Raw genomic sequence first — 144179 nt, 5'->3', positions numbered from 1 at the left:
TAGCATTTTTGACGTCGTCCAGGTGTGACGTCGTCATCCTTTTTGGCCTCAACCTTCAGTGCCTGTATGGAATGCCAATCTAATTGTATCTTCCGGATCCATTCACGTCCTAGTAGTGGTGGTCCTCACTCTGGCAATACGTATAGGTCCATTTTAGGTATTTCCTGGCATTTGTTTATCACTTTCACCCTTATTTTTCCATTGAGGTAGACTTTTTGCCCCGTGTACGTCTTCAAGACAATCTCTGTAGCTTTCAAGGGTATATGTGAAAATAGCCGCTTGTGGTCCCTTTGGTTTATAACTGTTAGGGCTGATCCTGTGTCCAATTCCATTTTTACTTGGACTCCGTCTATCTTGAGTGTGACCCAGATAGTCTGGTGCTGCTCCATTTTTGTTACCTTATGTAGTTTCAGACAACCCAGCTCCTTGCTTCCGGAGTCTGTATCACTTTTCTGTTCGTCTGAACTACTGTCCATCACCTTATGTACCTTTTTGTACTTCTCCTGTGGAGATTTCTTGCTGTTGGCTTTCTTCCCTGACCTGCAGACTCTTGCTATGTGTCCTGCTTTTCCACACTGTCTGCACACTTGGTCCTTGAACCAACAATCCTTCTGGTCGTGTGTTGTTCTGCCGCAGCGATAACACTTCCATGCTCCATATGACATTTCATTGGTGCCATATTCTTGCGGTCTCCGTTGTATCTCTGCAGCGCCCCTTGCGGCTGCTTCATGTGATACTGCCATGCTGAAAGCCTTGTCCAGCGTAAGATCCTTTTCTGATAGAAGCCGTTTCTGGGTTCCTTCGCTTTGAAGCCCACACACAAACTTGTCCCTTAACGTATCTGCTAGTCTCACTCCAAACTGGCAGTGTTTCGATAGCTTGTGCAGTTCCATTAAGTACTCAGCATTACTTTCGTCTTTATGCTGGTTCCTTTTGTGGAACTTAAATCTTTCTGCTATCAGCAGCGGTGTGGGGTTTAAGTGGTCCTGTAGGATTTCTACTATGCTTTCGAAATTCTTATCCACGGGCTTCTCTGGGGTTATTAGGTTTTGCAGTAAGCCATAAGTTTTTGCACCCATGGAATTTAACAAAACCAGTGCTTTCCATCATCTGGCACTTCATTCGCCTGGCAGTACACCTCAATGCGTTCCACATATGTCGCCCAATCTTCGACTTCATTGTCGAACGTAGAGATACTGCCACTCTTCGGCATCCCTGGGTGTGATTTAACTGTCAAAAATGGCGTCTCCCGCGCTCTCCCTTCTTCTCCGCTGGCACCAAATGGCATCTCCTGCGCTTTCCTTTCTTCCCGCGCTTGCCCTTCTTCTCAGCTGCGGCTTCTAAAAATGGCGTCTCCCGTGCTCTCCCTTCTTCTCCGCGGTTCAATGGCGTCTCCCGCGCTCTCCCTTCTTCTCCCCATGGACACTGCTAAGCCCTTGAGCCCTGGCTGTGCTCTGCGCGTTTTCCTGTGCGCCTTTCCCGTTTCCGCCGCTCGGTCCTGACCCCGGCTGTTGTTTTACCCTCTCTCTTTCTCTGTTTTGTTTTTCCTCGACGCCGCTCGGTTTTCAACCCCCGGCTGCGCCCTGTGCGCTTCACCCTCTCTCTTACCCCGTCGACGCTGCTCGGCTTTTTCTCTGCCGTCGGTCGGCTCCAGCCGCCGCTGTCCGGGATGGGTGTTCGCTGCACCTGTTGCCAGTCTGTTGCTGGATCATCGTGGCTGGGGAAACAAGCCCGGCTCTCAACAGCCTCCCCTGCGATGTTCACGCTCTGCCGGACGACGGGGCGGTTGCTCGTGGTCGACGCCCATGCTTCTGGCCTCGACTTTCTTCCACCGCCCTCCCGGAGCGAATCCTTGAAGGGAAATGCAGAGTTGCAGATGGATTCGAATCGACCTCATCGCCACTATTAGATCCGTGATTCTTAAAGTATGATGTTTCCCAATAACTACACGGAGGCTGTAACTTAACAATCAACAGGTGTTTACTGGAGTAGGGCAGCCTCAAGACTGCAGTACAGAGGCATGCTCAAAGCTTATATACAGGTGTGGTCACTGCCGGTACTACAGTATACAGGAGCTGTAAAAGTAGTTCTCTCTTAAAGGTACATACACTACAAACTGGGATCACACTCCATCAGTTTAGTCCAAAATGACAATCACAGTCCTCTTCACATCACAGGACCCTGATTTACATTTTAGACGGGCCTACCACCTGACCCAGACTCAGGCTGCCAGTGGTAGGCCCAGGGGACATTGCTGTGGACACAGCGATGGAGGTATTGGGGTATTAGGTCACTGACCACTATTATTGGGGCTCTACCGCCCCATTTCCACTGACTCGGAGGCCTAAAAATTCACCCATATATTTTGTCTTTATTAGGAAGTCCTGTTAAAAAATTAAATCAGATCCTTATTATCAAAAGCATTAGGAGCTTCCTCTTGGAGTCAATTAATTGCAGAACTTCTGATGAAGGGTCCCAGAGCTGAAACGTTAACTCAGTTTCTCTCTCCACGGATGTTGCCTGGCCTGCTGATTATTTCCAGCATTTTCTGTTGTTATTTCATATTTCCAGCATCTGCAGTATTTTGCTATTATAATTGCAGAACTTGCTTTGTTCAAAACAAGGTCACAATTTAAATAAAACACTTCATTTTATATGAGAACAAAAGAAGTCTTGTGTAAAAGGTCCTTAAACCTTGCAGTGTTTTGTACAGTTAGCAGATTGACACAGCTTCACATGAAGAGCACAGTTAATACTGACTGACATAAACATCTGTGTTTGAACTGAAACATGTCGACTTGTGTTAGAGTTTCTGAAGCGAGCTGGCTTCTATTGGTTTTGTTAAGTCCGTGAATGATTGAGACACAGACTAACAGGAGAGAAAACAAAACGATCTTTACTGGTGGAAGGCATAAACGCATCTAAACAAGAGAGGCTCTCTAGCGCCTTTTATACAGGGGTGGTCACTGCCGGTACTGCAGTCTGAGACCAGTTATTCTCTTAAAGGTACATACACAACAATTCCTCCCCTTTTAGATAAACAGTACATAACATTCATTTAACAACTAATGATAACGAATTACAATCACAATTACTGTTGCTAGATACATTGGTTAAGTTTAAGCAATTATAAGTTCAGTCTTTGAGGAGGCTTCCTGATTCTGTCTGGATAACGCCTCTTTGGGGTATCAGGTTCTTCTGGCAATGTTGAGTCGGAATCAATGTCTTTGTTTGGTTCATCTGCTTCCAATATTACCGGGTCTGCGGTAGCTGCAATTGGAATGTCGATTTCATTACCAGGTGTATCAGATCGTGGTGTGGAGTTGACATTTTCCAGTGACTCTAGAATCTGGTCAGCATGTCGTCTTACAATGCTCTCCCCAACATCCACGGTATACATGAGAGGTCCTTGTCGTGTACAAATCGTTCCTGGCTGCCATTTCTCAGTGCGGTAGTCCCGGGCCAAAACTGGTTGACCTATCTTAAAACTCCTGGTCGGCCTTTCATTCATATTCTGAAACTGCCTGTTCTCCACATCTCTTCGGACGTTTGGCTTAACCAAATCCAAGCGGCATTGTAGTCTTCGATTGAAGAACATCATGGCTGGAGTTTGGTTGGTAACCGCATGTGTCGCATTCCGGTAGGCAAACAAGAAGTTGTCCACCTTGTGTTGTAGGGGTATATCTTCATTACACATTGCCTTGATAGCCTTCTTGAATGTTTGGAAAAACCTCTCGGCCAATCCATTAGTGGCTGGATGATATGGGGCAGATGTGTAATGCTTAACACCATTGTTCTTTAAGAACCTCCGGAACTCTTCAGACACAAACTGTGGTCCATTGTCAGAGCAAATCTGTTCAGGCAGCCCATTCCTGGTGAATATGGTTCGTAAAATTGTGATAGTTTTTTCTGTGGTGGTTGAGGACATTTTTATGACCTCTGACCACTTTGAATGTGCATCCACCGCAATTAAAAACATCAAGTCCATGAAGGCACCAGCAAAATCAATGTGCACCCTTTGCCATGGAGATGAGGGCCACTCCCATGGATGCAGAGGAGCTTGTGGTGGGGCGTTTTGGACCTTCTGGCAGCCTGCACAGCTCTTGGTCATCTCTTCGATTTCTCTATCGATTCCCGGCCACCACACAAACGCTCTGGCTAAGCTTTTCATTTTTACCCCACCCAGATGACCCTCATGAAGCTCATTGAGCACTCTATCCATCAACTTAGGTGGAATTACTACTCTGGATCCACACATCAAGGTTCCTCTGCACACTAACAGCTGTTCTCTTCTCGGCGAGAATGCTGGCAGCAGTGGTTCGCCATGTGCTGGCCATCCCTTCACCGTTAAATCATAGACCCGTGATAGTGTCGGGTCATTCCGTGTTTCCTTTTCTATGATTGCATTCGTCACAGGGAGACATTCGACTATGGTCGAGTGGAATAACTCCATTGGATCCACTGCAAGGTCTTCTTCTTCCACCGTCGGCAACGGTAGACGTGACAATCCATCAGCATTTCCATGCTGTTTAGTTCCTTTGTACTCGATGCCATATTGGTGTGCCCCTAGAAAAAGGGACCATCTCTGCAGCCGTTGTGCTGTCATTATCGGTACGCCCTTCTGAGGGTTGAAAATGGAGACAAGAGGTTGATGATCGGTTAGTAGAGTACATTTTTGACCGTGCAGATAGTGATTGAACTTCTTCACCCCCCACACTAGGCTGAGGGCCTCTCTGTTAATCTGGGCGTAGTTACGCTCGGCAGAAGTTAACGAGCGTGACGCAAAAGCTATCGGCCTCTCCGAACCATCAAGGAATTTATGTGACAGTACCGCCCCAATGCCGTAGGGAGACGCATCACACGCCAGCCTGATTGGCAGTGCTGGGTTGTAGTGAGCCAATACTTCCTTTGAAGTGATTAAGTCCTTACTCTTCTGAAAAGCACGCTTACAATCATCGCTCCATTTCCATGCTACCCCCGTTCGTAGCAGGGCATTCAGTGGGTGCAGAATTGTCGACAAATTCGGCAAAAACTTATGATAGTAATTCACCAACCCGAGGAATGACCTCAGCTGCGACACATTTTCAGGTGCTGGGGCCTTAACAACCGCTTCAATTTTGTCAGGGGACTTATGTAACCCCTCTTCATCAATCACGTGGCCACAATACGATATCTGTTTCTTAAAAAATTCGCACTTGGGGCAGTTGGCTCGCAGCCCATGTTCCCGTAGTCTAGTGAGCACCTGTCCTAGGTTGTTAAGGTGTTCACTGTCATCTTCACCTGTTACAAGGATGTCGTCCAAGTAACACTGAGTCCCCGGAATCCCTTGCAGGACTTGTTCCATCGCTCTTTGCCATATCGCCGGAGCCGATGCTACTCCGAATACCAATCGATGATACTGGTAAAGACCTTTGTGAGTTTTTATCGTGAGATACTTCCTAGAGGACTCTTCAACCTCCATCTGCAAATATGCTTGTGCTAGGTCAATTTTTGTAAAACGCTTCCCTCCAGACAGTGAGGCAAAGATGTCTTCTATCGTTGGAAGAGGATATTCTACTGTGCGAAGGACAGGGTTCACCGTCACCTTGAAATCCCCACAGATGCGAATCTTCCTTGGCTCTCCGGACTTACTGGTTAACCTTTTCTTCATGACAGGAACGATGGGTGTCGCCCACTCGCTCCAGTCGACCTTAGACAACACGCCCGCCTTCTCCAGATTCTCCAGCTCTGCCTCGACAGCTGGGCGAATTGCATATGGTACCGGTCTCGCTTTGAAAAACTTGGGAACTGCATTCTCTTCTATTTTTATCGAGGCGGTTACGCCTTTAAGCGTGCCTAGTTCTTGTTGAAATACCTCTTTGGCGTTAGCTAAGATTGTTGACAATCGTCCAGGAGTGACGTCTTCATCTTTTTTACCGTCCACCGTCATTACATGAATGGAATGCCAATCTAAGTTTATCTTCCTGATCCATTCCCGTCCCAATAACGGTGGTCCACCATTTGGCAGTATGTAGAGATACAATTTCCGTATTTTCTTGCCATTGTATTCGACAGGCACCCTTATTTTTCCTCTGGGGTATACTTTTTGCCCCGTATACATCGTCAAGACGATGGATGTCTCTCTCAAGGGTATGTGTGAAAATAGCCGCTCGTAGTTTCGTCGATTCATGACGGTTAGCGCTGATCCTGTATCCAATTCCATTTTAACTTGGGACCCTGCTATCATGAGAGTGACCCAAATGGTTCGGTGATCCTCTTTTGCGATTACATTGTGAAGTTTGAGACAGCTTAGTCTTCTGTTTCCGGATTCACTATCGCTCATCTGGTCTTCGGAACTACTGTCCGTCATCTTTTGTACTTTCTTGTACGGTTCCTTAGTAGCCTTTTTGTTGTCACTGGTCTTCTTCCCAGACCTACAAACTCGTGCAATGTGTCCAATCTTCCCGCATTGTCTGCATATTTTGTCTTTGGACCAGCAGTCCTTCTGGTCATGGTTAGTTCTGCCGCAGCGATAACATTTTGCAAATCCCCGTGTCATTTCGTGGGTGCCGTATTCCTGTGGTTTTTGTTGAATTTCTGCAGCTCCCCTGGCTGCTGCTTCATATGATACTGCCACGCTGAAAGCCTTATCTAGCGTCAGCTCTTTTTCTGCGAGTAACTTCTTCTGTGTTCCTTCACTCAGGAGTCCACAGACAAATTTGTCCCGTAGGGTATCTGCCAGTCCTGCTCCGAACTGGCAGTGCTTTGATAGCTTGCGTAGTTCCGTAAGATACTCAGCATTGCTCTCATCTTTGTGCTGAGTTCTCCTGTGGAATTTAAATCTTTCTGCTATCAACAGCGGTGCAGGGTTTAAGTGCTCCTGTAGAACAGCAACAATTTCGTTAAAACTCTTCGCCTTCGGTTTGGCTGGAGTAATCAGGTCCCACAATAGGCCGTATGTTCTAGCACCCATTAAGTTTAACAATACCGATGCCTTTTTCCCCTCCGCTATATCGTTTGCCTCGAAATATACCTCTACTCTTTCCACATACGTGGTCCAGTCCTCTAATGTATTATCAAAAGCAGTGATACAGCCAGTCTTCGGCATCTTGCAAATCTAAAATGGCGCCTCCCGCGCTTTGCCTTCTTCTCCGATTTAACAAAATGGTGCCTCCCGCGCTTTTCCTTCTTCCCCGCTGTTGTTAGCGCTGCTTTCCACGGTTTCTTGCGCGTATTCTTTTTCTTTTATTATTTTCCCGTCGTGGAGCGGACCCTCTGGGACACTTCCCTCCCTCTGAGGTCCGAAGGCTGCCCAGCTTCGAAATACTGGCCGCGCCCTGTATGCTCCACCCTCTCTCTCTCTCTCCTTGCTTCCCGACTCGCTGCCCGGCCCCGTTGCAGCCCAGGAAGGATCAGAGCACTACCTGCCACTAGCCCGGTTAGCTGGGAAACCACGGACCGAGGAACCCAGCCTGGCTCTGGACAGTCTCTCCTGCAAAGCTATGAACCCGATGATTGATGGTCGATGCCCGTTCCTCGAGTTTCAATGGACTCTCTTTTTTTTACTTTCTTCTGGCTCCGACCTTCAACAACGTCGTTGGAGCTGTTGCTGAGTTGCAGGTAAGTTTGTTTCTAACTCGTCGCCAGTGTTAAGTCCGTGAATGATTGAGACACAGACTAACAGGAGAGAAAACAAAACAATCTTTACTGGTGGAAGGCATAAACGCATCTAAACAACAGAGGCTCTCTAGCGCCTTTTATACAGGGGTGGTCACTGCCGGTACTGCAGTCTGAGACCAGTTATTCTCTTAAAGGTACATACACAACAGGTTTGGTTTGTGGTTTCTCAGGTGCAATGTCTTCATTGGTATCATTATCTCTTGTGCAACCCGACCATTTCGTTCTGTGTTTGTCCAAAGCCAAAGTGCAGTCAGTGAGGAGTGCTGGCTTAGGCCCATTCTGACTCTGCAATTCCTTTTCCTTCTGTTCCAACTTTCTCTTCAGTTTGCGCTATTTTCCATTTTGTTCCTCTTTTGTTTCCTGCACTTTCGTTCTGCTGCTGGATTCTCAAATCCAAATGCCCCAGAATCTGGGGTTGTGCCAGCCTGTGACAGACAGGCCAAGGTGTTCCCATTTTATACGGAGAGTCAGTGTTCCGAGCCCAGGATCTGCTTGTGTGCATCTGATGTTGAAATTCAGCAGACTGGACCTGAGACCAAGGACCCAGGACCAGGGTCAGAGTGACAGCAAATAGTGGGAAATAGTTTCCCCAGAACCACATTATACTGATCAGTTATGGAGAAACAAAAACTTATCAGATTTAACCTGAAATCATTGTTTGATGTTGTATTGTGTCGAAAAACCAGTGAATTTCTCCCATAAAAACATTGCAATTGTTCCAATGTCCCTTATTTTAGAGAGCAGTTTCTCACTCCATGATCCTGACCCAGTTGTTGTAAGTAGGCTATGTCCCCACTATCTGGAAGCTGTATCTTTACTGTAATCTGCCTTTACACAGCAGCATGAACTGCAAGGTTAACAATGATCCAATCTGCAGACTGAATGAGCTGTAGTCTCCCAGTGCAACACTACTGCAGAAATGGCAGAATATTAAAATGAGGAAAAGGTTTTTAAAAAGAAGCTGAAGCAACTAAAATATATTGATTTATGTTTCATTAAAACTGTGAAGCAGGAAATAATTAGACAAAAACTAGCAACACAACACAACACAAAAATATAATGAGCAAGGTCCATAATGAATTAAATCATCCTTTAGAGAACAGCCTCTGGAAAATGAAGTCCCTGTCTTGGCAAAATGTGCCTGCCTTTGTCCTGTTAGTTTTGGTGCCAAGTGGAACAGAATTCTGATGTATGGAACACAAGCCTCACATTTTTACAAATTGACAGGCAGGAAAAGACCAGATGGTCCATCAAGCCTGGCCCACACCATGATGGCCGGAGCATCAATGACTAAACACTTCTTCCCTCCCCCACCCCTCACTCCGCCGCCATGTAATCTCCTGGGGATGATCATTTGTTTAAAGGGTCCAGGCTAAGTGGTTCCTGCCCAATGCTGTGGATCAAGGAAGGTTCTTGGGGATATAAAATTGAACATTGACAAGTCCTGCCAGTCCCACAATACTGCTCTCTGGATTTGGGATAATTTTGAAATGATAAAATAAGCAAAAATGTGTTGATGACTTGGCCCAAGTTGGGAACGTTTTCTCTGTGTTTTAAGGATTGATGATAATATTGTATTGGACAGTAAAGTTCCTCCAGGGCTCAGGAATGAGATGAAATGGTAATTAATAGGATGAGTGAAATGATGTGAGAGGCAGTGATTGAAGGTATGTGATGGAAGCAGAGAAAGTGCCTCACCAAATGGGGTCTAGGGGCATTGCCCCAGGTGATTGAAAGATGTGTGAGGGCACCCACGAGTACATTATAGTGAAAGTGAGGAAGGTGTAGGTGAGAATCGTTAATTGATAGCTTTCTCTTGGAGATGTTTGTGTCGCCGCCTATACTGAACAATGGGAAAAGTGCATTAGATAGCCTGGCCACTACCCAAGACATCGGGACCACACGGGGGAGATAAGCAAAGACCTCCAGACACCCCCCCGATCTTCTGATCAGATAATCTGGAGAGAGAGAAAACCTGTTGATCAAAGCACAACAACAACAACTTGCATTTATAAAGCACCTTTAACGCAGTAAAACATTCCAACATCTGAAAAGGAGACGTCTACCCTTGGGAATGATGCATGGTGGGAGATGGTTAACAACATAGCTCAGCACCCAGGGGCTAGAATAATATCAATGAGTTTTGTCACAGCCCAGATAATTGTCCTCATCATTCTAATTGGTGCAGTGTGTTGGTTCAAACGGTTAATTAAGAGACTGTCACAGAAAACCCAGAGCTTGGAATTGTCTGCTTTGATTAAAGGATGAGGGGAGTTGGAACATCCTGAACCCTCCCTACCTGAGGAATAGGTGAGAGAGAGAGAGAGGGAGAGAAGCTCAAGTCTCTTGCATGTTGCTGGCTTCTCGCCAGCTCCAAAAGATGGAGAGAGAAACCTCAGGAGATGAGGCCGAGCGAGTCTCTCGCAGGTTGTTGTAAGGTTCGAAAATTTCTGCACAACCCCAGAACACAAGGAAAGTCATTTAAAAAATGATTTTGGAAACTCTGCAGAAGGAATCTGCAAAAAGGCTAATTGTAGTGGTTGGGCCAAACAGAAGGTTAAAGAGATTGTTTAAGGTAGAGAATTTTTGGACTGTTTTAAAGAGTTATTGGGCAAAAGGGGGTTTAAAATAAAAATCTCAGGAAGATTTGGCTGGTTTAAAAGACATGTTGAGGCTTGCAAAAGGCTGGAACAATGGGGAGGCGGGGTGGGCCCTCGAAGTTTGGATATTGGACTGTCTGAGGAATGTCCAGGGCCGCCCCAGTTTTACGTAAGGACAATGAAGCCTGTTTTCCCACCCAGAAGTCGCAGAGCCAGGTATCGAGTAAACAGGACATGTCCCCAGCCGTACAAAAGAAAGAACATCAGCCCTACAGTTACCACAAAGAAACCACAGTCCAAAGTCAATTAAAGAGATTGACAAAAGTTTTGCATTTTTAAACTGGTTTCAAGGCAATCCCAAAACCAGTTAAAGGCTGATTAAGTTTGGATGAGCCATCCCCTTAACTTGTTAAATTTGGATGGGCCATCCCCGAAGCTCGTTAAAGTTTTAAAAGACGTTAAAAATAACGAGCCTGCCAAATTTAACAAAGGAAACCGAGATTTGGCGGTGAGATAAGCCAGGCCCCAAATTAGTATAATTGAGGCCTGCCTTTTCAGTTCAGTAGTACAGTTCGGCAGTACAGTTCGGAACACAGACAGCAGTTCAAACGGACAGCCAGTCCGAGGTCAAGTTCAGTCAACCAGCTCAAGAGGGAGATCATCATCGGAGGCTCGAAGGAAGAAAAGAAGAAACAGAGATCGCGGCAACCAAAAGCCTACAGAAACCAACAACAGCCTATATTACCACCAACCAGGTAATATTGGGCCACAGCGACCAAAAAGGAACCAACCGCCGAAAAACTCACGAACCAAAGACTTGTTTCCACTCTACAGGCTAGTCTGACTTACCCCGGGTAAGATTTTAGACATAAAGACCCTAAAACTAGCCCCAACCAAAGAAAATTGGTTACTTACCCAATAGATCCAACAGTGCGACTAAACGCATCAGCGGACCAAACCCAACTGAAGACCCAACACAGGTGCAGTCTTCTACCACATCTGAGGCATGGCAGGCCCCAACCGCCACAACTAAAGAGCACCCCAAAATCGCGAAACTCTACAGTCTGTCAGGAAAGTCGTTCTGGTGAGCATTTCCTGGTGCTCTGTATTCCAGCCTAGCTAGCGTAGTGGGGTTGGGAGGGGAAGGGATTTTGTGTATTGTAATTCTCCCTCGCTTATTCCGTGTGTTCCCCACCCTTTTAAAGTGTAAGTTTATTGTATTGTATATATTTCCTGTCTCAAAATAAAGATCTGAATTCTTTTGACTAACCCAGGTGTCTGTTGCAAGTTTATTACAACCCCCAAATAAGTCCAAAGTCTAGAACAAAAGGGAGTGGGAGTGATTTGAACCACTTAAAGGAGTCAGAGGTGAAGCTGACAAATAACACTCACACCACCACCCCTTACAGCATGGCGACCGCGGCAGGACTTTGGCAAAAGGGAAGTAATGCAATAGACCAGGCAGCATCCGTGCAGAGAGAAACAGAGTTAATGTTTCAGGTCTGGGACCCTTCTCTCTGCACGGATGCTGCCTGGCCTGCTGAGTATTTCCAGCATTTTCTGTTGTTATTTCAGATTTCCAGCATCCGCAGCATTTTGCTATTATTATAGTAATGCAATAGACCCTGTGTTTGATGAAAGGACAAAGATGGAAGAGAGGATTTCCTCTTACGTTTTTGAGAAGGTGAATATCACCAAGAAGGGGATAACCAGTCTGTTACATGCTGGGCGTCCTATAGACGCTGCAGCCAAATGGACTGAGAGCCAGGATCATAAGAAGTCGGTAGAGAAGGCCATCTGGTTGGTCTGTGCCCTATGACAGATCCAGCTTTTAGACCAGCAGGTGAAAGCTTTGACAGCAGAGCTGCAGGAGGCAGCCAAACTGTCTCAGGCCAGAGCTTTAGCAGGGGAGCAACTATTGCAGGAATGGCAAGCGCAGAATCTAGAGAAATTGCAGTTAGTAGAGAAACGCAGAAACAGACATGAGTATTTCGGTGTCAAGTCACTGAGGCAAAAGGAAATGAGCTGGTGCTGAAAGAATAGAACGCTCGCCTAACCAGACAGTTAAGGGACCAGGAGGAGCAGTATCGGAATATAAAGGCAGCTTATCAAGTAGCAAGCACAAGGGAGTTTGAAGCGGGAGATCACGGCCCCTGTCAAAAGCAGGTAGAGAGTTTAAAACTTGCTCTATCCAGGGCAAAAGGCATGGTATGCCTAGTAAGCCCGGGTGCGGCCCGGGTAGACCTGGAAGTAGAAGTAGAAACTGTGCAGATGTCACCTGTGGTGCTGGGGAACAACTCGGTTGGGCAGCAGGAGGGACAAGCAATCTGTAGAGAAGACAGGGAGGGGTGCACATCACCGCTTCCTGTGGCGCCGGGTTTTGACTCGGTTTGGCAGCAGGGTGGAGTGGCCAAACAATTGCAGGAAAGGTCGGAGCCGGGGCCGATGTGTCCGACTCGACAGCAAAAGTTTGGCCCACCTGGGGTAGGTGGGGGCCAGCGGCCCCTTGAAAGCCAGTTTGTGGTTCCCCATGGGACTCAACAGCTTAGGGCTATGGTAAGCCACTTGAGTAAGCTCACACACAAGGGAGATCCCTCAGTTCACTTTTTGGAAGTGGAACAAGCAGCAGGCATTAATGAGTGCGATGACTCAGAAATGGCCAAGATCCTCCTGTTCACCTTGGGTGGCAAGCTGTACCAGTCCCTCTCTGCTGAGTGCAAGAAGTGACAGGGAGGGTACGCTGCCCTCCGGGGTCAAGTTCTGGAGGCGATGGGGATGAATGATGGTAGTCCGTTCTCCCGGGTGGAGAAGACTACTCAGTTAGCAGGGGAGTCCCCACAGGCTTTCGCAGACAGGCTGTGGCCTGTATACAGATGTGCCTGTAATGGGGGTCTCGACCGGGCTAACTTGAACCAGGATGAGCTGGCTCACTGGCTCCGAAGTCTGGTGGCAAACAGCTTGCCACGGATCAGAACCAAGGCCGAGCTGTGGTTCGACCCAAGAAGCCCCCAGGTCACCGAGGAGACAGTGGTCAGACAACTGACCCTGGCTTCCCGTAACGGTGGGGGGTAGACGAACCACAGGCTAAAGGGAAAGTGCATGAGTTTAAACCCAGCCAGGGTAAGAAGGAATGGCACCAGGAAGGGGGTAACCCTTCCAATGTGAGGCGTAACTGCTTCAGGTGCGGGAAGAGTGGGCATTGGAGAGGGACTGTAAAGATCCTTGGAAGGATAATGCAGGAAAGAATGCCCCAGCTCCCGCCCCAAAGGCAGAAACACAGGCCTCTACCCCCACAGTAGATTCGATAGTAACTGCACTTCAGGTTTTGTTGGCTAGCCCAGTTAAGGTAGCCACAGCCACGGGTGCTTTAACTCCATCTGAACCTCAGTTAACACAGACTTATGACTAGAGCCAGCGCAGCCTGTCTATCTGTCTATCTGTGTCACCTTGCATATGATGTATTGAAAAGACTGCTTGTTAAGATGGAGGTGGAAAAGGTAAAAGGGACCTATCTGTTGGATACGGGAGCTTCAAGCACCATAGTCTACTCAGATAACCCCGCTGCCTCACCTCTGTCTAACGGGGTCCCATACAGCTTAGTGGGGTTCACAGGTAATGAGCAGGTTCACTCGTTCTCTGTCCCGCTGTCCATTCATTTAGGAGCACTCCATACCAAGTGGACTTGTGTTCTAATGAAGTGGGAGCAGGAAGGGAAGGGGATCCTGGGGGCTGATTTTATCATAGGCCACCGGATCCTCGTGGATCTTAGGAACCACTGACTGTGGGGAGCATGCACCGGCAAAGAGGGTGAAGTGTCAGTTATCTCAGGGAAGCAGGGCAAGGGGACCCTGTGTACTCTAAAACCCAAGGAGGGTTACGACCTCGAGCAAATGGTCAGTAACACTCCAGTGGAGTACCAGGCGTTTGTGTGAGCACACCTCGACGCATTTGCCACTCACAAGCATGATTGTGGAAGGGTGAACGGGGTAGAAGTGAGTGTAGATGGGGACCCCATGACCCGACCACAAAAGCAGTATAATTTCCCAAAAGAGGCAGAGAAGGACATGGAGACGGCCATGATCTCTCTGGTCAAACAGGGGGTATTGAGACCAATAGCCACCCATGTAAACTCTCCGTTGTGGATGGTTAGGAAACCGGACAACTCCTGGAGAGCCACGGTGGACTATCGGGTGCTCAATAGGAACATCCCCACCTGTGCACCCACGGTAGCAGCCGTCGCCGACCTCATAGGAAGTATTCCAGCCTCCGCGACCACCTTCACGGTGCTGGATATTTCCAATGGGTTTTGGTCCATCCCTCTAAGGAGAGAGGACCAGTACAAGTTCGCCTTTACGTTCAAGGGCCAACAGTACACCTGGAACTGCCTACCACAGGGGTTCCACAGCAGCCCCAGCATCTTCCATCAGTGTATGGCAGATTGCTTAAAAGGCTTCAGCCGACCCCGAAAGTTAGTCCAGTATGTGGATGACCTGCTCCTATTCACTGATGAAGGAGAGGAACACAGTCCACTACTGGCTGAACTGCTGGAGTTGCTGAAGCAGGAGGGTTTTAACGTAAACCCCAAGAAGGTGCAGATCGGCCAAAAGGAAGTAAAGTTCCTAGGGCTGGCTGTATGATCAGGGGAAAAGGCCATAGATAAAGCCAGAAGGGAAGCAATACAGGAGTTGCCAGCCCCCAGTACAGTGACAGGAGTGAGATCCTTTCTAGGGCTAACAGGGTACTGCCGGGATTTTATTGAAGATTACGCCGCCACAGCAGCCCCTCTGCTCCGACTCCTACACAAGGGAGAGGAGTGGGTTTGGGATGAGGGTTGCGAGGCAGCATTTGTAAGCCTCAAGAAAAATCTGCGGTCCGCACCAGCTCTAGGGGCGATAGATGGGGAGAAAGAGTTTTTCTTAGAAACATAGAAACATAGAAGATAGGAGCAGGAGTAGGCCATTCGGCCCCTCAAGCCTGCTCCACCATTCAATAAGATCATGGTTGATCATCCAAATTCAGTACCCTGTTCCTGCCTTCTCTCCATATCCCTTGATCCCTTTAGCCTTAAGAAATACATCCAACTCCTTCTTGAATATATTTAATGAATTGGCCTCTACTGCCTTCTTTGGCAGTGAATTCCACAGGTTCACCACTCTCTGGGTGAAGAAATTCCTCCTCATCTCTGTCCTAAATGACTTACCCCTAATCCTTAGACTGTGACCACTGGTTCTGGACTCCCTGACCATCGGGAACATCCTTCCAGCATCCAGTCTGTCTCGTCCTGTTAGAATTTTATAAGTTTTGATGAGATCCCCTCTCATTCTTCTAAACTCCAGCGAGTCCAAGCACAATCGACCCAATCTCTCCTCATACGTCATTCCTGCCATCCCAGGTATCAGCCTGGTGAATCTTCGCTGCACTCCCTCCATAGCAAGAACATCCTTCCTCAGATAAGGCGACCAAAACTGCACACAATACTCAAGATGTGGTCTCACCAAGGCCCTGTACAACTGCAGCAAGACATCCTTGTTCCTGTACTCAAACCCTCTCGCTACGAAGGCCAACATACCATTTGCCTTCTTAACCGCCTGCTGCACCTGCATGCTTACTTTCAGCGACTGGTGCACAAGGAGGCCCAGGCCTCATTGCACTTCCCCTTCTCCCAATCTAATGCCATTCAGATAATAATCTGCCTTCCTGCTTTTGACACCAGAGTGGATAACCTCGCATTTATCCACGTTATATTGCATCTGCCATGCTTCTGCCCAATCACCCAACCTGTCCAAATCATACTGGAGTTTCTCGGTATCCTCCTCACAGCACACATGCCCACCCAGCTTTGTGTTGTGTGCAAACTTGGAGATATTACATCTAATTCCCTCGTCCAGATCATTGATATATATTGTGAATAGCTGGGGTCCAAGGACCGATCCCTGCGGTACCCCACTAGTCATTGCCTGCCAATCGGAAAAAGACCCGTTTATTCCAACTCTTTGCTTTCTGTCTGCCAACCAGTTCTCTATCCAAGTCAATACCTTGCCCCCAATCCCATGTGCCTTAATTTTACATGCTAATCTCTTATGCGGGAACTTATCGAAAGCCTTTTGAAAATCCAAATACACCACATCCAATGGTTCTCCCTTATCTATTTTACCAGTTACATCCTCAAAAAATTCCAGTAGATTAGTCAAGCACAATTTACATTTTGTAAATCCATGTTGACTTTTTCCAATCCTGTCACTGTTTTCCAAGTGCTCTGCTATTACATCTTTTATAATGGACTCTAGCATTTTCCCCACTACTGATGTCAGGCTCACCGGTAATTCCCCGTTTTCTCTCTACCACCCTTTTTGAACAGTGCGATCTTGGGTTCATGTCATGCTACATGTAACCCCACCTGACGCAGAGTCATCCAGACTCGAGTCGTCATTGGCTTGTTCTCTCTACACAGATGCGGCCGGACCTGCTGTGATTTCCAGCAAAAAAAAATTTTTTTTTTAATTGTTTTTTGTTTGTTTTTTGTTTTTCATACAGACCCCAGCATATGCAACATTTGACCTATTGTGACCCCACCTCATTGTCCTTTGATGTAATGTTTCCCTGACTGACCTGTTTGGACACCATTCACACCTTTGATTGCTGTGATTATCTCTCTGCCGAGGTGTGATAAAGGGCAGTTAGAAAGATTATCTGTAACAATTTGGCAGTATTTTCTGACTATATATGCTGTGCCTATATGCATCTCTTCACTTCACCTGATGAAGGAGCAGCGCTCCGAAAGCTTGTGATTTCAAATAAAGCTGTTGGACTATAACCTGATGTTGTGTGACTTCTTACATTTGTCCACCCCAGACCAACACCGGCATCTCCACATCATTAATAAACGGGACACTGCGTGGACATTTTAAATTAAAAAGGGTACCCAAGATGGCATCCGTGCCTCGTGGCAGAAAGCCTGTGGGATTCCAAAATGGATTCTGCAATTCAGACAGCTTGGGAGGAATCGAAACCAAAGCTGCAGGTTTTTCTGTGAAGAAAAGCATTTGTATTTTGGAACCAGACAGGACTCTGAATTATGCATTAGACCGAACTGGAGACAAAATTTAAATTCAGTTCGGCCAATAGTTAAGGACTGCATATATTATCGGACATGGTGTGGAGATGCCGGAGTTGGACTGGGGTGGACAAATGTAAGAAGTCACACAACACCAGGCTATAGTCCAACAGCTTTATTTGAAATCACAAGCTTTCGGAGCGCTGCTCCTTCTTCAGGTGAAGTGGAGAAATGCATAAAGACACAGCTTATATAGTCAGAGAATCATGTCAGATGTTTACAGGTAACCTTTCCAACTGCCATTTATCACACCTCGGCAGAGAGATAATCACAGCAGTCAAAGGTGTGAATGGTGTCCAAACAGGTCAGTCAGGGAAACATTACATCCAAGAACAATGAGGTGGGGTCACAAGGGGTCAAATATTGCAGATGCTGGGGTCTGTATGAAAAACAAAAAAACAGACAAAAAACATTTTTTTTGGCTGGAAATCACAGCAGGTGCGGCCGCATCTGTGTAGAGAGAACAAGCCAATGTCGACTCGAGTCTGGATGACCCTGTGTCAGGTGGGGTTACATGTAGCGTGACATGAACCCAAGATCTCTGTTGAGGCCGTCCTCATGGGTGCGGAACTTGGCTATCAGTTTCTGCTCGACGATTTTGCGTTGTCGTGTGTCTCGAAGGCCGCCTTGGAGAATGCTTACCCGAAGATCGGAGGCTGAATGTCCTTGACTGCTGAAGTGTTCCCCGACTGGGAGGGAACACTCCTGCCTGGTGATTGTTGCGCGGTGTCCGTTCATCCGTTGTCGCAGTGTCTGCATGGTCTCGCCGATGTACCATGCTCCGGGGCATCCTTTCCTGCAACGTATGAGGTAGACAACGTTGGCCGAGTCACATGAGTATGTACCATGTACCTGGTGGGTGGTGTCCTCACGTGTGATGATGGTATCTGTGTTGATGATCTGGCATGTCTTGCAGAGGTTGCTGTGGCAGGGTTGTGTGGTGTCGTGGTCACTGTTCTCCTGAAAGCTGGGTAATTTGCTGCGACCGATGGTCTGTTTGAGGTTAGGCGGCTGTTTGAAAGCGAGTAGTGGAGGCGTGGGGATGGCCTTAGCGAGGTGTTCGTCGTCATCGATGACATGTTGAAGGCTGCGAAGAACATGGCGTAGTTTCTCCGCTCCGGGCAAGTACTGGACGACGAAGGGTACTCTGTTGGTTGTGTCCCGTGTTTGTCTTCTGAGGAGGTCTATGCGACCTGTTTGGACACCATTCACACCTTTGACTGCTGTGATTATCTCTCTGCCGAGGTGTGATAAATGGCAGTTGGAAAGGTTACCTGTAAACATCTGACATGATTCTCTGACTATATAAGCTGTGTCTTTATGCATTTCTCCACTTCACCTGAAGAAGGAGCAGCGCTCCGAAAGCTTGTGATTTCAAATAAAGCTGTTGGACTATAACCTGGTGTTGTGTGACTTCTTACATTTGTCCACCCCAGTCCAACTCCGGCATCTCCACACCATGACTACTATCGACACCACAAACTGCCGGCTCAAAGTGGAGAGGATCTCCAAGAAGATCGCGCATATTGACACAGACATCAAGTTTCTACAGAGATGCAAGAAAGCAGACAAGATCCTGAAAGGACTACAGATCACTAACCCACTCAAGTCGACCTACAACACAGACTACGCTGAGACTCTGCCGTCGTACCTCTCGCACACTCCTCAACCATCTCGTACACCAGCTCTACAGCAGACGCCGCAACCTCGAAACCGAGATGGAGTCCATGTTCTCAGCCTGTGCTCAGGAGGCAGCAGACCAGCTACGAGACACCGCCAAACAAACAAGGCAACGGAACTACGCTACCTACATGCACACCAAGAACAGGAAGCTTGAGAAACTTGGCATCACCAGCAGCAGCAACCAAGCCTCCCCCGGTACCACGGTTGAAACCACAGGGAAATCCATCATCAACCTGTCCGACCACACCCTTCAACCAGACGAAATTGAAGTTCTCAGCCGAGGGCTCAATTTCTGCCCCACCACCAAAATGGACCCCATCGGTCTCGCGGCAGACACAGAGGAATTCATCAGGAGAATGAGGCTCCAGGAATTCTTCCACAAATCCCAAGATGTCAGCAGCGAACCCAATGAGACAATCAATGATCCGGAACAGCAGACAGAGGGATCCGCAATGCAGTTACCGAAGAAGAAAGAGTCAAATTGGACCCCTCTGCAGGGTCGCTGCCCTAAGCTTGACATGTATGCTCAAGCTGTCAGGAGATGCATCAATGCCAGATTCATCAGCCGCACTCACAAGACAGTCCAGAATGTCACCCGAGCACAACGCAACGCCATCCACGCTCTCAAGACCAACCGCAACATCGTCATCAAACCAGCAGACAAAGGAGGTGCCATCGTCATACAGAACAGAACGGACTATTGCAAAGAAGTATACCGACAACTGGACAACCAGGAACACTACAGACAGTTACCCGCAGATCCGACCAAAGAACACACCCGCCAACTCAACAGACTGATCAAAACCTTCGATCCAGACCTTCAAAGCATCCTACATGCTCTCATCCCACGTACTCCCCGCGTGGGAGACTTCTACTGCCTCCCAAAGATACACAAAGCCAACACACCTGGACGTCCTATCGCATCAGGCAACGGAACCCTGTGTGAGAACCTCTCTGGATATGTCGAGGGCATCCTGAAACCCATCGTACAGGGAACCCCCAGCTTCTGTCGCGACACTACAGACTTCTTACAGAAGCTCAGCACCCACGGACCAGTTGAACCAGGAACACTCCTCGCCACGATGGACGTCTCGGCACTCTACACCAGTATCCCCCACGATGACGGCATCGCTGCGACAGCCTCAGTACTCAACACCAACAACAGCCAATCTCCAGACGCCATCGTACAACTCATCCGCTTCATCCTTGACCACAATGTCTTCACCTTCGACAACCAGTTCTTTACCCAAACACACGGAACAGCCATGGGGACCAAATTCGCACCCCAATACGCAAACATCTTCATGCACAAGTTCGAGCAAGACTTCTTTGCTGCACAGGATCTCCAACCAATGCTATACACCAGATACATCGACGACATTTTCTTCCTATGGACCCACGGCGAAGAATCACTGAAAAGACTACACGATAACATCAACAAGTTCCATCCCACCATCAAACTCACCATGGACTACTCCTCAGAATCGGTCTCATTCCTGGACACACGAATCTCCATCAAAGACGGACACCTCAGCACTTCACTCTACCGCAAGCCCACGGACAACCTCACGATGCTTCACTTCTCCAGCTTCCACCCTAACCACGTTAAAGAAGCCATCCCCTGTGGACAGGCTCTGCGAATACACAGGATCTGCTCAGACGAGGAGGAACGCGATGGACACCTACAGACACTGAAAGACGCCCTTGTAAGAACGGGATATGATACTCGACTCGTCGATCGACAGTTCCGACGGGCCACAGCGAAAAATCGCATAGACCTCCTCAGAAGACAAACACGGGACACAACCAACAGAGTACCTTTCGTCGTCCAGTACTTCCCCGGAGCGGAGAAACTACGCCATGTTCTTCGCAGCCTTCAACATGTCATCGATGACGATGAACACCTCACTAAGGCCATCCCCACGCCTCCACTACTCGCTTTCAAACAGCCGCCTAACCTCAAACAGACCATCGGTCGCAGCAAATTACCCAGCTTTCAGGAGAACAGCGACCACGACACCACACAACCCTGCCACAGCAACCTCTGCAAGACATGCCAGATCATCAACATAGATACCATCATCACACGTGAGGACACCACCCACCAGGTACATGGTACATACTCATGTGACTCGGCCAACGTTGTCTACCTCATACGTTGCAGGAAAGGATGCCCCGGAGCATGGTACATCGGCGAGACCATGCAGACACTGCGACAACGGATGAACGGACACCGCGCAACAATCACCAGGCAGGAGTGTTCCCTCCCAGTCGGGGAACACTTCAGCAGTCAAGGACATTCAGCCTCCGATCTTCGGGTAAGCATTCTCCAAGGCGGCCTTCGAGACACACGACAACGCAAAATCGTCGAGCAGAAACTGATAGCCAAGTTCCGCACCCATGAGGACGGCCTCAACAGAGATCTTGGGTTCATGTCACGTTACATGTAACCCCACCTGACGCAGGGTCATCCAGGCTCGAGTCGACATTGGCTTGTTCTCTCTACACAGATGCGGCCGGACCTGCTGTGATTTCCAGCAAAAAAATAAATTTTTTGTCTGTTTTTTTGTTTTTCATACAGACCCCAGCATCTGCAATATTTGACCCCTTGTGACCCCACCTCATTGTTCTTTGATGTAATGTTTCCCTGACTGACCTGTTTGGACACCATTCACACCTTTGACTGCTGTGATTATCTCTCTGCCGAGGTGTGATAAATGGCAGTTGGAAAGGTTACCTGTAAACATCTGACATGATTCTCTGACTATATAAGCTGTGTCTTTATGCATTTCTCCACTTCACCTGAAGAAGGAGCAGCGCTCCGAAAGCTTGTGATTTCAAATAAAGCTGTTGGACTATAACCTGGTGTTGTGTGACTTCTTACATTTATATTATCGGAAACAGATTAACAGAGCCATCGAGGCTGGACAAGCCCATCAAGGAACTTTCAGGACAATACAAGCCAATTATCGGGCCAGTAGATGTGATTACCGACCATCTAAAAACCAGTTAGTATGAATTGCCACCATTATTTTAACTAGCCCGCCAAAATTAAAACAAAGAACTAACCTGATTTGGCGTGCAGATAAGGGTTTTTGACGAAGGTATAATTGAAGGCCCCGGGTAGCAATCGCTCACTTCTCTTCTCAGCCCTGCTCTGCTCCTTCCTTCTCTTCTCCCTCTGCCCACCCTCGTGGCTGCCACGCTTTCCCCGTCCCATGCTTACCCCCTGGCCTTTGCCCGTGCCTGTTGCCACTCCATCGGCCCTGGCATTACATTGAGCGGACACGGACAAATTCAGGCCAGGCGAGGCGGGACGCGACGAGGGGAGGAGGGAAGACCAACTGAGGAAGACCAACTGAGGGTAGGCTTCGAATCATCGGGTCTTCAGCCTCAGCCACCCTGCAATTATCTTCATGCAAACTCAAGCTGGCAGCTGTCGATGAAGAACCATCCCTGCAAGGTAAAGTACCCAAGCAGAGACTTTAACTTTGGGGTGCTCGAACCTGGACAACGCCCTTGCAGCGCCCAGAGCCCACGTGATGACGGCAGGCTCCAGAGAGCACCAAGAGCGAACCCCGAACCCAACCGTTGTTTTGAGTCTAACAAACCCTTTTGTTTGGTGAGCATGAATTCTGACCCCTCATAGCTTAACCTAGTTAGGTATAGGGGGTGGAATAAGGATAAGGGGATTGTTAAGATAGTTGTTTTCCCTTGATGTGCCATGTGTTCCCCATTCCCTATATAAGTACAAATATAGTATTATTATGACTCTTTTGTAATTTTTGCCTGCAGAAGTGTACACCAGTAATTTTTCCATAAGATTGTATCAAGTTTTCCACTTCAATAAAATCTTGGTTTTGTTTGCATCCAACCACCTGTCTACTCGAGTCTTCTCTGTACCGCCGCCTTGTACCTAAGTCCGGTGTCTAGAACCCAGGGGCGTGGGAGCGATTCGAACCACTCACAAAACAGTCAGAGGCATAACTGACTGGGCGCACGCACGCGCCAGGCAACACCGCCACCCCGCCACCCCCTACAGAAATGGCGACCACGGCAGGACACCGGCAACAAGGTTGTGATACAGTAGACAGTGGTTCGGATGAGCGAACCGTGATGGAGTAAAGGATTTCTGATTATGTGTTTAGCCAGGTGAATATCACGAAGAAGATGATCACCACTCTGTTAAGGGCTGGGCGTCTGATAGATGCAGCAGCTAAGTGGGCAGAGGGAAAGGAACACAAGAAGTCCTTAGAGAAGGCAGTTTGGCTGATGTGCTTTATAAAGCAGGTCCAGCTTTTGGACGGGCTCGTTACAGCACAGGCAGTCGAGTTAAGGGAGTCAGCCCTGGAGATCCGGGATAAGGCTCTCGCAGGGGAATAGTTATTGGTAGCTTTGCAGGCTTTAAACCAAGAGAGAGTACATTTAATAGGAGAACACAAGGCCCAGTTGTAATACCTATGGTGCCAAGTCACCGAGGCCAAAGGAAATGAGTTAAGGTTGCGGGAGAAAAATGCCCGCTTGGCAAGACAGATCAGGGAACAGGAAGAGAGAGTGCAGGAGGTAAAAGCCGCTTACAAGCTAGCTAATGAACAGGGGTTTGAGGAGGCAGACCACGGCCCCTGTAAAGAGAGGATAGAAAATCTGAGCCAGGCCCTCCGGAGGGCAAAAGGCATGGTATGCCTCATAAGCCCAAAGGCAGGCCAGGCAGATTTTATGGGGAATGAGGGGAGGACAGTTCCAACATCACCGGTGGTGCCTAGTGACGACCCGGTAGAGAGAGAGGAGACCTCACGGCCACCACCCGTAGCGCCAAGTTTCAGCGAGGTTTGGCAGCAAGGGGGGAGTGGAACCGGTGGGGGAACCCGAAGCAGAGCCAGAGGTGGAGGCTGAGGTAGAGCAACCCCCGCCCGAGAGGCCAGAGCCAGGACCGATGTGCCCAGCACGGCATCAGAGGTTCGGCCCACCCGCTGATGGCGACAATGAGGGACCCCTCCAAAACCAGTTTGTGTTGCCCTTTAACACCCAACAGCTCAGGGTTATGGTCAACCATATCCCGAAGCTTTCGGCCAAGGGAGACCCCTCGATCCACTTCAGGGAAATAGAGCAGACCGCCAGCGTCAACGACTGCGATGACGCTGAGAAGGCCAAAATGCTGCTATTCTGCCTGGAGAGTAATCTCCTCCAATCCCTCACTGACGAGTGTAAAAGGGGGCAGAGCGGTTACAAGGGGCTTAGAGATGCGGTTCTAGAGGCCATGGGGATGGATAAGGGAAGTCCCTTCTCCCGCGTGGGGTAGACGATCCAGCTTTCTGGGGAAAACCGGCAGGCTTTTGCGGACCGGCTGTGGCCGGTGTACCGGAAAGCTTGCCCAGGAATGCCAGGCCGGACGTTCCTGAACGGGGACTCCCTGATGTGTTGGCTCTGTTGCCTTGTGGCGAACAGCTTGCCACAGGTCCGGGCCAAGGCAGAAGCCTGGTTCGACCCCAAAGATCCCCAGACCACAGAGCTCACGGTAATTAGGCAGCTAACCCTAGCCTACAAAAACGGCAGGGGAACCACTGCACACCCACCCAAGGGGAAGGTGCATGAGATAAAACTAGGAGTGCAGAATAGAAAGGAATGGCACCAGGAAGGGAGTAACCCCCACAACACGAAGACCAATTGTTACGGGTGCAGGAAGGGTGGTCACTGGTGGAAGGAGTGTAAGAACCCCTGGAAGAATAACAAGGGAAAGCATCCCACAGCCCCAGCCCAAAAGGCAGGGGTAGGGACCCCTTCCGCAGAGGTCGAGTCACTTTTGGACGCCATGAGGTCCTTACTGACTGGCCAGGGGAGAGTAGCAGCCACCACCGGTGCTCTCACCCCGTCAGCCCCATCCAACCCACAGCCGTGACTAGAGTCGGCGCAGCCTGTTTATCTGTGTTCGCTCCGATATGATGAATGGAGGAGACCCCTTTTGGAGATGGAGGTGGATAAGGTGGCAGGCACCTATCTGTTAGACACGGGGGCATCGTGCACCGTGATCTACTCAGCTAAACCCATCACCTCGCCTCTCTCCAGCGGGGTCCCATACAGTCTATCGGGGTTCACGGGTACGGAACAGGCTGGCTCGGTTTCCATCCCACTCGCCATTCGGACAGGGCTGCTCCGCTCCAAGTGGACGTGTGTCCTGATGAAATGGGATGTGGAGGATGGGAGAGAGGTCCTGGGGGCCGACTTTATTGTAGGTCATGGGATCCTAGTGGATTTGAGGAATCACTGCCTTTGGGGGGCAGGAAAAGTAAAGAACGGTGAGATCCTAGTTATCCTGGGAAAGGAAGGGAAGGGGAACCTCTGCACCATGAAGCCCAAAGAGGATTATAACCTCAGGCTCATGGTCAGCGACACCCCACCAGAGTTCCAGGCATTTGTGCAGGCCCACCTGGCCACATTTGCCACTCACAAACACGACTGCGGGAGGGTCACAGGGTTTGAGGTCAGCGTAGACGGGGAACCCATGGCCCGACCACAGTAACAGTATAACTTCCCCAGGGAAGCAGAGCCGGACATGGAAGCAGCCATGTCCTCGTTAGTGCAGCAGGGAGTTCTGAGACCGATAGCGACCCACGTGAATTCTCCGTTATGGCCGGTCAGAAAGCCGGACAATTCCTGGAGGGCCACGGTGGACTATCGGGTGCTCAATAGCAACATCCCAGCCTGCGCACCCACAGTAGCAGCAGTTGCCGACCTCATCGAGAGTATTCCAGCATCCGCGACCACTTTCACGGTCCTGGATATTTCAAATGGGTTTTGGTCCATCCCTGTAAGGAGGGAGGATCAGTACAAGTTTGCCTTTACGTTTAAAGGGCAGTAGTACACGTGGAACTGTTTGCCACATGGCTTCCACAACAGCATTTTCCATCAGTGCATGGCCGACAGTTTGAAGGATTTTAGCCAGCCCAGACAGTTAGTTCAATATGTGGATGACCAGCTACTGTTCACTGATTTGAAAGAGGAGCATGGCCCACTATTGGCCGAACTACTGGAGCTGTTAGGACAGAAGGGTTTCAAGGTAAATCCCAAGAAGGCGCAGATCGGCCAGCAGGAGGTGAAATTCCTCGGTCTGACCGTGCGCGCTAGAGAAAGGGCCATAGATGGGCTGGGGAAGGAGAGTCCAGGGACCCCTATCGGGCAGGTCCGGAAGCCGCAGTCCGGGACAAGGGAGGCACATGGGGGGTAATTTTGGCCTCGGACCTAAAGCGGGTCCGGGCCCAAGATCCCGTCTGTAAGACCGTCCCGGTGAGAAAAGAGAAAAGACAGCCCCTAGAAGGTCTGCTCGGGGCAGCGGGCGAGCTTTCAGCACAGGTTTTAAAACAGGCCGCTGGTTACATTAACCAGTGTAAGCTGTTTCAGCCTGAAAGGGGAAAGCAGCTAGTTTGGAAAAGGCCTGAGGATAAAGATCCTCAGCCCGCAGCAGGAGCGAGTTCACAGACTGCACAGGCAGGCGCTGTGGCTTGCTTGAAGGGAGGGGCCATCCCGCCCATCGGTTGGGACACTCCCCCTCTCTTCTGGGATCCAGATGAGGGAGAGGGACCTGAGGGCGAAAACCCCGCACCTAACCCAGGTGTAGAGAGGGAGGGACCTGAGGTCGAAAACCCCGCACCGGACCCAGCCATGGGACCTGGGGGCGGAGACTCTCAGCTCGCAGCAGCAGGCTGCGAAAAGTTACCTGCCCCCAGCCCAGGTTCGGGAGGGGTCAAGCCTGGGGGAGCAGCGGTTCGGGTAAAAGGCCCAGCGGCCAAAACAGCCCCACCTGCCAAAACCCCTAGAAGGTCCCCACGGATGCCCCAGCCAAGAAAGCCATGGTCACCAGCCCTCCAGTTACCAAAGGCCGCCCCTCGAGCCAGGGAGAGGTCCATCGACAGAGGTCCTCAGCCAGCAGCCATGGGCTGCGGCGGACCAACAGTGAAGGACGGTGCGGTCACGCCGGGGGTAGCGGCGAGCTGTAGTCTGACCAGGGATTAGCCTGGCCGCCCGAAGACGGGTGGTGGATGTATATAGTTTTGGTTTAAGTTTAAGTTTTAAGTAAAGTGTAATTATTTAGCTTAAGTTTGGGTGTTTATAATTTAAGTTAAATAAGGTGATGGGTAGTTTTAAGTTAAGTACAGGGAATTCTCGTTTAACCGGAACTGCCTAATAACCGGCACAATTCTCACTCCGAAAACTACAGTATACAGTCGTTTATAAGTTTTGTTTTACTGTTAAGTAATTAAAGAGTTATGGATTACCCTCAACTGGCATTACTGTACTGAATCAAGCATCTTCCACCATCCATTAACACAACATTCTGTAGGTGAGTACCCAATTATACTGCACATTTCTTGATTTTTTAATTTTTGTTTGTTAAAAATAGCCTCGGTAGATATACCTCTCCGTTATCCTGAATTTTTTATCAACCGGCACCATCCCGGTCCCGTCGGTGCCGGATACCAAAGAGTTTCCTGTAGTCTGTTAAGAGTGTATCTTTGGGTCGAGGTCGCGGGTCCCGACCATGCTTCACCAAGCCAGAGAATCTCTTGGGGACCTGGCTGCATGTTTTTACATCTTTTGCAGAAAGATTTTCGGGATGGAATGGATCGTGATCTGACCTGGGTGTTCTTGTGTACCAGTCGCTGAAGGTAAGCATGCAGGTGCAGCAGGCGGTTAAGAAGGCAAATGGTATGTTGGCCTTCGTAGCAAGAGGGTTCGCGTACAGGAACAAGGATGTCTTGCTGCAGTTGTACAGGGCCTTGGTGAGATCGCACCTTGAGTACTGTGTGCAGTTTTGGTCAATTATCTGAGGAAGGACGTTCTTGCCATGGAAGGAGTGCAGCGAAGATTCACCAGGCTGATACCTGGGATGGCAGGAATGACGTATGAGGAGAGATTGTGTCGATTAGGCTTATAATTGTAGTGTATGTACCTTTAAGAGAGAACTACTTTTATAGCTCCTGTATACTGTAGTACCGGCAGTGACCACACCTGTATATAAGCCTTGAGCATGCCTCTATACTGTTAGTCTTTAGACTACCCTCCTCCAGTAAACACCTGTTGATTGTTAATTTACAGCCTCCGTCCAGTTATTGGAAAACATCATACTTTAAGAATCACGGATTCAACAGTGGCGACGAGGTCGATTCGAATCTACCTGCAACTCTGCATTTCCTTTCAAGGATTCGCTCCGGGAGGATGGTGGAAGAAAGTCGAGGCCCGAAGCACGGGCGTCGACCACGAGCAACCGCCCAGTCATCCAGCAGAGAGTGAACATCACAGGGGAGGCTGTTGAGAGCTGGGCTTGGTTCTCCAGCCACGACGATCCAGCAACAGACTGGCAACAGGTACAGCACAGACCCTTCCCGTACAGCGGCAGCTGGAGCCGACCGACGGCACAGAAAAGGCCGAGCAGCATCGATGGGGTAAGAGAGAGGGTGAAGCGCACAGGGCGCAGCCGGGGGTTGAAAACCGAGCGGCGTCGACGGAAAACAAAAAGAGAGAGAGGGTAAAACAGCAGCCGGGTTCAGGACCGAACGGCGGCAACAAGAGAGGCACACAGTAGAATGCACAGAGCACAGCCAGGGCTCAAGGGCTGAACAGCATCCGCGGGGGAAAGAAAGGAAGCGCGGGAGACGCCATTGAGCCGCGGAGAAGAAGGGAGAGTGCGGGAGACGCCATTTTAGAAGCCGCAGCGGAGAAGAAGGGCGAGCGCGGGAAGAAAGGAGAGCGTGGGAGACGCCATTTTGTGCCAGCGGAGAAGAAGGGAGAGCGCGGGAGATGCCATTTTAGACAGTTTAATCACACCCAGGGATGCCAAAGAGTGGCAGTATCACTGCATTCGACAATGAAGTTGAAGATTGGGCGACATATGTGGAACGCATTGAGGTGTACTGCAAGGCGAATGAAATGCCAGATGCTAGGAAAGCACTGGTTTTGTTGAATTCCATGGGTGCAAAAACTTATGGCTTACTGCGAAACCTAATAACCCCAGAGAAGCCAGTGGATAAGAATTTCGAAAGCATAGTGGAAATCCTACAGGACCACTTAAACCCCACACCGCTGCTGATAGCAGAAAGATTTAAGTTCCACAAAAGGAACTAGCACAAAGACGAAAGTAATGCTGAGTACTTAACTGAACTGCACAAGCTATTGAAACACTGCCAGTTTGGATTGGGACCAGCAGATACATTAAGTGACAAGTTTGTGTGTGGGCTTCAAAGTGAAGGAACCCAGAAATGGATTCTGTCAGAAAAGGATCTTACGCTGGACAAGGCTTTCAGCATGGCAGTATCACATGAAGCAGCCGCACGGGGCGCTGCAGAGATACAACGGAGACCGCAAGAATATGGCACCAATGAAATGTCATATGGAGCAGGGAAGTGTTATCGCTGCGGCAGAACAACACACGACCAGAAGGATTGTTGGTTCAAGGACCAAGTGTGCAGACAGTGTGGAAAAGCAGGGCACATAGCAAGAGTCTGCAGGTCAGGGAAGAAAACCAGCAGCAAGAAATCTCCACAGGAGAAGCACAAAAAGGTACATAAGGTGATGGACAGTAGTTCAGACGAACAGAAAAGTGATACAGACACCGGAAGCAAGGAGCTGGGTTGTCTGAAACTACATAAGGTAATCAAAATGGAGGATCACCAGACTATCTGGGTCACGCTCAAGATAGAGGGAGTCCAAGTGAAAATGGAATTGGACACAGGATCAGCCCTAACAGTCATAAACCAAAGGGACTACAAGCCGCTATTTTCACATATACCCTTGAAAGCTACAGAGATTGTCTTGAAGACGTACATGGGGCAAAAATTCTACCCCAAAGGAAAAATAAGGGTGAACGTGATATACAAAGGCCAGGAAATACCCAAAATGGACCTATATGTATTGCCAGATGGAGGACCACCACTACTAGGACGTGAATGGATCCGGAAGATACAATTAGATTGGCATTCCATACAGGCACTGAAGGTTGAGGCCAAAAAGGATGATGACGTCACACCTGGACAACTGTCAAAAATGCTAACTGACGCACAAGAAGTGTTCCAGGAGGGACTCGGAACACTAAAAGGCATAACAGCGACGATTAAAATAGAGGAAAATGCAAGCCCGAAGTTTTTTGAGGCCAGAGCGGTGCCTTATGCGATCCGACCAGCCGTCGAAGCAGAGCTGGAAGGGTTGGAACGTGCAGGAGTACTGTCCAAAGTAGACTGGAGCGAGTGGGCTGCACCCATCGTTCCTGTAATGAAGAGGTCGTTGAGTAATATGCCTGGGGAACCAAAGAAGATCCGCATCTGTGGGGATTTTAAGGTGACAGTGAACCCAGTCCTTCACACGGTACAATATCCGCTTCCACGGATTGAGGATATATTCGCCTCGCTATCTGGAGGTAAACGCTTCACCAAAATTGATCTGGCCCAGGCGTACCTGCAAATGGAGGTAGAAGAAGCCTCGAAACAATACCTCACGATCAACACTCATAAAGGTCTCAACCAATACAACCGGCTGGTGTTCGGGGTAGCATTGAGTCTGGCTATTTGGCAAAGGGCAATGGATCAAGTCCTGCAAGGGATTCCAGGGACCCAGTGTTATTTGGACGATATCCTCATCACGGGCGAAAATGACAGTGATCACCTCGCCAACCTGGAGAAGGTGCTCACTAGATTCAAGAAATATGGGCTACGAGCTAATCGGCACAAGTGTGAGTTTTTCCAGAAGCAGATCTCGTATTGTGGCCACATTATTGATGAAGAGGGGTTACATAAGTCCCCTGAAAAGATTGAGGCAGTAGTCAAGGCTCCAGCACCGGAAAATGTGTCACAACAGAGGTCGTTCCTCGGGCTGGTGAACTACTACCATAAGTTCTTACCAAATTTGTCTACAGTATTACACCCACTGAACACTCTACTGCAAACGTGGGTACCATGGAAGTGGAATGATGAATGTAAACAAGCTTTCCAAAAGTGCAAAGAATTGATCACATCAAAAGAGGTGCTGGCCCATTTCAACCCAGCACTACCAATTCGGTTGGGATGTGATGCATCACCCTATGGTATTGGAGCGGTGCTGTCGCACAAATTCCCAGACGGGTTGGAGAGGCCAGTAGCCTTTGCGTCTCGGTCACTAACCTCAGCCGAGTGCAACTACGCTCAGATCGACAGGGAGGCCCTCAGCCTAGTATGGGGAGTAAAAAAAATTCAACCACTATCTGCATGGGCAGAAGTTCACCTTGTTGACTGACCACCAACCACTTGTCTCCATCTTTAATCCAAAGAAGGACGTTCCGGTGATGACTGCACAACGGCTACAAAGATGGTCCCTTTTTCTAGGGGCGAACCAATATGAAATAGAATATAAGGGCACGAAACAGCATGGAAACGCTGATGGGCTATCACGCCCGCCACTGCCTACTGTGGAGGAAGCACCAGCAGTGGACCCTATCGAAATATGTTATTCGTCGATAATTGAAAGATTGCCAGTAACTAACGTGGACATAGAGAAGGAGACACGCAATGATCCGACACTGTCTCGGGTATTGAAATAAAGAATAGATTTGCCTTCCAAAGCTAGGCTTTATTAACTTTAAAATCAGCAGCATATCTTTCCACATCCAGTCCCAACTAAGGTAGAAAAGGACTGAATTTAAGGTAGCCACAACACATCATGTGATCATCAACTACCAATGAGATTACAACACATATCCCAAGGCAGTTAACAAACAACGAATCACAATACTTTTACTAATCAAGGAATAATCACCACATTCACCCTTCCTTTTAAAATATACTCCAACCTAATAACTTTTACAATTTACAATTAATTATTTACAACTAAACTATGCACGAGAATAAAACTATTTACATAACACAATACTAAATGAACAACAACAAATAATAACATTACGCATAAGTATTAAGTATCTCTCTACTAAAACAATATACTATAATATTTCAACAACTTTTAAAACATTACTATCAATTTAAAAGTCCATTTTCAATCGGTCGACCGGATATCTTGTTCGTGTCGACCTTCTTAACCTTGGTGAAATTCCTTGCCCTCCCACGCCAGAAGGCACAGAAGTATCTTCAACAGGAAGGCTATCCATATCCCGATTCTCAACGGTTTCCGGATTAGAAATCCCATCAGAAGATGAACTAGGACGGTCATAAACATCTATCAAAGGCTGGCTAATAGAAGTATGATTATCTGCAATCGGATTGGAAATATTCGTAGTATCTGTAACAGCATCCACATTATCCGAATCATAACCATTATTAATATTCTCAGAAGAGGGCTGGCCCCCACAAGGAGCCAAGTCTTTAATTGAAACAGTACTTTCTTTCCCATCTTGGAATCGAATATGAGCATATTGGGAATTTGCCTCCAACAGCTCCACCTCCTCCACCAAGGGGTCATATTTTGACAATCTAACATGACGTCGAAGCAACACAGGTCCCTGCATAGTAAGCCATGAAGGTACCGAATATCCCGTAGTAGATCTCCGTGGATAGTTAAAGAGCTTTTCATGGGGGGTCACATTAGTAGCCGTTGAAAGCAATGATCTAATTGAATGCAGGGCATCAGGCAGCACCATTTCCCACTGTGTATTCTTAAGGTTCCGGGATGTCAACGCCAACATAACTGCCTTCCAGATCACCCCATTGTATCGTTCACACTGTCCATTACCCTGGGGATTATACGGGGTAGTTCTACTAGTAGAAATTCCCCGACTCTGAAGGTATTCCTTCAACTGGGAAGACATAAAAGAACTTCCCTGATCCGAATGGATATACGCAGGCATCCCAAAGATGACAAAAAGTTGAGTCAAACATTTAATAACTGTAGCAGCTGATACATCTGCACAAGGAAAAGCAAAAGGGAACCTTGAAAACTCGTCCACAACAGTAGATATATATCGGTTTTGAGTAGTTGAAGGAAGAGGTCCCTTAAAATCAACACTCAAACGTTCAAAAGGAGAAGTAGCCTTTATAAGATGAGCTCGTTGAGGCTTAAAGAAATTCGGTTTACACCGAGCACAGATAGAACATGATGAAGTCATCCGCTTGACGTCTTCAACTGAAAAAGGCAAGTTCTTACTGCGTACAAAGTGTATCATCCTCGTAACCCCAGGATGACATAAGGCATTGTGAAGATTAATAAGCATATCTCCGTGAATCACAGAACAATAAGCCCTCGACAGTGCATCAGCAGCAACATTATCCTTCCCCGGACGATAAACTATGTCAAAATGGTAACATGCCAACTCAATCCTCCATCTCATTATTTTATCATTTTTAATCTTTCCAAAATGTTTAACATCAAACATAAAGGACACAGATTTTTGATCAGTTACCAACGTGAAATGTCGCCCCGATAAATAATGTCTCCATTTACGCAATGCTTCTACTATTGCGTATGCCTCTTTTTCTATTGAGGAATGTCTTTTTTCACTATTATTCAAAGTACGTGAGAAAAAGGCCACAGGTCTTCCATTTTGGTTCAAAGTAGCCCCAATTGCAAAATCCGAAGCATCCGTCTCAATCACAAAGGGAACCTGCTCATCAATGGAATGCACAACTGCTCCTAAAATATCCTTTTTAAAATTCTCAAAACATGTCCTGGCCTCCCATGATAGAGGATATGTCGTAACCCGAATAAGAGGCCGGATCTTCCGTGAAAAATTTGCAATCCAATTAGAATAATAAGAAAACAGTCCAACAACTCGTTGCAAAGCCTTAGAATTAGTAGGACAAGGTAAATCAATCAACGGTCGCAGACGTTCTGGATCTGGTTTAATCTTGTTTCCCGAGATAATATACCCCAATAGATTTACCTCAGTAGTCGAAAAGATACATTTCTCTTTATTAAAAGTTAAAACAACTTTTTCCGCAGCTTGAAGGAATCTTTTTAAATTAGAATCATGCTCCACCCTTGATTTGCCACACACTGTGATGTCATCTAAGCATGAAAAGGTGTCAGAGAAGGAGTTATCACTTATAAAAGCATCCATTGCCCGTTGAAAACAAGCAACACCATTAGTAACACCAAATGGTATTCGGCAAAACTGATACAGCTTTCCACCAGCCTCAAAGGCCGTATATGATTGATCCTTCTTAACAATAGGAATCTGATGATAAGCACTCTTTCAATCAATAGTGCTAAAAACTTTATACTGAGATACTTTATTGATAAGCTCATCAATCTTAGGCAAAGGGTACGCGTCTAATTGAGTATACCTATTAATAGTTTGGGAATAGTCTATCACCATTCTTTTCTTGTGTCTCTCATTAGTCGTGACAACTACCTGTGCTCGCCAAGGCGAACAACTAGGTTCAATGATTCCTTCCAATAAGAGACGTTGAACTTCAGAATTAATAAATTCTCTATCCTGACTACTATATCTTCTTGACTTGGTAGCAATTGGCTTACAATCCGACATCAAATTGGAAAAAAGTGATAATGGAGGAATAGATAAAGAGGTTAATCCACAAATAGATAAAGGTGGCTTAGTCCCTCCAAATGAAAGACTAAGAGACTCGTGTAACTGAAGCACATCATGTCCAATCAAAATATCCGCACAGAGATTAGGCAAAACAGATAGGCGTATATCAGTATACGTATTACCTAGAAGAACCATTTTCACAAAGCAACAACCAGCTATTTGTGAAGTAAGGGTCGTCTGAGCCATACACACCTGATACGTAACAGGCGAAATTTTCAAATGTTTCTCCTTCGCAAACTGAAGACTTATAAAACTCTCAGTACTGCCCGTATCTATAAGGGCCTTCACTTCCAACCCATTACCTTGAGCCGTAACTATAGCTTTGTTTAGGCCATGAGCAAATGCAGCAGAAATTGATGCAATAAACGCCCTATCTAAAGGCTGAATAGTCACAGAAGAGGTAGTGGAGGAAGACCCTCCCACACCAGGAGAAGGGAAGGTAATTGAACCTGATGATTTGCACACACGTGCATAATGACCTCTCTTGCCGCATTTACTACACACAGCCTCCCGAGCAGGACACTTCAGACGAGGGTGCTGGATATTCCCACAAAAATAACACTTCTGAATCCTAGAGGCAACGGCCGCCGAAGTAGAAACTGTTTCAAAATCTAGTAAGCCACTCCCATTAAGTCCACATAATTCCTTTTCATCCGAAACTGCCGAAACCATAGTCGCAGGCCGATTAAAAAGAGCATAAGAATCCGAACTTCTCTGAGCCACATCCAATGTAGAAGCTTGCTCAAAAGCACTTTTAAGATCCAGAGTCTTATTTTCTAACAACTGCTGACGAATTGATCTAGACAGTAATCCATTAATAAAAGCATCCCGTACCGATTCGTCCTTATATTCTTCAGCCGTCACAGCCTTATAATTACAGTCAACACTAAGGCACCGAAGTGCTTGCAAATAAGTATCCAAAGATTCTCCCACCTGCTGCCTACGAGCAGATAGAAGATGACGTGTAAATACCTCATTCTTTGGTTTAACAAAAATCTTTTCCAATGTAGAAATAGCCTCTTCATAAGTTTTACAGTGCAAAATATATTTATGTACATCCGGGTCAATGTAGTTAATCAGCATATTCAGCTTATTTAGAGCCTCTTGATCCAACACGCCCAAAAAGTTTTTAAATGTACAATACCAATGTTTCCATTTATCATCCACTCCAGCAGAATTGGGGTCAGCCTTGGATCGTTCTGGTTGAAGATATCGCTCCATTCTAACATAAAGTTAATAAATTGAAATAAAGAATAGATTTGCCTTCCAAAGCTAGGCTTTATTAACTTTAAAATCAGCAGCATATCTTTCCACACCCAGTCCCAACTAAGCTAGAAAAGGACTGAATTTAAGGTAGCCACAACACATCATGTGATCATCAACTACCAATGAGATTACAACACATATCCCAAGGCAGTTAACAAACAATGAATCACAATACTTTTACTAATCAAGGAATAATCACCACAGGTATATGATTTGACGGTGAAGGGATGGCCAACACATGGCGACTCACTGTTGCCAGCATTCTCATCCAGAAGAGAACAGCTGTCAGTATGCCAGGGGACAGTGATGTGTGGATCCCGAGTGGTAATTCCACCCAAGTTAAGGGAGAGAGTGCTCAATGAGCTTCACGAAGGTCATCTGGGAGGGGTGAAAATGAAAAGCCTTGCTAGGGCTTATGTGTGGTGGCCGGGTGTCGATCAACAAATCGAGGACCTAACAAAGAGCTGCTCAGGACGCCAGGAGTTCAAAAATGCACCACCACATGCCCCTCTACACCCATGGGAGTGGCCCTCCTCTCCATGGCAATGGGTGCATATTGATTTTGCTGTTCCATTCATGGACTCAATGTTCTTAATAGCAGTGGATGCGCACTCGAAATGGCCTGAGGTGATAAAAATGTCCTCAACCACTACAGAGAAAACGATTGCAGTCCTACGGACCATATTTGCCAGGAACGGCTTGCCAGAGCAGATTTGCTCTGATAACGGACCACAGTTTGTGTCCGAAGAGTTTCGGAAATTTATGAGAAGGAATGGGGTAAGGCATTACACATCCACCCCGTATCATCCAGCCACCAATGGATTGGCTGAGAGGCTCGTACAAACCTTTAAAAAGGCGATAAGGGCCATGTGCGATGATGAAATTCCACGACAGCATAAGGTGGACAATTTCCTGTTAGCCTACAGAAATGCGACACATGCCGTTACCAACCAGACCCCGGCCATGATGTTCTTTAACCGAAGGTTAAGATCTCGTCTGGATTTGCTCAGGCCAAATGTGGGAAGAAATGTTGAGGATAAGCAATTCCAGCACATCAATGAGAAGCCGAGAAGGAGCTTCAATGTAGGACAACCAGTCTTGGCCCGCGACTACCGGACAGAGAAATGGCAACCCGGAATGATATGCACACGGCAGGGGCCATTAATGTACACAGTGGATGTTGGGGAGAACATTGTGAGACGCCACGTCGACCAGATCCTAGCGTCACAGGAACGAGTCAACTCCATGTCTCGCGTACCTGGGAATGAACGCGACATACCGGTAGCATCTACCTCAGAAACAGTAGCAGCGGAAACTGATGAACTAACTGACGAAAGGGGGCCAGAATCGCCTCCACACCAAGAACAAGAACCTCAGGAAAGGCGCTATCCAGAAAGTATCAGGAAGCCGCCCCAAAGACTGAATCTATAAATGGACTATTTCTGTTTAAAGTGCATGTTAAAGTGTTAACTGTTATTTGAATGTTATGGGTACTGTTAATCTAAAAGGGGAGGAATTGTGGTGTATGTACCTTTAAGAGAGAACTACTTTTACAGCTCCTGTATACTGTAGTACCGGCAGTGACCACACCTGTATATGAGCTTTGAGCATGCCTCTGTACTGTTAGTCTTTAGACTACCCTCCTCCACTAAACACCTGTTGATTGTTAATTTACAGCCTCCGTCTAGTTATTGGAAAACATCATACTTTAAGAATCACGTATTCAACAATACTCACTGGAGTTTAGAAGATTGAGAGGGGATCTCATCGAAACCTATAAAATTCTGTCAGGCCTGGACAGACTAGATGCAGGAAGGATGTTTCTGATGGCCGGGGAGTCCAGAACCAGGGGTCATAGTCTAAGGATAAGGGGTAAGCCATTTAGGACTGAAATGAGGAGGAATTTCTTCACCCAGAGAGTGGTGAACCTGTGGAATTCTCTGCCACACAGGGTGGTGGAGGCCAGTTCATTAAATATATTCAAGAAGCAGTTGGATATATTACTTAAGGCTAAAGGGATCAAGGGATATGGGGAGAATGCAGGGACAGGGTACTGAATTTGGATGATCAGCCATGATCTCATTGAATGGCAGAGCAGGCTCGAAGGGCTGAATGGCCTACTCCTGCTCCTATCTTCTATGTTTCTATGTATTCGCCCTGATCAAGGCGAGGAGGGGGCGACGTCCAGGACTCCCACATCTACGGTTGTTCGGGAGACAAGGCGCCCCTGGCGACCGATGGGAGCGGTGAACGGGATGCGGAGGAGACCGCCGTTTACTTCCACGAGGGAAGGTGGCCAGGATGGTTGGGGTCCAATTCGTCTCAGTACTCCAGCCAAACCGGATTCACGTATGGGGAAGCCTCCCTCCTGTGCCCCCGGATGCGAGTCGTTACCACGAGGATCAGCGTCACCGTTGGAAAGCGAATATGTTTGACGTGTAAAGGACACATTCCACTGGATAGGTGGTGGTGGCTCAGGAAGTTGAGCAAGGACATGAGGAGCCCTGAAGTCGAATGGGAGCGATTGGGAAACAACACCCATCGGACAATTACCGGGACTCATGGAGGACTAAGCGTGTGTTGGGACAAATGTTGGGAGCTGGATCAAGGGATTTATATCTGTATGTGGGGGTCAGAGAAGGTCTGCCCCGCAGGCGTATCCATTATGTTCCACTGGCAGTGGCACGACACCGGGAAGGGGATAAGGTGGGATGCCAGCAGGAAGGTGTGTGCGGTCCCGTATTCCCAGAACCCAGTCAATGCCACTGAGCTGGTAACCCGCCCCCGTAAGCCCCTGCCCATGGCGCAGGCAGCGAGATTATCCAGGGAAGATTGCCCCACCGCCACCAAGGGACCAGGGAATGGGTTGGTACTAGTCCCCACCGATCAGATGCTGTACCAGGGTGTACACTACGCGGTAGCCACTGTGATTTTAAATTTCATGGAGGTAAATTTGCCGGAGTGGTGCCCCAAAGAACCAGAGCAGTTATACCAGGCCCTAATAAAGGACATGTTCGAGAAGTTTTACGAGTTTGATTTCGCCCACGTGGACAAGACCGAACTCTACACCACACACCGAGAATTTTTGGGCAATGCAGGGAGACAAAGAAGGGGTGTATGGAATGATGTTTTTTCTGTGTTTAATACTGGGTCCTCTGTCGTCAACAGCTTGGATGACATAGAGCTGCAGACCCAGATAAACGGTTTAAAAACACAGTTAAAAAGGATATTACTGGATGAGAACAAGGTAGTGGGCTCGGAGTTGCATGTGGACCAGGCCATGATGGTCCATTTAAAAGAGATCATAGCCGAGTTGGAAAAGCACACAAAGACATTGAATGCTCTCATAAGGGAGGACAGAAATGCTTCTGACCAGGCTGCGCAGAATGAGGTGTGCGTGTTATACGGTGCGTGGTTACTGGGTGAGGGCCGCAGTAATCTGGAGGATTTAAAACAAGGTTTAGTCCCCTCCTGGATTAGCAACAAACACCTCGCAGCCCTCCACCCTTTTGAGAATGCATTGAGCCCGTGCCAACTCCAGCTATTCTCCGAAGACTATCCAGTCCCCGTGGATTGTGGGCGGTCCAACCACAAAATCATGGGAGTAGTAGTTAGGATGCCGGTCATGGGTAGGACAGCCCGACCCGCACCGATATACAGGGTTGAGAACATTGGAGTCATTCAAGGGGGTGCACACATTCATTTCACAGCGGTCCTGCCTTACATCATTAAGTGGGAGCACGCTATGACAGGTACTGACCTCTCAGGGTGCCGGAGCCGGGGAGCGCCCATAATCCTGTGTCCCGAGCACTTGAATGCCTTTTCGAAACCGTAGTGTGGGTTCAGAGCTGCTGACGCGAAGCCTATAAATTGCACCATGGAGGCAATGGCACAAGGCGATGTTCCCCCGCAGGTAGCATATATAGGGGGTGGGACATATTGTGTCACCACCGGCACGTCCCACTATCAGCATGGACAGCATAGCTGGTGTCCGGTTAGTGACAGCAGCTTCTGTTTTAAATCCAAGGCAGAAGTTCAAGTGGCCCAGGAGCAAATTGTCCCCATTCCTGAACCCTCCACTGTTCAGCTCACTGCGAAGGAGAATTTTACGAACTTGCAAGTGTACGTAGCGCACTTTGGCTACGAAATTTCCCCTCTCCCTGAACATCTGAGCAAAATACTCAAAGCCATTATAGCCTCGCAGAAACATTTTTATACACTCGAACAGAAAACAGTAGAGATAGGGACTAGAAATATTGGATATTGTGACTCCACCCTGGTGGAACCTTTTCAGTAATATAGAGGTCCCTTCGTGGATCAGACTGGCTTCCCACATTCTCGTGGTTTGCCAGTTAGGGATACTGTTGTATTTAGTTTGTGTTCAGTGTAAGGGAAAAGGTCGGTGGTCAGAATTCCGGAACCAGAGATTTTGGAAGGAACATTATGTAAAGGTGGAGGAAGATATGCCGGTTTAAGTTTTTCCCTGTATTTTGATTAAAGGATTGTTGTTTCTTTGTGTTGTTATTTTTAAGGAAAGGTTTTTCTTTTGTTGTTTTCTTTTGCGACGTGGTTTAATAAAGATATGTGTACCAAGTGGTGCAGGGGTGTAGGACCCCCTCCATGCTTGGATGTGTGTGTAAAGTCTGTAATTTTACTCTCTGTATGCTGATGTACACCACATTTTTGTGGAATGGGAAGTGCATGTGTCGTGGGTATATTAGATAGATAATTACAGGGGAAGGTTGACTATGGGAGGTCAGAAAATGTTTGCTCACTTTGAATGTATGATACTTCAAGCAAGTTTTAGTATTACAGGGGGGAATATAAGATTCACAAAATTTCTGCATTTCTCCGTAAGGCTGTTATTAATAAATGGGACCCTGCGTGGACATTTTAAATTCAAAAGGGTACCCAAGATGGTGTCCGTGCCTCATGGCAGAAAGCCTGTGGGATTCCAAAATGGATTCTGCAACGCAGACAGCCTGGGATGAATCAAAACCAAAGCTGCAGGTTTTCTGCGAAGAGAAGCATTTGTATTTTGGAACCAGACAGGACTCTGAATTATGCATTAGACCGAACTGGAGACAAAATCTAAATTCAGTTAGGCCTGTAGTTAAGGCCATCAACAGTCTGCATATATTATCGGAAACAGATTAACACAGCCATCGAGGCTGGACAAGCCCATCAAGGAACTTTCAGGACAATACAAGCCAATTATCGGGCCGGTAGATGTGATTACCGACCATCTAAAAGCCAGTTAGTATGAATTGCTACCATTATTTTAACTAGCCTGCCTAAATTAAAACAAAGAACTAACCTGATTTGGCGCGCAGATAAGGGTTTTCGACGAAGGTATAATTGAAGGCCCCGGGTAGCAATCGCTCTCTTCTCTTCTCGGCCCTGCTCTGCTCATTCCTTCTCTTCTCTCTCTGCCCGCTCTCTTGGCTGCCGCTCTTTCCCCGTCCCACGCTTACCCCCTGGCCTTTGCCCGTGCCTGTTGCCACTCCATCGGCCCCGGCATTACATCGAGCGGACACGGACAAATTCAGGCCAGGCGAGGCGGGACGCGAAGAGGGGAGGAGGGAAGACCAACTGAGGAAGACCAACTGAGGGTAGGCTTCGAATCATCGGGCCTTCAGCCTCAGCCACGCTGTGATTATCTTCATGCAAACTCAAGCTGGCGGCTGCCGACGAAGAACCATCCCTGCAAGGTAAAGTACCCAAGCAGAGACTTTAACTTTGGGGTACTCGAACCTGGACAATGCCCTTGCAGCACCCGGAGACCACGTGATGACGGCAGGCTCCAGAGAGCACCAAGAGCGAACCCCGAACCCAACCGCTGTTTTGAGTCTAACAAACCCTTTTGATTGGTGAGCATGAATTCTGACCCCTCATAGCTTAACCTAGTTAGGTATAGGGGGTGGGATGAGGATAAGGGGATTGTTAAGATAGTTGTTTTCCCTCGATGTGCCGTGTGTTCCCCATTCCCTGTATAAGTATAGTATTATTATGACTCTTTTGTAATTTTTGCCTGCAGAAGTGTACACCAGTAATTTTTCCATAAGATTTTATCAAGTTTTCCTCTCAATAAAATCTTGGTTCTGTTTGCATCCAACCACCTGTCTACTCGAGTATTCTCTGTACTGCTGCCTTGTACCTAAGTCCGGTGTCTAGAACCCAGGGGCGTGGGAGCGATTCGAACCACTCACAAAACAGTCAGAGGCATAACTGACTGGGCGCACGCACGCGCCAGGCAACACCGCCACCCCGCCACCCCCTACAAAGGAGAGTTTTGGGACCCCTATCAGACTGGGTCAGTAGCCGCAATCCGGGACAAGGGAGGCACACAAGGTGTATCCTTGGTCCCGGACCTAAAGCAGGCCCAGGTATGGTATCCCATCCATAGAGCCGTCCTGGACGCGCTCACAAAAGGGGAAAGGTAGAAGGCCCGTACAGTACAGCAGCCATCACCGTAAAGGAAGGCATGCTGATCAGGGGGGAGCAATGGGTAGTGTCGCAGCAGCACAGAAGGGAATTCCTCCAACTGGCCCATGAGGGTCCAGGAGCGGGGCATCCCGGGTCTCAGGCCACCTGGCAAAGTGTGGAACAGGCAGGTTGGTGGCCAGGACTGAGGGAACAGGTCCGCGAGTTCTGTGCTGACTGTCTGGTGTGTGCTGCCAATAACCCTGACCCCCAGAAAAGGAAGGTATCTTTGGGACACATCAGGAGGGTAGATGGACCATGGCAGTCGATCCAGATCGATTACATCGGGCCCCTACCCACCGCCCAGGGAGGCTACAAGTATTGCCTAGTCCTGGTGGATGTGTTTTCAAAGTGGGTAGAAGCTTTTCCCTGCTGTACAGCTACCGCGTTTGGTACAGCCAAGATCCTGGTCAGGGAAGTGTTCTCACGATGGGGACTCCCACGGTATGTGGAGTCTGACCAAGGGAGTTACTTCACTGGACATGTCATACAGGAGACCCTTATGGTGATCGGCATTAAAGGAAAATGGCACGTCGCCTACAACCCGCAGACATCGGGTCCTGCAGAGCGTTTAAATTGTACCATCAAGGAAAAGCTGAGGAAGGAAACGGGAGACTAACCCAAGATGTGGGTGGAGGTCTTACCATTAGTCTTGATGGGGATCCGAGCCAGCCAGTCAAAGAGCACGGGGTATTCCCCACACGAGCTGACCCCCACCCATGTGCTAGCACAGGTGCTGACAGAGGGTCAGCTCAGAGAGGTGAACCGGGACAGTTTTGTCAGAAATCTGTTTGAACACCTCAAACAGATTCACTGGCAGGTTGCTAGTAACATGGGAAAGCAGCATCGGAGTAACCAATTGCTGCTGGAACCAAACAGGCACCACGAGTGGGAGATAGGGGATCAGGTCATGGTAAGAAACTTCGCCCGGATGGGAAGTTTCGAACCATTGTATATGGGTCCATACAGCATTGTGGACAAGGCAAGTCCCATGGTGTATGCCATCAAGATGCCCCGCCGCACAAAGTGGTTCCATATTAATCAGTGCAAGCTGTTTAAGGCGGAGAGTGGAGAACGATCAGCACGGATTAACCGCACTAAGGCTAGAGAGCAGCCGCCTGCAGCTGTAGCTGAATCACAGACCGCAAAGGTGGGGGCAGTGAGTTGTGTGGCTGGAGAGGCCCTCCCACCAATTAAGTGGGATTCAGGTACACTCCTAGTAGTCGGAGCCTTAAGAAGGTCTCCTCGCACACCACAGCCTAAGCTACCTTGGTCACCTGAGTGTCATCTTAGAGTACGGTCCAGCCCCAGGAGAACCCGAAGCAGGAAGGGAAAACCAAAGGTTAGGGACAAGTCTAGAGATACGGATCCACAGCCTACAGCCTCCAAGGGTGAGGGACTCACAGGAGAGGTAGTGTTGGAAAGAGAGAAAGAGAAGTGTCCCCAGCCTGCGGCATCAGGCTGCGGGGAACCCACAGGACAGGATAGGGACTCGGCAGCCACAAAGAAGGGAGTAGTGTGTTGCAGCACTGGAGGACACACTCCCCTGGTTAACTGGGAGTCAGGGAAACTCCCAGTTGTTTTAAGAAGGACTATCTGAGTCCGGTGGCACAGGTCACCTTACGCCCAGGCGTACAAACTGCCCAGATTCCACAAAAGGTACAGGCTGATCAGGAATTAGCCTGGCCGTCCGGAGACGGGTGGCGGATGTATATAGCTTTCTGAAGTATGTTCAGTGTGTTTTTACAGTTTGGAAGTTTGGGATTCTTATAGTTTAATTTTCAGTTCAGTATAAGTTTAAGTTTTTGAATTTTGATAACTGTGTCAGGCCAGAGAACCTTCTCGGGACATGCCTATTTTTGTTTGTGTGTCCCTACAGAAAGGAAATCGGGATGAGGAAGGTTCTGCTCCTGCTCGCCCTGGTAGGGGTGAGCATCAGTGATTGAGGAGACGTGGAGAACTCCCATATCTATGGGTGTTCAGGAGAGAGAGCACCGATCGTTACCACAGGGGGTGGCGAACGGGGTGTGGAGGAGCTCGCCATCTACTTCTATGAGGGAAGGTGGCCAGGGTGGCTGGGGTCTAACTCGACCCAGTACTCCAGCCAGACCGGGTTCACGTACGGGGAGGCCTTCCTCCCGTGCCCCAGGGTATAGGTCGTTGTTACAAGGGTCAGTGTCACCGTGGGAAAACGTGTATGTTTGTCATGCAAGGGACAGATTCCTTTGGATAGGTGGTGGTGGCTCAGAAAGCTGAGCAAGGATATAGGAAACCCTGCAGTCGATTGGGAACGATTGGGGAACAATACCCATCAGACGATTACAGGGACCCGAGGGGGATTGAGTGTGTGCTGGGGCAAGTGGTGGGAACCGGATCAGGGGATTTATGTCTGTATGTGGGGGTCAGAGAAGGTCTGCCCCACAGGCGTATCCATCATTTTCCACCAGCAATGGCAACATGCCGGGGAGGGGGTGGAGTGGGATTCCAGCCTGCATGCGTGCGCGGTCCCACAGTCCCCGATCCCAGTGAATGCCACGGAACTTGTAACCCGCCCCCAAAAGCCCCTGTCCACGACCACAACATCACGGACTATAGTACGGAGGTGTCCGACCACCACCAAGGGACCAGGGAATGGTTTAGTCCTAGTACCAACAGATAAGCTGCTGTACCAGGGGGTACACTATGCAGTGGCCTCAGTGATCCTGAACCTGACCAAGGTGCATTTACCTGAGTGGTGCCTAAAGAGACAGAACGGTTGTACCAAGCCCTGCTGAAGGAAATGTTTAGAAAATTTTATGAGTGCAACTTTGCCAATGTGGACAAAGCGAAGCAGTACAGTTTACATCCTGAGCATAATATGGGTGCAGGGAGACAAAGAAGGGGGACCTGGAATGATATTGTTACTGCTTATAGTACAGAATCCTCAGTGATAAACAGCCTAGATGACATAGAGCTGCAAACCCAGATAAATGGTTTAAAGACCTGGTAGATCTGTGTATCTTAATGTAGTATCCTTCAATAATCAGACAAAAGACTGCAGGGAATGATCAACAGGTGTTTACTGAATGAGGGTTACTCTAGAACTAACTGTACAGATTGTAAAGTCTGTGGGTTGTGCAGTTAATAAATACACAGACTTCAGAAGTAACAAACAAACAGGTCTTTACTATTCGAAGGTCCGGGCGAATCTGCCCCAGAAATCCTGCTACAACACTTATATACTGGTGTGGTCACTATCGGTATTACAGTATACAGAAGCCAAACAAATAGTGCCACACCTAAAGTAGTTCCCTTAAAGGTGAATGGTTACATTCAATAGTTCCCTTAAAGGTAGACGGGTACATACACTACAATCCTCCCTTTTTAGCTTATTACTTACAGAGTCCCCGTTAAACATACATATCTTCAACTTCCTATAAAACAAATTACAGCTATAATCTCGGTGGAGTCAATGTCATATAAAACAATTTACAAATATAATCTCGGTGGAAACAGTTCACAGGTTCCGTCTCTGCGGAAACAGTTCATAGATTCAGTCTCTGATCTTGACTCGTTCCGAACAACATTTCTTTGGGGTAGCCGGTTCACCTGGCTAGCGTGACTCCTCCATAGCCTTTTTCTTGACGTAGCAGCTTGAACTTTCGTCCTGTTGAACCAGCAGTGCGGACTTTGACAACCAACTGGCTGTCTTGACATTTTCCAGTTTTTCAACTAATTTAGCTCCTTTCGTAATGTCCCGCCTGGAATGGTAGAAGTGCTAATATTTTAGACAGTTATTATCTTCTGCTTCTTCTTTTTCTTTTCTGCCTTTTTGAAACTCTCGGAGCTCCTTTCTCGGCTGCCAGCTGTAGCGCCACCAACTCTCTATGTTCCTTAGACCTTAAGTGCTTCATCTGGATTTCAGCACTTTGAGAGTTTTCATCACAAGCTGGGCAGACCACATCCTCATAATATTCAGTGTCACTCAACAGGTCATGGTAATATTCAGGTTCGTCCTGAGTTAGGCAAGCGAGAGAGACTTCTTCTTCCTCCTCACCCGTCTGGACGTTAGCTGACGGTGGTTCCTTCCCTAAACATCTTCCTTGAAAAGCCTTCTTCATGCATTCATATTCATCCCGCTCTTCCTGGGTTATCTGCCATTCCTTCACGACGGACCTCATTTGTGAGTTCAATACCTTCCTTTCCACCGGTAATTGCGTTATCAGGCTATTTAACCCTTCTACTGAAGTAACGGTTTCCCCCTTCTTCTGTTCACCTTGACGTAATTCAAAGTACTTTTGGCACCCTTGTAAAATTTGTGTTGCCACCTCAGCTATCTCCGTGACTTTTGAGAGCTCCGAACTCGTTCCCCCTGAAGATTGAAGCTCGTGTTCAGATTGTTCCCCTTGTAGAGTCTTGTCCTTCAGCATATGAAGGAGTTGGCTGACCGTTAACTCTTCCCTGGGAACACGGTGGATCAGAGTCTTCTTCATTTCATCCACCTCTTTCTCCAATACTTCCACCTTACGTTCCTCTTGAACTTTGGCTTTCAGCGCTCGGAAAAGTTGCGCCCTGATGCTCTCTAGTTCATGTTCAGGGACCATTCTTACAGTGTCCTGTTCTTCCACTGCAAGGATTCCCAGTTGAATCTGTTCTTCAAGTTGTTGAACCTCAGACATTGCCGCCTCATATTTGTCTTGGGTGTCCTTCAATGTTTTTATAAGTTCTTGGACATCCTGTCTTTCATGCTCTGCCATGATTTTCACCTCTAATTGCTCATCTATGGATGGAGCTTCTATCGATGAGTCTGTCTTGGCCTTGAGCTCATCAAGAATTTCCTGCAGCCTTTGGACTTTTTGCTCATGTTCAACCTTTAGTTGTTCATATGCTTCTACTGAAACTAGCTTTTCGGAGGCTGCCGAGTTAACCCCCTTCTGAATTGTAGCCTGGGCCTGTTCATACTGTTCTTTCAACTTCTCACACTCTGCTTGTAAGGAGTCGTAAAGAAGAACTGGAATAAAATCCTGGCTCCCTGAAGATTCCTCTTCCTTTGGTTCATTCTGTAAATATTCTAGTTCCTGAACAGCATCAGGGGAATGTGATTGGTATTTGACCATGATGGCTCTATGGTCGTTCTCTGCTTGAGCTAGCTGTCTCTGTAGTCTTTCCAGGTTCCCCCATTCGGTGTCCCAGAACTTTTCCATATTTTTCATCTCCTGTACGAGACGATCACTCAACTGTTCTAATTGTTGTCGTACTTTGACATAAGTTTGCGTCCGAGCTCGGTGTTCTTCCGTCATGGATGAATCCTTTGCTTGAACAGGCTCAGAATTCTCTGTCAACCTGGAGTTCTGCTCTGCAGCTTTATTCTTCTTGGTACCATAAGTCCTTCTGCCTGTCTTCGTTTTCGACTTGGTCTTATCATCATCCATTTCAGAATCTAAGCTAATAGCTTGCACCGAGTCCTCCCTCATTATGGCTTTTAGGTAATGCCATTCCATGTCTATTTTCTTAATCCACTCCCGTCCTAGAAGTGGTGGTCCTCCCTCAGGTAATACGTACAAGCTCATTCTTGGGTGTTCTTTACCCCTATCTCTCACCTTGACTCTTATTTTCCCCACGGGGTATACGTTATGCCCCGTGTATGTCTGTAATACGAACTTGGTATTTCTTAAAGGTATGTGAGAGAATAGCCGGTGGTAGTCCCTTTGGTTGATGACTGATAGAGCTGATCCAGTGTCCAGCTCCATTCTTATTTGGACTCCAGCTATTTTTAGTATGACCCAGATGGCCTGTAGATCCGTTTCTTTACCCACATTGTGGATTCTCAGACTACCCAGCTCCTGGTTGTTTGGGTCTGAGTCTGAATTCTGTTCGTCTGAACTCTTCTCAGCCACCTTGTGTACCTTGTTGTACTTTTCTGGTGGTGGCTTCCTTTGATTATTGATCTTTTTCCCGGACCGGCATACCTTCGCGATGTGACCCAGTTTGCCACATTTCCTACACTCTTGGTTCTTAAACCAGCATTGATTCTGGTCATGCGTTGTCTTCCCACAACGGTAGCATTTTGTTGTGCTTGAAGTAATTTGGTCCACCCCGAGTGCCGCCGCCTTTAGTTGCATTTCCGCCGTTCCTTTTGCTGCGGCTTCGTGCGATGCAGCTATAAGGACAGCCCTGTCCAGTGTGAGGTCATTCTCTTCCAGTAGTCGCTTCTGCGTCCCTTCTTTGGACAATCCGCATACGAACTTGTCCCGCAGCGCTTCTGTCAGATTCCCTCCGAACTGGCAGTATTTCGCTAGCCTACGCAGTTCGACCAAGTATTCCGCATTGCTTTCGTCTTTCTTCTGCGTTCTTGCGTAGAATTTGAATCGTTCAGCCAGCATCAGCGGTGTGGGGTTCAAGTGGTCCTTCAGCACAGCCACAATCTCTTCGAAGGTCTGATCCGCTGGTTTATTTGGTGCTATTAGATGCTTCAAGAGCCCGTATGTTTTTGCCCCCATCGAGTTTAGCAATGTTATCGCCTTGTCGTCTTCCTCTATTTTGTTGGCTTCGCAATAGATCTCTATGCGTTCCACATACGTGGCCCAGTCTTCTATTTCAGAATTAAAGTCGTTAATATTCCCTCGCTTAGGCATCTTTCTTCCCTTGGGAGCAGCACCAGTATTTCTTATTTATTTATTTGTTTCTACGATGGCGGTTTTCCCGCGAAATCGGCGGTTTCCCGCTCTTTCCTTCTCTCCCCGCCCACTTCAATGGCGGTATGTCAATCAAGATGGCGGTTTTCCCGCGAAAATGGCGGTTTCCCGCTCTTCCTTTCTCGCCCCGCCCACTTCAATGGCGGTTTCCCGCTTCTGGCGTCTTCTCCGCCTAATGGCGGCTTCCCGCGTTTCTTCCCGGTGGAAGGGGTACGCTTCCCCCTCAGCGGACAGGTTCAGCCGCTGGCTGGCTACCGCACAGCTCCCCTTACTCGGCTATGTCTTTTCCTCCCGCCCGCACGGCTCTACCGGCGCTGGGTACACCCCGTTAGCGGAGGACAGTTCAGCCGCTGGACTGGCTCTCGCGCAGTCTCTCTCTCCGTACCCGGCTCTGTCTCTCTCACCCGCACGTTCGATGCTACCGGCCCTGGGTACCCCGTTGGTGGAGAACAGCTCCCCGCTGGACTGGCTCTCGCGCAGTCTCTCACCCCGTTTTCGGCTGTGTCTCTCACCCACTCCCGCACGTTCGGTTTTGCCAGCTCTGAGTACCCCGTTGGTGGAGAACAGCTCAGCCGCTGGACCGGCTCTTCGCAGTCTCTCTCTCCGCACCCGGCTCTCACCCGCACAGTTACCGTTCGCCTCCCCAGCCCTCTCGCAGACCGGTGTTTCCCTCCCCAGCTGCGGCTGGGTTTCTCTTCCCGCGCCCACTCGCAGGCTCAGCGCTTCGTGGCTGCGGTCGCTGCCCCGATTGTCCCACCGATCGCGGTCCGGCTGTCACCCGACGCCGTTGGACCCGACTTCTGGCCTGCACAGCTCCCCCTCGACCGAGGTCGAGTGCTCTGCCCTTATCCTCCGGATGCTTCTACACCTTCCCCTACTCACAGTCTCTTCGGCCGCCTTGTTTCTTGCTGGTCGGCTCACTCCGCACCGTGGCAGAAGGGTAGTCAGTGCCTGTTGCTGATACAGCTTTTGTTGTTAGTTTTCCAGCTTTCTGTTGTTGCAGCCTCGTGTTTTCTTTTGGTAGCACGACGAGGGCGGTTGTCTCTCTTCGACGCTCTTCGTTGCTTATGGTAATCTTGCCGCAGGGTACGATCGGACTCGTCGCCACTGTAAAGTCTGTGGGTTGTGCAGTTAATAAATACACAGACTTCAGAAGTAACAAACAAACAGGTCTTTACTATTCGAAGGTCCGGGCGAATCTGCCCCAGAAATCCTGCTACAACACTTATATACTGGTGTGGTCACTATCGGTATTACAGTATACAGAAGCCAAACAAATAGTGCCACACCTAAAGTAGTTCCCTTAAAGGTGAACGGTTACATTCAATAGTTCCCTTAAAGGTAGACGGGTACATACACTACACAGATCACTACTCAAGGTTTATATACAGGTGTGGTCACTGCCGGTACTACAGTATACAGGAGCTGTAAAAAGTAGTTCTCCCCTTAAAGGTATATGCATTACAATTCCTCCCCTTTTAGATTAACAGTACCATAATACTCATTTAACAATTAAATATCAAACTAATTACAATTAATACTTTTAACTTGCAACATTAGCTGAAAATAGTCTATTTATAAATTCAGTCTTTGGGGAGGCTTCCTGATCCTTTCTGGATAGCGCCTTTCCCGAGTGTCTTGCTCTTGGTGCGGAGGCGATTCTGGCCCCCTGTCGCCGGTTGGTTCATCAGCTTCCGATGCTGCTGTTTCTGAGGTAGATGCGACCTGTACGTCGGGTTCCTCACCAGGTACGTATGGCCGAGACATGGGGTTGACTTGTTCCTGTGACTCTAGGATCTGGTCAGCATGGCATCTCACAATGTTCTCCCCAACATCCACTGTGTACATTAGTGGCCCCTGCCATGTGCATATCGTTCCTGGTTGCCATTTCTCTGTTCGGTAGTCGCGGGCCAAGACTGGTTGCCCTACATCGAAGCTCCTTGTTGGCTTCTCATTGATGTGCTGGAATTGCTTACTCGCAACATCTCTTCGTACATTTGGTCTGAGCAAATCCAGACGAGATCTCAACCTTCGGTTAAAGAACATCATGGCCGGGGCCTGGTTGGTGACTGCATGTGTCGCATTTCTGTAGGCTAACAGGAAATTGTCCACCTTATGCTGCAGTGGAATGTTGTCATCGCACATGGCCTTTACTGCTTTTTTAAAGGTTTGTACGAACCTCTCAGCCAATCCATTTGTGGCTGGATGATACGGGGCGGATGTGTAATGCCTTACCTCATTCCTTTTCATAAATCTTCGAAACTTTTCGGACACAAACTGTGGTCCGTTATCAGAGCAAATCTGCTCTGGCAAGCCGTTCCTGACAAAAATGGTCCGTAGGACTGCAATAGTTTTCTCCGTGGTGGTGGAGGACATTTTGATCACCTCAGGCCATTTCTAGTGCGCATCCACGGCTATTAAAAACATTGAGTCCATGAATGGACCAGCAAAATCAATATGCACCCGTTGCCATGGAGATGAGGGCCACTCCCATGGGTGTAGAGGGGCATGTGGTGCTGCATTTTGAACCTTCTGGCATCTTGAGCAGCTCTTTGTCAGGTCCTCGATTTGCTGATCGATCCCCGGCCACCACACATAAGCCCTAGCAAGGCTTTTCTTTTTCACCCCTCCCAGATGACCTTCGTGAAACTCATTGAGCACTCTCTCCCTTAACTTGGGTGGAATTACCACTCGGGATCCACACATCAAGGTCCCCTGGCATACTGACAGCTGTTCTGTTCTGGATAAGAATGCTGGCAACAGTGAGTCGCCATGTGCTGGCCATCCCTTCATCGTCTCATCATATACCCGAGACAGCATCGGGTCATTTCGGGTCTCCTTCTCTATACCAGCGTTAGTTACTGGCACGCATTCAATTATAGTCGAATGAAATATTTCGACAGGATCCACTGCTGGTGCTTCCTCCACAGTAGGCAGTGGCAGGCGTGATAGCCCATCAGCGTTTGCATGCTGTTTCGTGCCCTTATACTCGATTTCATATTGGTGCACCCCTAGAAAAAGGGACCATCTTTGTAGCTGTTGCGCAGTCATCACTGGAACACCCTTCTTTGGATTAAAGATGGAGACAAGTGGTTGGTGGTCACTCAGCAAGGTGAACTTCTGCCCGTGCAGATAGTGATTGAACTTTTTCACTCCCCACACTAGGCTGAGTGCCTCCCTGTCAATCTGGGCATAGTTACGCTCGGCTGAGGTTAGTGACCGAGACGCAAAGGCTACTGGCCTCTCCGAGCCGTCTGGGAATTTGTGCGACAGCACCGCTCCAATGCCATAGGGTGATGCATCACACGCCAACCGAATTGGTCGTGCTGGGTTGAAATGAGCCAACACCTCTTTTGATGTGATCAATGCTTTGCTCTTCTGGAAAGCTCATTTACATTCATCACTCCACTTCCATGGTAACCCCGTTTGCAGTAGGGTGTTCAGTGGGTGTAGTACGGTAGACAAATTCAGCAAGAACTTATGGTAGTAGTTCACCAGCCCGAGGAATGACCTCAGTTGTGACACATTTTCCGGTGCTGGAGCCTTGACTACTGCCTCAATCTTTTCAGGGGACTTATGTAACCCCTCTTTATCAATAATGTGGCCACAATACGAGATCTGGAAAAACTTGCATTTGTGGCGATTAGTTCGGAGCCCATATTCCTTCAATCTAGTGAGCACCTGCTCCAGGTTGGCGAAGTGATCACTGTCATTTTCGCCCGTGACCAGGATGTCATCCAAATAACACTGGGTCCCTGGAATCCCTTGCAGGACTTGTTCCATTGCCCTTTGCCAAGTAGCCGGAGCTGATGCTACCCCGAGCACCAGCCGGTTGTATTGGTAGAGACCTTTATGAGTATTGATCGTGAGGTACTGTTTCGAGGCTTCTTCTACCTCCATTTGCAGGTACGCCTGGGCCAGATCAATCTTAGTGAAGCGTTTCCCTCCAGATAGCGAGGCAAAAATATCTTCAATCCGCGGAAGCGGATATTGTACAGTGTGAAGGATTGGGTTCACTGTCACCTTAAAGCCCCCACAGATGTGAACCTTCTTTGGTTCCCCAGGCGTATTACTCAACAACCTCTTCATTACAGGAATGATGGGTGTAGCCCACTCACTCCAGTCCACTTTGGACAGTGCTCCTGAATGTTCCAAACCTTCCAGCTCTGCTTCGACGGCTGGGCGGATCGCATAAGGTACCGGTCTGGCCTTAAAAAACTTTGGGCTTGCATTTTCCTTTATTTTGATCGTCGCTGTTATGCCTTTTAGTGTTCCGAGTCCCTGCTGGAACACTTCTTGTTCGTCAGTTAGCATTTTTGACAATCGTCCAGGTGTGACGTTGTCATTCTTTTTGGCATCTACAGTCAGTGCTTGTATGGAATGCCAATCTAGCTGTATCTTTCGGATCCATTCACGACCTAGTAGTGGTGGTCCTCCATCTGGCAATACATATAGGTCCATTTTTGGTGTTTCCTTGCCGTTATATATAACGTTCACCCTTATTTTTCCTTTGGGGTAGACTTTTTGCCCCGTGTACGTCTTCAAGACAATCTTTGTATCTCTCAAGGGTATATGCGAGAATAGCCGCTTATAGTCCCTTCGGTTTACGACTGTTAGGGCTGATCCTGTGCCCAATTCCATTTTCACTTGGACTCCTGCTATCTTGAGCGTGACCCAGATAGTTTGGTAATCCTCCGTTTTGATCACATTATGTAGTTTCAGACAACCCAGCTCCTTGCTTCCGGAGTCTGTATCACTTTTCTGTTCGTCTGAACTACTCTCCATCGCCGTATGTACCTTCTTGTACTTCTCCTGTGGAGATTTCTTGCTGCTGGTTTTCTTTCCCGACCTGCAGACTCTTGTTATGTGTCCTACTTTTCCACACTGTCTGCACACTTTGTCCTTGAACCAGCAATCATTATGGTCGTGTGTTGTTCTGCCGCAACGATAGCACTTCACTCTTCCGTATGACATTTCATTTGTGCCATATTCTTGCGGTCTCTGTTGTATCTCTGCAGCGCCCCGTGCGGATGTTTCGTGTGATACTGCAATGCTGAAAGCCTTGTCCAGCGTAAGATCCTTTTCTGATTGAAGCTGTTTCTGGGTTCCTTCACTTTGAAGCCCACACGCAAACTTGTCCCTTAAAGTATCTGCCAGTCCCGTTCCAAACTGGCAGTGTTTTGATAGCTTGTGCAGTTCCGTTAAATACTCAGCATTACTTTCATCTTTATGCTGGTTTCTTTTGTGAAACTTAAATCTTTCTGCTATCAGCAGCGGTGTGGGGTATAAGTGGTCCTGTAGGATTGACACTATGGCCTAGAAATTCAGTGGCCTGCGCCACCAGTTTGCGCCCAAAGAGGGCGCTCAGAGGCTTTTGCGCCACTGGCCACACCTACCGCGAAATTTAGCGGGGCACTAATTGTGGCGTTAGCCTGTAGCGCTGCGCCGCTGCCGATGACGTCATCGGTGTGCGCAGCGCCCCGCTCCCGCCCCGATGACCATATTTGGTCGCGCCCGCCTCTTCAGCGCCGGCCGCAAATAGCGACCGGTACACAGGGGCCTACCTGTGGCGGTAGTGGCGCTAGTTAAGGTGGAGGTGCGGCCGGCCGCTTTTTCGGCGGCCGCCTGCCAGCACCTCCGTCCCCGGCCTCCTACACCCTCCCCCGCAGCATTGCCGGCTGTTTCCCGAGAGCCCGGCACTTCTCCTTGGTGCCGGGCTCATTTGCCGGCACTCGCGAGCGGGGATCGCGCTGTTGCAGGCACCTCCCCCTTAACAGTGGGAGGAAGGCCTGCAGTACCGCAGCCTGCCGTGCCGCAGCGTGTGGCGCTGCGGCCCTTAGCGCGCCGATATTCAGTTTCAGCGCCCCAAGCGGGGCGCGGGAAGCCTCGTTTAGCGGCCCGCTTCCATTTGGGGCGCAGAAACTGAATATCCGGATGGCGCAAGTGGCTCCGCTCGCAGCAGTAATTCCGGCGCCCAGGCGAGCTTGGCGCCCCAAACGGCACCCAACTGAATTTTAGCCCTATGTTTTCAAAATCCTTTTCTACTGGCTACTCTGGGGTTACTAGGTTTGTAGTAAGCCATACGTTTTTGCACCCATGAAATTCAACAATACCAGCGCTTTCTTGTCATCTGGCACTTCATTCACCTTGCAGTATACTTCTATGCGTTCGACATATGTCGTCCAATCTTCGACTTCATTGTCGAACGCTGTGATACTGCCACTCTTCGGCATTTTTGGATGTGGTTAGACTGGCTTAAAATGGTGTCTCCCGCGCTATCCTTTCTTCCCCGCTGTGGCTTAAAATGGTGTCTCCCGCGCTTTCCTTTCTTCCCCGCTGCGGCTTAAAATGGCGTCTCCTACGCTGCTGCCAACGCCGCTCTCGGCGGTCCTCGTGGCAAATGGCGATGCCCTGTGGGTTTCGTGCGCTGCTCCTGCGCTGCTGCCAATGCTGCTCTCTGTGGTCCTCGTGGCAATGGCAGTGCCTCGCGTTTTCCTGCGCGCCTCTCTCCCCCATTGACGCTGCTCGGCCCTTGAACACCGGCTGCGTTCTGCTCTCTCTCGTCTCTCTCCCCATTGACGCCGCTCGGTCCTGAGCACCGGCTGTGTCCTGTGCGCTCTGCCCTCTCTCTCTCCCCCGTTGACGCTGCTCGGCCTTTTTCTGTGCCGCTCGGTCGGGCTCTAGCTGCCGCTGTCCAGGAATGGTCTTAGCAATACCTGTTGCCAGCCTGTTTCACTGGACCACCGTGACTGGAAAGCCAAGCCTGGCTCTCGACAGTCTCCCCTGCGATGCTCAAATCTCCGCCGGATGACTGGGCGGTTGCCCGTGGTCGACGCCCGTGCTTCTGGACTTGACCTCCTTCCACTGTTCTCCAGGAGCGAATCCCTGGGAGGTGATGCAGAGTTGCAGGTAGGTTCGAATCTGCATCGTCGCCAATGTTAGATCAGTGTATCTTAATGTTGTGTCCTTCAATAATCAGACAAAAGACTGCAGGGAACGATCAACAGGTGTTTACTGAATGAGGGTTGCTCTAGAACTAACTGTACAGATCACTACTCAGGGTTTATATACAGGTGTGGTCACTGCCGGTACTACAGTATACAGGAGCTGTAAAAAGTAGTTCTCCCCTTAAAGGTACAAACATTACAAGACCCAGTTAAGAAAACTCCTAACAGAGGAGAACACAGTGGTGGGCTCAGAGCTGCATGAGGACCAGGCCATGATGGTCCATTTAAAGGAGATAATAGCTGAGCTGGAGAGACATGCCAAAAAAGTAAATGCACTTATATGGGAGGACAGGAATGCTTCGGACCAAGCTGCACAGAATGAGGTGTGCGTGCTATACGGGGCATGGTTGCTGGGCGAGGGCCACAGCAACCTGAAGGATTTTAAACAAGGTTTAGTCCCCTCCTGGATTAGCAACAAGCACCTTGCAGCCCTCCACCCATTTAGTAATTCACTGAGCCCATGTCAACTCCGGCTAGCTTCTGAAGCCTACCCTGCCCCAATGGATTGTGGACGTTCCAATCACACTATCATGGAGATAGTAGTGAGGATGCCGGTCATGGGTGGGACAGCCCGACCCGCACCGGTATACAGGGTGGAGAACATTGGGATCATTCAAGGGGGTGCATACATTCGTTTTGCAGAGGTCCCACCTTATGACATAAAGTGGGAGTACGCTATGACAGGTACAGACCTCTCCGGGTGTCGGAGCCGGAGAGCGCACATAATCCTGTGTCCCCAGCACTTGAATGCCTATTCGAGACCACAGTGCGGGTTTAAAGCTGCTGGTGCATGACCTGTGAACTGTACCATGGAGGTAATGGCAAAAGACCATGCGGGAAAAATTTGGTTGGTTGCGCCACCCATTAGCGCCTAAAGAGGTCGAGAAATGGGGCGCTAACCAACTAGCGCCCGGGTGCAGCAAACCCTGCGCCTCTTCTCAAATTGAGCGGACATTTAGCGCCGGCACTAAACCATTGCGCCCGCTCACCGGCGCACGCAGATCATGAAGTCATTTCAGTGTGCAACGCCCTTGGGGCGCCCCGGACCGGAAATTCAGTGGCGCCCCCCTCCGTTCTGCCTGGCGCTAACAAGGACAGCTTACCTGGAATGTTTCCCAGTCGCTGTCGGGCTGGGGGGGCGCAATTTAAAGGGGACACTTCCTGGATTATTAGTGGTAGCCATTTTTGGGGCATACCTTCTGTGAGAGTGAGAGAGAGAGTAGCTCAGAGACAAACGGAGAGCCATTTCTGCAGTGAGCCAGTGCTGGCTGAGGAACTTTAGCCTTCTGAACATAACTTTGCAGTTGGTAAGCTTCTCAACCGGCATAACTTTCAGTGCGCACTTACTATGGGGCTGCATTGGATGGGAACGTCGTCCTTCTCAATCATATTGACAGGGCACAGAGACACAGGGATAGAGTGGCAGGTATGGCCAGACGGAGGAGGGCCAACAGATGTCGGCACACGAGACCTTACGCTGCCAGGGTTTTCCGGCAACAATTTTTGTATATCAACATGTCGGAGGAGCAGTGTTTCCGAAGGCTGCGCTTCAGTAAGGAGGTGGTCACTGAGCTCTGCCACCTGCTTCAGCCAGATCTGCAGCCTCAACTAAGGTGCAGGACATCTCTGTCGGTGGCTGTGAAGATCACTGTGGCTCTAAACTTCTATGCCAGTGGCTACTTTCAGGCCGTTACTGGGGACATTGCCAACATCTCAGTTTGCGGTGCATTGCTGCATCCGTCAAGTGACTAATGCCCTCTTTAAAAGGAGACGGCAGTACATCTCCTTCCCAATGACCCCGGACAAGCAGCAAGAGCGTGCAGAGGGCTTCGCAAGGATAGCGGGCTTCCCCATGGTGCAGGGTGCCATTGACTGCACGCATGTGGCTTTGCGGGCGCCTAACCGAAAGGGGTTCCATTCTTTGAATGTGAAGCTGGTCTGTGACCACCAACAGCTGATATTCGCTGTCAATGCCCACTTTCCAGGCAGCAGCCACGACGCCTTCATCCTGCGCCAGACTTCTGTGGCAGACCTTTTTGAAGCCCCGGCTCACCCAGGAGGCTGGCTTCTCGGGGACAAGGGCTATCCTCTGTGCCCCTGGCAGATGACCCCGCTCCGTTCGCCCGGCACTCCTGCTGAAGAACGTTACAATGAGAGCCATCAAGCGACCAGGAACATTATTGAGCACACAATCGGCGTGCTGAAGCAACGGTTCCGCTGTCTGGACCATTCCAGAGGAGCCCTTCAGTACTCACCTGAGCGAGTCTCCCACTTCATGGTTGTGTGTTGCATGCTGCATAACCTGGCAATCCTCAGGACCCAGCCAATGCCACCAGACATTGAAGCAACAGCAGAGGAGGAGGAGGAGGAGGAGGAGGAGGAGCACCAAGACGGGAGGCACAAACTGCAAGGGCCATCCATCAGAGGCTTATAGCAAGTCACTTCTAGGCCCCTCTGAGGGAATGCTTTCTGCCATTCCAAGAACATGAATGGAACTGTTCTGCTACCCCTAAGCCGGTCAAGGCAAAAATTTGTGCAAAGAACAGACATGGACATTGTGAATAAATAAACTTCTTTATTTAACAAAATATGTATCCTTCCCGCATGAAAAAGCAATGGAAACAAATATCAAAACAAAAAGACTGCCACTTAACTGACTCTCACACCCTGGAGACTGTCCAAAACATAACTGTCTCTCATACCCTGGAGACAATGTCCAAAACATAACTGTCTCTCACACCCCGGAGACAATGTGCCAAACATAACCAACATTCAGACCAGCATTCTTGGCCTTGAATGAAAGAAATAACATAATTTAGCAGCACCTTCTACTTTTTGCTCCTTGATGGTGATCTGCTTCCCTTACGGAATTGCACCCTTCCCGCCCTGCAGCTCCTCCGTAATGGGATCCCAGTGGCTGCAGCAAAGCTGGGGGAGGCCTGCTGACTGTCTGAAACTGAGACCGCAGATGCCCTTGAGGGACGGCCTGGACCAGCTCTGGGCCTGGAGGGCCCGGCTGCTGACTGCTCCAACTCTGCATGGGCGGAAGCAGTCTTTCCTACAGGTGGTGGCAGCTGCAGTGGAGAAGTGCCAGTGGTGGCATCAAGAATGCTGTCATCCTGAGAGCGGACAGCAGCTCCCTGGTCGGCCAAAACACTGGCACTCTGATGGGGCAGCACCGCAGCATGCACATCAGTCGACTGGTGCACAGATTGCTGGCCTGCTGTGGCGCGGCAAGGGCCCCGGGGAATCCTGCCCGATCCAGCGAGGGTGGCAGCAGTCAGTGCTCGCGTGGCCTCAATCTGCGTCTGCATGAGACCAGCCACTGACTGCGTGGCAGCACTCAGCACTTGCGTGGCAGGTGCCAGTGCTTCGCCGAAGTCCTGGAGAATCCTTGCCAGTGCTGCGCCGAAGTCCTGCACACTCCTTGCCTGTGCTGCGCCGAAGTCCTGGACACTCCTTGCCAGTGTCTCAATGGAGTCGGGCATCCTTGCCACTGCAGCCATGAGCTCAGTGTGCCTCAGCCCAGCCTGGGCGCTCATTTCTACGAGGGCACGCACCTCTTCTGCGCTCTGTGCAGCAGCACTCGCGGCCCGACTCGCCCTCCGGGGAGACGGCCCCCGAGCTTCCCTACCCCCCTCGCATTGCTGCAGGCCGCTGGGTCCTGGAGCTGCATCCTCCTCAGACCATTCCCCCCAGCTCCCCTCCAGGGAAGGCGTCTCCCCAGTCTGGACATGGGCTGGCTCGCCTGAGGGTGGTACGGATGGTCCGGCTTCCTCCTCCTCGTCGCCTCCAGAGTCACTCGCACTGGCAGCTTGAGGGCCCACCTCCCGAGCTGGTGATGCAGCATCTGAAAGCAGGGAGGTTCAAGAGTGGCTTTAGCGAAAGGACAGGGTGGCAGCAAGGGATGCATGAGTGCTGAAATTGCTCTGGGTTGGCTTGAGAGTGAAAAAAGTATGCTGGTGTGGGGAACAAATGGAAGGAGAGAGGTCAAAAAGGCGATGACTTTACCATTGCTGTCCACAATGGGGTCGGCATCTCCAGAGGTGACGGGGCCAATCATCCGGCTTGCCACAATCTGGTGGACTCGCTCCTCCAGGTCTGTAAGGGTCTGCAGGTGAGGCCGGCCTCCTCCGGTCTGATGCTGTTGCCTTCTATTATTCGCCACCTTGGCCTGCAAGAGAAAGGATGGGGTGTGATGAAACCTGCAGCACTGATCTGGCATGACATGCCTCCCATGGTCGATTAGCCCTTACATTATGCTGTCCTGATCTGGCATGACATGCCTCCCATGGTCGATTAGCCCCTTCATTATGCACAGAGCTGAATGTGCGTGTGTGTTTCCAGAAAGGGCCATGGGTGCTGGATGACTGCTGGCCATTGGGGCTTTGCAGACCCTCTGGCCATAAAGTGAGGTGCAGATGGAGGGATGAAGATGATTCTGAAAAAGGCACTCACACTGGCGACCCGAGTGAGGTCGTTGAACTTCTTCCTGCATTGCACAGGAGTCCTGGGAACCATGCTGCTGGAGGTGACTCTGTGGGAAACCTCCCTCCAAGCTCTGCGATAGTCGCTGTGTTGAGGCCTCCTGCCATTCTCTGGGTAGAGCACAGATCGTCTGCGCTCCACCGCGCCAACCAGAGCATCCAATGCCGCCTCGCTGAAGCACTGCGCTCTCTCCCTGGCCCTCTCCATATTGATGCAGTTGTTGACGCCAGAGGTAGGTTACTGCCGAGTTTGAGGCCTATGAGTCGCAGGGTGCGGCTGCAGATGATAATCGATCCGCCCATTTAAGAGCTGGCCAGCGCCAGCGTGTCTGGCTGAAATCGATAATTGACAGCACCTGCGCTGCGCCCGCGGAGAAATTGCGTCGCGCCGCCGGGTTAGTGCCTTAAGACTATCGTGCAGCGCCTGATTTAGTGCCACAATCACCTTCAGGGGCACAGCTACCCAATATCGCTCGAGGTGGCGATAAATTGCGCCTGGCGCTAAACTTTGCGCACCGCCAGTACTAGCGCCCCAAACGGGGCGATACCGAATTTCTCCCCCCATGTTTCCCCTCAGGTAGCATTCATAGGGGTTGGGACATATTGTGTCACCACAAGTGCGCCACACTACCGGCATGGACAGTACATCTGGTGTCTGGTGAGTGACAGCAGTTTTTGTTTTAAACCCGAGGCAGAAGTTCAAGTGGCCCAGGAACGGATTGTACCCATCCCTAAACCCTCGACTGTTCACCTCACTGTCAGGGAAAACATCACCAACCTGCAAAGTTACGTCACACATTTTGGCGATGAGATTCCCCCTTTACCAGAACATCTTACCGCCCTGTTAAAGCAGTAATCGTCTCACAGAAACATTTCTATACATTGGAGCAGAAGACAGTAGAGATAGGGGCCAAGATATTGGATATTGTGGTCCCGCCCTGGTGGGACATTTTTGATAACATAGAAGTCCCCTCTTGGATTAGGCTGGCTTCGCACATTTTAGTGGTTTGCCAGCTGGGAATAGTTTTCTCTTTGTTGTGTGCGAAGTGCAAAGGAAGGGACCAAATGCTCCGCTCTCAGCATGAGGGAGCATGGGACAAAACCAAAAATAAAGGCATAAAAACAACCGTGAATGTGATGAAAAATAAAGTTGGACGAGTGTGTGTGCCAATTTATTTTTCCTGTGTGTAATGTTTCCAAGTGGTGCAGGGGTGTTGGACCCCTCCGTGCTTGGATGGGAATGTAATAAAAGTTTTGTACTTTGTGTATTTTGATAAACACTACACCTAAAGGGATGGGAGAGTGTTTTGTTTGGGGATTAGTTTAGGTAATACAGGGGAAGGTTGGCTCCCGAGGATCAGAAATTTTGCTCACACCTGCATGATACTGTAGTGTTATAAAGTATCACAGGGGGGTGTGTAAGGTTTGAAAATTTCTGCACAACCCCAGAACACAAGGAAAGTCATTTTTAAAATGATTTTGGGAAAACTACAGAAGGAATCTGCAAAAAGGATAATTGTAGTGGTTGGGCCAAACAGAAGATTAAAGAGATTGTTTAAGGAAAAGACTTATTGGACTGTTTTAAAGAGTTATTGGGCAAAAGGGGATTTAAAATAAAAATCCCAGGAAGATTTGGCTGGTTTAAAAGACATGTTCAGGCTTGGAAAAGGCTGGAACAACGGGGAGGCGGGGTGGGCCCCCGAGGTTTGGATATTGGACTGTCTGAGGAATGTCCAGGGCCGCCCCAGTTTTACATAAGGACAATGAAGCCTGTTTTCCCACCCAGAAGTTGCGGAGCCAGGTATCGATTAAACAGGACATGTCCCCAGCCGTACAAAAGAAAGAACATCAGCCCTGCAGTTACCACAAACAAACCACAGTCCAAAGTCAATTAAAGAGATTGACAAAATTTTGCATTTTTAAACTGGTTTCAAGGCAATCCCAAAACCAGTTCAAGGCCGATTAAGTTTGGATGCGCCATCCCCTAAACTCGTTAAGTTTGGATGGGCCATCTCCGAAGCTCATTAAAGTTTTAAAAGACATTAAAATAATGAGCCGCCAAATTTAACAAAGGAAACTGAGATTTGGCGGGCAGATAAGCCAGGCCCCAAATTAGTATAATTGAGGCCTGCCTTTTCAGTTCAGTAGTACAGTTCGGCAGTACAGTTTGGAACATAGACAGCAGAGACAGTGAGACAGTTCAAACGGACAGCCAGTCTGAGGTCAAGTTCAGCCAACCAGCTCAAGAGAGAGATCATCATTGGAGACTCGAAGGAAGAAAAGAAGAAACAGAGATCGCAGCAACCAAAGGCCTACAGAAACCAACAACAGCCAATATTACCACCAACCAGGTAATATTGGGCCACAGCGACCAACAAGGAACCAACTGCCGAAAAACTCACGAACCAAAGACTTGTTTCCACTCTACAGGCTAGCCTGACTTACCCCTGGGTAAGATTTTGAACATAAAGACCCTAAAACTAGCTCGAACCAAAAAAATTGGTGCTTACCCGATAGATCCAAGAGCGCGACTAACCGCATCAGCGGACCAAACCCATCTGAAGACCCAGCGCAGGTGCAGTCTTCTACCACATCTGAGGTACGGCAGGCCCCAACTGCCACAACTAAAGAGAACCCCGAAATCGCAAACCTCTACAGTCTGTCAAGAAAGTCGTTTTGGTGAACATTTCCTGGTCCTCTAGATTCCAGCCTAGCTAGTGTAGTGGGGTTGGGAGGGTAAGGGATTTTGTGTATTGTAATTCTCCCTCACTTATTCCGTGTGTTCCCCACCCTTTTAAAGTGTAAGTTTATTGTATTGTATATTTTTCCTGTCTCAAAATAAAGATCTGAATTCATTTGACTCACCCAGGTGTCTGTTGCAAGTTTATTACAAACCCCAAATAATCCAAAGTCTAGAACAAAAGGGAGTGGGAGCGATTCGAACCGCTCAAAGGAGTCAGAGGTGAAGCTGACAAATAACACCCACACCACCACACCTTACATTGTTTTCAGCGTTTATCTCAGTTACAGAGATTAATCTTTAAATTAGATCATTTAGTGAGATTGTAGCCGTGATTTAGTCAATGATTATATGTATTTTACGCTTGCAAACTAAATAATCACTGCTGTCAGATATTCACCAAGAGCATATATTCCCTCTTTCAGATATATTTCCGCGGTTGACCCATGACCTTATTGCTCGCTGGCGTGTTGGGCAGCGTCGTGCCCCTCGGTGAATCGAGAAGCCGCTCGGGCGACTGGCACTGTGTCGTCACCAGTTATACCAGCAATGAGACCCGGCCATGGTCAACACGGGGCGGTTCACACACGGACCAGCAGGGGCAGGGCTTCGATTGACGTGTACGTGTATCGGTAAAGGGATCGCCAAAGGCACAGCATCAGCTATCAAGTGGTCTCGGAGAGAGTGAACACCAGTAAAGATAAGGACGTGGAGCCTTTTGCCATACCCTATATGGGAGACACTAACAACACTTTGCATTCCCTAATGGGACACGGGCAATGAGCAGCTCTCTCAATTCCCCTCAGGTCTGGAGACGACATGCTGACTGCTGTGGGTGTGAAGCCAGGTTTCGGGACTATACTCGCACTCTTTCATCTTGGGCCTCCTGCTTCAAAGTGCTGAAGAATGCAGAGTTGTCAGGGGCAACTGCCCATTCGGCCTGTGTGATGAAATATTCCATTCATCACTCATCAGTATTTCTCTGCCTGTGACTGTGGTTGGTTTCAGTTTCATTTCCATTGTATTGTACTGTGTGTAGGGCTCCGCCCATACCTGGCTCCTATGTAAGCTGGCCCAGCCTGCAGCACATCCAGTACGGCAGACCTCTGGATGGAAGATACATTCTCCTCTGTGTATTACCTTCTAAGTCAATAAAAGCCTTGTTTTGTTTCGCTAACATCGAGTCTCGGATTTATTGAGGCACATCAATTTTATTGACTTAATTTTCAACACAATGGATCAACTCTTGAAACCCGAACGTTTGGATTTGGACCAGCATGCTTCGGACGCATCGGCACGCTTCGGACACTGGTTTATGTGTATGGAATTCTTCCTGGACAATTCCGCAGCCGTCAAAGACGCTACGGACGCTACGAGTATGAAACTCGGAATTCTGCGGAATTGGGTAAGCCACCGGGTTTACCCCCTCATCCAAGACGCCGACACATACCCGGCCGCCTGCGACATCTTAAAGGCGCATTACCAGCAGCCTATGAATGAGGTGTATGCTAGGCATCTGCTCGCTACTCGCGCACAGCGACCTGGGGAATCGGTGGAGGAGTTCCTAGGCACCCTGAAAACGCTTGGCAAAGACTGCAAGTGCCAAGATGTAAAAGCCGCAGTGTACACTGATGAACTTGTTCGCGATGCCTTTATCACAGGCCTCAGCTCCACTTACATCCGGCAGAGACTGCTGGAAAAAACGGGATTGGACCTGAAACAGGCTGCGGACACAGCACGATCCCTGGATGTGGCCCAGAGAAACTCGGACACCTACTCTTCAGCCCGCGCCGTCCACGCCGCCACGTGTGCACCAAGGGCGCCGCCATCTTGGAAGGCACCAACCCCGCCCGGCAGCCCGACACCGTCGGGGCCCCGCTCTCCCCCCAGAAGCCCTACGACAGCCGCGACGCGTCGGGGACCCAACTGCTACTTCTGCGGGCAGCCGAAGCACACCAGAAACCTGTGCCCGGCGAAAGGCACCACCTGCTTTAAGTGCGGTAAGAAGGGGCACTTCGGGAAGGTGTGCAGAGGGAACCCCGCCGGAAAACCCGCCACCGCCGCGTGTGCGCCGTGGGAGCGGCCATCTTGGACGCCATCTTGCCCGACCTCGTGGGGTCCGCCATCTTGTAAGCAGACAGCGTGGACACCATCTTGCCTCGATCAGGGCCCTACAGTGGCATCGGTCACAGTGGACCAGACCAGGCCGCACCCGCTATCCAAATCAATGGTGGACATCGAGGTAAACGGGTGCAGGGTTAAATGTTTAATTGACAGTGGAAGCACGGAGAGTTTTATCCACCCTGAACTGGTACAACAACTCTCCCTAAAGGTGGTCCCTACTCGGGGTACCATCCCTATGGCTGATAAAACCCAGACATCGACCATTATGGGTTACTGCACGGTACAATTGTCCGTTAACGGAACTGTATACGATAATTTTAAAGTATTAATCATGAAGAATCTATGTGCGAGCGTGATCTTGGGCCTGGATTTCCAGTGCTACCACCAAAGCATCACGCTCAATTACGGTGGGTCCCAGCCGCCCCTCACAGTGTGCGGTCTGGCTACCCTGAAGGTAAAGCCACCTTTGCTATTCGCGAACCTTACCCCTAACTGCCGGCCAATAGCGACCAAAAGCAGGAGATACAGCTGGGAGGACAGGCGGTTTATCACGACCGAGGTAGACAGGCTCCTGAAAGAGCGCATTATTGAACGCAGCAATAGCCCGTGGCGCGCCCAAGTGGTGGTGGTAAGGGGTAGCGAGAAGAAACGGATGGTGATCGACTATAGCCAAACGATCAACAGGTACACCCAACTAGACGCCTACCCGATACCCCGCATATCAGAAATGGTGAACCAAATCGCCCAATACCGGGTGTTCTCCACCATCGACCTCAAGTCAGCGTACCACCAGCTCCCTATCAGACCAGAGGACCGCCCGTACACCGCCTTCGAGGTGAACGGACGCCTCTACCAATTCCTCAGAGTCCCCTTTGGGGTGACAAATGGGGTCTCGGTCTTCCAGAGTGAGATGGACCGCATGGTCGATGACCACCACTTGCAGGCAACCTTCCCCTACCTCGACAACGTCACCATCTGCGGTCACAACCAGCAGCATCACGACTCGAACCTCGAGAGGTTCCTGAAAACCGCACAAAAACTCAACCTCACCTACAACGAGGACAAGTGCGTTTACAACACCTCGCGCCTCTGCATACTAGGCAGCGTGGTGGAGAATGGGGAAATCGGACCAGACCCCGACCGATTGCGCCCCCTACGGGAGCTGCCCCTGCCCAACACTCCCAAAGACCTGAAAAGGTGCCTGGGGTTATTTTCTTATTATTCCCAATGGGTCCCCAACTACTCCGACAAAGCCCGCCCCCTCTTGAAAGCATCCTCTTTTCCGCTCTCTGCTGAGGCCCATGCCGCCTTCAAAAGCATTAAGCAGGATATTGAGCGGGCCACGCTACAGGCAGTGGACGAGAACACCCCCTTTCAAGTGGAAAGTGATGCGTCTGACTTTGCCTTGGCGGCCACCCTCAACCAGGCGGGGCGGCCCGTAGCTTTCTTCTCGAGGACCCTCCAAGGGCCCGAGATCAGACACTCCTCCGTTGAAAAGAAGGCCCAAGCCATCGTGGAGGCAGTGCGCCACTGGCGCCACTACCTAGCCGGCAAATGCTTCACCCTACTTACCGACCAGCGGTCGGTAGCATTTATGTTCAATAATAAACAGAGGGGGAAGATTAAAAATGATAAGATTCTTAGGTGGCGGATCGAGCTCTCCACCTTCGATTATGACATCATTTACCGGCCAGGGGCCCTTAACGAATCCCCCGACGCCCTCTCACGAGGGATTTGTGCCAGCGCCACCGGGGATCGGCTACAGACACTCCACAATGACCTCTGCCACCCAGGGGTCACGCGGCTGTTCCACTTCATAAAGTCCCGCAACTTACCCTACTCGATTGAGGAAGTTCGGTCCCTGACCAGGAACTGTCGCATTTGCGCTGAGTGCAAGCCTCGGTTCTACCGCTCAGATAGAGCCCACTTAATCAAAGCTACACGGCCCTTTGAGCGGCTCAGCTTAGATTTCAAGGGCCCCCTCCCGTCCGTCGACCGCAATGTGTACTTCCTGAACATTGTGGACGAATACTCTCGTTTCCCATTCGCCTTCCCCTGCCCAGACATGACCAGCGCCACAGTCATTAAATGCCTCAACAGCCTGTTCTGCCTGTTCGGTATGCCAAGCTACATCCATACGGATAGGGGGGCGTCCTTCATGAGTGAAGAGCTACGCCAGTACATGCTGTCCAGGGGGATCACCACGAGCCTTACCACCAGCTACAGCCCCCGGGGTAACGGTCAAGTGGAGCGAGAGAACGGGACAGTATGGAAAGCAGTCACTCTAGCTCTAAGGACCAAAGGCCTCCCTATCTCCCGCTGGCAGGAAGTCCTCCCAGATGTGCTCCATTCGATACGGTCGCTATTGTGTACTGCCACTAATGCCATGCCTCACGAGCGAATGTTTGTCTTTCCCCGGAAATCCACCTCAGGCGTATCCATGCCGTCATGGCTCTCCACCCCAGGTCCGGTATTCGTGCGAAGGCATGTGAGGGGCCACAAGACGGACCCTCTCATGGAGTCAGTGCACCTGCTCCACGCCAACCCCCAATACGCGTATGTCCGGCACGCCGACGGAAGGGAGGATACCGTGTCCATAAAAGACGTCGCCCCAGCCGGTAATGACAACAACCACGACAACAGCAGCAACAACGACCACAGCAACTCTTACCCACCCACTACTCTTTCATCACCCCCGGAAGAACATCGACCAATGGTACCCCCACCAACTACCCCTTCAACAACCCTGGCGGCACCCCCGGCAGAGACCCAGGAGGCCACCGGGGACACCCAGCCGACACCCGCGGCACCACAACAGCCACGTCGGTCGCAGAGGACTATCAAACCCCCGAACAGACTAAATCTATAGAAGGGGTGAATGTGATTAAATATTCCATTCATCATTCATCAGTATTTCTCTGCCTGTGACTGTGGTTGGTTTCAGTTTCATTTCCATTGTATTGTACTGTGTGTAGGGCTCCGCCCATACCTGGCTCCTATGTAAGCTGGCCCAGCCTGCAGCACATCCAGTACGGCAGACCTCTGGATGGAAGATACATTCTCCTCTGCGTGTTACCTTCTAAGTCAATAAAAGCCTTGTTTTGTTTCGCTAACATCGAGTCTCGGATTTATTGAGGCACATCAGCCTGTACCGGATGCCCAGTTGTGGGCAAGGGTCCCAGCAATGATTTATTGGTTTTCAAAACACGTCAGACCTTATATGACGATGTGAGATTTGAAATCTTCCCGGCTCTGTTTGATTTTTCAAAAATTGCTGTGCTATCAGGCTTGTGTAATAAAACATGAGAGGCTCGACTAACAGATATTGTCTGAAAAACTTCAACAGTTTATGGAGAGAAATTCAGGTGGAGATATAGATGCAGTTCCAAAGGATAAGACCACACACCCCATTAGACAGCGAGGAAAACGGGATCGAGCTGAATGGTTGGGTATCGGGGCTACAGCAGGGATGGCCGCTTGGAACAGGATAGAGAAAGCATGTGGGAGCATGATGAAGCCATGCGAGAGCAATTAAGGGGCATTATGAGAGGGGAGAATAGGACAGTGACAGGGTCGTTGGATGAACAGCAACAAGTTTAGTGTATTTGAAGGAAATGGTTGACAACTTTCGGCAGACTCAGGAGAGAATTAATGAAGTAATATGTGACACAATGAAAGAAAGAAACATAGAAACATAGAAGATAGGAGCAGGAGTAGGCCATTCGGCCCCTCGAGCCTGCTCCGCCATTCGATGAGATCATGGCTGATCAACCAAACTCAGTACCCCGTACCTGCCTTCTCCCCATATCCCTTGATACCTTTAGCTCTTAGAAATATATCAAACTCCTTCTTGAATATATTTAAAGATTTGGCCTCAACCGCTTACTGTGGTAGAGAATTCCACAGGTTCACCACTCTCTGGGTGAAGAAATTCTTCCTCATCTCTGTCCTAAATCGCTTACCCCTTATCCTTAGACTATGACCCCTGACCCTCCGACACTCGGGAACATTCTACCTGCATCTAGTTTGTCCAGAGCTGTCAGAATTTTATAAGTTTCGATGAGATCCCCTCTTATTCTACTAAACTCCAGCGAGTATAAGCCCAATCGACCCAATCTCTCCTCATACGTCATTCCTGCCATCCCAGGGATCAGCCTTGTGAATCTTCGCTGAACTCCTTCCATGGCAAGAACATCCTTCCTCAGATAAGGCGACCAAAACTGCACACAGTACTCAAGGTGTGTTCTCACCAAGGCCCTGTACAACTGCAGCAGGACATCCTTGCTCCTGTACTCAAAACCTTTCGCTATGAAGGCCAACATACCATTTGCCTTCTTCACCGCCTGCTGCACCTGCATGCTTACCTTCAGTGACTGGTGCACAAGGACACCAAGGTCTCGTTGCACTTCCCCTTCTCCCAATCTATTGCCATTCAGATAATAGTCTGCCTTTCTGATTTTGACACCAAAGTGGATAACCTCGCATTTATCCATGTTATATTTCATCTGCCACATCACCCAACCTGTCCAAATCATCCTGGAGTTTCTCGGTATCCTCCTCACAGCACACACGCCCACCCAGCTTTGAGTCATCTGCAAACTTGGAGATATTACATCTAGTTCCCTTATCTAGATCATTAATGTATATTGTGAATAGCTGGGGTCCAAGGACCGATCCCTGCGGTACCCCACTAGTCACTGCCTGCCACTCGGAAAAAGACCCGTTAATTCCTACTCTCTGCTTTCTGTCCGCCAACCAGTTCTCTATCCAAGTCAATACCTTGCCCCCAATCCCATGTGCCTTAACTTTACACGCTAATCTCTTATGCGGGACCTTATCGAAAGCCTTTTGAAAGTCCAAATACACCACATCCACTGGTTCTCCCTTATCTATTTTCTCAGTTACATCCTCAAAAAATTCCAGTGGATTAGTCAAGCACGATTTACCTTTTGTAAATCCATGTTGACTTTGTCCGATCCTGTCACTGTTTTCCAAGTGCTCAGCTATTACATCCTTTATAATGAACTCTAGCATTTTCCCCACTACCGATGTCAGGCTTACCGGTCTGTAATTCCCCGCTTTCTCTCTAGCACCCTTTTTGAATAGTGGGGTAACATTAGCTACCCTCCAATCCATGGGTACAGTTCCAGATTCCAGCGAATTTTGGAAGATGATCAGCAATGCATCTACTATTTCTAGGGCCACCTCCTTAAGTACCCTAGGATGTAGATTATCAGGCCCTGGGGATTTATCGGCCTTCAATCCCATCAATTTCCCTAACACCATTTCCCTACAAATACTGATTACGTTCAGTTCCTCCCTCTCATCAGACCCTATGTTCTCCAACATCTCTGGGAGGTTATTTGTGTCCTTTGTGAAGACAGAACCAAAATATGCATTTAATAGGTCTGCCATTTCTTTGTTCCCCATTATAACTTCCCCTGCTTCTGACTGCAAGGGACCTACACTTGATTTCACTAATCTTTTTCTCTTCACATATCTATAAAAGCTCTTACAGTCAGTTTTTATGTTCCCTGCAAGCTTACTTTCATATTCTATTTTCCCCTTCTTAATTAATCCCTTTGTCCTCCTTTGTTGAATCCTAAACTGCTCCCAATCCTCAGGGTTACTGCTTTTTCTGGCCAATTTATATGCCCTCTCCTTGGATCTTATGCTATCCCTAATTTTCCTTGTTAGCCACGGTTGAGTCACCCTTTTTGTTTTATTCTTATCCCAAACTGGGATGAACAACTTCTGTAGTTCATCCATGTGGTCTTTGAATCTTTGCCATTGCCTATCAATCCTACCCAATTCGCGCCTCATACCATCGTAGTTTCCTTTATTTAAATTCAGGACCCTAGTCTCCGAGTCAACTACTTCACTCTCCATCCAAATTAAGAATTCTATCATATTATGATCACTCTGACCCAAGGGGCCTCGTACAACAAGATTGCTAATTAATCCTCGAAATCTCATGATTCTGAAAACCACAGCATTTCATCATTCGATAATTAGCTTCACTTCTTCTGGTCCGACACTCCCTACTTTGCCTGTCACACAAGCACAGGCTGGAACTGGGTGTGGGTGGGTCAAAGTTCACTTTGCTGTTTTTGCAGCCAAGTACATGAGCCTGGGAACTGGGTGATTATCCTCAATGATGTGGAACACTTCCTTCCTTCAACGGGTTAAAAGGGAACACAGGTACAGGCGCAGGACTTTTTATGCTGTGTAGACTTGGAAAAGATCAACTCGGTCAACATCCAATCTGCTCTCGGTGAATAGTCTGACTTCTTGTTGCTGAATAAGGATCTAAAATATCATTAAACCAATGCTTTAGGGGGACTGGGTACTGCAGTGGGTTAGACAGTGACCTTTCCCCTCTGGGACCTGGCTTCACATCCAGCGCAGGCTGATGAGATGGAAATCCCCTCTATCTGCTGACTGCAAGGGTCCGGAGTGAAAAAGGCAGCAACAGTTCTAAGTGTGCACGGGCCTACAACACAAAACTCTCCCTAATTTGTCCCCAATTACCTCACTCAGCGAGGCTTCAGGATGGCTGATGGGGGAAATGGGGATATAAAAATCACAATGGTACAGTAGGGGGTGTTCTGTTCTTCTGAGGTTGGGGCAGGCTAGAGAACCTTCACTGTGCTGTATCTGACCTGGGAGAGCTTGATGCTGACTCTGGGGACTGAATCATAACCTCAAAAACGGGTGGGTTGGGGTCAAGTGAGATGTTAAAACTTCAAGGGGGCGATTTCCCCCGGGTACTTTAGACGCTGAAGAGCCTCCGAAGGGCCCAAGATTGTGTCTTAAGCTGCAACGCTGGTTTAGCCCACGTTTAGCACAAGACGCCATCTTGGTAAAGGAGTTGAAGCCAGCGTTAGGAATGGACGCCCGGAGGATGGTTAAGCTGCCGATTGCCACTTAAGTTGCCAGCCGGCACTCATTAATGAGGCTGCGTGGAATTTTGGTGGCAAGCGCTTGTCCTAACACCCTCTCCTAACAGCGACCAGCTGATTGTCAGTAAACTCGTCCTTGCTGAGGATTTCCAGCGCTATTTAAAGGTAGATCACCTTTTACTGTTCACTTGCTGCTGGAGGTTTGAAGAGGACTTTGGAAACACATCGGGAAACTTTCTGGGACACTTTGTCAAGGCCTCATCAACACCTGTACAATGAGCTTTGGAACTTGGCCCCTTTACTGAGGCTTCTCAGTTTAAAAAGATTTCTTATTGAAGTATTGGGGAGATCCTAACCTCGTTAGATGCCGTGAATGCCGATAACCAACGACAAAGTTCAGGCGTGAAGTTGTCGAAATACCCAGTCATATCCCATCAGCTCTGCATTGGGTTTAAACAACATTCATTTCTCAATTTCTGCTTTAAAAGAACAGACGAAGCATAAATGCTGTCTGGGCGTGGAAAGTTCCCTCAGGCTTTGGCTGCCTTGTTTGTGGTGGTGTGTGACAGATGGACATTGGAGATCTCAGGAAGAGGAACAACTAACCTCATGTTAACTCAGTCCTGCTTCCTGCTGCCAGATAACAGCACGGCATTGCCAGTGGTCAGAGAGAAACCAGAATCCAGCTTCCCAGGCTGGCTTAGAGCAGAGGGAACAGACATGGACTTGGATTGAATAATTTGCAAGAAGAAAAAGTTACAGTTTGAATGCTTCACAGAGAATTATGATTTCATGCCATTTAATTGTGATATTCAGAGCTTCCCTGGATGGCTCAGTAGGTAAATGAACCCCTTGGTGTGGTACTGAGTCACACAGACCACAGGTCTTGGAGCTGATCCCAACTAGGGCAGTGATATGGGACTAAAACTGGTCTCAGTTTCTACTGGGCTTGGGAGGGGGGGAAGTGCACATGTGGATGCGATTAGGATCAGCCAAGATGCCCTCCATTGTTGAATAACCTGCCGACACTTGCAGTCTCGGCTCCTCCATGAAGAACAGCAACTTGTCTCCCATGGAACCTTGGCCCAGCTAAGGGGCTTCCGCTGAGGAGCAGAGTAAAGGGCAGAATAATGGGGGCACAAGGCAGGGGGAGGAAAAAGTGTTCTTCTGTCTTAAATTGGTTTTATGTTTCTGAGGAGCTGTGAATGACAGAAGTAAATACGGAAAATAATGCAACTAAATTCATTGAATTCTGCAGAAAGTGAGAAGAGACACTGAAAGGATACTGACCCTGTGACCTTTGCAATTTCCCATCCACGCTCACTGGGATCATGTAATGGGGGTGGGGGGTTCGAATTGTTGAAAGATGTTGGTGACTCAGTGACCGTTTCCTACAATTACATTTCAGAAATGCTTTGCTGCTCAAACTCCCAGCTGGAGACAGATGTGTGTTTGCTGTGATTTGTGTGAGTGCAGGAGGTGGGATAGATCGGAGATGATCCAGCATGTTGTCACCATGTGTTTCCTGACAAGTTGCTGCTACACTTCCCTTACTTGGGTGGATATTTTTAAACTCTTCCCGATTCAGGCCTGACACTGGACCCGTAATTTGGGCACATTTGTGTGTTGTAGAGGTCAATACTCGAGCTCTTCAGTTTCTGCCAGTGTTGTAGATGTTTCGGCTTCTGTCGTGGAAAACAAGGGGTTAAAAACCAGCTTCACTCAAGACAAGTCATGTCCCAGTTTAACTCGATGGATTTGTTGCAGCGATTGCTGGATTGGTTCACCAGATAGTTACTGAGGGAGGAGCCGAGCCCCTGAGCTTCAAAAACAAATCTGCTATTTGATTTGTTCAGATATGTGTTCGGGAGTTTTATGAATTCAGGAAGACAATTCTTTAAACTCAGCTTGATTCCGGCAATCGGTTATTAATCACGAGCATGCTGCAAAACTTGAGTAAATGTTGGGGCAAGTGGCTCTGCTACACCCACACCCCTCCCCCTGTGCTCCCCCTCCTCCCCCGTGCTCCCCCTCCCCCTTCCACCCCCTCCCCCGTGCTCCCCCTCCCCCATGCTCCCCCTCCCCCCCGTGCTCCCCCTCACCCCCGTAATCACCCTCCCCCGTGCTCCCCCTCCCCCGTGCTCCCCCACGCACCCCCCCGTGCTCCCCTCCCCCCGCCCCGTGCTGGCCCCCTGTGCGCCCAATCCCCCCATGCTTCTCCCCCTCTCACCCCCGTGTTTCCCCCACAATGCTCCTACCCCCCACTGCATGTTTGTAGAGGGAAGTATGTTCACCAGAACATACTATTCCTGCTCTTCTTCAAATAATATGCTGGCATCTTTGACATTCACCTGAGCAGGTCCGCAGGGCCGCAGTTTAATGCAGCATCGGAAGGAAGGCACCTCCGACACTGCAGCACTCCCTCCGTACTGCCCTAGAGAGGGCTCACACACACACACACACACACACACACAGACACCTACACACACGGACACACACAGACACCTACACACACACGCACACGCACACACAGACACCTACACACACGGACACACACACACATACACACACAGACACCTACACACACACACACACACAGACACCTACACACACGCACACACACAGACACCTACACACACGCGCACACACACACATACACACACAGACACCTACACACACTCACACACACAGACACCTACACATACACACACACACACACACACACACACACATGGACACACACAGACACCTACACACACGGACACACACAGACACCTACACACACGGACACACAGACGCCTACACACATGCGCACACACACACATGCACACACAGACACCTACACACACTCACACACACAGACACCTACACACACGCACACACACAGACACCTACACACACGCGCACACACAGACACCTACACACACGCACACACACAGACGCCTACACACATGCGCACACACACACATACACACACAGACACCTACACACACTCACACACACAGACACCTACACACACTCACACACACAGACACCTACACACACGCACACACACAGACACCTACACACACGCGCACACACAGACACCTACACACACGCACACACACAGACGCCTACACACATGCGCACACACACACACACACACAGACACCTACACACACACACACACACACACATACACAGACACAGACACCTACACATACACACACACACACACACACACGCACACACACAGACACCTACACACACGGACACACACAGACACCTACACACACATACACACACAGACACCTACACACACACACACACACACACACACACACACACACAGACACCTACACATACACACACACACACACACGCACACACACACGCACACACACAGACACCTACACACACGGACACACACAGACACCTACACACACATACACACACAGACACCTACACACACACACACACACACACACACACACACACACAGACACCTACACATACACACACACACACACACGCACACACACAGACACCTACACACACGGACACACACAGACACCTACACACACATACACACACAGACACCTACACACACACGCACACGCACACACAGACACCTACACACACGGACACACACAGACATCTACACACACGGACACACACAGACACCTACACACACATACACACACAGACACCTACACACACGGACACACACAGACACCTACACACACATACACACACACACACCTACACACACACACACACACACACACACACACACACACACACAGACACCTACACATACACACACACACAGACACCTACACACACGGACACACACAGACACCTACACACACATACACACACAGACACCTACACACACACACACACACACACAGACACCTACACATACACACACACACACACACGCACACACACAGACACCTACACACACGGACACACACAGACACCTACACATACACACACACACACGGACACACACAGACACCTACACACACGGACACACACACAGACACCTACACACATGGACACACAGACACCTACACACATGCACACACACAGGAACAGGATTCAGCCATTAAGCCCCTGGAGCCTGTTCCTCCTTTGAGTTCGATCATAGCTGATCTGTATCTTAACTCCATCTACCCGTCTTGGTTCTGTAACCCTTAATTGCCTTAGGAACAAAAATATATCAATTTCAGTTTTGAAGTTTGCAATTGACCTCCAGTCTTAACAGAATTTTGGGGGAAAGATACAAGATGAGAAAGTAGAATTAACATCATTAGTGCTTCCTACCCCTTTAGGTTCCATGGTCTGCACCGCAGAACTGGACACAGTACTCGAGGTGGGACTGGCCAGAACTGGACACAGTACTCGAGGTGGGACTGACCAGAACTGGACACAGTACTCGAGGTGGGTCTGACCAGAACTAGACACAGTACTCGAGGTGGGACTGACCAGAACTGGACACAGTACTCGAGGTGGGACTGACCAGAACTGGACACAGTACTCGAGGTGGGACTGACCAGAACTGGACACAGTACTCGAGGTGGGACTGACCAGAGCTGGACACAGTACTCGAGGTGGGTCTGACCAGAACTGGACACAGTACTCGAGGTGGGACTGACCAGAACTGAACACAGTACTCGAGGTGGGACTGACCAGAACTGGACACAGTACTCGAGGTGGGACTGACCAGAACTGGACACAGTACTCGAGGTGGGACTGACCAGAACTGGACACAGTACTCGAGGTGGGACTGACCAGAACAGGGCACAGTACTCGAGGTGGGACTGACCAGAACAGGGCACAGTACTCGAGGTGGGACTGACCAGAACTGGACACAGTACTCGAGGTGGGACTGACCAGAACAGGGCACAGTACTCGAGGTGGGACTGACCAGAACTGGACACAGTACTCGAGGTGGGACTGACCAGAACTGGACAAATTACTCGAGGTGAGACTGACCAGAACTGGACACAGTACTCGAGGTGGGACTGACCAGAACTGGACACAGTACTCGAGGTAGAACTGACCACAACTGGACACAGTACTCGAGGTGGGACTGACCAGAACTGGACATAGTACTCGAGGTGGGACTGACCAGAACTGGACACTGTACTCGAGATGGGACTGACCAGAACTGGACACAGTACTCGAGGTGGGACTGACCAGAACTGGACACAGTACTCGAGGTGGGACTGACCAGAACTGGACACAGTACTCGAGGTGGGACTGACCAGAACTGGACAAATTACTCGAGGTGAGACTGACCAGAACTGGACACAGTACTCGAGGTAGAACTGACCAGAACTGGACACAGTACTCGAGGTGAGACTGACCAGAACTGGACACAGTACTCGAGGTGGGACTGACCAGAACTGGACACAGTACTCGAGGTGGGACTGACCAGAACTGGACACAGTACTCAAGGTGGGACTGACCAGAACTGGACAAATTACTCGAGGTGAGACTGACCAGAACTGGACACAGTACTCGAGGTGGGACTGACCAGAACTGGACACAGTACTCGAGGTGGGACTGACCAGAACTGGACAAATTACTCGAGGTGAGACTGACCAGAACTGGACACAGTACTCGAGGTAGAACTGACCAGAACTGGACACAGTACTCGAGGTGAGACTGACCAGAACTGGACACAGTACTCGAGGTGGGACTGACCAGAACTGGACACAGTACTCGAGGTGGGACTGACCAGAACTGGACACAGTAGTCAAGGTGGGACTGACCAGAACTGGACAAATTACTCGAGGTGAGACTGACCAGAACTGGACACAGTACTCGAGGTAGAACTGACCAGAACTGGACACAGTACTCGAGGTGAGACTGACCAGAACTGGACACAGTACTCGAGGTGGGACTGACCAGAACTGGACACAGTACTCGAGATGGGACTGACCAGAACTGGACACAATACTCGAGGTGGGTCTGACCAGAACTGGACACAATACTCGAGGTGGGACTGACCAGAACTGGACACAGAACTCGAGGTGGGACTGACCAGAACTGGACACAATACTCGAGGTGGGACTGACCAGAACTGGACATAGTACTCGAGGTGGGTCTGACCAGAACTGGACACAATACTCGAGGTGGGACTGACCAGAACTGGACACAGAACTCGAGGTGGGACTGACCAGAACTGGACACAGTACTCGAGGTGGGACTGACCAGAACTGGACACTGTACTCGAGGTGGGACTGACCAGAACTGGACACAGTACTCGAGGTGGGTCTGACCAGAACTGGACACAATACTCGAGGTGGGACTGACCAGAACTGGACACAGAACTCGAGGTGGGACTGACCAGAACTGGACACAGTACTCGAGGTGGGACTGACCAGCACTGGACATAGTACTCGAGGTGGGACTGACCAGAACTGGACACTGTACTCGAGGTGGGACTGACCAGAACTGGACACAGTACTCGAGGTGGGACTGACCAGAACTGGACACAGTACTAGAGGTGGGACTGACCAGAACTGGACACAGTACTCGAGGTGGGACTGACCAGAACTGGACACAGTACTCGAGGTGGGACTGACCAGAACTGGACACGGTGCTCGAGGTGGGACTGACCAGAACTGGACACAGTACTCGAGGTGGGACTGACCAGAACTGGACACAGTACTCGAGATGGATTTGACCAGAACTGGACACAGTACTCGAGATGGATTTGACCAGTGCCTGTACAGTTTGATCATGATTTCCTGTGACTGGATTCTCCTGTTCAGGATTTTTAGTCCAACATTATTTTGTCTTTGTTGTTGCAGCTCTGCGTTGATTGGACATGTTTCATGTTGAGTTTACTGAGACTTGTAGCCTCTGCTGCTTTGCTTTTTCCCATCTCTCTTTGCCCCTCTGATGAACCTTTAACTTTTTCTGTATATTTTTCTATTCCTCCCAGAGAGCTCCTTCCCCTTCCTCTCGGCAGGGTTTGTAAAGTTTATTTTTCCTCTTTATATCAGTTTTAATTTGTTTGTTGAACTATTTTGGGTCTGGTCTGAGCTGATTAGTTTTGGGTCTGTGTTTCCTGGGCCCAGCTTGCTGTATTCTGGCTCCATATTGTAAAATTGCAATCTTGTTTTTCTGATTTTGGTTCTGAACTGCTGCTGCAGGCCTGAAAGTGTTAATCTTCAGCCAAAGTGAGTCATAAAAGTGAAACTAACATTGTCACTCCCTGCACGGACTGTTTATAAGAGTTTCACTTCCTGCTCTGGCTCCTCGCTCTCTCTGGTGCTGTGTGAAAACTCTTCAGGTGCTGTAACAATGGAGCCCGGAGCTTTAGAGGCTGAATTAACCTGTGCTGTGTGTCTCCACGTGTACCAGGATCCTGTGGCATTAGCCTGTCTGCACAGTTTCTGTTTGAAATGTATTGAGGGAGTTTGGGCCCAGGCAGCAGGCCCAGGAGGGTTTGAGTGTCCTCAGTGTCGCCGGAAATTCAACCCCAGGCCCAGTCTGGAGAGAAACTTCACGCTGTGTAATATAGTGGAAAAATACAACCGCTCACAGCCTGCTGCTGATTCAGCCGGTGTCATGTGTGATAACTGCATCGAGAATCCAACCCCAGCTGTGAAGACGTGTCTTAGTTGTTTAGCTTCATTTTGCTCCCTTCATTTAAAACCACATTTACTGAAAGAGGCCTACAAAGATCACACCCTAATCGAACCTGTGACTGACCTTACAGAGAGACAGTGTCCGGAACATAAGAAGATCCTAGAATTCTACTGTAAAGATGATGAAGAGTGTGTGTGTGTTTCCTGTACAATAATAGGGAAACATAAACCCCACACACTGCTGAGCCTAGATCAGGCACACGCTGCAATTAAGGTGAGTGACACAATTCCCGATATTAAATACAGTGAGCGAGAGTTCTCCTTTTTTAAATTATTCGTTCCTGGGAAGTGGGCATCGCTGGCAAGGCCAGCATTTATTGCCCATCCCTAGTTGCCCGTGAGAAGGTGGTGGTGAGCCACCTTCTTGAACCGCTGCAGTCCGTGTGGTGAAGGTACTCCCATAGTGCTGTTAGTGGGGGAGTTCCAGGATTCTGATCCAGCGACGATGAAGGAACGGCGATATATTCCCAAGTCAGGTGGGACAGGACATACCCACTGGCTGCAGACAGTGCTGCTTTAGCCCAGTGTTTTTTGTTGCCCTGGGTCTGGGTGTTTGTTTTCTGTCAGTCAGATCTGCTCCCTCCCCTTTCTCTTACAGTCTGTCTGAGAGAGCAGGGTGGGCACTGGGAGGGGTGTGAGAGTGGCCCCGGGTGACTGCCCCTCACCCACACTCAGCCCCTCCTGGGGAGGGCACTGTAGAGCTCAGTAATTCACTGTGTGGGCGCCTGTGGGAACTGGCACTCCATGGCATAGGGCTGGAGAGCAGAGCATGTTGTGGCCCTGTGTAACGCTGGGGGATCCTGCCCTCTGAGCAGCAGGGAGAGGACCATCACCGGTGGGGGAGTGAGGGACACCCACAGGGGGAGACTCAGGGGCTGGGTGGAGAAACTGTTCCTCACAACAAGAGGGAATTGCTGTTTGAGAAATGCTGGTGTGTCTGAGTCTGTCTCCCTTTCCCCGCGGCTGATTGCTGGAAATGGAGGAGCTGAGTCGGTGTGAAAATGCAGCACACGGTGTGTCACTGTGAAAAGAAGCCGGTGTGTGTGAGCTCGCTCAGTTTATACAGGGCACGAGCCTCTTTACTGAGAGACACAGAAGGCAATATTCCTGCTCAGGGCCCAGACACTGAGGCCCCGAGATTCACGGGAAGGCAGGGAGGGAGCAGGGGGCCTGCCAGTGACCGGGAAACATGGAAATTCCGGGAACACGGGGGTCCGGCTGAATTTAACAGCACGACCTCATTAGAATTGTTTGACACTGTTTCCCTTCCAGCAGCGGAGCCACACGGCGAGGCTGATCACTGCCGACGGGAAATCCTGCGGGACAAGGCAGGAGCCGGGGAACGCTGGGGACGGGGAATCAAAGATCAGGGCTTGTGGAGTGGGAGGGTGGGGGTGGGCTCGGAGCACAGCGGAGAGATTGTGGGGGGTGGGGGTGGAGGGAGCTGCCGGGAGAGAGATTGATGGCAGGGGAGAGAGAGAGGGCGGGGGAGAGAGAGATGGTGGGAGAGAGAGATGGCGGGGGAGAGAGATGGAGGAGGAGAGAGATGGAGGAGGAGAGAGAGATGGTGGGGGAGAGAGATGGCGGGGGAGAGAGAGATGGTGGGAGAGAGAGATGGCGGGGGAGAGAGATGGAGGAGGAGAGAGATGGAGGAGGAGAGAGAGATGGTGGGGGAGAGAGAGAGGGCGGGGGAGAGAGAGATGGTGGGAGAGAGAGATGGCGGGGGAGAGAGATGGAGGAGGAGAGAGATGGAGGAGGAGAGAGAGATGGTGGGGGAGAGAGATGGCGGGGGAGAGAGAGATGGCAGGGAGAGAGATGGTGGGGGGGAGAGATGGAGAAGGAGAAAGATGGTGGAGGAGAGATATTCACCGAGGGGCATGACGCTGCCCAACATGCCAGCGACCAATAAGGTCAAGTGTCAACTCCGGGAATATATCTGAAAGAGGGAATATATGCTCTTGGTTAATATCTGACAGCAGTGATTGTTTAGGTTGCAAGCATAAAATATCCATAATCGTTGTCTAAATCAGTGCTACAATCTCACTAAATGATTTAATTTATAGAATAATGGGGGAACAATTGGGTGGCGCCCCCTTTGGAGCACTAACTTCGCCGGGTCATTCATTTTAGCCCCTCAAAAAAGTTATCGCCCCCGCGCCGGAAATGGAACGGTAACGTGTAGGGTGTTTTGGTTTGGGTTATTTGTCTGGTCAGTCAGTCGTGTGCCTGAGCTGCCCCAGCCCCGTGCGGTTCGAATCGCTTCCCCCTTTTAGTTCTGAGCACCGGACTTATTTACGAGTAGCGTTATAGACAAACGAGACCAGTGGTTCGGTGCAAAGAAAACCAAAGTTTATTAAAATAGAGAAACAATTACTATACAGAGAAAATCACTATGGATGCAACACAATTACACTTAGCGGGGGAGGAGAAACGGACATATCGAGGGAAAATTACTAAAATGACACTTTAGCAATTCCCCTTAATCCCACCCTTTACACCTATCTAGGTTGTCTTGTGATGGGCCAGAAAATTGATGCTTACCAGTCTAGGATATTGAAACGCTTGCTCCGTGCCCTGTTGCCTGTCGATGCTTTTAGGTTTTCACCGCCCCAAAGCAGAGATACCCCAGTAATTCAAACGTAGCTGCGGGTGTCCTACTTCCCTGGATGGGCTCTTCGTCGACGATCCTCTCGCTGGGTTGATAATACGGCAGGGCACTGGAGGCGAGGCGAGAGAGAGAGAGAGATGGCTTCCCGAGGGTTTAGTTATTCCCTTCCTGGTAGCCCTTATCTCCCGCCAGATCAGCTTATTTTTTGTCTGACCTGAACGTGTTGAAGCTCATACAAAGGGTACCGATCTGGGCCCATCGACCTGAATGGCCGGTTAATCGGTTTTAAACGTCTTATCAGTGTTCCCCGTTGTCCAACTGGTTTCGTGATGGGGCCATTCCAGTTTGAATGCCCCGTTGATCATTTGCAAACAGTGTTGATGTTCTCTAACGAAGGTCTGAATGCAGCTAAGCTTGTCCCATTACATATTGAATAGGCCTTGCTTGCTCTTGATTGCTTGTGCAAACAACCTTGATGGGTTTTAATCAGAGGCCCGAATGCCACTGGGTTTGCTTCTCATGCATAAATGCAGAAGGTCTGTCTGCATTCTAATTTCTGGAAAATTCCTTCTTTGTCAGTCCAAACTGAAACTTACAGGCCTTGGCCATGAGGTTGACTGCAGCCATCTTGTTGAGCCCTGGAGCCCTGGATTTTAAACTCAGTCCAACCAGGGTTTTTTTTTAAGCCAAAAGTAAATCTTCGGGGGAGACATGAAATTTGCGCATCCTTTCAGTCCCCCCTAGGATACTGAAACTTGCTTGAATTGTGCAATCAAGGTGAGCAAATTTCTAACTCCCCACAAACAACCTTCCCCTATATTTATCTATCCATAATCCCTCGACACATACATTCCCCTTACTTAGAGAAAACCGCAGTGCACGACAGGCATCTGTCGATAGAAACAATTACTATAGAGTCATAGAGTCATAGAGTCATAGAGATTTACAGCACAGAAAGAGGCCCTTCGGCCCATTGTGTCTGCGCCGCCCATCCATCCCTGTCCAGTCTAATCCCATTTTCCAGCATTTGGTCCATAGCCTTGTATGCAATGGCATTTCAAGTGCTCATCCAAATGCTTCTTGAATGTTGTGAGGGTTCCTGCCTCTACCACCCTTTCAGGCATTGAATTCCACATTCCAACCACCCTCTGGGTGAAAAAGTTCCTCCTCAAATCCCCTCTAAATCTCCTGCCCCTTACCCTGAATCTATGCCCCCTTGTTATTGACCCCCCCACTAAGGGGAAAAGTTCCTCTTTATCTACCCTATCTATGCCCCTCATCATTTTGTACACCTCAATCAGGTCCCCCCTCAGCCTTCTCTGCTCCAAGGAAAACAACCCCAGCCTGTCCAGCCTGTTACAATAGTCCAAGCACGGAGGCGTCCAACACCCTGCACTACTTGGGAATCATAAAACTTTATTACAACACATAACCTTTAATAAAAATCAACATCAGGCCAAAACCATATTTATTAAAAATAATGAATGGAAGGAACGAGCTTTATTAAAAATAACAAACGGATCTGCCATCACTCGGCAGTGATATGACACAAAGCTCACACGGGTGTTTCTTCTTCCACCCGGGCATACCGGTCCTTCCACAACCTTTTTGCTTTAAATTCTACCTCAGGACCCTTTCTCCTACACTGGACACAAACCAGGTAGAGGACGATCCCTAGCTGACAGACTACTAAAACGTGGGATGCCATTCGAATCCAGGAGGGGACCACTATACTCTCAAAAAGTCCCACCAGGGCGGGGTCGTAATATGTAAAATGTCGGCCCCTATCTGTACAGTCTTCTGTTCCAAAGTGTAGAAGTGCTTTTGTGATACTAGAACGGCTTTTAATAATTTGGTAAGGTGCTCTGGGAGAGGGGGAATCGGGTAACCGAAGTGGGCGACATATTTACCATTAATCTGGGTCTGCAGCTCGATGTCATCTAAACTGTTGATGACCGAGGACCCCGTGTTAAAACCAGTTAAAATGTCATTAAAAACACCCCTTCTTTGCTTCCCAACCCCGTCCCAAATCTCGTAGTGAGTATACAATGCAGTCTTATTGACCTCTGAAAAGTCAAATTCACGGAATTTTCGAAACATGTCTGCTAATAGGGCTTGATACACTTTTGCAGTCTCTGCGGGGCACCACGCGGGTAAGTGTACCTCATTGAGGTTTAAAATCACAGAGGCCACCGCGTAATGCACCCCTTGGTACAGCACCTGGTCTGTGGGTACTAGCACCAGGCCATTCCCTGGTCCCTTGGTGGTGGCGGGGCATCCTTCTGCTACTGTCCGTGATGTCGGGGTCATGGGCAGGGGCCGTCGGGGGCGGGTCACTAGTTCAGTGGCATTAACCGAGATTGGGGAGTACGGGATCGCGCATGCAGCCAGGCGGGGCTCCCAGTCCATCCCCCTCCCATTATTTTGCCACTGACTGCGGAAAATGATGGAAATGTCTGTGGGGCAGACTTTCTCTGATCCCCACATACAGACGTAGATCCCCTGATCCGGTTCCCTCCATTTATCCCAGCACACACTTAACCCTCCCTGGGTCCCTGTAATGGTCCTGTGAGTGTCATTCCCTAACCTTTCCCACTCTACCCTGGGGTTCCCCATGTCTTTGCTTAACTTTCTGAGCCACCACCACCTATCCAGGGGAACATTCCCTTTACACGTCAAACATATTCTTTTGCCCACGGTGACGCTAATCCTTGGGGTGACGATTCGTATCATCGGGCACTGGAGGGAGGCCTCCCCATACGTGAAGCCGGTCTCGCCAGAATACTGGGTTGAATTGGATCCCAGCCATCCTGGCCAGCTCCCCTCGTGGACATAGGAGATGATTTCATCCGCCTCCCGTAGACCACTTCCATCGTGTGCTAGGGGCGCGCTCTTCCCCGAGCATCCGAAGATATGATGGTCCTCGACATCGCCCCTTCTCGCGAGGCTCAGCCCGAACAGGGCGAGCAGGATTATGCCTCTGCACATTTCGAAATTCTGAAAAAGACATAAAAGCACCTAGCCAGGTTCCCTGGAGGCTCCCTGGCTCGGGGGAAGTGTGATCGGGCCCCGCGACTTCGGCTCACGTAGACAGCACTCTGGAATGGTTCCATACTTAAAACTTATAGACTACCGGTTCCTTACATAGGATTAAATTAAAACACCCTAACTTAACCTTATCATATTACTTAAAATTATACTACCTAAACTATATACAACCGCTGCCCGTCTCCAGGTGGCCAGCCTAATCCCTGTTTGGGCTGCTGCAGGCTGCTCCCTGTGGCGTGGCTGCACTGATCTCCACTTCTGGTCCCTCGCAGCTTATGGCTGCTGGCTGGGGACCTCTGTCTTTCGGCTTCTCTCTGACCCGGGAGGCCGCCCTTTTTAACTGAAGAGCCGGTGACCATAATTTTCTGTGCTGGGGTGGCCGAGGAGACCTCCTAGGGAGTGCTACCAGTGGGGCTACCCTGACGAGCGGAGCCTTGGCTTGGGTCACAGTCCTCGCTGGCTGGGGGCCTTTTCCCTCGGGGCCCCTCCCCTCCCAAACCTGAACTGGGGATGGGCAACCCCTCGCCACCGGCTGCCGGTGGCTGAGGGTCTTCCCCTCCAGGTTCAAAACCTGGTTCGGGCTCGGGGCCATCTGATTCGGGCTCCTTCTCCTCGGGATCCCATAGGAGAGGGGGAATAGTCTGGACAAAGTGCTGGGGAACTTCTCCCTTGACGCACGCGACTGCACCTGCGTGTGCAGCCTGCGTGAGCGTACCCGCTGCGGGCTGAGGATTTCTAACCTCGGGTGGAATCCCAGCTGCCTGTTTCCCTGCCTCCGGCTTAAACAACTTACATTGATTCACATGGAAACATTTTGTGCGCCGGGGCATTTTTACTGCGTAAACCATGGGGTTGGCTTTATCGACTATGCTATAGGGTCCCATGTACAGTGGCTCTAAACTCCCTACTCGGGCGTAGTTCCTAACCATCACTTGGTCCCCTATCTCCCACTGGTGACTCTTGCTAGGCTCGAGCAGCAACCGGTTATTCCGATGCTGCTTCCCCATGCTACTTGCTGCCTGTTCATATATCTGTTTCAGGCGCTCGAGGAGTGTTCGGGAGAATTTATCCCGATTTATCTCCCGAAGTTGCCCTTCAGTAAGAACTGGGGCTAGGACATGGGTGGGGGTCCTCATAACCCTACCGGTCATGAGTTCGTGCGGGGAATACCCTGTACCCTTGGACTGGCTGGCCCGGATCCCCATGAGGACTAGAGGCAGGACCTCCGCCCATTTTTGGGGCGAGCTCACTGTCTCCTTCCTCAACTTTTCTTTAACGGTGCGGTTCATGCGCTCCACAATCCCTGAGGACTGTGGATTGTGAGCTACGTGCCACTTCCCCTTGATGCCGAGCAGCATAAGTGTGTTCTGCATGACTTGGCCAGTGAAGTGGCTTTCCTGGTCGGACTCCACGAACTGGGGCAGTCCCCACCGCGAGAACACATCTCGCACCAAGACCCTTGCAGTCCCCAATGCTGTGGCCGTTTTGCAGGGGAAGGCTTCCACCCACTTGGAAAACACGTCTACCAGGACGAGGCAGTATTTGTAGCCTCCCTGGGCGGTGGGCTGTGGCCCGATGTAGTCGATCTCGATCGACTGCCATGGTCCCTCTACCCTCCTAACGTGTCCCATGGGCACCTTCCTTCTGTGGGGGTCGGGGTTGTTTGCAGCGCACACAAGACAGCTAGCACAGAACTCGCGGACGTCTTCCCGGAGTGCTGGCCACCATCCCACCTGTTCCACCAGTTGCCAGGTGGTCCCAGGCCCGGGGTGTCCCACTCCCAGACCCTCATGGGCCAGTTGAAGGAACTCCCTCCGGTGTTGCTGGGGTACTACCCACTGTTCTTCTTTGAACAGCATGCCTTCCCTTATGGAGAGGGCCGCTGCGCCGTAAGGGCCTTCTACCTTCCTGCCCTCCATTACTGCACTAATGACAACTTTCAGGACAGGGTCCTGGGCTTGGATCGTTTTAAGGTCCGGGGCTAACACTACTCCTAAGCTCCCTTGGGTCCCATCCCTGCCTCTAACTGCCGCCACGGGCCCGGACTCATACGGGTCCCAGAAAGTGCCTGCATGTGCACCCTCCTTGGCCAGCATGTCGGCTTGCTGGTTACCCTGGCTGCGGGGTTCTGTGGAGGAATGGGCCTTCACTTTGTGGATGAAGACCTCGCCTTCCTCCCCCCACAGCTGCCAGGATTTTCTCCAGCAGGGGCTTTACTGTTAAGGGCCTCCCGTCGGCGGAGGTATACCCGCGACGGGACCAGATGGCCAGGTATTCCGTACACGAGTTGCAAGTGAACATGCTGTCTGAGCAAATCGTGTATGGGGTGGGGAAGATTTCGGGGTGGGTAACCACGTACACCACCGTGGACAGTTCAGCCTGTTGGGCACTCATGGTGCTGGGGAGCTTGATCGCCAGGGCAATGTTTGCCGTTGGGTCATAAACTCCACAACCCGTGAGTCGTTCGCCAGCAGATACCATGCTGGAACCGTCTACATAGATTTTGCGGCCTGACGGGTGTATCCCGGCCCATAAACCTACGATCACCTCCCATACCCCTTCTATGGAACACCGATGGGCTGTTCCAAGATATACCATATTGGCCGCGAGCTTTGGCTCGCAAAGGCCCCTCACCTTCAGATCCATCTGCGAGAGGAGGAGGGTCCAGCACGCAATGCGTGCACTGCTGACTGTCCCATCTTTAATCCTCCCATCCAGAAGCATCTGGGTGGGCGTGTGGTGTGTGAGGAGGGTGATGGGAGAGGTGCCTGTGAAGATCAAGGATCTTTTCACAGCCCAATACATGGCCAAAAGGTGCTGTTCGCAAATTGAGTAGCTCCTCTCCACATCAGTGAGTACTCTGGAGGAGTGGACCACGGGCCTTAGCCTGCCGCGCCGCTCCTGGAGCAGCACAGCACTGAGACTATCCCCGCTGGCCGCTACCTCCAAGAAGAACTCTTTCCCCCCATCTATGGCTCCTAGGGCTGGTGCGGTCTGCAAGTCTCCCTTGAGCTTGACAAATGCTGCCTGGCAACCCTCATCCCAAGACCACTCCAATCCTTTGTGTAGGAGTCGGAGCAAAGGGGCTGCTGTGGCTGCATAGTCTTCAATGAAGTCCCTGCAGTACCCCGTTAACCCTAGGAACGACCTCACACCTCTCACTGTGTTGGGGACCGGCAACTCTTGGACCGCTTCCCTCCTAGCCTTGTCTATGGCTCTCTCCCCTGCGCGGACGGTTAGGCCCAGGAATTTAACTTCCCGCTGGCCGATCTGCGCCTTTTTCAGGTTGACTTTGAACCTTTTACTCTGTAGCAGCTCCAGCAGTTCGGCGAATAGCGGGCCATGCTCCCCGACTGAGTCGGTAAACAAGAGCAGGTCATCCACATACTGCAGCAACTGGGTGGGCTGACTAAATTCCTTTAAGCTATCCACCATACACTGGTGGAAGATGCTGGGGCTGATATGGAAGCCTTGTGGCAAGCAGTTCCAAGTATTCCAAGCCCCTTAAAAGAAAAGCAAATTTATACTGGTCCTCCCTCCTCAAGGGGATGGACCAAAACCCATTTGAAATATCCAGCACCGTGAACGTGCTCGCAGATGCTGGAATATTCCCGATGAGGTCGGCCACTGCTGTCACTGTGGGGGCACATGCGGGGATATTGCTGTTGAGCACCCGATAGTCCACCGTGGCTCTCCATGAATTGTCCGGTTTTCTAACCGGCCAAAGCGGAGAGTTAACATGGGTGGCTATGGGCCTCAACACTCCCTGCTGTACTAAAGAGGACATGGCTGCCTCCATGTCAGGCTCTGCTTCTCTGGGGAAGTTATATTGCTTCTGGGGCCGGGCCATGGGGTCCCCATCTACTCTGACCTCAAACCCGGTGACCCTCCCACAGTCGTGTTTGTGCGTGGCAAACGCAGCTAGGTTAGCCTGCACGAATGCCTGAAATTCCCTCGGGACACCGTCGACCATGAGTCCGAGGTTGTAACCTTCTTTCGGCTTCACAGTACACAGGGTCCCCTTCCCTTCCTTGCTCGGGATGACTACTACACCTCCCTCTTTACCCGTATTGGCTCCCCAAAGGCAATGATTGCGGAGATCCACGAGGATCCCATGGCCCACGATGAAGTCGGCCCCTAGGATCCCCTTTCCTCCCTCTGCTTCCCACTTCGTCAGGATGCACGTCCACTTGGTCTGGAGCATGCCCAGGCGGATTGAAAGCGGCTTGTAGAATGCTCCCGCCTGTTCCTTACTGGTGAACCCCGCTAGACAGAGGTGAGGTGGCGGGGTTAGCTGCGTGGATCACGGTGCATGATGCTCCCGTATCCAGCAGATAAGTTCCTTTAACCTTCTCTACTTCCATCTGCACGAGCGGTCTCTTCCATCCGTCATACCGGAGAGCACACAGGTAGACAGGCTGCGTGGGCTCCAGTCATTGTGGGGCGTCAAAGGGGGCCGAGGGAACCACCACACCGGTGGTGGCTGCTATTTTCCCCTGGCTGGTCAGGAAGAGAGATCGTATCAAGTCCAAGAGTGGCTCGATCGCAGCGGGAGGGATACCTGGCTCTGCCTTTTGGGCTGGGGCTGATGAATTCTTTCCCTTATTCTCCTTCCAGGGATTCTTACAATCCTTGCGCCAGTGGCCGTCCTTCCCGTACCCGTAACAGTTTAACTTAGTCTGGGATGGACGGTTCCCCTCCTGGTGCCACTCTTTCTTATTCTGGCCCCCAGGTTTAACCTCATGGACTTTTTCCTTGGGTTGGGGCATCTCGATACCCCTCATATTTTTTAATGCTTTCGTGAGCTGGCGGATCACCATTTCCTCGGTGGTCTGGGGGCTACTGGGGTCAAACCAGGCCGCAGCCTGGGCTCGGATTTGGGGCAGGCAGTTTGTCATTAGACAACGGAGCCAGTGGGTCAATTGGACTTGGTTCAGTAATGTCCGCGCTGGCATTCCCGGGCATGCGCTCCAGTAGACTGGCCACAGCCTGTCTGCGAATGCCTGCGGGGACTCCCCTGGGAGCTGTACCATTTTTTCCACCCGGGCGAACGGACTACCGTCATTGTGTTAACCCCTCGCTTCTGTGAGGAGGATCTACCCCTAACTTGGGGAATCAGGGTTCGCTGCTTTAGGAGACTAAACACGTCGGTCAGTCTATCACTTTCTCAGTAGTACACAAAGTCAGAAACTGTGAAATAAGTAAAGTTTTATTAAGGTACCTGGACTTCACTCTGAGAAACCCTTTGTGTCTACACACAATTATGCCTCCCAAAGAGTGAGCCCCGAGACTCACGGGGCTACAATATTTATACATTTTCATAAATTGCAAGTCAAGTGAAAACAGAAAACTAGGCGATCACGCGCTCCACGAGTCACTTGTTTTTTACAGAGTTTTGCTTAAGTTTCACATTTAACTTTCAACAAATAGTGACCATGAGACTGCTACAGTTATCTTATGTCTCCTTGAGTGTGGTTAGGGAGTAGAACATGCTGCTCCTTCTGTTCCTTCTTATCTACTTCTACTGCATTCCCATAGTCCTGCATCAGTTTTTTAACATTTAAACTTTTAACCCATGTCAACTAGTCCATCATGCCTTGCAAGGCATTTGTAAGGCAATATGTGATTTGCTTAGCTTATCATTCCCTCCTTTTATCATTACATGATAACCTCGACCTTTTTCTCTACATACTGGACAGGGTGTCAACTATTCCATACATACATTACATATTCAAAGATTATATTTTTATCATTCATAGTTTCCTCCGAACATATACACCATATATGGTTATCCGAGTCAGTCGCCATATTTCAGTTGGGAGTTAAATGCAACATACAATATAAGCATACAATCAAGCAAAGTAACCCGTTATCAATGTCCAGGGGTTGGGTCCATTCTTGTCCCATTTTATCTTAGTATTATGCCGAATCTTCGTAAATGCTATTATCTTCCTCTAATTCTTGCAGCTCTTCCATGTTAATCCTAGTCCAATCCTGTGTGACATTGACATTTCCTTGAGGTTGATTGATTATAACCATCTGCTTTTCACCTCCTGATCCACACCTAATCAGTCGGTTGATTATCACCGAGACTAGTACATATGAGACAACCAGACAAATGACCCATTCCAAGATGGTTCTAAACAGTCCTCCAAATAGTCCATCTAATAGACACAATGGTCCCCATCCACAATTTCCCATTGTGTGGTCAATGTCAACTAGTCCATCATGCCTTGCAAGGCATTTGTAAGGCAATATGTGATTTGCTTAGCTTATCAATTGAGTCCCATGGCCTCCAATATCTCGTTCCTCAAATCCTCATAATCTTTCTGCCCCTTTTTACATTAATCAGATAGGGTCTGGAGGAGCTCACTCCCCAGAGAAAACAGCAGCATCTTAGCTTGCTCTGCATCATCACAGTCATTAACGCACGCTGCCTGTTCTATGCCCCTGAAATGCAGAGAGGGGTCTCCCTTTTTGGTGAGCTTGGGGATTTGACTAACCATGGCCCTGAGCTGTTGGGTGCCATGCGGCACCACAAACTGATTTTGGATGGCCCCTGGGTCCTCGTCATCAACGGGCGGGCCGTACCTCCATTGTCGGAGGGGGTACACTGGTCCTGGTCCCGGCCTATCTAGCGGGGCCTGCTGTGCTTCCCCTACCACTTCATCTTCCACCTCCTCTTGCTGCCAGAACTCCTGAAAGCTCGGAGCTATGGGTGGCGGCCGTGGGACCTCTGATTCCCTAGCCAACTTTGTTCTGGGTGCTGCCTGTGGGACGGTTCTGTTTGGGTTGCCGGTAAAGTCCAACTGGCCTGCCTTTGGGCTGATAAGGCGTATCATCCCCTTCGCCCTCGATAAGGCCATGCCCAAGCTTTCTATCTCCTCCCTACAGGGCCCGTGATCTGCCTCCTCGAACCCCCGGTCGCAGGCTAGCTTGTATGCTGCCTTTACCTCCCTTACTTTCTCCTCCTGCTCTTTTAATTTTTGGGTGAGGTCACAAATCGTGTCCTGCAGCTTTATCTCGCTGCCCCTCGCCTCTCTGACCTGGTATTCCAAGTGCTCCATCTTGCGCCTAGCGCTGGCTTTAGTTTCAGCGGTCTGGCATTCCAGACGCTCTACCTTTGCCTGGTGTACCCTTGCCATCTGCGCTCTTTCTTGGCTTAACGCCTGAAGTGCCACTTGCATTTTCTCTTCCGCTACAACCTTATCCTGCATTTCTAGGGCCAATTTCTTGAGCTTGGCAGCCTGTGCTGCTACAACACTGTCCAGCACTGGGACTTGTTTCTTATAACACATTAACCAGTCTGCCTTTCAATTGCCCTCTTATGCTGTTTACTCGCCGTCCACTGGGCAACGGCGTCTATGCGACGCTCGGCCTTTAACATAGCGCCCACCCATTTCTTGGTGATATTGACTTTTCTGCACACATAAGTGGACAACCTCTTTTCCATTGCGGTTTCTCCCTCCGCACCACTGTTTGTCATATCGCATACTGTCGCCGATCCTCCTACCTGGCTCGCCATTTCTGTAGGGGGTTTTGGTTTGGGGTTTTTTGTCTGGTCAGTCAGTCATGTGCCTGAGCTGCCCCAGCCCCGTGCGGTTCGAATCGCTTCCCCCTTTTAGTTCTGAGCACCGGACTTATTTACGAGTAGCGATATAGACAAACGAGGCCAGTGGTTCAGTGCAAAGAAAACCAATGTTTATTAAAATAGAGAAACAATTACTATACAGAGAAAATCACTATGGATGCAACACAATTACACTTAGCGGGGGAGGAGAAACAGACACGTCAAGAGAAAATGACTAAAATGACACTTTAGCAATTCCCCTTAACTCCACCCTTTACGCCTATCTAGGTTGTCTTGTGATGGGCCAGAAAATTGAGGCTCACCAGTCTAGGATGTTGAAACGCTTGCTCCGTGCCCTGTTGCCTGCCGATGCTTTTAGGTTTTCACCGCCCAAAGCAGAGATACCCCAGTAATTCAAACATAACTGCGGGTGTCCTACTTCCCTGGACGGGCTCTTCATTGACGATCCTCTCGCTGGGTTGATGATACGGTAGGGCACTGGAGGCGAGGCGAGAGAGAGAGAGATGGCTTCCCGAGGGACTAGTTATACCCTTCCTGGTAGCCCTTATCTCCCGCCAGATCAGCTCATTTCTTTTGTCTGACCTGGACGTGTTGAAGCTCATACAAAGGGTACCGATCTGGGCCCATCGACCTGAATGGCCGGTTAATCGGTTTTAAACGTCTTATCAGTCTTCCCCTTTGTCCAACTGGTTTTGTGATGGGGCCATTCCAGTTTGAATGCCCCGTTGATCATTTGCAAACAGTGTTGATGTTCTCTAACGAAGGTCTGAATGCAGCTATGCTTGTCCCATTACATATTGAATAGGCCTTGCTTGCTCTTGATTGCTTGTGCAAACAACCTTGATGGGTTTTAATCAGAGGCCCGAATGCCACTGGGTTTGCTTCTCATGCATAAATGCAGAAGGTCTGTCTGCATTCTAATTTCTGGAAAATTCCTTCTTTGTCAGTCCAAACTGAAACTTACAGGCCTTGGCCATGAGGCTGACTGCAGCCATCTTGTTGAGCCCTGGAGCCCTGGATTTTAAACTCAGTCCAACCAGGGTTTTTTTAATAAATCAAAAGTAAATCTTCGGGGGAGACATGAAATTTGCGAATCCTTTCAAATGCCCCCAGCAGGAGGCGGGGCTACTGGAAGCACAACCCTTCCCTCTGGGGGGGACTCCCATTCAATATCGCGGCTCCATGTGCAACAGCGCCACGAGCGTTGGCACATAGCGAGGGGGTACTGCAGGCCTCCCTCCCCTGATTAAAGGGGAGGGGCCTAGCGCAGCTTGCACCGGGGCCCAGCTGGACCACCAGGGAGCGGGGTATCGGCAAAAGAGCCCGGCACTCAAGAGGCGTGTTGGGCTGACCGATCGCGGCCAGCACCCCGCAGGAGGAGACGAGAGGGGGCAGGTGCTGGCAGGCGGCCCAAAATAAAAGTCCGCCCAGCACCTGCCCTTTAATTTGCTCCGCCGCGGCCGCAAACACAGCGTAGATAGTTTACCTTTGTCACAGTCTCAGAGGATGGCATTCATGAATTTGATAAGAACCATTTCGGTACTGGGGCAGGGGGAGGAACCTGATTGGAGAGATTCAAACATGGAGTTCCGGGAATGATGGGCACGGTTTTGGGAGGCGACAGCACGTTCCAGGACTTTGGAGAGAAAAGGGAGGTTGGAGATGGGGAGATAGTTTTGCAAGGACAGAGGGTTCAAGGGTTGATGTTTTGAGGCGAGTGGTGATGACGGCAGATTTGAAGGAGAGGATAACAGTACCTGAGGAGAGAGAACTGTTAACAATATCAGTTAACATGGGAGCCAGAAAAGGAAGTTGGGTGGTCAGCAGTTTAGTAGGGATAGAGTCGAGGGAGCAGAAAGTGGGTCTCATGGACAAGATGAGGTCAGCGAGGTCAGGAGGGGCGATCGGAGAGAAACTGGAGAAAGATGTGAGTTCAGGGCTCGGGCAGGGGGGAACCTTAGAGGAAGTTTGGCCTGGTTGTCTAGGGGAAGGAAGGGAAGCGGCAGAGGCAGCTGATTGGATGGTCTCAATCTTAGAGACAAAGATGTTCATGAGCTCCTCGCACTTGTTATTGGAGTTGAGTGTGGAGGAGACGGGAAGAGGGGTTTAAGAAGACAGTTTGCAGCAGAGAAAAGAAGCTGGGCATTATCTTGGCATTCCATAATAATCCTGGAATAGGAAGCAGTTTTTTCAGACGAGAGCAGGACCTGATAATGCTTTATGTGCTCCAGCCAGATCTGGCAGTGAATCCTAAGGCAGTTGTCCGCCATATCTGTTCAAGCCTGCGTCCCTTGGACTTAAGGGAGTTGTGATGAGGGCCATACTGGGGGAACGGCCAGGGTGAGAGAGATAGTAATGGGTTTAATAGGGACTCGGGCATCAAAGGGGGTGGTGAGGGTGTGATTAAACAGATCGGTAGCTGCAGAAATAACATGGTGAATGGAGGGCTAAAGGCTGGACAGTTGGGATTTTGGAAGTGCAGTTGTAAGTGAGTTGGGAGAGAGTTTTTTCAAGGGGCGGACACAGAAGGAAGTAGAGTTGCGGGGGGAGGGGACAGGGGTGGAAGGCGGATGTGGGTGGAGAGCGATACGAGGAAGTGGTCAGAGATGGCCTTATCTGTCATTGACACGATGGGAGTACGAGGCCACGTGAGATGGCCAGGTCAAATCATAAAATGGCCATGAATGGGTTGAAGCCGAGCTTTTGAGAGGCAAAGTCTTGGTCCAAATCGTCACCACGATGTGACATTTGATGTCTACTGATGTCTGCAGATGAGGTCTGGAACTCTAAACACTGTTGGATCTCCGCCCGCACCAACACTTTTCCAGCAGAGGTCGCTCCGTAACTCTGTGAAACCATTTTTATGTCAAGGCTACTCTCGGTAATCCTGCACCATTAACACTCGCAGTCCCGAAAAACAGAAAATCCACTGTGGCTCTTCTAGAGAGTCCAAGGGGTTAATTCGTCAATTCATGATTTCCTTCTGTCACCCTGGGGAAATATCCACTCAAATTAAGAAACTTCAAATTAAACAAAGCCCAAAATCTGTTTCCATTCAGCAATGTGAAAGTTGTTGCTTGGTGAATTAAAGCAGCTGTCAGCGGAAGGGGTTAAGTGCTTTGTGTGTTTATAAGGAGGCGGAGCCAGATATGGTCAGACTGGCGCAGCTTGTGTAACACAGCTTTCACCTGAAGCTCAAAGCATCGCCCAGAGAAAAGGAACCAAACTCCAAAAGTCTCAGTGCCGTCAAAACCTGCACAAAGATCCTGATACAATTCAATTCTGGATTAACTTTAAACACAGTCTTGTCAGGAAAGGCAGCTTTTCAGTTGGTTCATCTCATTTAAACTGCAGAAAGCGAGAGCAGTTTTGAGCTGAAATCCAATTCAAACAAAGCGCTTTGAAGAAATTCCAATTGATGGACAACCCGACCCCGTCCTGCACCTGGAACTTGGGATTCTTCAAAGCTGCATTTTATCTTCTTCTGTAGAAAAACTCTTTGGGGGGAAAATTGGGCTGGTTTGCGCCGCTCGTTAGCGCCCGGGCACGGCGCTGCTAACGCCTCCCGCGAAATTCAGCGGGTGGTTAGCGGCGGCGGTAGCCGGTAGCGCCCCGCGAAGCTGCACCGCCGGCAATTACATCATCGCCGTACACAGCGCCCCGCTCGCGCTCCGGCCGCAAACTTCCCTTTTGCCCCCTGACCTATCGCCGGACGATGTGTCCGACAGGATCAGGGGGCGTTTCTGCAGCGGTGGTGATGCTACTTAAAGGCCAGGTGTCGGGCGGCCATTTGTATTTTGGCCGACTGCCAGCACCTGCCCCATTTCCCTTTGTTTCTCGGGGTGCCGGCCGCGATCGCTCCTCTTGAGTGCCAGGCTGTTTTCACCCACCTCGCTCCCCGGTGGTCCAGCAGGGCCCCGGTGCGCGCAGTGCTAGGCCCCTCCCCTTTAATCAGGGGGGAGGCGAACAATGACGCGGTGCTACGAGCCGCCATGCATGGCGCTGCTACACGTAGCACCGTGAAATTCAGTCGTGGCTCCCCAAGCAGGAGGGGGAGCACTTTCCAGTAGCACACCACCACCTGCTGGGGGCGCTACCACTGAATTTATGAATTCAAAACAGAAGGACTCAATATCTCAAAACTAATACCCGCATGTGTGTACACACACAGAGAAAGCAATGAACAAACTGAAGACAGCCTATGCTTACAGAAAAGACATTGATTAACATGCTTGAAATACTCCCAACATGACGGACAAGATGACAGAGGGTTAAACTGCTTTTCGCTCTGTGAAGGGAAAAGAGGGCGGAGCTGACACCACAAACAAACATCACACAGACACATTGTTAAGAGAGACTTTCAAACAAAAGGAAAGCTGCAGCTTGTTAAACATTCGTAACATTCTTAATGTCAAGCCCTCAGCCAATGGGGATGGTAGGATAGTGATTATGTTACTGGACCAGTAATCCAGATGCCTGGATTTATAATCCCGAGATGTGGTCCAAATCCCACCATGGCAGTTTGTAAATTTGAATTTAAATAAATAAATCGGGAATAAAAAGCTATCGGATAGTCGTAAAAATCCAACTGGTTCACCAATGTCCTTTAGGGAAGGAAATCTGCCGTCCGTACCCGGTCTGGCCTACATGTGACTCAGGACACACAGCAATGTGGTTGACACTTCACTACCCACAACAAAATGAAGCCTCTCGTTAGCGTCCGGGCAAAATTCTAGAGGTGGTTAGCAGCCATGCGTAGCGTAGTATGTCCAGTTCTGGTCAGTCCAACAACAAGTACTGTGTCCAGTTCTGGTCAGACCAACCTCGAGTCCTGTGTCCAGTTCTAGTCAGTCCCACCTCGAGTACTGCGCCCAGTAGTGGTCAGTCCCACCTCGAGTACTGTGTCCAGTTCTGGTCAGTCCCACCATGAGTACTGCGTCCAGTTCTGGTCAGTCCCACCATGAGTACTGTGTCCAGTTCTGGTCAGTCCTACCATGAGTACTGCGTCCAGTTCTGGTCAGTCCCACCTCAAGTACTGTGTCCACTTCTGGTCAGTCCCACCTCGAGTACTGTGTCCAGTTCTGGTCAGTCCCACCTCCAGTACTGTGTCCAGTTCTGGTCAGTCCCACCTCGAGTACTGTGTCCAGTTCTGGTCAGTCCCACCTCGAATACTGTGTCCAGTTCTGGTCAGTCCCACCTCGAGTACTGTGTCCAGTTCTGGTCAGTCCCACCTCCAGTACTGTGTCCAGTTCTGGTCACACCCACCTCGAGTACTGTGTCCAGTTCTGGTCAGTCCCACCTAGAGTACTGTGTCCAGTTCTGGTCAGTCCCACCTCGAGTACTGTGTCCAGTTCTGGTCAGACCCACCTCGAGTACTGTGTCCAGTTCTGGTCAGTCCCACCTCGAGTACTGTGTCCAGTTCTGGTCAGTCTCACCTCGAGTACTGTGTCCAGTTCTGGTCAGACCCACCTCGAGTACTGTGTCCAGTTCTGGTCAGTCCAACCTCGAATACTGTGTCCAGTTCTGGTCAGTCTCACCTCGAGTACTGTGTCCAGTTCTGGTCAGTCCAACCTCGAATACTGTGTCCAGTTCTGGTCAGTCCCACCTCGAGTACTGTGTCCAGTTCTGGTCAGTCCCACCTCGAGTACTGTGTCCAGTTCTGGTCAGTCCCACCTCGAGCACTGTGTCCAGTTCTGGTCAGTCCCACCTCGAGTACTGTGTCCAGTTCTGGTCAGACCCACCTCGAGTACTGTGTCCAGTCCTGGTCAGTCCCACCTCGAGTACTGTGTCCAGTTCTGGTCAGACCCCCCTCGAGTACTGTGTCCAGTTCTGCTCAGACCCACCTCGAGTACTGTGTCCAGTTCTGGTCAGACCCACCTCGAGTACTGTGTCCAGTTCTGGTCAGACCCACCTCGAGTACTGTGTCCGGTCCTGTTCAGTCCCACCTCGAGTACTGTGTCCAGTTCTGGTCTGTCCCACCTCGAGTACTGTGCCCAGTTCTGGTCAGTCCCACCTCGAGTACTGTGTCCAGTTCTGGTCAGTCCCACCTCGAGTACTGTGTCCAGTTCTGGTCAGTCCCACCTCGAGTACTGTGTCCAGTTCTGGTCAGTCCCACCTCGAGTGCTATGTCCAGTTCTGGTCAGTCCCACCTCGAGTACTGTGTCCAGTTCTGGTCAGTCCCACCTCGAGTACTGTGTCCAGTTCTGGTCAGACCCACCTCGAGTACTGTGTCCGGTCCTGTTCAGTCCCACCTCGAGTACTGTGTCCAGTTCTGGTCAGACCCACCTCGAGTACTGTGTCCAGTTCTGGTCAGTCCCACCTCGAGTACTGTGTCCAGTTCTGGTCAGACCCACCTCGAGTACTGTGTCCGGTTCTGGTCAGACCCACCTCGAGTACTGTGTCCGGTCCTGTTCAGTCCCACCTCGAGTACTGTGTCCGGTCCTGTTCAGTCCCACCTCGAGAGCCGTGATTGAGTCGGCCTCCACCACCCTTTCAGGCAGTGCATTCCTGATACTAACCACTCGTTACACAAAAAAGTTTTTTCGTTTGTCGCCTTTGGTTCTTTTGCCAATCACCTTAAATCTGTGTCCTCTGGTTCTCGACCCTTCCGCCAATGGGAACATTTTCCCTCTATCTACTCTGTCCAGACCCCTCATGATTTTGAACACCTCGATCAAATCTCCTCTCAATCTTCTCTGTTCTAAGGAGAACAAATCCAGCTTCTCCAGTCTATCCACGTAAATGAAGTCCCTCATCCCTGGAATCATTCTTGTAAATCTTTTCTGCACCCTCTCTAAGGCCTTCACATCCTTCCTAAAGTGCCATGCCCAGAATTGGACACAATACTTCAGTTGAGGCCGAACCAGTTTTTTTATAAAGGTTCATCAGAATTTCCACGCTTTTATACTCTATACCTCTATTCATGGAGCCCAGGATCCCGTAAGCTTTTTTATCTGCTTTCTCAACCTGCCCTGCTACCTTCAATGATTTGTGCACATATACCCCATGGGCTCTCTGTTCATTCACCCCCTTTCAGTCAGCATGTTATTTCCAGACCCGAGGGGAATTGCGAGAGCTGCTCATTGCCCGAGTCCCATTAGGAAACGCAAAGTGTTCTTAGTGTCTCCCATATAGGGTTTGGCAAAAGGCTCAACATCCTTGTCTTTACTGGTGTTCACTCTATCCGAGACCACTTGATAGCTGATGCTGTGCCATTGGTGATCCCCTTACCGATACACATACACGTCAATCGAAGCCCTTTCCCTGCTGGTCCGTGTGTGAACCGCCCCGTGTTGACCATGGCCGGGTCTCATTGCTGGTATAACTCGTGACGACACAGTGCCAGTCACCCGAGAGGCTTCTCGATTCACCGAGGGGCACGACGCTGCCCAACACGCCAGCGAGCAATAAGGTCATGGGTCAACCGCGGGAATATATCTGAAAGAGGGAATATATGCTCTTGGTTAATATCTGACAGCACTGAGTGTTTAGGTTGCAAGCGTAAAATATCGATAATCATTGACTAAATCAGGGCTTCAATCTCACTAAATGATCTAATTTAAAGAATAATGGGGAACAATTGGGTCGCGCCCCCTTTGGAGCATTAACTTCGCCGGGTCGCTGCTTTTAGCCCCTCAAAAAAGTTATTGCCCTCTTGCCGGAGATTGAATGGTAACAGCCCCCAGCAGGAGGCGGGGCTACTGGAAGCGCTACCCCTCCCTCTGGGGGGGCTCCCATTCAGTATCGCGGCGCCACATGTAACAGCGCCATGTGTGTCGGCCCAGAGCGAGGCGGTGCTGCAGGCCTCACTCCCCTGTTTAAAGGGGAGGGGTTTGGCAAAGCACGCACTGGGGCCCTGCTGGACCACCGGGGAGCGGGGTGTCGGCAAAAGAGCCCGGCACTCAAGAGGAGTGTCGGGCTGACCGATCGCGGCCGGCACCCCGCAGGAGGCGGCGAGAGGGAGCAGGTGCTGGCAGGCGGCCCAAAATAAATGTCCGCCCGGCACCTGCCCTTTAATTTGCGGCACCCCGGCCACACACACGGCACCCTGACCCTGTCGGACAATCTCTTTAACTGAGACAAACCCTGAAAACAACCTGCGAGAGACTCGCTCGGCCTCATCTCCCGAGGTTTCTCTCGCTCTCTTTTGGAGCTGGCGAGCAGCCAGCAACATGCGAGAGACTCGAGCTTCTCTCTCTCTCTCTCTCTCTGTGTTGGAGCTGGCGGCTCACAGGCTGGTTTGAAATTAACCCTTTCAATCCCACACACACATGTACATTGGGAATTTCCAACTCCAAGTCCTTCTCTTGGTGTTTTTAATGGTTCTCACCTATTCCTCAGGTAGGGAGGGTTCAGGATGTTCCAACTCCCCTCATCCTTTAATCAAAGCAGACAATTCCAAGCTCTGGGTTTTCTGTGACAGTCTCTTAATTAACCGTTTGAACCAACACACTGCACCAATTAGAATGATGAGGGCAATTATCTGGGCTGTGACAAAACTCATTCATATTATTCTAGCCCCTGGGTGCTGAGCTGTGAGGTTAACCATCTCCCACCATGCAACATTCCCAAGGGTAGACGTCTCCTTTTCGGACATTGGGATGTTTTACTGTGCTTTATAAATGCAAGTTGTTGTTGTTGGGCTTTGATTAACAGGTTTTCTCTCTCCAGGTTTTCTCTCTCACCAGATTATCTGATCAGAAGATCGGGGGGGTGTCTGGAGGTCTTTGCTTATCTGCCCCGTGTGGTCCCAATGTCTCTGTTAGCGGCCAGGCTATCTAATACACTTTTCTCATTGTTCAGTATAGATGGCGACAGAAACATCTCCAAGAGAAAGCTATCAATTAATGATTCTCACCTGCACTTTCCTGACTTTCACTATAATGTACTCATGGGTGCCCTCACACATCTTTCAACCACCTGGGGCAATGCCCCTGGACCCCATTTGGTGGGGCAGTTTCTCTGCTTCCATCACAACCCTTCAATCACTGCCTCTCACACCATTTCACTCATCCTATTAATTACCATTTCATCTCATTCCTGAGCTCTGGAGGAATTTTACTGTCCAATACAATATTATCATCAACCCATAAAACACAGAGTAAACGTTCCCAACTTGGGCCAAGTCATCAACACATTTTTGTTTATTATATCATTTCAAAATTATCCCAAATCCAGAGAGCAGTATTGTGGAACTGGCAGGACTTGTCAATGTAATCCAATCCGGCCAATAACCGCCCCATCAGTCTCCTCTCAATCATCAGCAAAGTGATGGATGGTGTCTTCGACAGTGCTATCAAGCGGCCCTTACTCACCAATAACCTGCTCACTGATGCCCAGTTTGGGTTCTGCCAAGACCACTCAGCTCCTGACCTCATTACAGCTTTGGTCCAAACATGGACAAAGGTGCTGAATTCCAGAGGTGAGGTGAGAGTGACTGCCCTTGACATCAAGGCAGCATTTGACCAAGTGTGGCGTGAAGGAGCCCTAGTAAAACTGAAGTCAATGGGAATCAGGGGGAAAACTGTCCACTGGCTGGAGTCATACCTAGCACAAAGGAAGATGGTTGTGGTGATTGAAGGTCATAAGAACATAAGAACATAAGAAATAGGAGCAGGAGTAGGCCAATTGGCCCCTCGAGCCTGCTCCGCCATTCAATAAGATCATGGCTGATCTGATCCTAACCGCCAATCCACTATGACAGGACTATCTCCTGAATCTAACAGAATTAGACACACGAAACAGGAGCAGGATCAGGCTACACGGCCCCTGGGCCCGCTCCGCTGCCCACAGGGCCATGACCGATCCGAACCTAGACTCATGTCCAAATTCCTGCCCGCTCCCCGTAACCCTTAATTCCCTTTTCTTCTAGGAAACTCTCTATTTCTGTTTGAAAGTTATGTAATGATGTAGCTTCGACAGCTTTTTGGGGCAGCATATTCCATGGACCTACCACCCTCTGAGTGAAGTAGTTGCTCCTCATCTCAGTTTTGAAAGAGCAGCCCCTTATTCTAAGACTATGCCCCCTAGTTCTAGTTTCACCCATCATCTGGAACATCCTCCCTGCATCCACCCGATCCAACCCCTTCATAATCTTATATGTTTCAATAAGATCGCCTCTCATTCTTCTGAACTCCAATGAGTAGAGTCCCAATCTACTCAACCTCTCCTCATATGTCCATCCCCTCATCCCCGGGATTAACCGAGTGAACCTTTTTTGTACTGATCATCACAGGCCCAGGACATCGCTGCAGGAGTTCTTCAGGGCAGTGTCCAAGGCCCAACCATCTTCAGCTGCTTCATCTATGACCTTCCCTCCAACATAAGGTCAGAAATGGGAATGTTCACTGATGACTGCACAGTGTTCAGTGCCATTCACAACTCCTCAGATAATGAAGCAGTCCATGCCCGCATGCAACAAGACCTGGACGACGTTCAGGCTTTGGCTGATAAGTGGCAGGTTACATTCGTGCCACACAAGTGCCAGGCAATGACTACCTCCAACAAGCGAGAGTCTAACCACCGCCCCTTGACATTCAATAGCATTACCATCGCCGAATCCCCCACCATCAACATCCTGGGCACACCATTGACCAGAAACTTAACTGGACCAGTCACATAAATACTGTGGCAACAAGAGCAGGTCAGAGGCTAGGTATTCTGTGGCGAGTGTCTCACCTCCTGACTTCCAAAAGACTTTCCACCATCTACAAGGCAAAAGTAAGGAATGTGATGGAATACTCTCCACTTGCCTGGATGAGTGCAGCTCCAACAACACTCACGAAGCTCGACACCATCCAGGACAAAGCAGCCTGCTTGTTTGGCACCCCATCAACCACCTTAAACATTCACTCCCTCCACCACCGGCGTACCGTGGCTGCAGTGTGTACCATCTACAAGATGCACTGCAGCAACTCGCCAAGGCTTCTTCGGCAGCACCTCCCAAACCCGCGATCTCTTCCACCTAGAAGGTCAAGGGCAGGTTTGTTTGAGGGTTCGGGGGAAGCTCTCCTGCTCCTCCAGGCCCACACGCAGTGCTGGAAAAACACTTGCCTGCTGGATCTGGCAGCTCCCACCTCCCTTCAGCTGTGGGGATTCCCGAGCCCCGGGATAGACGGCCCACAGCCGTTAAATCCAATCGCTGCCAAAATCTGAGGCACGGAGCCTGATTTAAATATTATAATTACTGGCCCGCCTCTCCTGAGCGGGTTACTCGGCCCAGACCCAACCCGCCGCCATTAAACCGGAAGGAGGCACCTTCCCCGCTTCTTGTCTCCACCACCAACAGTCTCCTGAAACCCCTCTCCTCTGCCCCACCTCCCTCGCCTCCAACAACAAATGCCAGAAGCTCAGGGACTTCTTTCTCAGCAAGATTGAGGCCATCGTTCAGCTCCCTCTGCCGCTTACCTCCTTTCACCCTAGCCCACCAAACCAAACCATCCCCAAGGTTGCCCCTGCTCTAGCCCTGAACTCACATCTCTCCATAATTTCTCTCCTATCTCCCCTCATGCCCATTCCGTGCTCATCTTGTCCATGAGACCCACCTTCTGCTCTCTTGAACCTCTTCCCACTAAACTACTGACCACCCAACCTCCCTTCCTGGCCCCCATGCTCACTGATAGTGTAAATGGCTCTCATCTCCTCAGGTACTCTTCGGCTCCCTTTCAAGTCTGTCATCATCGCCCCACTCCTCAAAAAAAATCACCTTGATCCCTTGGTCCTCGCAAACTACCGCCCCATCATAACCTCCCTTTCCTCTCCAAAGTATTTGTATGTGTTGTCACCTCCCAAATCGGTGCCCCTCTTTCCAGCAACTCCATGTTTGAACCTCTCCAGTCAGGTTTCTGCCTCTGCCACAGTATTTAAACAGCCCGACTAAAAAGTCCCAAATGACATCCTGTGTGACGATGACCCTGGTGCACTATCCCTCCTCATCCTTCTCGACCTGTCTGCAGCCTTTGACACGGTGTCACACCACCCTCCTCCAACGCCTGTCCTCTGTTGTCCAGCTGGGTGGGACTGCCCTCACCTGGTTCCACTCTTACCTATCCAGTCATAGCCACAGAATCTCCTACAATGGCTTCTCCTCCCGCTCCCGCACTGTTACCTCTGGAGTCCCCCATGGATCTATCCTTGACCCCTCCTATTTCTCATCTACATGCTGCCCCTCGGCGACATCATCTAAAAATCACAACGTCAGGTTCCACATGTACACTGACTCCTCCCAGCTCTACCTCACCATCACCTTTATCGACCCTTCCACTATCTTTGATTTGTCACGCTGCTTCTCCGACATCCAGTACTGGATGAGCAGAAATTCCTCCAACTAAATATTGGCAAGATCGAAGCGATTGTCTTCGGTCCCGGCCACAAACTCTGTTCTCTAGCCACCGATTCCATCCCCCTCCCTGGCCACTGTCTCAGCCTGAACAAGACTTATCGCAATCTCGGTGGCCGATTTGACCCTGAGCTGAGCTTCCGACCCCTGATCCTCAGCATCACGAGGACCTCCTACTTCCACCTCTGTAATATCGCCCGTCTCCGCCCCGCCTCAGCCCATCAGCTACTGACACCCTCATTCAGGTTTTTGTTACCTCCAGACTTGACTGTTCCAAAGCTCTCTGACCGGCCTCCTACCTTGCACCCTCCATAAACTAAAGCTCATCTGAAACTCTGCTGCCCGTATCCTAGCTCGCACCAAGTCCCGTTCTCCCATCAGCCCTGTGCTCACTGACCTGCATTAGCTCCTGGTCCGGCAACACCCTGATTTCAAAATGTTCACCCTTGTGTTCAAATCCCTCCATGGCCTCCCCCGCCCCTATCTCCGTAATCTCCTCCAGCCAATCCCACTCCGAAAACTCTCTGTTCCTCCAATTCTGGCCTCTTCTACATCCCCAACTTCCTTTGCCCCACCATTGGCAGCCCCGCCTTCATCAGTCTAGGCCTTGAGCTCTGGAATTTCCTCCCCAACCCTCTTCGCCTCTCCCTCTCCTCCTTTAAGACGTTCCTCTAAACCTCCCTCTTTAACCCAGCATTTTCTCACCTGTCCTAATGTCTCCTCCTTTGGCTCAGTGTCAATTTTTGTCAGATTACGCTCCTGTGAAGCACCTTGGGATGTTTTACTGCGTTAAAATCGCGATATAAATGCAGGTTGTTAATTTAAACACTTTCCAATGAACTTTACAGGAAGAATTGGAGAGAGAAATCGAGAAGCTTCGGCGAGTCCAGCAGAATTGTTCCAGCAAAGAGCGAGACTTGGGGAGATCAGAAGCTGAAATAAAGGTAGGGAAAAGTGGAACTGGATTTCGAAAGGGTTTCTCTCCCCACTGAGTCAATGAGCACATCAGAAACAGGCCTTCCAAACCAGGCTGGTTCTGTTGGGGCTCAGTCCCAACCAGGAATGGTAGCGTAGTGGTAATGTCACTGGGCTAGCAATCCAAAGACCTGGACTAATGATCCAGGGAAGTGAGTTCAAATCCTACCATGGCAGCTGGGGAATTTAAATTCTGTTAATTTAAAAAAAAACATCTGGTTCACTAATGTCCTTTAGGGAAGGAAATCTGTCGTCCTTACCTGCTCTGGCCTATATGTGACTCTGAAGTTGCTGCAAGTGGAGAATGCCGTCATTATTCTTTAAAGGCTTCTGCTCACAGTCACAGGGGCCTCGCAGTCAAGTATCTTTGGGAGAGGGAATGGTGGAAGCGAAGAAGAGAAGATGTGCGCAGAGCGGGGAGGAGGAGGGCAATGAGGGTTCTCAACAGGAGGCCTTACCCACCTAGGGTCTTCCCAGAGCACTTCTCTTATGTCCATTTAAGTGAGGAGCAGTGTATTAGGAGGCTACACTTCACAAAGGAGGTGGTCACAGAACTCTGCCAGACCTGCAGCCTGAGAGCAGGGTGAACACGGCTCTCCCAGTGACAGTCAAGGTCACCGTTGTAAGGGGTCGTTTTAACGAGCTTGTGGTGTGCGAGATCGGTTTTTGATTTCACACTGCTCGTGAACGGTTCCGAAGCGCTCCCCCCTCACCGGTTCTAGACACTGGGCTTATTGCCAGACCACCTTGATGTGTTGGCCCAACTTGTGACTCGGAAGACAAATGGATCAGGTGAGACAAGGTAAGTTTTAAATCAAAGGTATCTTTATTTTTAAGGAGAATAAAACATAGAGAAAGAAGAAACAATGCAGACAAAAATCATGAACACGCCTCTCAATGGGAACTAAAATTTAACACACAAGAGTTACTTTGACTATCATAATACATCAATTCTAGATCAGCGATATAATAAAACGGGGGTGGAGAAAGCGCACGGCACAACGAAGGATGAATAACACTCCCGAATTACAAAGCCCTTAATATTAAAAACCCTCCCGTCTCTACAGTATACCTCAACTAGATCAGCTAGGTGGAGTTGGGCCTTTATGCTCACCAGGGTTTTAAAAAACTGTCCTTGACCTTGGTGCTCCTGTATCGTCCGGGATCTCCAATCTTCCTTATGGGACCGGCTCCTGAACCTGCTCTCCTGCTCGAACTTGTAGGCCCTCCGTGCTCCTCGAACCGTAATCGAACCTCTCCACTCGCTCTGCCCTTTTTCCTCGTGTTTCTTCCACACAGCAGTCCTTGTCTCTTTTCCCCCAACAGTTATACTGTTTTCTTGCTCTTATCTTGGTGCCAAATCAGGGGTTTTCTTTTGTTAAAGTAATGGGCAGGCTGCTTTGACAAAAGCGGGTACTTTATTTTAATGTCTTGTAAATGAACCTAATGGAATCTGTCCTGTGTCCCTCTGAGTTTGGTACAGATAATAGGTTTTGTCTGTGCTCTGCGATTTCAGAGATGGGTTTGCATTTTGCTAGCAATTAACACACCTTGAGGTGTAAATACTTTTGTTTTGACTTCGTTACTACTGTAACCATTTTACCATATCAATTGCAGTCAGTTCTGGAATCTTCTAATTGGTGGCGACTCAGGTTTCTTTAAGATACTGCAGTGGTATGTCCTCCTGAAATGAGTCATGTGATCTGCCAACTCCATCTTGTGTTCATAAAATGTGGCCATTTCAGGGGTTTTACAATGTAGAATGTATTTTCCTGGATTTTTGCGAATCCTACACCGTGGCCCTCAATTTCTTTGCCAGCGGATCCTTCCCGTCTGCAGCAGGAGACATAGATAACATCTCACTGCTCACCGTCCATCTCTGAATCCGGGAGGTCACTGAGGCTCTCTACACCAGGAGAAGGGACTACGTTGTCCTCTCACTGAGCAGAGAGAAGGACGAGGGCTCATGTGGCTTTGCCAGGATAGGGGCTTCCCCATGGTGCAGGGCGCCATCGACTGCCCCCACGTGGCTTTGCAAGCGCCATATAACAATCCTGAAATCTTCCATAACTGCAAAGCCTACATAGGAGCAGGAGTAGGCCATTCGGTCCTCCAAGCCTGCTCCGCCATTCAATATGATTATGGCTGATCCTCTATCTCAGTACCATATTCCCGCTCTCTCCCCACAATCCTTGATGCATTTTGTGTCTAGAAATCTGTCTATCTCCTTCTTAAATATATTCAGTGACTTGGCCTCCACAGCCTTCTGTGGTAAAGAATTCCACAGGTTCACCACCCTCTGAGTGAAGAAATTTCTCCTCATCTCAGTCCTAAATGTCCTACCTCCAGCCTTCTAGCCGTTCTTTTGGCCAAGTCCACTTCCATTCTTCCCCGTGAGGGCCTGTTTACTTCGTGCAATGTATTCCATTGTGGCATTCATGGACTGTTCCACCGCCACCCTAGCGGCCCTTGCTGGTGTATCATCCACACTCAACTCGTCATCCCACCATGAGCTGAAGACCAGGCCGGCGAGGGTTCTGCCTGGGAGATGGAAATCACCCAAGGTGAGTCTGAAACTTGAAGGCAAAACGTATGATTATTTGCACAAACCAATCCTCCGTAGAGGTAGTTCTTCTCATCGCTCAGAGAACACCACTGAGTTGGAGATGCCTGAATCGCCCTAAAGGCACCTTCCAGAGGCTCTACCATCACCACCACTGCTGAGTCCTCATCTATCGGTTTCAGGGTGTTACAGGTACATATGATGTAGTGCTCTGACTCATTTGTAAGGTGTTTCGTTTCCTCGTCCTTACAAGGATTCTTTGACTCTGGGTTTTACAGGAACAAAATTGCAGATGACACAAAGGTTTAGGTTCAACCCAAAACTGTTAGTTTATTAAAAGCAACAAAACACAGACAAAATCCTGTTGCGATTTGGCTGAAACTTACAATCACCCATCCGGCCAGTCGTTACCGTTGTGTATTGTAGGCCTGGATCGGAGATGACCTGTCCCCGTCCTCCATTATCTGACTGCAGCTGCCTACACAGCGCAAACCCCTTGTAGAGTCAACTGATATTTACAACCACCCAGCCGGCTGTTCGTGGCCGACGTCGATTGCAGGCTGGGAGTTGGAGATGACCGTCTTCCCTTCCTTCTTACACCTGGCATTTCCTGTAGTCAAAGCTAGCTTCCGAGAGAGAGCTTCCGAGAGAGCTTCTGAGCGAAAGAGAGAGAGAGCTGTGTGTGGTTCCTTCTTACAGTTCTTCCGTCCTGCCTTTTCGAGTCTGGGCCTTCCCCCAACTCTTGTATTCTAATCCACACCCAGTAATCCAAACCACAGGACACACAGGGCTGGGGGATGGAAGACAATTCCTTATCTTGTCTCCCCCTCCCTGTGGTACATATTCGATGTGATTTAGTCTTACTGCTGATGTGTTTTGCCCAAGGCTAAAGTGTTTTTCATTGAGGCCAGGAAGTCCATTATTCCAGTGAAATTGTCATCGTTGTCTTATCCATTGAAGATCCATCGAAACCCATTAAAACAGGAAGTCTCTGTCCAAAGTTAAATAACCTATTCACCGTTAAATCACCTATCGAGACGCTCATTGTCCAAAGTAAATGTCTTTTCCAAAGTTAAATTGAAACTCACAGGTGTGTCTGTGCTTCTAGACCCAACTGCACCTCGCCCCTACCACTGGGCCAAACAGGCTTCCAGCATTTTGCTATTGTACTGGGTTTTTTGAAATCTACATTCCTCACTTTAATGTCTCTTTTTAAGCTAGAGACATTACTCCTGACAAATTCTACTTCTTCTTTGCCTTTGGGTGCATTGCCGGTCTCAACCAAACCTTTACATTTCACTTTTATTACATATATACATAATACATTCAGTTCAAACACTCTGAACCTCCCGTTTCAATCTTTTAAGTTTCCCCCTTCTTGTCTTCCTTTTTAATTTACATGACAAGATTAATAGATACAACATAATACACAATTGTACAATTACCAACACATGCGATGCGATTCGAATCCAAGGAGAGATCTCAATATTGAGTCCCACATCCCACCACAGAGGGTTAATCATCTCTTCGATTTCCTCCCTTTCTTTCTCATTCTTTTGCTGTAACGCGTAATAATGTTTTTGGGACAACTCTAGTTTCTTTAATAGCTTAACCAAATGTTCGGGTGACGGCAGGATATCGTATCCAAAACGCGATATGTATTGTTGGAGGTTCAGTGAAGTACCGTTAACTGTGATACCGATGTGTTTGTGGTCTGAGATGGGGATTATCCTTTAAATTACTGCGCCCCTCGTTTAACAACCAGGCCCCGTACATGACACACACATCATTTTGGGCAGCCTGATCCGACGCATTTCGGTCCTCCTTTATTAATACATTGATGGTCTGAGCATGAGTCTCCAGCTTAGCTGCCATTTCCTTTAGATGAATCGTCATCACCTGGTCTTCCTGCAATTTGTGACCCTCAATGTCATTACCCGACCCCCCAGTATTTTCCTCAGCTGGTCCCTTAGGGTATTTACTTGTAATTGCAACTGCGCGTTGTCCATACTGTTGACCAGTGACGTCCCTGTATTAAACACCGTGGCCACATCATTAATCAGTCCCCTTTTTCATCTCCCCCAGCCCGTGTGGCTGTTATTTCCCGGTATGTATGCTCCCACCCGACTTTCGTCCCCATAATTCCTCTAGTAGAATTGTCTGAACATTCCTTTTAACAACTTTTGGCGGGCACCACCGGGGCAACTGTAACTCCGTTAAATTAAGAATAACCGACGCTACTTCATAATATACGGTATGATACATCGGCCCAGAAATTCGGGTCAGGGGCTTCCAGCGGGTGCAAGCCCCCAACCTGCACTTTCCTACCGCGCCGGCCATTGAGCTGTGGGCCCGCGTGGGATTCCGATCCTGGGCCTCCTCCAACTGCCGGCGCACAGTGCTTGCGTATCCCAGGGGCGCAGTTAGTTCGATGCATCCCCTGGGATCACGTGGGCCATGGAGAGCCAATGGTAGCAGGGAATGCTTCATTCATAAGTTTGACAGGAAGTCCTGTCAAACCTATAAATACTGTAAACCCCAAAACATCACTAAATCTTCAAATAAATTTTTTAAAAATCACATTTTCAAAATAAACTATAAATTACATGAAATAACTATTTTAAACAATACAGTAATTTAAATTTTGAAAAAAGTAATTACATTTTCTAACGGGGCTAAAAATAAACTTACCTTTCTTTAAAGTATTTAAAAATAATAAACCTGTGGAAAAAATGTTTTTATTTCAATTAATTCACCACTTACCTTGTAAAAAGCAGGCCTTGCGACTGCTTTTTACATGTCTAACTTCTGGAAACTTACCCTCCCGGGAAAACCTGCAAAAACAACGTAAGTTCTAAGCGCACGCGCTGCCTCTCCTGCGCACGCGTTCGACTTCTGAACCCCTTCTTTCAGGGGAACGGAAGTGCCGGTTTCCCACGCATGTGCAGTGCATGCATGAAACCGGCACTTCCATTGGGCTTACGGGCGATTACCCCGTGCGTACTCACCCGTGGAGACCCGAATTTCTGGGCCATTATTTTTCCTGTTGGGATCAACACCAGCCCAGTTTTCGGCCCGGGTGCTGTTACGGGACATTTCGGTAGAAGCTTCATCTTGCTCGCGACCAGTTCGGTCGCATTGACTGCTTTTGGAGGATCCGGGGTCACGCAAGAGTCAAAACTCTGAGTCCAATTCACTCCTGATCCGGAGTCCTGCCACTGCCGTTTGAAAGTAATGGCAACCCCCCCTTTGCAGTTGTGCCCCGACCCGACCATGAGCACATACACTCCTTGCTCCTTCTTCCACCTTTTATCCCAACACAATTTTACCCCTTCCTTTGTTCCCATGGTCCGTCTGTTTGAATTATTATCCAACTTTTCCCATTCCGTGGATGCATTATTTTTACCTTTGTCTGTTTTCCGCAACCACCACCACCATCCCATGGGGGTGCTCCCTTACATTCCAGACAAACCCGTCTACCCTCTTTCACCCGTACCCTCTTAGTCCTGATGTTTACCTTTGGGCAGGACACTGACACTTCCCAAATCTTGTCCCCGGTTCGCCTTGAATACTTGGCCGAGCTCGACCTTAGCCAACCCGGCCAATTCCCAACGTGGGAGTATGTAACTGTACCATTATCACCCCGTGTTGCCCCCGCTGAGTTACGGTGGGGCCAGTTCCTCCCATACACCCGTATGTAAAGAATGTCTCGGTGTCTCCCCGATCTCCCCACCCTGCTTTAAGCAGGATCATCCACACGCTCAGCCGCAGCGTCCACCTCATCTCGCGTCCTTGATTCGATTCGTTTCTATAAAAACAAAACAAGAGAATAACACTGCTCTGTGAGGGGTCTCCCCTTCACAGGTCACACTTAACTGATACACATATTTACACTTTGGTTCAATCACTGCTTTTGTTTTTTCTTGTCCCGATGTTTGGGATTCTTGAGGCCCGGGGGTGGAGTAGGAGGAGGTGTCCAGAGCACCCTGGGTCTCGGCACCCGACTACTTCGTCTCACCGCTCCGCCCTCTGAGTCATCCTCACCATCCCACAGCACGGGAGAAAGGCTCACATTGATCAAACTCATTACGGTTCCTTGGGCCTTGGCCCGTTTTGTGCTTCTCTCTCCGGAGTCGTACAGCTTGCACTGGTTAATGTGAAACCATTTTACTTGCCTCGGCAGCTGGATCGCATCGACCATAGGACTTGCCTTATCCACGATGTTATAGGGTCCTTTAAATAATGGCTCGAATGCCCCTATTCTGGCATAATTCCTGACCATTACCTGGTCCCCTACCTTCCACTCGTGGTTCCAACAGCATTTTATTCTGTTGGTGCTGCCTTCCCATATTGTTAGCTGCCTCCCAATGCAGCCCCCTTAGAGTATGGTACAGATCTCTAACAAACCTGTCCCGTGTGACCTGCTGAACCTGTGTTTGGGTCAGGACCAGGACCAACACATGAGTCGGGGTTCTCAGCGACCCCCCTGTCATTAACTCATGCGGGGAGTGTCCCGTACTTTTACAGAGACTGGCTCTGATGCTCATTAGGACCAGGGGTGGGACCTCATCCCATCTCTTCGGGACCTCTCCTATCTCTTTCCTAAGCCTCTCTTTTAAGGTCCGGTCCATCCTCTCTACTATACCCGATGATTGGGGGTTATGCATCACATGCCACTTTCCCTGTATTCCCAGCAGCTTCAGGGTGTCCTGCATTACTTGTCCGGTGAAATGACTTCCCTGATCTGACTCTACTATTAGGGGCAGTCCCCACCGGGAAAACACTTCCTTCACTAGAATCTTCGCCGTGTTTAACGCTGTCGCTGCCCTACAAGGAAAAGCTTCCACCCATTTCGAGAATGGGAAGGCAGCACGGTGGCATAGTGGTTAGCACTGTTGCCTCACAGCGCCAGGGACCCGGGTTCGAATCCGGCCTCGGGTGACTGTCTGTGTGAAGTTTGCACATTCTCCCCGTGTTTGCGTGGGTTTCCTCCGGGTGCTCCGGTTTCCTCCCACAGTCCAAAGATGTGCGGGTTAGGATGATTGGCTATGATAAATTGACCCTTAGTGTTAGGGGGATTAAATACGTGGGGTTATGGGGATCGGGTGGGATATGTGTCGGTGCAGGCTCGATGGGCCGAAATGGCCTCTATCTGCACTGTGGGGTTTCTGTGATTCTGTGAAAGTATCCACTAATACCAGGCAATATTTATTGCCCCTACTTGTGGTGGGCAGTGGCCCAATGCAATCTACCTGTATAGACTGCCATGGTCCCTCTACCCTCCTTGTGTGTCCCAACGGAACCTTCCTTCGGTGGGGGTCTGGATTATTCGCCGCGCACACTAAACAGTTCTCACAATAATCCCTTACATCTTCCCTGAGCTGGGGCCACCATCCCACAGCCTCCACTTTATTCCAAGTCGTTTCTGGCCCTGTATGTCCGGCCCCCGGACCCCCATGAGCTAGCTGCAAAAATTCTTCCCTGTACTGCACGGGCACGACCCACCTATTGCCCTTGACTTACATCCCCTGTTTCACTGCTACGTCTGCTGCTCCAAAGGTCCCTCTGCAGGCTTCCCACATTCCTTATCCTTAATTACCATTTTAAGGACTGCATCTTGCAGCTGAGCCTGTTTCAAATCGGGTGGCAATTGTACCTCCTTGGGTCTCTCTTTTCCCTTTTACAGCCATGATCTGTCCAGATCGGTACGGGTCCCAAGGTATCCCTTCCCCTGCCCCCATTTTGGCAGGTACATCAGCCTTCTGATTCCCTTCCCATATTGTTACGTTGGGTCCTAATTCTATTGTTAATTCTATTGTTAAGGGTTTCGATATTGCCCCAGCCTGTTCATTACCTGTGAAACCTGCTAGTGTCAATGGGACCCCGCTCGACCATGGGGTAGTGGTCGGATTCAGTGAGTGGACCACCGTGCGAGAGGCGCCTGTATCTACCAAATACCTTCCCCTAACGGACTCCACTTTCACATCTACACATGGTCTGCCCCGTCAAAATCTCAACTCCGAGTAAGACTCTGAAACACGTAAATACCGTCAGATAAGCAAAGCTTTATTTTGACTTGCACAAGGGGAGCGAGAGCCCAGTCAATGGCTCGGCTCACAACTCCAGAGAACATCTGTGAATGCAGCATATTTATACACTCAAACAAGCCCGTGCTCCATAAATCACCTGTAATGGGATTGTATCATTTTAAAATGAATTAAGAGTTCAAACAAATTAAGAGTTTGGCACAAGGACAATCAAAAGGTCAGCAGGACAGAAATATCTTCAGACAAGGTTAGTTAATTACATTCTGTCAGGAGGTTCTGTCTGAATCTTGTTACCAAAAATGATTTGCTTACTCATGTCTGATTATCATATTTATACAGTGAAGAACACAAGTTCCATATGATCATGTATAAAAGTTAGCAAGTCAACTCTGTACAAAGCTATTTCAGTATTCATGCAGAACGAGATTAACTTTTAACAGAACTTTTCACTCTTTGATCAGATGTCATTATCACCTCTCAGTTTGCAAGCGTACAAAACGTGGTGCGGTTACCCAATAGTTCTGCAATGTATTGTTCTGGCAGTTTGTGATTAACTTTTGCAATAGGTCAGAAGATTACATTAATTGCTGCTGACTCGACTTTAGTCCAGCGGCAATGATACAAAAATACATTAGATGTCAAGTATCCCATCATGCACTAGTAAGGGCAAAATCATATTTCCACACCCCACTCATTGTAGATGAGCGGACACAGGTACTCGGGCTGGGCGCGGCCCCGTCACAGTGAGGGTGCAGACGCGCTGGGTCCTCTGTCACCCACAGCAGCATCCAGTTTCCCTTTATCCTTGCCCATAACCTGCTGCAATGCGGCCACTAAGATTGTTATTGGGTCGTCTTCTACCTTCCCTCGGTTTGTCTCTACCTTGGGACCCTCGTGCCCTGGTTTCCCCCCTTTCGGGAGCTTACACTCCTTACTCCAGTGTCCCAACTTCCCACAGTTACAACACGCCTGGGATCGACCCGCATTACTTCCCTCCTGTCTCCATTCCCTTTTACTCCTCACATTCCCTTTCACTTCGTGCACCTTCCCCGTGTTTCTCCTCTTCCTCCCTTGTCCTGACTTGAAAGCTAGAGTCAGCTTCCTCAGCACACCCATCTCCGTATTGTGGAGGCCCTCTGGGTCAAACCATGACTCAGCCTTTGCGCTGATTCACGGCAAACTGTTGGACTCTACGGTCCTCAGCCAATGATTCCTGGGAGCCCCTCTTAATTCTGCGTGCACTAGATCTCCTCCAGTGGCCCTCACGTAAGTCGGCCACAGCCTATCTGCAAAAGTATCTGGTAACTCGCCTGCCTGCTGCCTCGTCTGCTCCACCTGCAAGAACGGACTACCTTGGCTGAGCCCTAGTGCTACCAAGATCTCATCTTTTAAGCCGTGCATGGTTCCTCCCCCTTGGTGGCTGCCGACAAACTCTGATATCGCTTCCCTTCTAGGGAGACCAATATCAACTTCCTCATCTCCTGCTTGTTGCAGTTATTAATGCCCCCTACCTGCTCTACATTGGCGAAATGAACGGAGGCGTCTCCTCCCTGCTTTAATTTAGCCACACTCGTCAGCATTCCCTGGAGCTGAAGCGGTGTAAATGGGAGCACATAATCGTTCTGCAATGGCACCGGGCCACCACGCACTGGTGGCGGACCGAACTTCTGCTGTCGTAGGGGACACATTGGTCTCGGTGGTCCCGGTGCTTCGGGAGCCGGCCGATGCTCGCTGTACGGGGGCCCATCATCTGATTCTTTACTCTCCATATCCCAGTCTTCCACAACCTCTCCAGGCGACATGAGATGAACCATCCCTCTGGCCCCGGATAGTTTTAAGGTCAACTTACAGATCTTTTCATTACAAGGCCTGTGATCTGCTCCCTCATAACCCGGAGTTTGGGCTACTCTATTCGCTACCCTGATACCTTTCAATCGTTCCTCCGCCTCTTCGCCTCTTTCTAGATTCCTTTCACTTTGTTCGCAGTGAGTCTGACACAGCCTCTTACCCTCTGACACCTGACACTGTAAGTATTCAAAATTGTTCTGCACCCTCTCCTCCTTAACCTTTCTCTCCTGCCTTTCTTCACTTAAATCTTTCGTCAGTCGCTCTATGACGGCGTCCTTATCGCTTGCCTTGGTTTCTAGTTCCCTTTTCTCATCTTCCAGCTGTTTCACCTTTTCCCTGAGAATTGAGGTTTGCTTCTGTAGACACAGTAGCCAAATCACCTTCTCTCTCGTTCTTTTATGGTTAACACTAACCGTCCACTCTGCCGCTTTCTCCTGCGGATCCTCAGAATGTAACATTTCTCGTGCCCATGGCTCAGAAATGTCTAACTTGCTACATATATACGAGGCTACCTTAGCCCCCATAGACTTCCTACGGCTACTTCTAACCGCCCACTCTGCCGCTTTCTCCTGCGGAGAGTACATCATTTCATTTGCCCCTGGCTCAGAAATGTTTACTCTGGCTACCTTAGCTACCCTGAGACCACCTTAGCCTCTCTGAGACCACCTTAGCCTCCCTGAGACCACCTTAGCCTCCCTGAGACCACTTTAGCCTCCCTGAGACCACCTTAGCCTCCCTGAGACCACCTTAGCCTCCCTGAGACCACCTTAGCCTCCCTGAGACCACCTTAGCCTCTCTGAGACCGCCTTAGCCTCTCTGAGACCACCTTAGCCTCCCTGAGACCACCTTAGCCTCCCTGAGACCACCTTAGCCTCCCTGCGACCACCTTAGCCTCCCTGAGACTACTTTAGCATCCCTGAGACTACCTTAGCCTCCCAAGGGTTTGTTGCCCTTACTTTGTGCCTTATTTTGCTCCACACCTCAAGAGTCCTTGCCACAGTCGCCAAGATATGGAAGGTGTTTGGTTTCCTCGTCCTTACAAGGGTACCTTGACTCTGGGTTTTACAGGAACAAAATCGTAGATGACACAAAGGATTAGGTTCAACCCAAAACTGTTAGTGTGGTTCCTTCTTACAGTTCTTCCGTCCCGCCTTTTCGAGTCTGGGCCTTCCCCCAACAATCCACACCCAGTAATCCAAACCACAGGACACGTACAGGGCTGGGGGATGGAAGACAATTCCTTATCTTTTCTCCCCCTCCCTGTGGTACATATTTGATGTGATTTAGTCTTACTGCTGATGTGTTTTGCTCAAGGTTAAAATGTTTTTCATTGAGGCCAGGAAGTCCATTATTCCGGCAAAATTGGCATCGTTGTCTTATCCATTGAAGATCCATCGAAACCCATGAAGTCTCAATGTCCAAAGTTAAATCATCTATTCACCGTTAAATCACCTATCGAGACGCTCATTGTCCAAAGTAAATGTCTTTTCCAAAGTTAAATTGAAACTCACAGGTGTGTCTGTGCTTCTAGGTCCAACTGCACCTCGCCCCTACCACTGGGCCAAACAGGCTTCCAGCATTTTGCTATTGTACTGGGTTTGTTGAAATCTACACAGTACAGCACTCATCCGTGGTCATAAGGAGGTTGCCATTCTTGCCAGGTGCTACGTATCCGCGGGTACCCACCCGGTACGCCGATTCGCCTCTGACCACTCCCAGAGACTCTACTTTACATTCCCATTTATATGTCCCATTCTTGTGCCCCTGTGGCATCAGCATTAGAAATCTAAATGCATCTGCAGGCCCCCCTGCCTGCTGGTCGGGTTACCAGGAATTCCTGTCTATCTTCCTCCCAGTTAATCAGATTAAGACTGCTGACTTCCTTCTGCACCTGCCGGGGCACCGTCCCAATCCTGATGTCTTCAATGTCTGCTTCAACACTGTCAATCAAGTCCCAAGCCAGCATATCACATGCTCGCCCCTTGGACTGTAAATCACTCGCCTTCATTACGGCTTTCCCTTGGACCTCTATACCGCTCTGTAACCAGGTTCCCTGCACTTCTACTGCCGTAAGCGCATACTCCGTTCCCTGAGCTGTGAACCGCAGACCCTTGGCGCTTTCCTGCGCCACCCAGGAGGCATAGCTACCCAGGCCCGTGATTTGCCATGAATTTAGGACCAAGTTGGCACTTCCAAACAAGCCCCCCACTTCCCCTAATATTTTCAGTCTCTGCCGCCCCTTGGGGTCTCTACTTCAGGGGCTATGTGGTCCTTATAATCACTAAGTAATCGCTGCAATTTATGCTTAGCCCAAGTAATTGATGCTGGGTGATCACCACCATTGGCCTCTAACGCTGGCACTATACTGCTCAGGTTATAGGTTACTTCTAAAGTGACCATAGTTACATCATGTAACAGTGCCTTTGGACCCCCGACACTGATCATGCCATCCATTGGAGATGGCACCATGGTGGGACATCGCGACGGCTTTTGATATCCACATGTTGTTAAATCAATGCATCTTATATCAGTACATCCCAACCGCTTAAGAACATCGCTACACAATTTTGGCAATATTGTCCCACAAGTCCTGGTTCCCAAATGAATGGGGGAAATTTAGTCCACCTTGCTATAATGTTGACGGTACTGATGACCACACCCCTCATTTTTCCGCGCTGTCCTTTGTGCAGTGAGCAGGAGTATAACCAACGTCCCAGTCCGGCATCATCATATATGCCGCTGACTGTTATATCTCCATCAGTATTCACGCTAATTTGTAGTTGTGTATAATTGTCACTTCTGGGTCCGATAACAGGGATCCAGACCGAGTTGAAGGAGTCTGCTTACGTGGTGCCGTAGGACCAACCGCCCGGGGTGCCGGACACTGAACTTTCCCTTTGTGATGGGCAGGGAGGCGGTTCCAATCGGACTGGTTGACCGGGGGCGGACAGTTCATGGTTGCTGCCACAGATAGTGTCCCAGTATCCTTGTCCCATTTTACATTTGGGATTTATTTTCCATACCTTGGTCGTATGGGTACGTGCGGTGACCCGGTCCGTGATCCATATATTGGGTTTCTTTATCCATTCCCCTTTCCCTCCCTGTGGCAGTTGCATGTATTGTTCTGGATGTAATCAAGTACTTTTATCGATGTGCACGGTGGGCGCCTCCCACGCTACTGTAATTGTCAGGAGGGTGATCGCCAACACGGCCGTCCACCAGGCCGCCATTGTGAGTATTCCGGAACTCTGAGGGTGGTAAGGTATGTGGAACCTCTGCTTTACCCCCAATAACTGACATGCCGTCTTCATGACCCTACCAGTAAAGTGGGTCCCCTGGTCTGAATCTATTTTTAGGGGGACCCGCCCACCGGGGTATCACCTCCTCTGCCAAAATTCTTGCGGGCGTAACATTTCGTGTTGGGAAGGCCTTTACCCAGCGAGTGAAGTGATCCATTATCACCAGGCAGTAGGTCTTTCCCCTACTCTTTGGAAGGGGACCGGTGAAATGGATTTGTAGGTTTTCCCATGGTCCCTTCGGTCTCGGGTGCTTTCCCATAAGAAACTTTATCCCCTTTCCTGGGTTATACTGTGCACAGATCAGGCACCTTTGCCACGTCCATGATGTATATCCCCATGATAGATTTCCAGTAAACTCTGCCTGATACACTCGGGGCCTAGCACCTGGTCTGCCCCTTCTAACTTCCATACCCCAGACACATCTTCCTTTGCCCCATGACTCTCCCATACCCCAGTCACATCTTCCTTTGCCCCGTGACTCTCCCATACCCCAGTCACATCTTCCTTTGCCCCGTGACTCTCCCATACCCCAGTCACATCTTCCTTTGCCCCGTGATTCTCCCATACCCCAGTCACTTCTTCCTTTGCCCCGTTACTCGCCCATACCCAGTCACATCTTCCTTTACCCCGTGATTCTCCCATACCCCAGTCACATCTTCCTTTCACAGAATCACATCACAGAATCACAGAAACCCCACAGTGCAGATAGAGGCCATTTCGGCCCATCGAGCCTGCACCGACACATATCCCACCCGATCCCCGTAACCCCTACACCAACACATGTCCCACCCTATCCCTGTAACCCCACGTATTTAATCCCCCTAACACTAAGGGTCAATTTATCATGGCCAATCAACCTAACCCGCAGATCTTTGGACTGTGGGAGGAAACCGGAGCACCCGGAGAAAACCCACGCAAACACGGGGAGAATGTGCAAACTCCACACAGACAGTTGCCCAAGGCCGGATTCGAACCCGGGTCTCTGGCGCTGTGAGGCAACAGTGCTAACCACTATGCCACCGTGCTGCGGTCCTTTGCCCCATGAATCTCCCAAACCCCAGTCTCATCTTCCTTTGCCCCGTGATTCTCCCATACCCCAGTCACATCTTCCTTTACCCCGTGACTCTCCCATACCCCAGTCACATCGTCCTTTACCCCGTGACTCTCCCATACCCCAGTCACATCTTCCATTGCCCCGTGACTCTCCCATACACCAGTAACATTGTCCTTTGCCCTGTGACTCTCCCATACCCCAGTCACATCTTCCTTTGCCCTGTGACTCTCCCATACCACAGTCACATCTTCCTTTGCCCCGTGACTCTCCAAAACCTCTCTCTCTCCCTTTGACGTATCTTTGGGCCGTTGCACCATATTTATTTCCTCTGGTCCGATGGCGCAAGCTACCACCGGGGCCGGAGAAGGGGGCATATTTCCTGCGGCCCCTTTAGCCGCCATATCAGCCCATTCGTATCCTTCCTGTATCCAATCGCCCCCATTCTGATGTGCTTTTACCTTGACTACTGCTCCCTCCAGTGGGAGCCCTGCAGCCTCCACCAATGCCTTTACTAGCACTTCATGTATAATGTGACCCCCCTGAGGATGTTATAAATCCCCTTCAAGCCCACGAGGCCATATAATCATGGACTACGCTGAATGCGTACCGACTATCGGTGTAAATATTCACTCGTTTCCTTGACAAACCTGTAATGCTTCGATAAGAGCTACCAGTTCCGCTACCTGGGCGGAGTCCCCTCCTTCCAGAGCCCCTTGTCGGACCACCCGACCATCCTTCCTCACGACTGCCCATCCCGTATGGGGTGGACCACTTCTAAATTCCCCAGAACCATCGACAAGCATTACTTCACATTCCCCTTCAAGTGGGCTATCTTTTACCCCACAACTTTCCTCATCCTCTACCACTAGTTCACACTGATGTTCTTCTCCTTCCATTAATATGCCGCCCACAGGGTTTAATCCACCATCTTTAACAATCTGTACGGGCTTATCCTTTGGGATAAGTACGGCTTCCCACGCTGCTCTTCGGCTATCTGATACTGCTCTTAACCATCCAGTATTAAGTAGGATATTGTTTATGTGGTTTGTGGGTTTCCCTCTTGATTATGAAGGGTGTCATATCGACCCTCCCACAATCCTGTTTGTGTCTAGCCCTTACCTCTGGAAATTGGGAACACACAAGCCCAAAGACGCCCTCAGCCGTCCAATCCAAATTCCATGTATCTCTTCACTTAAACTTCAATTTCAATTCCTCTAACAGGTACCAGTGTGTTTAACTCTATTCTGATTGTTTCATTCATTATATAGTTTCTCGGTGGAGTATGTGTCAATGCAGGGACACTAATGTCTCCGAGAGAAAGCTGTCAGTTTACTACTCTTTACACTTTTCTGCCTTTCAATAGAAAGCTAGGAACATTCTCATTTGGTGGTGTAATTTTCCTGCTTCTATCTTACACCCTCAATCACTTCCTCTCTCCATTTTACACATCCCATTAATTACCATTCATATCTCATTCATCAGCCCTGGAGGAACTTTACTGTCCAGTACAATATTTAAGATAGAAAGCATAGATCACACGTTCTCACTTGGTCCAATTTATTAACACTTTTTATTTATCATTAATTTAGAGGATCTTTTATTTTCCCGAAAGTAACCCAATATATAGTGCCTGGGTCCATTTTGTCATTTCAAAATTATCCCAAAATCCAAAAAGCAGTACTGTTGAACTGACCGGTTTTGTCAATGTTAAATTTCATTTCTATCAATTTATCTTAACTCCAATTTCAGAAACCAGTGATTCCCAGGTTAGGTGGTTTACACAGAGTTTGATCATTAGAGACAGAAGTGCTACAATTAGTTTACAAGGTGACTCCCAGATAACAAAAGAAAGCAGAGAATCCATTGTGGCTCTGCTTAAGAACCCAAGGGGTTAATTTATCAAATCATAATTTTCCTTCATTCACTGTGGGGAAATATTAACTTAAAATTAAGAAACTTAAATTTAATAATGTCCAATATCTTTAAATTTCATTCAGCAACACTAAAGTTGCTGCTTGGTGAACTTAAACAGCTGTCCGTGGAAAGGGTTAACTCCTTTGCAGGTTTTTTTTTAAGAAGGCTCACGGCAACTCTGGTTAAACTCTGTTTTCTCTCCCAGTAGACACCCCCCACTGCTTGTCTATCTTTAACGGGTGATCGAGTTGTGATCTAAACAAACTGTCCCGTCCCCGGAGAGTGCCGTGTGCTCAGGGTAACAGCTGTGTGGAAGGGACGTTTGTAATGAGAGTTGGTTTGGGTTTCAGACACGAATCAATGAGCTGAAAGGAAAGCTATCGAAGAGCTTCTCTGAATGGAGGAGACAGCTGGAAGAAGATGAAGAATACGCACTGAAACTGATCGATGAGGAGGGGCTCCGAGCTCTCTCACAGATTAGAAGCTGTTCTGAAGCATTAAACAAGAGGATGGAACAGATTTCATTAATAGATGGAGAAACCCAGAGTCTGGTACAGAGGGACCCTCTCTCCTTTATTCAGGTACATCTTCAATATAAACAGGGCCATGGCTGGGGAATGGGGCGTTTGTGTGAGGCTGGTGTGAGGGCTGAATTGTTTGAAGATTGTTGGTGGGACCCAGCATTGGTGCTGCCCCCTCCGCCCTGCCCTCGGAGTGTTGGTGCCCCTCAGCCCTGCCCTCGGAATGTTGGTGCCCCTCAGCCCTGCCCTCGGAGTGTTGGTGCCCCTCAGCCCTGCCCTCGGAGTGTTTGGTGCCCCCTCAGCCCTGCCCTCGAGTGTTGGTGCCCCCTCAGCCCTGCCCTCAGAGTGTTGGTGCCCCTCAGCCATGCCCTCGGAGTGTTGGTGCCCCTCAGCCCTGCCCTCGGAGTGTTGGTGCCCCTCAGCCCTGCCCTCGGAGTGTTGGTGCCCCTCAGCCCTGCCCTCGGAGTGTTGGTGCCCCCTCCGCCCTGCCCTCGGAGTGTTGTGCCCCTCAGCCCTGCCCTCGGAGTGTTGGTGCTGCCCCAGGATGGAGTGCAGTGAAATGTGGCATTATTCCCCATTCCTGTGACTGGCCCCACCTACTGTCCCACACTGAACTCTTTACTCTCAATCCCAAATTCACGGTTTGGTCCATTGGGTGTTGGTTTGTTCATTGACTGATTTGATCTCCTCTCTTTATTCACAGAACTCGAAGCAGCTCCTTTCCAGGTAAGTTCCTCTCAGTCATACAGTAGCTGCTGCTGATAGGGAACCTTCAGCTGTATCTGGAGAAGAGTGAAAGTAGAATCACGGCTTGGAAACCTTCCCAGATAAGGAGCTTTCAAATGGTGGGAATATTGAGTGATGTGTAACTGGGGTTTGAGGGGTTATTGGCTCAGGCAGCCTGTGGGAAATGGGAGATTCTACATGTCCACTGAGGACTCCCAGCTCTACCTCACCACCACCTCTCTCCACCCCTCCACTGCATCTGTCTGGTTACGCTGCCTGTCCGAGATCCAGTCTTCGATGAGCCAAAATTTCCTCCAATGAAACATTGGGAAGATTGAAGCCATTGTCTTTTAGTCCCCACCACAAACTCCGTTCCCTGGCCACCAATTCCATCCCCCCTCCCTGCTCACTGTCTGAGGCTGAACCAGACTGTTTGTAACCTCAGTGTCCTGTGTGACCCTGAGCTGACTATTCCAATGTTCTCCTGGCCGGCCTCCCATCTTCCAACCTCCATAAACTTCAGCTCATCCAAAACTCTTCCTGTATCCTAACTCGCACCAAGTCCTGTTCACCCATCACCCCTGTGCTCGCTGACCTACATTGACCACTGGTTCAGCAACACCTTGAATTTAAAATTCTCATCCTTGTGTTACAAATCCCTCCATGGCTTCGCCCCTCCCTATCTCTCTAACCTCCTCCAGCCCTACAGCCCTTTGAGATCTCTGCGTTCCTCCAATTCTGGCATCTTGTACATCCCCGATTTCCTTCGCCCCACCATTGGCCGCCGCCCCTTCAGCTGCCTGGTCCCCAAGCTCTGGAATTCCCTCCCTAAACCTCTCCGCCTCTCTACCTCTCTCTTCTCCTTTAAGATGCTCCTTAAAACCTACCTCTTTGACCAAGCTCCTGTAAAGTGCCTTGGGATGTTTTACTACATTAAAGGCACGATATGAAAGCACGTTGTTGTTGTTGAGTGACATGAGCTGTTCCATCGGTGTGTCGAGCTTCTCAGGAACCTGTTAGACAGGAAGTGAGAGAGAGTTAAAGCTGCAGTGACCTGTATCTAACCGAGGCTTCCTAAAGGCTCCATGTGTGTCAGTGACAGCTTTATTCCATTGGGTCAGTAAGTGCTGTGTGATTGGCTTGTTCTGTCAACCAGCCCATGGAGAATGAGGAGAGGGGCAGGTCCCAGTGTCAGGGTGACAGTAAAATGTGTTGTGAGTGGCTCATTCTATCCACTAACAGAGAAATGAGTGGGTGCTGAGATTTCCCAGGAATGTCAGTGTCACTGGACACTATGACCCTGATATTAACGGGGAGGTGGGGAGGGTGCGGGGGAGGCCGTTAACGTGGGAATGCCGGGGACATGGAGGCCCGATTGATTGACGGCCTGGCCGGCGGACAGGAGCAAAACAAGCGGCAGGAGGCTGCAGCCGGGGGCCCGTGGGGGCATTCCCCGTCACTCAGAGAGAGGGAAGCAGAAGCTCCGGGGCCCACTGTGGGGGGGAAGGGAGGGGGAGGGTGGGAGAGGAGAGGGGACGGGGGGGGGGAAGGGAAGGCGGGTGGGGGGAAGGGAAGGGGGAGGGAAGGGAAGGTAAGGGGGGGAAGGGAAGTGGGGGGAAGGAAAGGGGGGAGGGAAGGGGGGGAAGGGAAGGGGGGGAAGGGAAGGGGGGGAGGGGGGGAAGGGAAGGGGGAAGGGAAGGGAAGGGGGGGAAGGGAAGGGGGGAAGGGAAGGGGGGGAAGGGAAGGGGGGAAGGGAAGGGGGGGGAAGGGAAGGGGAAGGGGGGAAGGGAAGGGGAAGGGGGGAAGGGAGGGGGAAGGGAGGGAGGGGAGGGGGAAGGGAGGGAGGGGAGGGGAAGGGAAGGGGGGGAAGGGAAGGGGGGGAAGGGAAGGGGGGAAGGGAAGGGGGGGAAGGGAGGGGAAGGGGGGGGGAAGGGGGGGAAGGGGAGGGGGGGAAGGGGAGGGGAGGGGGGAAGGGAAGGGGGGGAGGGGGGGAAGGGGAAGGGGGGGAAGGGAAGGGGGGGAGGGGGGGGAAGGGAAGTGGGGGAGGGAGGTGGGAAGGGAAGGGGGGAGGGGGGGAAGGGAAGGGGGGAGGGGGGAAGGGAAGGGGGGAGGGGGGAAGGGAAGGGGGAGGGGGGAAGGGAAGGGGGGAGGGGGGGAAGGGAAGGGGGGAGGGGGGGAAGGGAAGGGGGAGGGGGGAAGGGAAGGGGGGAGGGGGGGAAGGGAAGGGGGGAGGGGGGGAAGGGAAGGGGGAGGGGGGGAAGGGAAGGGGGGAGGGGGGGAAGGGAAGGGGGGAGGGGGGGAAGGGAAGGGGGGAGGGGGGAAGGGAAGGGGGGAGGGGGGAAGGGGGGGGAGGGGGGAAGGGAAGGGGGGGGAAGGGAAGGGGGGGAAGGGAAGGGGGGAGGGGGGGAAGGGAAGGGGGGGAGGGGGGAAGGGAAGGGGGGGAGGGGGGGAAGGGAAGGGGGGGGAAGGGAAGGGGGGGAAGGGAAGGGGGGGAGGGGGGGAAGGGAAGGGGGGGAGTGGGGGGAAGGGAAGGGGGGGAGTGGGGGGAAGGGAAGGGGGGGAGTGGGGGGAAGGGAAGGGGGGGAGGGAAGGGGGGGAGGGGGTGGAGGGGGGGGAGGGAAGGGAAGGAAGGGGGGAAGGGAAGGGGGGAGGAGGGAAGAGGGGGGACGGGGGGAGGGGGGGGGAAGGGAAGGAGGGGGGGAGGGAAGGGACGGGGGGGAAGGGACGGGGGGAGGAAGAGGGAAGGGACGAGGGGGGGGAAGAGGGAGGGGACGGGGACGGGGGGGGGAAGAGGGAAGGGACGGGGGGGGAAGAGGGAAGGGACGGGGGGGAAGAGGGAAGGGACGGGGGGGGGAAGAGGGGGGGGAAGAGGGAAGGGACGGGGGGGGGAAGAGGGAAGGGACGGGGGGGGGGAAGAGGGAAGGGACGGGGGGGGAAGAGGGAAGGGACGGGGGGGGGAAGAGGGAAGGGACGGGGGGGGAAGAGGGAAGGGACGGGGGGGAAGAGGGAAGGGACGGGGGGGGAAGAGGGAAGGGACGGGGGGGGAAGAGGGAAGGGACGGGGGGGGGAAGAGGGAAGGGACGGGGGGGGGAAGAGGGAAGGGACGGGGGGGAAGAGGGAAGGGACGGGGGGGGAGAGGGAAGGGACGGGGGGGAGAGGGAAGGGACGGGGGGGGGAGAGGGAAGGGATGGGGGGGAGAGGGGGGGGGAGGGAAGGGACGGGGGGGGGGAGAGGGAAGGGACGGGGGGGGGAGAGGGAAGGGACGGCGGGGGGGGAGAGGGAAGGGACGGCGGGGGGGAGAGGGAAGGGACGGGGGGGGAGAGGGAAGGGACGGGGGGGGGAGAGGGAAGGGACGGGGGGGGGAGAGGGAAGGGACAGGGGGGGGTAGGGAAGGACGGGGGGGAGAGGGAAGGGACGGGGGGGGGAGAGGGAAGGGACGGGGGGGGGGAGAGGGAAGGGACGGGGGGGGAGAGGGAAGGGAGGGGGGGGAGAGGGGAAGGGACGGGGGGGAGAGGGAAGGGACGGGGGGGAGAGGGAAGGGACGGGGGGGAGAGGGAAGGGACGGGGGGGGGAGAGGGAAGGGACGGGGGGGGGAGAGGGAAGGGACGGGGGGGGGAGAGGGAAGGGACGGGGGGGGGAGAGGGAAGGGACGGGGGGGGGAGAGGGAAGGGACGGGGGGGGAGAGGGAAGGGACGGGGGGGGGAGAGGGAAGGGACGGGGGGTGGGAGAGGGAAGGGACGGCGGGGGGAGAGGGAAGGGACGGCGGGGGGGAGAGGGAAGGGACGGGGGGGGAGAGGGAAGGGACGGGGGGGGAGAGGGAAGGGACGGGGGGGGGAGAGGGAAGGGACGGGGGGGGGGAGAGGGAAGGGACAGGGGGGGGTAGGGAAGGGACGGGGGGGAGAGGAAGGGACGGGGGGGGGAGAGGGAAGGGACGGGGGGGGGGAGAGGGAAGGGACGGGGGGGGAGAGGGAAGGGAGGGGGGGGGAGAGGGAAGGGACGGGGGGAGAGGGAAGGGACGGGGGGGAGAGGGAAGGGACGGGGGGGGGAGAGGGAAGGGACGGGGGGGGGGAGAGGGAAGGGACGGGGGGGGGGAGAGGGAAGGGACGGGGGGGGTAGAGGGAAGGGACGGGGGGGGGAGAGGGAAGGGACGGGGGGGGAGAGGGAAGGGGGGGAGAGGGAAGGGACGGGGGGGGAGAGGGAAGGGACGGGGGGGGAGAGGGAAGGGACGGGGGGGGAGAGGGAAGGGACGGGGGGGAGAGGGAAGGGACGGGGGGGAGAGGGAAGGGACGGGGGGGGAGAGGGAAGGGACGGGGGGAGAGGGAAGGGACGGGGGGGGAGAGGGAAGGGACGGGGGGGGAGAGGGAAGGGACGGGGGGGGGAGAGGGAAGGGATGGGGGGGGGGAGAGGGAAGGGACGGGGGGGAAGAGGGAAGGGACGGGGGGGGAAGAGGGAAGGGACGGGGGGGGGAAGAGGGAAGGGACGGGGGGGGGAAGAGGGAAGGGACGGGGGGGGGAAGAGGGAAGGGACGAGGGGGGGAAGAGGGAAGGGACGAGGGGGTGAAGAGGGAAGGGACGAGGGGGGGAAGAGGGAAGGGACGGGGGGGTGGGGAAGAGGGAAGGGACGGGGGGGGAAGAGGGAAGGGACGGGGGGGGGAAGAGGAAGGGACGGGGGGGGAAAGAGGGAAGGGACGGGGGGAAAGAGGGAAGGGACGGGGGGGAAGAGGGAAGGGACGGGGGGGGGAAGAGGGAAGGGACGGGGGGGAAGAGGGAAGGGACGGGGGGAAAGAGGGAAGGGACGGGGGTGGTGGGGGAAGAGGGAAGGGACGGGGGGAAGAGGGAAGGGACGGGGGGGTAAGAGGGAAGGGACGGGGGGGAAGAGGGAAGGGACGGGGGGGGGAAGAGGGAAGGGACGGGGGGGGGATAGAGGGAAGGGACGGGGGGGGAAAGAGGGAAGGGACGGGGGGGAAAGAGGGAAGGGACGGGGGGAAGAGGAAGGGACGGGGGGGAAGAGGGAAGGGACGGGGGGGGGGAGAGGAAGGGACGGGGGTGGTGGGGAGAGGGAAGGGAAGGGACGGGGGGGGGAGAGGGAAGGGAAGGGACGGGGGGGGAGAGGGAAGGGACGGGAGAGGGAAGGGACGGGGGGGGGGGAGAGGGAAGGGACGGGGGGGGGGAGAGGGAAGGGACGGGGGGGGGGGAGAGGGAAGGGACGGGGGGTGGGAGAGGGAAGGGACGGGGGGGGGAGAGGGAAGGGACGGGGGGGGAGAGGGAAGGGACGGGGGGGGGGAGAGGGAAGGGATGGGGGGGAGAGGGAAGGGACGGGGGGGGAGAGGGAAGGGACGGGGGGGGAGAGGGAAGGGACGGGGGGGGGAGAGGGAAGGGACGGGGGGGGAGAGGGAAGGGACGGGGGGGGAGGAGAGGGAAGGGATGGGGGGGGGAGGGAGAGGGAAGGGACGGGGGGGGAGGGAGAGGGAAGGGACGGGGGGGGAAAGAGGGAAGGGACGGGGGGGGAAGAGGGAAGGGAGGGGGGGGAAGAGGGAAGGGAGGGGGGGGAAGAGGGAAGGGAGGGGGGGGAAGAGGGAAGGGGGGTGAGGAGAATGAAGGGACGGGGGGGGGAGAGGGAAGGGACGGGGGGGGGGAGAGGGAAGGGACGGGGCGGGGGGAGAGGGAAGGGACGGGGGGGGGGAGAGGGAAGGGACGGGGGGGGAGAGGGAAGGGACGGGGGGGGGGAGAGGGAAGGGACGGGGGGAGGGAAGGGACGGGGGGGAGAGGGAAGGGACGGGGGGGGAGAGGAAGGGACGGGGGGGGGAGAGGGAAGGGACGGGGGGGGAGAGGGAAGGGACGGGGGGGGAGAGGGAAGGGACGGGGGGGGGAGAGGGAAGGGACGGTGGGGGGAGAGGGAAGGGACGGTGGGGGGGAGAGGGAAGGGACGGGGGGGAGAGGGAAGGGACGGGGGGGAGAGGGAAGGGACAGGGGGGGAGAGGGAAGGGACGGGGGGGAGAGGGAAGGGACGGGCGGGTGAGAGGGAAGGGACGGGGGGGGAGAGGGAAGGGACGGCGGGGGGAGACGGAAGGGACGGGGGGGGAGAGGGAAGGGACGGGGGGGGAGAGGGAAGGGACGGGGGGGGGAGAGGGAAGGGACGAGGGGGGGGGAGAGGGAAGGGACGAGGGGGGGGAGAGGGAAGGGACGGGGGGGAGAGGGAAGGGACGGGGGGGAGAGGGAAGGGACGGGGGGGGAGAGGGAAGGGACGGGGGGGGAGAGGGAAGGGACGGGGGGCGAGAGGGACGGGGGGGGAGAGGGAAGGGACGGGGGGGGAGAGAGGGAAGGGACGGGGGGGGGAGAGAGGGAAGGGACGGGGGGGGAGAGAGGGAAGGGACGGGGGGGGAGGGAAGGGACGGGGGGGTGGGGGGAGCGAGAGGGAAGGGACGGGGGGGTGGGGGGGAGAGGGAAGGGACGGGGGGGTGGGGGGGAGAGGGAAGGGACGGGGGGTGGTGGGGAGAGGTAAGAGACGGGGGGGGTGGAGAGGGAAGGGACGGGGGGGAGAGGGAAGGGACGGGGGGGGAGAGGGAAGGGACGGGGGGGGAGAGGGAAGGGACGGGGGGGGAGAGGGAAGGGACGGGAGGGGTAGAGGGAAGGGACGGGGTGGGGAGAGGGAAGGGACGGGGGGGGAAGAGGGAAGGGACGGGGGGGGGGAGAGGGAAGGGACGGGGGGGGAGAGGGAAGGGACGGGGGGGGTAGAGGGAAGGGACGGGGGGGGAGAGGGAAGGGACGGGGGGGGGAGAGGGAAGGACGGGGGGGGAGAGGGAAGGGACGGGTGGGGGGAGAGGGAAGGGACGGGGGGGGGAGAGGGACGGGACGGGGGGGGAAGAGGGAAGGGACGGGGGGGTAGAGGGAAGGGACGGGGGGGGAGAGGGAAGGGACGGGGGGGGAGAGGGAAGGGACGGGGAGGGGGAGAGGGAAGGGACCGGGGGGGGGGGGAGAGGGAAGGGACGGGGGGGGGGGAGAGGGAAGGGACGGGGGGGGGGGAGAGGGAAGGGACGGGGGGGGGGGGAGAGGGAAGGGACGGGGGGGAGAGGGAAGGGACGGGGGGGGGAGAGGGAAGGGACGGGGGGGAGAGAGGAAGGGACGGGGGGGGAGAGGGAACGGACGGGGGGGGAGAGGGAAGGGACGGGGGTGGGAGAGGGAAGGGACGGGGGGAGAGGGAAGGGACGGGGGGGGGAAGAGGGAAGGGACGGGGGGGTGAGAGGGAAGGGACGGGGGGGGGAGAGGAAGGGAGGGGGCGGGGAGAGGGAAGGGAGGGGGCGGGGAGAGGGAAGGGAGGGGGGGGAGAGGAGAGGGACCGGGGGCCCACTGGGAGGGGGGCGCGGGGGGCTGGGGACGAAGACTGAAAGATTGGGGCTGGGGCAGGCCCAATGCTTCCTTGTGAGACCTGGGGGTCTCCTGCTCCTCCTGGCCCACAAGGAGTGCTAAAATGATCTGATCTTTCGCACTTACCTTGGCCAGTCAGCTCCTCCCGTCTCAGATCTGCTGTGGGGCAGCCGACAGCGCCGGCCTCCCCCTGACCCACACTCACATTTCACTCACCATCCTGATTATGTCATCAGGCCGTGACTTTCGAATGTTAATGAGGCCCGCCTGCCTTTCGCAGGAGCCTCGTCGATGGCCTGATTTGTGTTTGTTTTAAATTGAAATAGCTGGGAACGGGGTCGGGCTGGGGTCGGGTTGCTCGATCCGGATGTTTTAACCCCAGATCCTCTCCCGCCCATCGGGGTGTGAGGGGATTAAAATCAAGACGTCTGTGAAGGAAACCCACCGATCCCAGGTCCCTGGGAGGCTGTTCCTTCTCCTCTCCTCACTTCACGTGATTGTAGTGAGTGTGTTCCTGCAGCGAGGGGGAGCACGGACTGGAGACCCTCGGGATAATAATAATTATTAATAATGGAAAGATGAGGCTCCAGTACAGAGACACTGGACTGAACACAGACAGCTTTGAAAATCACAAACTGAGCTGAAGTGGCAGCAAAGCAGGATCCCACTGCACGTGTGGAGATCAGTGTGAATGCAGGGAGACTGACAATCCCGGGATTCTGCCATTTTCAGGATGGGTTGCTGCAGGGTGTCAGTACGAGCATTAGAAGGGCTGCAGGTTGTTGCACTGATCACTCGTTCCCCTTTGGGTTTCTGATCGAAATGTCCCCACTGATAAAAACATTCTCTCCTCTTTCATTCTAGAGTGACTGAGACTCAGAGAATCACAGACCCAGATGTTCCAGCGCTCACCCTCAACCTGTCCAATATATCTCAACTTATCCAGAAGAGGCTGAATGGATGGGAAAAGTACCACTCCGACATATTGGGAATCATCAGTAAGAACATGCAGCTTTTCTCCAATATAAGGGACTGGGAGCAGGTCGGGTTAGTTGTGTTCAGACAGTGAATATCCCGAACTTTAATATCAGCTCCCTGTGTCTGTGGATCAGGAGCCTGAGATTAATCCTCAGCCCCCAGTAACACCTGCTTTAAACATTCCTCACTGTAATGGGCCAGAGCTTCACCCCCCATGGGCCAGGTAGGGCCGGGTTATACTCTGCCAAGCATAACCAAAATAGTGAGGAACCAAGAGACTGATAAGAGTGAGGAGCTTAAAGTCATTAATATCAGTGAACAAAAAGTACTTGAGAAACTAATGGGACTAAAATCCGACAAATCCCCTGGACCTGATGGCCGACATCCTAGGGTTCTAAAAGAGGTGGCTGCAGAGATAGTGGATGCATTGGTTGTGATCGTCCAAAATTCCCTAGATTCTAGAACGGTCCCAGCAGATTGGAAGGTAGCAAATGTAACCCCGCTATTCAAGAAAGGAGGGAGAGAGAAAACAGGGAAATACAGGCCAGTTAGTCTGACATCAGTCATCAGGAAAATGCTGGTATCTATTATTAAGGAAGTGATAATGGGGCACTTAGAAAGTCATAGTATGATTAGGCAGAGTCAACATGGTTTTATGAAAGGGAAATCATGGGTAACAAATGTATTAGTGTTTTATGAGGATGCAACTAGCTGGGTAGATAAAGGGGAACCAGTGGATGTAGTATATTGGGATTTCCAAAAGGCATTCGATAAGTTGCCACATAGAAGTTTACTACACAAGATAAGGGCTCATGGGGTTGGGGGCAATTTATTAGGATGGATAGATGATTGGTTAAAGGACAGAAAACAGAGAGTAGGGATAAACGGGTCATTTTCCAGTTGGCATGTTATAACTAGTGGGGTGCCACAAGGATCATTGCTTGGGCCTCAGCTATTTACAATCTATTTTAACGACTTGGATGAAGGGACCGAGTGCAATGTATCCAAGTTTGCTGATGATACAAAGATAGGTGGGAAAGTAAGCTGTGAGGAGGACACAAAGTGCCTGCAAAGGGGTAGAGACAGGTTAAATGAGTGGGCAATAAGGTGGCAGATGGAGTATAATGTGAGGAAATGTGAGGTTATTCACTTTGGTAGGAAGAATAGAAAAACAGAATATTTTTTTAATAGCTGAGAAACTATAAATGTTGGTGATCAGAGAGATTTAGGTGTCCTCGTACAGGGAAAACAGAAAGTTAGCATGCAGATACAGCAAGCAATTAGGAAGGCAAATGGCATGTTGGCCTTTATTACAAGTGGGTTGAAGTACAAGAGTCAGGAAGTCTTCCTACAATTGTATAGGGCTTTGGTGAGACCACACCTGGAGTACTGTGCTGTGCACAGTTTTGTTGTCCTTATCTGAGAAAGGACATACATGCCTTAGAGGAGGTGCAACGAATGTTCACTAGATTGATCCCTGGGATGAGAGGAGGGATTGAGTAGATTGGGCCTATTCTCTCTGGAGTTTAGAGGAATGAAAGGGGATCTCATTGAAACATATAGGAGAGGTTGTTTCCCCTGGCTGGAGAGTCTAGAACTAGGGGGCATAATCTCAGGATTTAAGTCTGAGATCAGGAGGAATTTCGACACTCAGGGTGTTGTGAATCTTTGGAATTCTCGACCCCAAATGGCTGTGGATGCTGAGTCGTTGAGTATATTCAAGGCTGAGATCGATAGATTTTTGGACTCTCAGGGAATCCAGGGGTATGGGGACCGGGCGGGAAAGTAGAGTTGAGATCGAAGTTCAGCAATGATCTCATTGAATGGCGGAGCAGGCTCGAAGGCCCGTAGGGGCTAGTCCTGCTCCAAATTCTTATCATCTTATGTTTAATCAGGGTGTCTCTTAAAGGGGCACCGTTCATCACAGGGCCGTCAGTGTTATTGATGGGTAAAGTCAAAAAAAAAGACTTGCATTTATATAGCGACTTTCACAACCTCAGGAGGTCCCAAAGTGCTTTACAGCCAATGAAGTTCTATTTTTGAGGTGTAGTCACAGTTGTAATGTCAGAATATCTAAGTATGGAATATATAACCCCCCCCCATCGAGTAATATGAAGGAGTCGGGACCTCGCTGTGTCACAATTCCCAATCACCGTCTGCTTTGTTTGCAGTGCCAGCTTCCACCGAATACAGGGGCCCATCGAACGTAACTCCTCCCCCACACAGCTCCTCTGGAGCAGCCCCTGTCCCACAGAGCGCCATCAAACAGTCGACTGGGATCAGGGGGAGAGAGGGAGTATCCCAATGTGTGTTTAGAATCTGAAACGGGGATCACTCTGACAGTTTTAAATTTCTATTTAACCCTTTGTCTTTCTGTGTTGTTTCGTCAGTCAGAGTTCAGTGTGAGGGATTTGAGGGTCGAGTTCCTGCACCTGTTCCCTCCTCACAGAGTCTCAGAACCTGGGGCCGAGGGGGTGTTGGTGAATTCAGAGTGAACAGGGAGCAACAGTTTAATGTACAGAAGGGTCCTCAGATTCATCTCAATTCACAACTGAATCCTCACTGCTGTGTGTAAAATGGTGGAGGCTTTAATAAAGCTCAATTCAGGATGAACAGTAACAGGAGGGAGAGGGCCCAGGGCAACACACCTGTGTTCAGGATAAGACACTAACAGGAGGGACAGAGCCCAGGGCACACTCCTGTATAGAGGATGGGACAGTAACAGGAGGGAGAGAGCCCCGGACACACTCCTGTATTCTGGATGAACTAACATTAGGGAGGGAGCCCAGGAACATTCCTGTAGTCAGGATAAACAGTAACAGGAGGGAGTGAGCCCCGGGAACACTCCTGTGAGCTGTGTGTTCCCAGTACAGCCAGTGCTGAGATTGTGGGGCTGTTGGATGTGTTGTGTGCCGGTGAATCTCCTCCATTGTGTCTGGGAGAACGTGTGCACAGTGCCAGGGGCTTGTGTGATTTAAACTGACTGCTACTGTGTGTCTCACTGCAGCGTTTGCCCGGAGTGTACAGCACTGGGGCCCCCACACTGCTATTGAACAGGGATTCTGATTGAAGGCCATTGATTTAACATGGGAAGAATCCAGTCTAACCGGTAATATGGGGCTGACACTGTCTGGGAAATACTGACACTCCTACCCTGCAGCTGTCAATCATTGATCTGAGTGGAATAACCCTGTCTGACCAATCTCTTCTCTCCTCTCTAGGGCAAAGCTCACCGATGAGCCTGGATCCAAAGACAGCAAACTGGGACTTGGTTCTGTCTGATGATCTGAGATCAGTGACACGGACTGAACAGGAACAGCCCTACCCACCTCACCCAGAGAGGTTTAAAGACTATCCCCAAGTCCTCTGCTCCCAGAGCTTCTCCTCAGGATCCCATTCCTGGGATGTGGAGACTGATGGGAATGGCTGGATAATCGGGATTGTGTGTGGGAGCGTCGAGAGGGCGGGGGTAAACTCTGTCATTGGGTACAGCAGTAAATCCTGGGGTTTATATTATGTTTCTGGTTCTCTCAGGGCCTGTCACAATTCCCAGGTCACTGACCTCAGACGGTTCGGGTCTGGGATCAGGATCCGAGTTCAGTTGGACTGCGAGGCTGGGACTGTGTCATTTCACCAGGTCACTGACTCACTGACACATTTACACACATTTCAAACCACATTCACTGAACCCGTGTTTCCAGCATTTTATTGTGGGAACAAATCCCTGAAACTGTTAAATTAATCCCGATATCGGAGACTCGGCGACATCCTTCCGGCTCCGGGAATCGGGTGATGTCACTTCCGGTTTGGGGTGGGGCCTCTGAAACAGGTCTGTGATGTCACTTCCTGGCTGGGGTCACTGATGATGTCATTCCTGGCTGGGGTCAATGATGATGTCACTGGTCTGCAGCCTGGTGATGCTGTGGGCGGGGCTCTGTATCAGGCCCCTCCCCTGGTGATGCTGTGGGTGGGGCTCTTTCTCAGGCCCCTCCCTTGGTGATGTTGTGGGCGGGGCTCTCTCAGACCCCTCCCCCTGGTAAATTAAGCCCCATAACTGAGACTCGGTGACATCACTTCTGGCTCTGGGAATCTGGTGATGTCACTTCCGGTTTTGGGCGGGTCCTCATAAACGGGTTTGTGATGTTTCTTCCTGGCTGGGGTCAATGATGCTGTCACTTCCTGTTTTGGCACATTGAAGATGTCACTTCTGGGCTGGGGGCACTGATGATATCACTTCCTTGTCTGCCCCCTGGTGATGCTGTGGGCCGGGCTCTCAGCCGCCCTCCCTCGTGATGCTGTGGGCGGGGCTCTCAGTCAGGCCCCTCCCCCTGGTGATGCTGTGGGCGGGGCCCGATTGTGGTGAGCACAATTCAGATTCCATGAATGATTTAAAGGGAGTTGTTTGATCTCTCACACTCACTGAGGGAGGACTGATGGATCTTGGAATTCTAAATCCCAGTTATTAATTTCCTGTTAAAGGAGCTGAGTTTGTTGAACAGTATGAATTCAACCAAGGAATTGTTAAGCTGCCTGTTGAGGGGTATGCTGGGAAGGTTGGCCGCATTGGGAAAGTTTTATTCAGCAGACTGTCTAGAAGGTTAAAGGTCAGACAGCCGCGTGGCCTTGATGGTCTGTGAGAAACTGCTGTAAACATCAGATGCTGTCGTATCAACTTGTTTTAAACCGTGGGAAAGAGAGAGTGGAAAAGTACCAACTGTGTGATTTTGCCAGCAAGAAGGGTATAAACCAGCCATTTTAGTAAGATGGAAGGAGACAGTCCATGAGACAGACCAGAAGATCACCTCACAGGATGGCGATGGAGAATTAACCCCTCAGTCTCCCGAAGCAGAAGAATTGACCATTCTGAGTTGAGTTCTACTGCTGACTTAAAGCTTGTATGAATCTCTATCTGTAAAACTACTTGTATTTTAACGTTAATAAAACCAATTAGTTAGAAATGTTTAAAGCCTTGTTGATCTTACCACTGATTAAACAGTAAAGAGTCATACAGCATAGAATGAGGCCCTTCGGCCCTTCGGCCCATCGTGTCCACGCCGGCCATCAAGCCCTGTCTATTCTAAACCAATTTTCCAGCACTTGGTCCGTAGCCTTGTATGCTGTGGCATTTCATGTGCTCATCTAAATGCTTCTTGAATGTTTTGAGGGTTCCTGCCTCTACCACCCTTTCAGGCAGTGAGTTCCAGATTCCAACCACCCTCTGGGTGAAAAAGTTTTTCCTCAAATCCCCTATAAACCTGCTGCCCCTTACCGTGAAACTCTGCCCCCTGGTTATTGACCCCTCTACTAAGGGGAAAAGTTCCTTTCTATCTACCCTATCTATGCCCCATATAATTTTGTACACCTCAATCAGGACCCCCCTCAGCCTTCTCTGCTCAAAGGAAAACAATCCCAGCCTGTCCAGTCTCTCTTCATAGCTGAAGCGCTCCAGCCTAGGTAACATCCTGGTGAATCTCCTCTGCACCCTCTCCAATGCAATCACATCCCTCCTATCGTGTGGCGACCAGAACTGCACACAGTATTCCAGCTGTGGCCTAACTAGCGTTTTGTACAGCTCCATCATAACCTCTCTGTTCTTATATTCTATGCCTCGGCTAATGAAGGCAAGTATCCCATATGCCTTTTTAACCACCTTATCTACCTGTCCTGCTGCCTTCAGGGATCTATGTACATGCACACCAAGGTCCCTCTGATCCTCTGTCCTTCCTAGGATCCCACCATTCATCGTGTATTCCCTTGCCTTGTTAGTCCTCCCAAAATGCATCACCTCACACTTTTCTGGGTTAAATTCCAATTGCCACTGTTCTGCCCATCTGACCAACTCATCTGTAACATCCTGTAGCCTGAGGCTTCCCTCCTCGTTATTTACCACTCCACCAATTTTGTGTCATCTGCGAACTTACTGATCATACCTCCTACATTCGTATCTAAATGATTAATGTACACTACAAACAGCAAAGGACCCAACACCGATCCCTGCGGTACACCACTGGACACAGGCTTCCAGTCACCAAAACAACCTTCGACCATCACTCTCTGCTTCCTGCCACTAAGCCAATTTTGGATCCAATGTGCCAAATTGCCCTGGATCCCATGGGCTCTTACCTTCTTGACCAGTCTCCCATGTGGGACTTTGTCAAAAGCCTTACTGAAGTCCATGTAGACTACATCAACTGCACTACCCTCATCCATGCACCGAGTCACCCCCTCAAAAAATTCAATCTAATTGGTTAGACTTGATCTCCCGCTGACAAAGCCCTGCTGACTATCCTTGATTAATCCTTGCCTCTCCAAGTGGAGACAAATTCTGTCCCTCAGAATTTTTTCCAATAATTCCCGACCACTGATGATAGGCTCACTGGCCTGTAATTCCCTGGTTTATCCCTACTACACTTCTTGAATGATGGTACTACGTTAGCTGTCCTCCAGTCCTCTGGTACCTCCCCTGTGGCCAGAGAGGTTCTGAAAATTTGTGTCAGAGCCCCTGCAATCTCCTCCCTTGCCTCACACAGCAGCTTGGGATACATCTCGTCAGGGGCTGGGGATTTATCCACTATTAAGCCCACTATAACTGCTAGTACATCCTCCCTCTCAATACTAATTTGTTCAAGTATATCACAATCCCCTAACCTGATTTCTATACCTACATCGTCCTTCTCCATAGTGACCACAGATGCAAAATATTCATTTAAAACTTCACCTACATCTTCCGACTCTACACACAGATTGCCACTTTGATCCCTAATGGGCCCTACTCTTTCCCTGGTTATCCTCTTGCTCTTAACATACTTATAAAATATCTTGGGATTTTCCCTTATTTTGCCCACCAGTGTTTTTTCATGCCCCTCTTCGCTCTCCTAATTTATTTTTTAAGTACCCCCCTGGATGTTCTATACTCCTCTAGGGCTTCCACCCTTTTTAGTCCTTTGTATCTGCAAAAAGCCTCCCTTTTTTTCCTAATCCATTCTTGTATATCCCTTGACATCTAGGTTCCCTGGGTTTGTTGGACCCACCCTTGACCTTTGCGAGAACATGTTTGCGTTGTACTCTCTCTATTTCCTTTCTGAAAGACTCCCACTGCTCTGGTGTGGATTTTCTTACAAGTAGCTGATCCCAGTCCACTTTGGCCAGATCCTGCCTTATCATATTAAAATGGCCTTCCCCTTATTGAGAACCTTTATTTCCGGTCCTTCTTTGTCCTTTTCCATGACTACCTTAAATCTCACCGAATTAAGATCACTGTCACCAAAATGCTCTCCTACTGACTCTTCTACCACTTGCCCAGCTACATTCCCTAGAATTAGGTCCAGTACTGCCCCCTCTCTTGTCGGACTTTCTACATGCTGGCTCAAAAAGCTCTCCTGGATGCACTTTAAGAATTCTGCACCCTCTAAGCCTTTCACACTCTGATTATCCCAGTTAATATTGGGGAAGTTGAAATCCCCTACTATTATTACCCTATTATTTCTGCACTTCTTTGAGATTTGCCTACATATCTGCTCCTCCATCTACCCCTGACTGTTTGGCGGCCTATAGTACACTCCCAGCAATGTGCTTGCCCCCTTTTTGTTTTTAAGTTCTACCCATATGTCCTCATTAGAGGAACCTGCTAAGATACCATCCCTCCTTACAGCTGTAATTGACTCCTTGATTAATATTGCGACAACCCCTCCTCTTTTACACCCCACTCTGTCTCGCCTGAAGATTCTATACCTCGGAATATTGAGCTGCCAGTCCTGCCCCTCCCTCAACCATGTCCCTGTGATAGCAACAATATCATACTCCCATGTGTTCATCAACACCTTCAATTCATCTGCCTTACTCGCAAGACTACTTGCATTAAAATAAATGCCATCCAGCCTTGCCATACTCCCTTGTGCCATTACATATTTGCTCTGCCTTCCAGGCTGACTTGTTTTTTCCTCTATATTTGGCTGTGCATCACCCTCTACTATAGCTCCACTCCGTATCCCATCCCCCTGCCAAGTTAGTTTAACACCCCCCAAAAGTACGAGCAAACCTCCCCGCAAGGATGTTGGTACCATTCTGGTTCAGGTGCTACCTGTCCGACTTGCACAGGTCCCACCTTTCCCAGAAGGAGACCCAGTGATTCAGGAAACTAAAGCCCTCCCTCCTGCACCAACGCTTTAGCTATGCATTCATCTGCTCTATCCTCCTATTCCTATACTCAATAGCACGTGGCACCGGGAGTAATCCAGAGTTTACAACCTTTGAGGTCCTGCTTTTTAATCTGCTACCTAGCTCCCTAAATTCTTGTTGCAGGACCTCATCCCTCTTTCTACCCATGTCGTTGGTACCAATGTGAACCATGACCTCTGACTGTTCGCCCTCCCCCTTCAGAATGCCCTGCAGCCGTTCAGGGACATCCTTGACCCTGGCACCAGGGAGGCAATATACCATCCTGGAGTTACGTCTGCGGCCATAGAAACGTCTATCTGTTCCCCTTACGATAGAATCCCCTATCACTATTGCTCTCCCACTCTTTCCTCCCCTCCTGTGCAGCTGAGCCACTTGTAGTGCCACAGACTTGGCTCTTGCTGCATTCCCCTGAGAAACCATCTCCCCCAGCAGTATCCCAAATGGAAAATCTACCACAAAAGGGAGATGGATCCAGGGGACTCCTGCACTACCTTCCTAGTTCTTTTACTCTGTCTGGCGGTCACCCCTTCCCTTTCTGCTTGTGCACTCTTTACCTGCAGTGTGACCACCTCATTAAACATGCTATCCATGAAGACCTCAGCTTTGCGGATGCTCCACAGTGACTCTAACCACAGCTCCAGCTCTGAAACGCGGATTTCGAGTAGCTGCAGCTGGAGACACTTCCTGTATGTGTTCGCCCTGGACACCAAAATTGTCCCTGACTTCTCACACAGCACAGGAGGAGCACTCCACGCAGCCGAGCTGCCCTGCCATGTCCTACCCTTAATTTACTCCCTTTAAATTAAATAATATTAATTACACTAGGGACCTTACTTCCCTTTAAACATTACTTGCTCTAAACTAGAGACATTACTTTGCCTTTAACGACTGGACTGTAGAAATACTCACCAGGTCCTACTTACCAATCAGCTCCTTCCCTGGTTGTGACATCACTTTAGCGGTTTCGCAGTTGTGGTTGTTTGACTGGTCCCGCTCTCGGACTCTTTCATTGGTGTAGAGTAAGAACCAATTCCTACAGGGTGAAAAGTTAGGAAAAACAAAGGCGAAGCAAGGGAGCTCCTCCTTCCACTCCTCACCTAACTCCCTGACTCACCCAACTTGCAGCACTCTGTTCAAACCGCACACAGTGCAAAATCACACGTCAAAGCCTGTTTTTATAGGCCTTGAAACCAAGGAGCTTGCTGGGCCCTGCCCTGCTTCAGGAGAACCAGTTTAATCTAGTTCCCCTAATTAACTGCCTTCAGCTCCTCTGAATTGTCGGCCTTGTATATCCCTTTATAACCCTGCTTAAAGCTGGGAAACTTAGATTTTAAACAGTAAAAGTAAAACAAACAAAAGTTTGATTTTAGCAAACAATTAAGACTCCCTGACTCACCCAACTAGCAGCACTCTGTTTATCTGCACTCAGTACTCAGAGAGTAAATTTAAAAATCCGACAGTCACTCTGTCCCTATTAACAGTTTGTAATAACCTCCCCACAACAGACGTTCGACTAATAGTTCTCCTGCAATAAAGAGGGAAGTGTGTCAGTGAGAGTCTTGTGAGGTGTTTGGAGAATGTGGCTACCATGGTGGAAAAGCTGACTGTGTGTGTGTGTGTGAGATGTGAGTTGTGGGTAAGTGAAGTTTGTAATCGTGCTGAGTGTGTGAGGATGAGGAGAAGGATGTTGATTGAAGTGTGGTGCAGTGATTGTAGCACCGTGCAGGGTAGTGAGGAAATCTACATATTATAAGGGGTTAATTTCAGGTGCTTGCTGGGTAAAAGTTTTTCAGACTTGACACCGGTCAAGAGTCGATGTGTAACTAGAGCTATTGTACGTACTTAGATTACAGCCAAGAACAGATGTCTGCCCACCTAATGAGAATGTAGAAGTGAAACAATGGGTTCCTTTGAAGTAACCAGTGACCTGACAACTTGTGACCGTAAGCAAACCTAGCCTCCCAATATATGATTAAGATTAAAGAGGACCTCCGGTTACACAATTCATGCCCTGTTATAGATTAACGGTTGACTTATGTGTCCAGGATCCTTCTGTCAATATGTCATAAGACCTGATGATTAATCTAAAAGGTATCCTGATAGAGGAACAAAGGAATGTCAATCAAACTTGTTTGTTACACTGTATAAATATGGAACGCTTATGCTGTATCATTGGAATAGTAGCCTCACCCCTTGAGTAGAGGTGCTGATTCCCCTTGCAAGCGAAATAAAAGGCCTGTCCGTCTGACGAATCCAAGAGTGTATTGAGTCATTACCCAGAGCTAAGAAGTAAGGCACTTCAACAATTTGGAGGTTCCACCGAGATGGCTTGCTGTACCAATTGGTGAGTTAACAGACGCCGAGTACGTTGCTCGGTTAGGAAAATCCCATCGGCCGAAGGTGGTGTTTTGCCACATTTTTGGGACTTTCCCTGCCAGAAGCATAGCTGCGCATAGTCTGTTTATTCCATTGGACAGTACTGCCATCGGGTAATTGACTCACAAGGTTCGGAGGTTAAACTGCCGTTGTGAGTGCTTCCCTTTCAGAAACGGAACAGGGGATCAGCCATGAGGCGCTGACGCCCCGCGAACAGGATCGGGCAGAAAAGGACTGTAGGAAGCGCTGAAATAAAGGTACCAGAGAGAGAAGGTTAAGTCAGGAATTTGATTAACTAAGGAGCTAGCGATTTACTGGAAATTGAACTAGCAGGGTTCCAGCTTACTGAGAGAGAAGGCTAAGTCAGGAATTTGATTTAACTAAGGAGCTAGCGATTTATTGGAAATTGAACTAGCAAGGTTCCAGCTTGAAGTTAGTTGGGACAAATTGAAGGCCCTTTTTGCTAAAGATTTGGCTAAAGGGAGTAGGGTAGAAGGAGAGAAGAGTGGGTGAAGTTAGTTGGGACAAATTGAAGGCCCTTTTTGCTAAAAATTTGGCTAAAGGGAGTAGGGTAGAGGGAAGAAGAGTGGGCGATTGTCTGAAACACAGTGTCAATGTTTAATGTTTATGAGAGTGAGTATTAACTACTTGTTATTATCAATCAACTTTGTCCAGTAAGGCTGCATAGGTTGGGGATTTAGTAACACTTTGGTTGTTGTTTAACAAGTGTATTGTTTATTGTTTATTGTCATATGTATTAATGTTTAGTTATGTCTGATCTGTAGAGGCGTCCCACGCAGATCATAGAATGTTACGGAATTGTTGTATGTTTTAACTAAAATAT

At 50.4% G+C, this 144179-nt stretch overlaps 1 protein-coding gene and 1 long non-coding RNA gene across 5 annotated transcripts; one reads left to right on the top strand and one right to left on the bottom strand.

Annotated features, from left to right (window-relative positions):
* The first annotated feature begins 79501 nt into the window (after nucleotides 1-79501).
* Nucleotides 79502-137741, top strand: LOC147114219 (E3 ubiquitin/ISG15 ligase TRIM25-like). Of its 4 annotated transcripts, XM_085995884.1 has the most exons (7): nucleotides 79502-80122; nucleotides 106341-106436; nucleotides 123543-123773; nucleotides 124417-124439; nucleotides 132668-132801; nucleotides 134953-135087; nucleotides 136003-137741. In XM_085995884.1, exons 1-7 carry the CDS (start codon nucleotides 79562-79564, stop codon nucleotides 136521-136523), a joined length of 1701 nt encoding a protein of 566 aa, XP_085852010.1. In that variant the 5' UTR covers nucleotides 79502-79561; the 3' UTR covers nucleotides 136524-137741. The 4 variants fall into 4 exon arrangements, with proteins under 4 accessions (XP_085852010.1, XP_085852011.1, XP_085852008.1 ...); XM_085995885.1 differs by lacking the exon at nucleotides 134953-135087 and having other exon boundaries at nucleotides 132668-132811; nucleotides 136003-136212; XM_085995882.1 differs by lacking the exon at nucleotides 134953-135087 and having other exon boundaries at nucleotides 79505-80122.
* LOC147114220 (uncharacterized) lies at nucleotides 124340-132048 on the bottom strand. The gene is made up of 3 exons (XR_015079384.1): nucleotides 131930-132048; nucleotides 125327-125452; nucleotides 124340-124495 (listed from the first exon to the last, which is right to left on the bottom strand). It is a non-coding gene; the product is annotated as an uncharacterized LOC147114220 (long non-coding RNA).
* Nucleotides 137742-144179: the final 6438 nt, after the last annotated feature.

This window comes from Somniosus microcephalus, chromosome 8, assembly GCF_052327205.1.
Source record: "Somniosus microcephalus isolate GS21.2 chromosome 8, FLI_Smic_1.0, whole genome shotgun sequence".
Taxonomy (NCBI): Eukaryota; Metazoa; Chordata; class Chondrichthyes; order Squaliformes; family Somniosidae; genus Somniosus; species Somniosus microcephalus.
Note: the sequence above shows the minus strand (reverse complement) of the source record. Positions and strands in the feature narration are given on the sequence as shown.

Excerpts from the sequence above, each read along its gene's own strand:
- LOC147114219 (XM_085995884.1), top strand. The coding sequence starts at position 79,562 with ATGGAGCCCGGAGCTTTAGAGGCTGAATTAACCTGTGCTGTGTGTCTC. Across the intron at positions 80,123-106,340 it reads AGGCACACGCTGCAATTAAG|GAAGAATTGGAGAGAGAAAT; the intron begins GTGAGTGACACA and ends TGAACTTTACAG. Across the intron at positions 135,088-136,002 it reads GAGAGAGGGAGTATCCCAAT|GGCAAAGCTCACCGATGAGC; the intron begins GTGTGTTTAGAA and ends TCTCCTCTCTAG.